Here is a 144,179-nt window from a genome sequence, read left to right as displayed (position 1 = left end):
CAGCACTAGGATAGCGGCGAACACGGTCGGCGATAGTCCACAATCTGATCAGCGGGTCAAGCGCGTCGGCTTTTATGGATCAGTCATCGAATGTCCCAGATTAACCGCTGGGACCCATGTGTCTACCACAATGTTCTACACTATTCGCGTCGCGCATACATGCAATAAGATTACACAAGTTGCGGTGAAAGACAGTGGACGGCACCATCGATAACATTCCAGAAACTTCTTTTACATGCAGGCGCGTCCTGCGCTGTGCGATAACATTTGTTAAGCGGCGAAACGTGGTCGCTAGATACAGATAAGTACACGTGTCATTACCCCCATCTTAAAAGGCATCGACCCGATGCCGCAAACAAACGAAAGTAATAAAGAAGACCACTTGTAGAAAAGAAAACAACTAAATTAGGGAAGTTCGTCAGCGTCCGTAAAAGGGTTTAAGACGCACCACGTGGACCACTTCAGATAGTGCGCGGCGCCGCTGTGAATGCGAAATGCCGTCTGGCACGACTTCATAGTCCAGTGCGCCAATACGTCGGATGACCCTGTAGGGTCCGAAATAGCGTCGCAGTAGTTTCTCACGGAGTCCTCATCGGCGTATCGGGGTCCATACCCAAACACGGTCGCCAGGCTGGTACTCGACGAAGCGTCGTCGGAGGTTGTAGTGTCGGCTGTCGGTCCTCTGCTGGTTCTTGACCCGTAGGCAGGCGAGCTGTCGGGCTTCTTCGGCGCACCTGGAGATAGGTAGTGATGTCAAGATTTTCCTCCTCAGTGACGTGCGGCAGCATGGCGTCGAGCGTCGTCGTCGGGTTTCTGCCGTAAACCAGCTTGAAAGGAATGATCTGTGTTGTTTCTTGCACCGCCGTACTGTAAGCGAAGGTTACGTACGGCAGGACGGCATCCCACGTCTTGTGCTCGACGTCGACGTACATTGCTAGCATGTCGGCGAGGGCCTTGTTCAGGCGTTCCGGGGGACCATTAGCCTGCGGATGGTAGGCAGTTGTCCTCCTGTGACTTGTTTGGCTGTATTGCAGAATGGCTTGCATGAGCTCTGCAGTAAAAGCCATTGCTCTGTCGGTGATGAGGACTTCTGGAGCACCATGTCGCAGGAGGATGTGCTCGACGAAAAATTTCGTCACTTCGGCTGCGCTGCCTTTGGGTAGAGCTTTAGTTTCAGCGAAGCGGGTGAGATAGTCCAACGCCACGACGATCCACTTATTTCCGGAAGTTGATGTCGGAAACGGTCCCAACAAGTCCATCCCGATCTGCTGAAAAGGTCTGCAAGGAGGCTTGATCGGCTGCAGTAATCCGGCTGGTCTTGTGGGTGGTGTCTTGCGTCGCTGACAGTCTCGGCATGTCTTGACGTATCGGGCAACGTCGGCAGTCAGGCGCGGCCAGTAATACCTTTCGTGTATCCTCGATAGCGTCCGGCAGAAGTCGAGTGCCCGGTGGTCGGATCGTCATGTAGGGCGCGCAGTACCTCTGGACGCAGCGCCGACGGAACAACAAGAAGGTAGTTGGCGTGGACTGGTGAGAATTTCTTCAAGAGTGGATTGCTTTGAAGCGTGAACAAAGACAAACCATGCATAAATGCCCTAGGGACAACGTCGGTGTGCCCTTCCAAATACTCGACTAGGGCTTTTAGCTCTGGGTCCCCTCGTTGTTGTTGGGCGAAGTCTTCCGCGCTTATTATTCCAAGGAAGGCGTCGTCATCCTCGTCATCTTGCGGCGGCGGGTCAGTGGGGGCGCGTGATAGGCAATCGTCATCTGAGCGTTATCGTGCGGACTTGTATGTTTCAGTGATGTCGTAGTCTTGTAGTCTGAGGCTCCACCATGCCAGCCATCCTGAGGGATCCTTTAAATTCGCTATCCAAACAAGGCGTGATGGTCGCTGACGACATTGAATGGCCTGCCATATAGGTAAGGGCGAAAATTCGCTGTAGCCCAAACGAGGGCGAGGCATTCCTTTTCGGTTGTAGAATAATTGCCTTCCGCTTTTGACAATGACCGGCTAGCGTAAGCTATCACGTGTTCATGTCCATCTTTTCTCTGGACTACGACGGCACCGAGGCCTTAGGCTACTGGCGTCAGTGTGGATTTCGGTATCGGCGTGCTCGTCGAAGTGCTCAAGTACGGGCGGCGACTGCATGCGTCGTTTGAGTTCTTGAAATGAGTCGGCCTGCGGCGTTTCCCACTTGAACTCGATGTCACATTTGGTTAGCTGTGTGAGCGGCTCAGCGATGCGTGAAAAGTCCTTGACAAATCGCCTGTAGTAGGCACACATGCCAAGAAATCTACGCACTGCCTTGTTGTCGATGGGCTGTGGGAACTTTGCTATGGGAGCTGTCTTCTGCGGGTCGGGGCGGACTCCAGACTTGCTGATGACGTCGCCTAGGAACAGAAGCTCATCGTAAGCGAAGCGGCACTTTTCTGGCTTCACAGTGAGCCCTGATGACTTGATGGCCTCGAGTAATGTTGCAAGCCGCCTAAGCTGATCCTCGAAATTTCCGGCGAAGACAACGACGTCATCCAAGTAAACGAGACAGGTCTGCCACTTCAATCCTGCTAAAACCGTGTCCATTACGCGCTGCAACGTTGCAGGCGCCGAGCACAGTCCAAATGGCATAACCTTGAACTAGTAGAGGCCGTCTGGGGTGATGACGGCGGCCTTTTCGCGATCTCTTTCGTCGACTTCTATTTGCCAATAGCCAAACTTGAGGTCCATCGACGAGAAGTATTTAGCGTTGCAGAGCCGATCCAACGCGTCGTCTATCCGTGGGAGGGAGTATACGTCCCTCTTCGTAATCTTGTTCAGACGACGATAATCGACGCAGAAACGTAGGGTTCCGTCCTTTTTTTTTACCAGGACAACAGGGGATGCCCACGGGCTTTTTGCCCACGGGTTTTTCGACGGCTGGATGATATCGTCACGCAGTCTTTCGTCGACTTCTTCTCCTTATAGCTTCGCGTTCGCGTGGCGAAACTCGGTAAGCGCTCTGGCGTAGTGTTCGAGCGCACTCCTCGGTGATTATGCGATGCTTGGCGACTAGTGTTTGTCCAATCCTCGATGACGTCGAAAAGCAGCCTTTCTATCGTCAGAGCAGACTTCTGAGCTGCTGTTGCTTAATCATTGGGAGATTTGGATTATTGTCGTAGTCTCGTTCGGGAACCATGGTCGTCGGTATAGATGCGGCGGAATTCGAGAGGACAAACGCATTACTTGTTTCCAGAATTTCCTCGATGTACGCGATCGTCGTGCCCTTGTTGACGTGCTTGAACTCCTGGCTGAAGTTCGTCAGCAACACTTCAGTTTTCCCTCCATGTAGTCGAGCGATCCCTCTTGCGACGCAAATTTCACGGTCTAGCAGTAGACGTTGGTCGCCTTCGATGACGCCTTCTACGTCAGCGGGTGTTTCGGTAATTGAGGTTGCACCTCCGGAACTCCAAGCGACCGCTGAACCTCATCTTTGACGATGTCAGCGATTGAGGCCACTTTTGCCTGCGACGACGGGAAGATCTTCTGAAGCTCATCTCGTACGACTGCCCTGATAGCCTCGCGCAGGTCGTCGGAGGCCAGTGATTGAACTCCGGGATAGTTTGTAGAGTTGGTCATCATCATCATCATCACCATGAGCCTGATTACGCCCACTGCAGGGAAAAGGCCTCTCCCATACTTCTACAACAACCCCGATCATCTACTAATTGTGGCCATGCCATGCCTGCAGACTTCTTAATCTCATCCGCCCACCTAACTTTCTGCCGCCCCCTGCTACGCTTCCCTTCCCTTGTGATCCAGTCCGTAACCCTTAATGACCATTGGTTATCTTCCCTCCTCATAACATGTCCTGCCCATGCCCATTTCTTTTTCTTGATTTCAACTAAGATGTCCTTAACTCGCGTTTCTTCCCGCACCCAATCTGCTCTTTTCTTATTCCTTAACGTTACACCTATCATTCTTCTTTCCATAGCTCGTTGCGTCGTCCTCAATTTGAGTAGAACCCTTTTCGTAAGCCTCCAGGTTTCTGCCCCGTAGGTGAGTACTGGTAAGAGATAGCTATTATATACTTTTCTCTTGAGGGATAATGGCAACCTGCTGTTCATGATCTGACAATGCCTGCCAAACGCACCCCAGCCCATTCTTATTCTTCTGATTATTTCCGTCTCATGATCCGGATCCGCCGTCACTACCTGCCCTAAGTAGATTTATTCCCTTACGACTTCCAGTGCCTCGCTACCTATTGTAAATTGCTGTTCTCTTCCGAGACTGTTTAGCATTACTTTAGTTTTCTGCCGATTAATTTTTAGACCCACTCTTCTGCTTTGCCTCTCCAGGTCAGTGAGCATGCATTGCAATTGGTCCCCTGAGTTACTAAGCAAGGCAATATCATCAGCGAATCGCAAGTTACCAAGGTATTCTCCACTAACTTTTATCCCCAATTCTTCCCAATCCAGGTCTCTGAATACCTCCTGTAAACCGGCGGTCGAATTCCCGGTTTCGCATCTCGAGTGTCGTCTCGATGCTGGTGGCCGCACGAACAAACTCGTCGACGGTCGTCGGTTGACTACGTACCATTCCGGCAAAAAGCTCCTCCTTCACACCACGCATGAGTAGGCGGACTTTCTTCTCCTCGGGCATTTCAAGGTCGGCGTGGTGGAATAGACGGCTCATTTCCTCCGTGAAGATCGCGGTTGTCTCTTTAGGTAGCTGCAACCGGGTTTCTAATAGCGCTTGGGCTCGTTCTCGGCGTACGACGCTTGCGAATGTCTGCAGGCGGGCACTTCGAAACAGGTCCCAGGTCGTTAAGGTGGCTTCTCGGTTCTCGAACCACATCCTGGCGGCGTCCTCCAATGCAAAATAGACATGTCGCAGCTTGTCGCTTTCCCAGCTGTTAAACGTAGCCACTCTCTCATACGTTTCCAGCCAGCTTTCCGGTTCCTCAAATGTGGAATCTTGGAATGTCGGTGGTTCTCTGGGCTACTGAAAAATTATTGGGGCCGCTGCGACTGCCATTGGGGATGTCTTCTTGGTCGTTTCTGGATGATCTTCTTGGACTGTCTTCTTGGTTGTATCTGGTAGAAGACCGTGTTCCGGGCAGCTGCTGTAGCCGGCGGCTTGCTCGGTGTTCTTGGACGACGTTGGTGCTGCCTTTGCGGTGCGGGCTTGAATTACGGCTTGTCGGGGGCGTCCGGTACACGAACGTAAAGAACCTCCACCAGATGTCACGTGGTGGTGACGTTGAAGAACACAGTAGCAATACTGTGAACGACAAAACTAACTTTTATTGGGCGAACCTCTGCCCACAAAACAGGCTACACGTATAGCACAAGGATAGCGGCGAACACGGTCGGCGATTGTCGAAAATCTTATCAGCGGGTCAAGCGCGTCGGCTTTTATAGAGCAGTCACCGAATGTTCCAGATTAACCGCTGGGACCCGTGTGTCTTCCACGAAGTTCTACACTATTCGCGTCGCGCATACATGCAATCAGATTACACAAGTTGCGGTGAAAGACAGTGGATGGAACCACGGAACCATCGATAACATTGCAGAAACTTCTTTTACATGCAGGCGCGTCCTGCGCTGTGCGATTACATTTGTTAGGCGGCGAAACGTGGTCGCTGGATAAAGATAAGTACACGTGTCATTATATATATATATATATATATATATATATATATATATATATATATATATATTTATATATATATATATATATATATATATATATATATATATTATGTTTACCTAAATTTTTAAAAAAATTACCTGTGGGAACTAGTCACCTAATTCTTCTTCTTTAGTTGGATTATTCCATAAGGCGCTCATGCTAGCGCGAGTAATCGCAACACAAGTTCCAATAATTACCAAAATGGATTCATTTAGTGCTAAATAATTACTTTTGTCACATATTGCAAATTATTTATTGTAACCTGTGAGCTTGCAAAACGTATTCATTTAAAATAGACATCTAGGATGACACCCGTTCCCAGCTATTATTTCGCAAAGTGGGGTACTAAATACATGAGCCTTCCAGTTACTTTCGTGCATAGATGTAGAAGATAGCGTTTCCGGGTACAAGTCATGTATTGCATTATGCGCCGTAAAGTAAATGCTGATATGGAAACGTAACATTCTGAGAGGTAGCCGGATGGTAATACGGGAAGATTTCTCCGCAGGAACGCGCCGATGACGACAACGCCAAACAGAGTATGGCAAGGCCCTGAATTTGCCCGTAAATCTGCACCACAAGAGACTAGTTGCTAATAATAAATATTACGCCTACGGTGCAACTAATGACACTGTACGAAATTCAAGTGGCAGCGCCCACAAACGCAAGTAACACGTCGGCGATTCTACCAAATGGAAACAGTCTGTTACCACGCCACGTTCGCTCTCGTCGTGCAAGACGCTGTGAAGGAGCGAGGAGTGGTGGCAGTGCTCTCTAACCTAGTCATATTATTTACAAACAGTCGCAGTATGATTTCAAAAACAAAAGGTCACTTACGTGCGCACGTTATTGTAGTAACCTAAGCGTGGTTTTGCGTTACTGTTGATAACAATGAACATTTATCTTGTGTAATGAAATCGAAGATATTCAGCCACCACAGACCTCACCAAATTCGCGGTGGTGTTCTGATAGCAATCAACAATCAAATTCGGGGCTCTCCTATCTTAGTTAAAATAGCGGTATAAATTGTTTGGTGCTGCATAACTGTGAACTTTAAGAAAATGGGATTGGGAGTGCGCTATCAGCCGCCATGTAACTGTAGTAGATTCCGTGGCGAACTTAATGAGTGCTTCAACGAGATGGTTGTCATTTTCCGTAGCGTGCCTGTTCTGCTACTTGTTGGTTTTAACACTTATTGTGTACTCAAATTCATTTCCAGATCCTAGCCCTTTTATGCTGAATTTGACCGTTTCATTCGCATTTGTTAGGTCTTTGGACTGAGACAACCTTTCAATTTTCCGACGTGTCTAACGGCCGCCCCATCGGCGCTTCTTTATATTATATTAACTACGTCCCCTGATATCGTTTCTTCAATTACTTCCATTTCAGGCCTTAGCAATCAACCGGTAGTTCTTGCTGTACCCTCGCTGCCAATGTACAGGTTACGTAAACGCTTGAGAAAATTCCAAGTTTACAGCAAGGCCGACTTCGATCTCATTAACATTAACCAGTTCTTGTTATATGGAAGCTGTCTATTGCTAGGATCTAGGAAAAAAAGCGTCCGAAATGTTCACAGAAACAAACCATCATGAGCGATGATCCTGAAGATAGTACAGAAAGGGTCCAAGCTCAATGGGACACATCCCTGCTGGCTCGGGAACTTGTAACGCGCCCTCGAACTACCCTTGCCACACGTGGGACCCAAAGAGGTTCTAGGCACAAGAGCCAGAACAGATGTTCTTGAAAAAAAAAATGTTCTACAAGTTTTTCAAAACGGACTGTGAAAATTTTCGGCGCCAACCGCGCAAACGCACTATAGTGCAACTGGTCGCACTTTCCACGTCTTCCATTACTGACTCCTTTGTGCAAAAAACTATCATCATCAGTAACGGCTCGAGCGTCGTCGTTTTCGATAGCTGGCTCCGTTGTCGCTCATCATTCCAACGTAGAATTTCACTTCTTGTCTGTCGTCGTAATAGGGAAGCCGCCTTTGCGAGGGTGTCTATGCGTGTCAAAACGTCAGTGTAGACGCATAAAATAAAAAAAAATAAAACGTAAAAAAGAAAGAAGACGAAAGTAAAGAATAAAGAATATAAAATAAACACAAAAGATATAACCATAAAAGACGAAACAAACAGCCAAGTTATGTGTTCGTGCTTTTTATTCAACCAATAGAGCATAAGAACCATATAGAACCGAACACTGCTATTGCGCAATACAGCTTCGCTAGTCCTCCATCTTCACATAGTGGAAGGGCTCCGATTTTTTTAGATTACGTTTTACGCGAAGAATATTCTAAACAAACTGCGAAGAGAACTCGGTCATCTTCAAAACGGTCTTAGAAATAACGTTCGAATGCATTCCCACTAAAAAAATTTTCTAAAGCGAAAATGTGCCATAGTATATAGGGTATTTAAGTCACATTTAAAACCGTTAGAATAGGCTTGTTCCTGCTGCGCGCATATGCAGGTATGCTGCACTTTGGTTAAGCACAATACTACCAGTTCTACTTATCAGGTCGAATTAAAGCTGTCTGTGTTCACATTTTCTTGGCCAAACGCGACCGTACATTCTCAAGAATAATCCAAAGCAGTTTTGGAACACAATGCCAGGAGACAAACATGAAGCAATAGCAGTTGAAACATCTGACAGAGATTTGCTGCCTCATAAGCAGGGCGGTAAAACATTAAACGAAACATGTATCAAAGCATGTACGATCCATCAAGCAAATCAAGGCTCACCTCAGCTCGCTTTCATTTGTGCCAATGGACTACATATTCGTTATGTTGGAGGGCATTATTATTAAGGGGGTGAAAAATCATGGTCTAGTATTACTGAAGGAATAAATGGTAAACCACGAAACAACTCATTTGAATATTCTTTTATCATAACAAGCTGCATTGATCACACTCAGTTGGATCCGTAACTGTTCCGAGCGATTGGCAAACTTCTAAAATAATACTAGTGCACAAGTCCGGAATAGTGCTTCATCCTTGTTATTGAACCCTCCTATTTGCCTCACATCGGCCCCATGCGAAATTCTCGGGCATACTATATTTTCACACATAGCAAATTTTCTAGACACTAACCAATTTTTCAAACTGACACAAAAAGTTCAGCCGTGAACGTGGTTCCCCTGTCGGTTACGATGACCGCTGGAGAACCGTGCCTCAGGACGACGTTTTCGATGAAGAACTCTGCGGCCTCGGCTGCTGTGCTGCTAGGAAGTGCCTTGGTTTCAGCATATCGCGTGAGGTAATCTGTCGTAACTATGATACATTTATTTCCGGGAGAAGATATTGGGAATGGGCCCAAAAGGTCCATCCCAATTTGTGCAAACGGTGTTTCCGGTACTGGAACGGGATGTAATAATAAGGCAGGTTTCGTAGGTGGCACTTTTCGTCGCTGACAGTCAAGGCACGTTCGGACGTAGTGCTTAACCTGTGCTGCGAGCCGTGGCCAGTAATAATTTTTTTGATCCATGCTAATTTTCTTGTGTAGCCTAAGTCACCTGAGGTTGCTTCGTCGCGACAGGCCTGCAAAATTTCATTGCGGAGATGTTTAGGGACGACTAGCAGATATCTCTTCCCTGTTGAAGAGAAGTTCCTCCTAAAAAGAACACTGTTGCGTAGGCAGAATGATGACACGTGCCTTGAGAACAATCTGGGCTTGTTTGTGGTGCGGCCTTCTAAGAAATCAATAAGTGACGCGAGCTTCTGGTCCTCTTGCTGTTGTTGAGAGATGGTGGCCGCATGAACAACTCCCAAAAACCTGCGGATTCTTCATCGTCTCCACCTGACGACTCGATCGGCGATCTGGGAAGGCATTCAGCGTCTAAGTGCTGGCTTCCCGATTTATAGGCCACTGTCATGTCGTACTCTTGAACCCGTAGGCTCCAGCGTGCCGAACGTGCAGATGGATCTTTCATGTTGGTCAACCAACAGAGAGAATGGTGGTCACTTATAACTTGAAATGGGCGGCCGTATATGTACGGGCGGAACTTGGTAACTGGCCATACTACAGCCAAGCATTCCTTCTCGGTGGTGGAGTAGTTCGACTCGGCACGTGAAAATGTTCTACTCGCGTAAGCGATGACTCGCTCAGAGCCGTCTTGCCGTTGAACAAGGACGGCGCCTAGACCTACGTTGCTGGCATCGGTGCGGATCATTGTCGGCGCATCCACGTCAAAGTGCGCAAGAACAGGCGGAGTTTTTAGGCGGTGCCGCAACTCGTTAAATGCCGCCTTCTGCTCCTCGCCCCTACAAACGTGACATCTTCTCTGGTTAAGCAGGTGAGCGGTGAGGCGATGCGTGCAAAACCCGCAATAAATCGCCGGTAATATGCGCATAGGCCCAGGAAGCGTCTGATTACCTTTTTGTCTCTAGGTCTTGAAAACTTTGCGACGGCTGCGATTTTCTCAGGATCAGGTCTGACACCTGTGTGACTTACTACGTGGCCCAAAAACTGTAGTTCTTCATAGCCAAAGCGGCACTTTTCAGGTTTTAAGGTAAGCCCAGCGGACCGTATGGCTTGAAGAACTGACAGTAGCCGTCTGAGATGTTCATCAAATGTGGCAGAATAAACAATGACATCGTCTAGGTAGACTAAGCAAGTCTTCCACTTAAGGTCTGAGAGAACAGTATTTATTAGTCTTTGGAACGTGGCTGGGGCGGAACACAAACCAAAAGGGAGAACTTTGAATTCATAGAGCCCATCAGGCGTTACAAAAGCCGTCTTTTCGCGATCCCGCTCATCGACCACCGATTTGCCAGTGTCCACTTTTTAAGTCCATCGATGAGAAGTACCGTGCATGCTGTAGCCTGTCGAGAGAATCGTCGATGCGTGGTAAGGGATAGAAATCTTTTTTTTTTGTAACCCGATTGAGCTTGTGATAATCGATACAAAACCGCAGGCCAGCATCCTTCTTCTTAACGAGTACCACGGGCGATGCCCAAGGGCTTTTTGACGGCTGGATGACATCATCTTCTAGCATTTTCTTGACTTGCTGCTGTATTGCTTCCCGCTCTTTCTCAGCCACGCGATACGGATGCTGTCGGATGGGTATTGCTGCTTCCTCCGTAATGATGCGCTGTTTCGTCAGTGGAGCTTGACGTACTCGGGAGGTTGTAGAGAAGCAGTCCTTAAAATCGTCAAGCAGTTCCCTGAGACTTTGTTTCTGTTGCGGCGCTAGACCTGGGTCAACATCGACGACGGGTGCATATGGCATCGTATCGGTGGTCGATTCCTCTTTTACAGCAAAGCAGTGTTGAACGTTGTCAATTTCATCAAAGTACGCCACAGCGGTGCCCTTACTGATGTGCCGGCGTTCATTCGTAAAATTTGTCAGAAGTACCTCTGTGCGACCACCGATTAGGCTAACGATACCGCGAGCGATGGCAACACCTTGATCGAACAGAAGTGCAGTTAGTTGTTCGGCTACACCGTCCTTGTTAAATTGTTCTCCGCAACTGACGGAGACAAGACTGCATGATAGTGGTGGTATGCAGACGTCGTCGTCGGCGACACGTAACGATGTACGTTGGCGCTCTTCGTCTTGGCTCGTGTCTGTACTAGTTGACAAGGTTATCTCGCGGTCCCGTATGTTAACCACGGCGCTGTACTCCCGCAAGAAGTCCATTCTAGGGATGAGGGAGCTGCAGCACTCTTTTAAAATAATAAAACTGGCGACGAAAGCTGTATTTCCTATCTGGAGTCGTGCAGTACAGTTTCCTATAAGTGTCATTATCTGGCCCCCGGCATTTCGAATATAAGGGCCCGTCCATTGCATTTTGACTTTGTTAAGCCGGTCTGCCAACTGCTCACTCATTATCGAAAAGTCTGCGCCAGTATCAACTGAAGCTGTCACGTCGTGCCCATCAATCGTTAAGAGTAGGTCGGCACTCACAAATACGTCGGCGTTCCGTTTCTCCGGGTTGCTCTGCTCGTTTCTCTGTAATGTTGGGTGTCTTTCGGCGGTTCGACGACTTGCAACCTTCCCCCCGGAGGTCGCCGATTTCAGTTTCCCCGCCGTGGGCTTGGAGAGCGGCCTCTCACCACGTCGGCGAAACTGCGACGGTTTGGTGAAGAATAACGCAACGGAGACGGCGAGCGCGACCGGAGATTAGCTGAGCAGCTTTGTTCCCGACTGACACTGTCGTCAAAGCGTCGATGTCTCTCTGGAAACTGTCGCGGTGTGGCAGGTGATATTTCCTGGGCGCCACCCTGGCGATGAGGGCAAAAACGATAAAAATGCCCTGGTTCGCCACATTGAAAAAAAACACAGGGGTCGGCGATCAGCGGTGCGCCATACGTCGGTCCTGCGAAGCTGGGGTCGCCTGAAATGCTCCCTCTGTATCCAGGCAGCAATGGGTGGCCGCTCATGGTACTAACATCGCTACTGCTGTACTGGCCCGTTAGAAAGCGGGCAACGAACAGCGTCTGCGTTGGACAAGCGCGCGGCTCGAACAGCGCGCGGCTCGAAGCGTGGCTCGGGACAAGGTTCAGGGAGTGGCTCAGGTGATGCAAATGCTTGCCGGATTTCTTGGCGGACAACTTCAGCGACCGAAGCAACAGTGAACTCCTTCGGTGTCGCAGTTTGCTTCGCAATCTCCTCGCGCACAATGCCTCTTATCAGTTCACGCAGCGAGGTCTCGTCTGTCACTGTCAGTACTGCAGCTCCCGCAGGCGCATCGTTAGTCAGGCGTTCGTATTGCCGGCAACGCTGCTGCAGCGCCCGCTCAATTGCTGTGGCTTCCTTAATGAACTCTTCTACTGTTGTAGGCGGGTTACGCACAGGACCAGCGAATAGCTGTTCTTTGACGCCACGCATGAGATGGCTCAGCTTTTTCGAATCAGACATGTTGGGATCCGCGCGGCGAAACAAACGAGACATGTCATCAGCAAACATCGAAACACTTTCGTTGGGCTTCTGAATGCGCAACTCGAGAAGGCGTTGTGCATTATCGCGGCGATCAGTGCTTCTGAAGGTGTCAAGTAGCCGACGGCAAAATTCGTCCCACGTTGTCAAATGTGCCTCGCGGTTTTGCAACCACGTCCTTGCGCTACCTTCAAGAGCGAAGTACACATTGGAAAGCTTCTGGTCCGGACGCCACTGATTGACCTTACCTACGCGTTCGTACTGGTCCAGCCAGTCTTCGGCGTCTTCATACGTGTCACCGTGGAAGCTAGTGGGGACTAGATTGTTTTGATTGGTCACCTGTGTTGGACTTGCAAGCGCCATTTCCTGAGTCGGTGAGGTCGCTGGCAAAGTTCCTTGAAAGAGGCCGAATTCCGGGCACAGACCTTGCAGGCGGCGGCTTGTGCGGTGCACAGGTGTCTCGACGCGTGGATGATGTCTTGAAGGGCTGGACGCAGGGCTACTCGCAGGAGTCGTCCCTATCATTAGGTGATGATGCGATACCCAGCACGTCCACCAGTGTCACGGCTCACTGGAGACAAGAGTGGAGAGCGGTATTTATTCGAGAGAGTTAGGGCAAGCGATCAGCACAGACTTCTTCTTCTCTAGCGCCTCGCTTGCACACACGAGGTCGTCGTCTTTATAGTCAGCGTGGTTGGGCACAGATGGTGTCGCGGCACTATTTTCTCAAGACATTTTCCTGTGAAACTCAGCCACTTATTTATACTACTTATTTGAATCAGGCATCAGGCTTTGCATCAGACTGAATTTTTCTTGGTTTCTCTAATGTGTTCAATAAACTTAGTTACATCTTACCACTACTTCAACTTAGACAGCTTAGCCGGGACCCTAGCGCCTTTCACAGGATGAAATTTTTTTTTGCCAACCGTACTTATATTTATATTTATGCCAACCGTACTTATACTTATATTGACTCATCAATTGAACTTCTTTTGACGAGAGTTACCCAGTGCTCTTTAGTACGATTGTTATTATTTATGGTCTTCATTAATGAGTTACCAACAAATATATTCTCTATAAGTTGCTTTTTCATGCTGCCGACTGCAAGATCTAACTGAACACAAATAAAGATGATGATGCTGCTTCTCTTTAGCGCCACTTGAATTTCATTATTACTTGGTAAACACCGAGAATGCGGGAGATGGAAATTCAAGACGATGAGCAAAACGAGAAAAAGTTGAAAGCAGGAGCCCACGTTTCGACATGTGGACTTGTCTTCTTCAAGGAGACGTAGGCTTTCCTCGCCACAGTATATATAGGTGGGGTTCTCCTAAAGGGGAGAGGGTGTAAGGCGGGAGGGTGCGGCAACGAGGGAAGGTGTGTTAGCGTGTCGAATTGAGAGTAAAGAAATGCTGTGCACAAGGCCAAGGCCAGGACCACCCTCCCCTCACCCCCCCCCCCCCCCCCCCTCCCCACGGTCTCTCGTCAACGCACGTGTGTTAGCCGGCGTGTTAACGGCGTCTGACACGCCGGCTGAAAAAAAAAATGGAACGGAAAGGGGACAAGAAAAAAAAGGAAGAAAGGAGGGATACTCCAAGATAATCAAACTAAGTGTTGCCTATAGTTTGAAATTTAGCATAGCGAATAGATTCTAAAGCTGCCTTTGAAACATTTATGCCTATTGGTTGGAATGTCTTGAACTTGTGGATAAGGTATGATTCTCACCCATAATGTAAGGTTACATCTCACACAGATGCAAGGTGGCATTCTTGGCATATGGTAACTAAATATAAATCTATCGCGTTTCACATGATTGCTTAACCAATCCGGACTACGTCCTAAATGACACTTCACTAGAATCTGCTTCGTCGTACCAGTACCTCGGAGTTCACATTTCTAACAACCTATCTTGGAAACAACCTGTTAAAGCGATTACGGCCGCAGCTAATGAAAAATTGGGTCACCTGAGGAAGAATTTGTTTATGGCTCCAATTTCTTTAAAAGGATTCCTTTATGTAACTTAGACAGGTATACAGCTGGAATGAGCACCAACAGTGTGACACTGTGGCGAACCAACACAAACAAATAAAATTGAGGCGCTGCAAAACATTTGCGTTCGTTTTATCTCTTCGAATTATCATCGCACTGCAAGCACTACAAAATTTACCACCATAATAAGCACTTTCATGAGCATTTCGTTCCCGCAACACGATTTATCTGAAGTAGGATTGAACTCAAATAAATGTTTGACGTCCCTTATTGGACTACGGTGACATACTCACAAAATTTCTACCCGAAAACTTGCCTACCATGAAATATTATCCCACAGTCAGTCACTTCTATCGTGGGGACCCATTCCTTTTCGAGTTCATTGAATGTGGACGAGCGTGCTTGAATGTTTTGTGATTTCTCGTTGCTATAACATGTGTGGCCGTATTAAGTTCGAGCTTTTATATATTGTCCATATTGTATAACTTCTGGATTCTTTGCTTTATAATTGTTTTCCACTTCCCCATGTAATGTTTAAACTTCGAGGGTACAATAAATATAGAAATGCAAGCCCCCTGTCCAATCATTTACCATTGTAGATAACTACTATTCTTCTGACTAGTCATGAGCTCATAAGCAATTGCTTTTTACAGCGGATCAATAGACTTTATTTATAGCCCGCTAGTTCAAGGAGTTCGATTAACTTACAGCGCAAAATTTAAACCTAGTATATCAGTATCGCGCTTAAAAACGCCCTAATTGTGACAACGAATGCTACTGTTTCAATTAGAACTACACACACTTCCAATGCTAGTATCTACTCAAAGTTTGTATTTATTTCTTTGCTGCCTTTTATATGCAGTACACCTTTCTTTTACGGACAGGAGGTTCCCATGCAGCTTTGTGCTCTGGGACCTCCCCCTGCATATTCGATTACGAATGTACGCCATAAACCTGCCTGGATAAACTGAAATTGAAACTTAAATTGCAGTAGCCACGACACAATACAAAGACAAAACAAGGCATTACAGCGATTAAGCGGAAGAAATATTCCATTGATGCACAGCCATGTGAATCTGCGAGTGGTGATTACCGCCGTGTACAGTGTGTGTGTGCGTGTGTGTGTTTTTTTTATAATTGCCGGTCGCCAGCCAAGATCCCGTCGAGCTTGGCGCTATGGCCGGAGCGTAACGCGTGTAAAATGTCCCGCACGTGAATACGTTACGTAACCTCTAAAACTTGGTTACGTGCACTCCTGGCATCTTTCACTTCTATTTCACGCCGAAAATGAGCTGATATTCTTCGCACTCAACGTGCATTAAAGCCGAGCTTGTGATTGTTTCAAAAAGCATCCTTTTACAAGCTCGTGATTAGCTACAAACGTCTTATCAGCAGAGGCGGCGTAATATTGCTAACTAAAGAGGTAATCAGGGGGCCTTCGTTAATCAGCCTGCTAAATAATTCAAATTGACGTTTTATCCCTAACTCTACCGATTGTTATTTTCTAATTAGCATTAATAATGTATTCTCAGCTTCTAGTTCTTATTTGGTTTGGACACTCGTCACAGAAAGAAAAGGCGTACTGTGCGTGTGTCTAGGTGGCTACCCTCGCATTCTCTCACGGAGACATCAATTCGGGCCGCTTCAAATATGTGGCACAACGCCAATGTTCCATGCATGTACCCCGTACCGTTGCAAATCCTGCAGACACCGAGTACGCTTGTCGAACACGCCGGGAACTTTAATGCGCATCGCCTGGTCCACAAAACCAAACTGCTTCGCCTTTATCGCAGCTCCGGCGAGGCCGCCACCCAGCGCTGGCTCTGGGCATCGTATTCCTGGCCTGTTTATTCGTCACAGCGCTGGTCATCTACACGTTCACAGACAGCGTGGAACCGACAACGGCACCGCCTGCAGTAACCGTTCGCGCGCCACAGTTGCCCCTTGCTCCCGGAAAAAATGTCACCGACGTGCCGGAGGCACTGGAGGCTGAGAAAGAGTACAAGGCGGCTGATGAAAACTCGGGCATCAGTACTAACACCGTGCGGCCAACCAGCAGTGGCAGTTACGACGAATCATAGTGGGCAAAGGGCGCTAACCGGAAAGCACTTTAACTTTACCCTCTTTGCTTTTCAAAAGTTCGCGATGAGTGCATCTGTTTAATATTATATTGTACCATATACCTGAATACTTATGAACGCAATGTATATTAATATAACCACCATGGTGTTCCTTTTATTTTAGCAAGGATAGGAAGGGGGGGGAGACAAAGTGAAGGACAGACAGGGAGGTTAGCCAGTCTAAGTACTCGCTGGCTACCCTGTGCTGGGGAAAGGGGTAAAGGGAATAAAATGACAAAGAAGAAGAACAGGGTAAAATGGAAACCGGAAAATTCACACAGTAACGCGATAATACGCGCTACAACACTCAAAGGCAGTAGCACAATTCGCATGTCCTTAAAACTTCAGTAAAGCCCTTAAGGCCTTGAGTGCCGTCGCCCGCCTGGACCAGTGCGCTTGAGCTTTTTCATCTGTAAAGGGGCGATTGTCCAACTTTTCGAGCCCGGTCACGAGCACTTTTCTTGACACTTTGTAACGGGGACAGTCAGAAAGGAGGTGCTCAATCGTCTCCTCGTAGCCGCTGGTGTCGCTAGTAAGGCTGTCGGCCATTTCAATGCGGAATGAATAGGAGTTCGTGAATGCCACGCCAAGCCGCAGGCGGCACAGAAGTGTTTGAGAGTCAAACCTGCTTCGTGGATTTGAAGGAATACCTGCCGCAGATGTTCCAAATGCTGTTTCCAAATACTGGAGAAAACAGCGATGTGATTGAGGTAGGGCGTAGCGAAATACTCGGTGCCTGTGAGCACTTCATTCATTAGTTTTGAAAGTACGAACGGTGCATTCTTGAAGTCAAAGTGAGCACCAGAGGGCGATAGGTGCCTGTCGGAGTCCTGAATGCGGCGAGCTTACTGGCGTTCTCCGTGAGTAGTTCTTGCCAAAAGCCGCGCACAATATCTAACGTAGAAATGTACTGTGCCGCGGAAACTTTCTCGATCAAGGCTTCAACATTAGGAATGGGAAACGTCTTTGTTTTTGTCATCGCATTCAGCTTACGATAGTCAATACAGGGTCTGAGCTCCTTGCCAGGACTTTCTCCGATAAACATCCGCGACACGTATTCGCTTTCCCCTGGCACAATTAGACCCTGTGTCAGCATGTTCTGAACGGAATCGTTCAACAGCTTCTCATGACGGGGGGAAAATCTTTTGCATCCATGTGCGGAAGGGTTGATTAGATGTCAACTCAATATCGTGTTCCCCAAAGTTTGTCCTACCGGGACAGAGACTGAAGAAATCGCTGAAGTTGTGTACAAGCTCGTTTAAGTCCTTTTTTTTTGCTCGATTGTTAAAGAAGCTTGTTTAGCGACAGATTCGAGTATTTCTTCTGTTTACGGCGAAGAGCAATGGGTCGCTTCTTGACGGACTGGAACATTTATTTCATCTGGTTTGTTTAGGACGATGCTCAGCGTCTCCCTGCGTTCGATAAATGGCTTCATTGGATTGCAGTGGTAGATTGTCACGTCGTTGCGATTACCGGGCGTAGTTACCAGGTAAGTGGTGTCTGAAAGCTTTTGCTTAACCATGACCGGGCCATCCCATGCTACTTCCAGTTTGTTCGCCCCCGATTACTTCGAAATCAGCACTTTGTCGCCTTCCTTGAAGGCTCGAGTGCGTGCAGATCTTTCGTAGTACACCTTCGCGCGTTGCTGCGCTTCTGCCATGGTGACCTGCGCTAATTCTTGCGATTCACGAAGGCGTTTCAACAAGGTCAGCACGTACTCGACAACGGATTTGTCTACAAATTTGTCTTCCCACTTTTCCTTTAGCAAGGTGAGCGGGGAGCGAAGCGCTCGACCGTAAACAAGTTCCGCCGGGGTGAATCCAGTTGCTTCCTGAGTGACAGAGCGCAGAGCAAAGAGCAGTGCGGGAACAGCTGCATCCCAGTCGGTGTCCTTCTCGAAGCAGAGCGCACGCAGAATGCGTGTGCTCTGCTTTGAATTGTTTTGCAGGTGGTATACAGAGCTGTGGTGAATGGATACGCCACATTTCTGCAAGAATGTCGTGGTAAGCGCGCTTGTAAACACAGAACCTTGGTCGCATTGGATTTCACTGGGAAATCAGATTCTGGCAAATACGCCGAGTAGCGCGTTTACTACAGCTGTGTAGCTTAATTCCGGTAACACCACTGCTTCCGGGAATTTCGTGGCAGGGCAAATGAGAGTTAGCAAGTATTTGTTGCCCGCCGCTGTTACTGATAATGCACCAACGATGACTAGTAATCAGCGAAAAAATTCGCCAATCAAAGGCACTCGGAGCAAAGGCGCCTTGAGTTTTTCGTTTGGCCGTCTGGTCCTTCGGCAAACGTTGCAAGAACTTACCCATTGCTCAGATTGCTTGAAGCACATCGATCAGTATTAGTCGTCCAATAGTCTGCTCTTAGTTTTATTTATTCCTAAATGGCCAGTCCAGCTATTGCTATGAACCTGATGGAGAAGTGCAGCACGATACTTTTGGAGGAACTACCAGCTGTTCGAAAGAGCGGCCTTTCTTGTTTTTGAATGTTCGTTACAAGAGTCCGTCTTTTACAGTGAACGATAGTTGTCCCTTTTGATTTCGTCTTGACGTTTCCCATCACGTTTGCAGTGACTCGTCGTTCGCTTGATCCGTTTTGAGAACGTTTTTGTATACTTTTGCAAGAAGTTGAAAGCTATCACTGACTGTCCTTATTGTTTCGTCTGCGAGCGCGGAAGCGACCGGGGAGTTATCAACGGATGGTGTGGCGGGAACGGCTTCGCTTGTTTCGGCAGCTTGTGACGAACCACTTTGCTCTGGAATGTATGCGGCACCGCGTTAGTAGTTTGCGCTCTTGTGTGGGACCTCGTGACGATCATTACAAGGTTCGCATGTAGTTCCATTCCGGCATTTTGCAAGTACCTCAATGATCTGTTAGAAAAAAAATATAAGGGATTCTTTGTGACAGCTTGTCTGAAACAGCGGCTTCAGTTTGAAATTTGCCGAAGGCGCCCGTCATTTCAACTTTGTGTACCGGCAAGCACTTCGTGTCGGGCTCTAGCGCCTCACGCACCCCTACACACGATCCGCCAAAGTCTTCGGGCTTAACAAACTACGGGTGGACGATATCAAATGTTGCTCCTGTGTCGCACAGAACCTTGCAACTGACGCCATTCACCATCATGTCATAGGTGTAAGGCAACAGTAAACCGCTCTCTTCAGTTAGCAAGTTAACGGACATGCTTGTCGGCACCCTACTGCGATATGGCCTGGTTGTTGGCGTTTGTGACAGACTAACGGTCATTTTTCTTCAAACTTGGAACTTTTTGGTTCACTCGAGTTGACCGCATGCGCTTAGGCGGGGACGTTGTCGGATTTCCCTTGGTTGCTTTCTCTCTCGCTCCTTTCTGATACTTGTTGAATGCTCCCGACGGTTTCTTTTGCACTTCTGAAGTTGTCAGTCTGCGGGAAGAGTACTCATCAGCCAAAGTGGCTGACATTTGCAACGTGTGTACGTTTGACTTGTCCCGAATCCGCAGGCGCATTTGATCCGGAATTGACGCATAGAATTGTTCTAGCTCGAACACCTCAATCAGACGTTGCTTTTTCCCGTATGCGTTGGTACTTTTAAGCCATTCTTCTAACAAGCTCATGGATTTGTAGGCCAATTTCGAGAATGACTCCCCTTGACTACGCCTCGTGTTATGAAACTTCATCCTTAAGGCTTCTGTAGAAAAGCTGTACCTTCGAATCAGCTGAAGATTTATTTATTGTAGTCACGCGCATCTTCATCTGGCCTTCTCGCGATTACATCCGCTGCTTCGTTTGGAAGCAATGTCAAGAGGCGTTGCGACCAGGTCTCTTCTGCAAGTTCTGCTTCAGTACACGTCCTCTCAAAGTTGACGAGGTACAAAGCGATGTCGCTACCAGCCCTGAAAGGTTGAATGTATCCCCGCATGTCGAAACTGTCAGTTCGTTCAAGGCTGTGCAGCTGCATCTTTTATAACTTCAGTTCTATGTCTCTTTCTTTCAGCTGTTGGGAAGTTGTCTTCCAACATTCCTCGACGTTGTCGTTGTTCGCTCCGCATTCGGATATTGATTCAATAATTCCAGGTTTACGCATCGACTTCTGTACAGGGACACCTAACTCTTCTTCTAGCAACACTAGGTTGGGTTTCCTTAACGATGTAAGGTTCATAGCAGCCAATCAGGGAGTGGCAAAAGAAAGGAAGATATCGCGGCAAGCGGGGCAATCTTATCTGTAGATTACAACGTAGAATGCGGCCAGCACCGCGAATGTTACAATACACAACACCGGCCGTAGAGTCATGATCGTCTTGTTTATAGCAGCGTACACTCTTAAAAAGAAGGTAGTCGCAAGCGACTCTTTTCGGGGTGTATCTGCTCGTCGCACATATGATGACCTTTTGGGTGGTAACCCGTACTCTCTTGAAAATACAGTGCAGGCGACTCCCTCACAGTACCGGTGACTCTCTCCCGCAAGACCTACTGAGGTGTATGTATTACTCCCAAAGCAGGAGTTGATGAGAGTACCTCAGTGGTCCTTGCAAGTACCCCTTGGTAGTCAGCGATACCCCTTTGGAATGGCAACAATGACCCTTCCTAGGGCAGTCATCTGAAGACTCACAATGGTGGTGTACATGACTACCATGGCAAGAGTTGGTTAAACTACCTTTTGGGTGGTAACACGTACTCTCTTGGAGACACAGTGTGGTCGACTCCCTCAGTACCGGTGACTCTCCCGCAAGAACTACTGAGGTGTATGTATTACCCCCAAAGCAGGAGTTGATGTGACTACCTCAGTGGCGCATGCAAGTACCCCTTGGTAGTCAGTGGTACCCTTTGGAATGGCAACAATGACCCTTCCTAGGGTAGTCATTTGAAGACTCACAATGGTGGTGTACATGATTACCATCACAAGAGTTGGTGAAACTACCTCCTGGTACTTAACCAGACCCCTTGTAGCAACTGCTGTGACCTCTGCCTGGGTAGTGAATAGACTATCTCTACACTAAGATGGAAGCTCACAACATAATAGATTTTAGTTTGCATGTGCAACAAATTCGTAGTTATTCAGCCACCATTATATGTTATGATAAACTGCAATACTATAAACAACTAAAAAAAACACTGAGCACATAACACTACATTGAGTGAAACACCAAGAGCAAATATTTCGTTACTATCACTGTATTAACCTCAAATGCATCAATGGACTATACCTGGCAAAAACAGAAGACAACAGTCTGATTTGCTAAATTGGAATCAATGGCCAACCTTGAGAAACAATATGCTTCAGTTTACAAAGCATACTAAACAGCTGCAATATGTCCAAACTTATGAGGTAATTTAGCATTTCAGGCATTTGAAAAAGGATTTAATCCTTTGCCATGACAAAGGACTCATTTATTTCAATATGCCATGGAGGCATACATGGACAGAGGAATTAAATTTCAATATTGATATTAAGCGACAAATTTACAATCTCACCAAATCAAAGCAATCATACAGCATTGATGCTAATGGAAGAAAAGAAATATGCCTAAAGGCCAGATAAATGCAAAACCGGACATTATAAATAGCCCCAGTTCAATATCCTCGTGGTGCCGGCAATAGTAAGTACATCCCATAATGTTTCAAAAGTGCAACTTCTTGGCCGTCATTTCATCCAATTTGTCAAAAAAGACTATTGTCTCACCTCCTAAATGTTTCCATTAGCACTGCCTCCATGTTTGCGTCAAATGCTGCCTGCTCCGGTTAAGATCTGAAAGAACAGCACAACTGTTAAAACTTTGTAAACATTTTATTCAATAAGAACATGAACACATTACAGTAACCTTTAGCAAGAGCACATATAGTAATCACAAGGAACACTTATTTCTTATAAGCAGAGAATCCAGTTTACAGCAGGAAGAGAGGAGCCAGAGAATAGCTATAATGCATCCGTAGATGTTCTCTTTGAACGAACCATAAATGGCCTTGTCATCAGGGCATATCACAAGCCCACACACGTGGATACACAATAGGCAGAACATATTTAAATAAGTATAAGAATATATGTATAAGTTCATTTTCCAGATTCAACTGGAGGGTAGGTTTTTGGCAAAAAGCTGCCTGCACAGCTTGACTGTCCAGAAAACCCCTACAAGCAGTAGCACAAGAGTGGTGCAGGAAATCTTCAACAGACACACATAGAATAGTCACATTCAATAAAGAGAAACATTCACTATTTATGCATACAGAGTCTATTAATCTTGGCACAAAATTTGAACAGTAAAATCGAAACGCTGAAATGGTCACGCATATGTTCAGAAATAATAAAAGTAATAACCAAGCAAACATGCAGCATCTACTAGCAAAGACATAAAATCACATTTCAACAAAATATTTCCGCAGCTCAGCTTTGGTATATCCTTTTGTATGTTTATACGTGTTTAGAACATGGGGCAGGTTATAAGACAACATTTGAAATTTATAATTAGCGCAAAAACATGGTATATTCCATGTATTAATAGGTCTTATGTGTATGTTAGCACGATACATGTCCAAAGATGCCAGAGTAGAATGAAAATTGGCAGTGGATGCCATTGAGAAATAAATTTTTTTTAACAACTTAAAGTTATACAAGTGATTGACGCGGACAGTGTTATGTGCTTCAAAAGCACACTTGGAGGTAGTTGTATTGTCAACATTAGCGATTATTCGAACAATTTTCTTTTGCAATACGAGAACATTATTTATGTTTGTTTTGGTCATTGTGGCCCATACTAAACTGCACATGTACATTGTACATGGCTTCACTTTGCTGTAAGTAATTTGAGACAACAGCTGTCTTCCAATAATGGGGCTCACTGCTGTGAACTTATAGCATAATGCCCTCCAATGTCACATTTTCACATGAAATCTACAGAATGTTTCTATTATACATGAATGAAATGCAAGCTGTGATTCTATAGGGGTATGGCACTGAGCTAATGCCTACTAAACAATCTGCGTAAGTGTGAATGACAGCATCGTTAACAAGACTACCCTGCTGCTTTGCAAGGAGTCACTCCATCTCAGTAACATCAAAAGCGGGTTGCGCTCATCACGGAGATGAGACAAAGTTCCAAATAAGGGCCAGAATTATGTAGTATTGTTTATTGATCAAATAATGCTCACTATGTTCTGTCAAGTTAAAAATGCCACAGAAAACAGCTAATTATAATGGCCGCCGGCAACTCAGTGCTGTGACATACCACGTCTAGCGACTGCCTCATAACACATTATCCTTATGTAATACTCTAATGGCACTTTCCTTTTGCAGCAAGCAGTTAAAGTATTAAAATACTGCAATGCACTTGCAAAGCAGTTATTTCCCCATAGTGGGATCAAGACCACATAATAAAAAGTACACCACAGGTACAGCATAGAAGTGTATTCTGCAGTACTGTATAAGTGCTGAAACTTCCTTCTTGGTACTGCTGAGTGATTTTCATGCTGCCTAGTTCCTGTTTCGTGGTCTCACAAAGATTATGGAATGATCAACACATTGTGACTAGAGTCGCTAAAGTTATACATTCACATTCATTGGAACCACTTTATTTGTTTAACCCTTTAATGAGCACGCATATAAATACAAAACATATTATTTTATACCTAAATGTGCAAAAGACATTGAGAATAAGCATAATCAACGAAAATAAAGGATATTTTTTAGAAACTCCTTTAGTAGTATGGGGGAAGAAGTGGGCTTCTCCCCAAGCGACATATGGCTGAGTTTGGAATCTGTACAGAGAGCTTTTTGCATTGTGTGTCTGAGGTCACTACAGCAGATCTTGCACTGGTCTGTCTCCTCTGACCGTGCTTTCCAAAGAAAATGAGTCCCATGTCCTTTTTTTCCCATCCTGTGTTCCTGCTCTAAACCGACAAATGACACTTGCTGCCATTCAGTGTTGGCTCAATACATTTAACAAGAAACTTCTTACTCAATGCCAAAAATCAGCAAGAAAAATTTATATTTTTTGGTATGCTGTATGCAGAACTCATCAATGAAGGGTTAAAACAACTGAAGTGTGAGAGCAGCATAGCCACACACTTTTCACTACATCTTAGTATGTATATCAATATACATTACAGTATGAATGCTGTATTACTAGTCTATAAATGCATCTACCACAACATCTTGAACTAATGTTTCACTCTAGGTTCAAGGTGGCGATGCGATATATTTTGCTTCTTTGATCACCTACAACATCTATGACAGCATTGCAGATATAGTTGCTATAGCTGGATTGCATGTTTTCATTTGTTAAAGAAAAAATGTAAATGAAACGAACAAGTACATCGAGAGAAGCAACTTAATGTTTCAACTAAGCCACATAACAAGAAGGAGAGTCAGTTTATCTAGTGAAATATGCAGGCAAACTTGCAGCTGATCACCCGTCTTCAAAATCCAGATTTTGAGCATGTGTCCCAATTTCGCTTGCCTTTCTTGCTTTCACTTCTGCATCGACTTCAGGGCATCCTGGTGGCATTCACTTTCGCATGTTTTTGTACTTGTTTCTTGGGCACATATACCATGAGAACTGGAATGAAATGAAAGAAATTGACTTTACATACCTAATCAACAGTTCAATGACTTCCAGTTTTCAGGTTTTTAAAGAAACTGCAAACACAGCACAGTTAAACATGGAGTTGCCCTAACCTTAGCTTGCTTTTTGCACTGTTTCCTTCATGTTCCAAAATGTACCAAGTGAGCTATTTTAGCACACCTTCCAACACAATATCTGAGAATTACTTTCAGTATTGGTGTTGGTCAAAACTTTAATGCATGAAAACGGCTACAGGTACAAAAATGTATTATTTAACCAAATACATATTTAGCTGAGCATGCAATTAATTTTACAAGAGGCGGCCATATGCATGCCAGATGCAGAGGTGCTGTTGATATCTTCATATTCAGTTAAGCTGCAAAGCTTTAAAACCACCACATCTCTACTCAATCACAAGCACACAGACCTGAACAGCTGCAAGCAAGGATGGCCATAAACTTTACAAAGTAGTAAGAAAGGCTTTGGCAGCATGCTTAATGTAAAAAAAAATTATGGGGTTTTATGCGCCAAAACCACGATCTGATTAAGGGGCATGACGTAGTGGGGCACTCCGGAAATTCGGATCACTTGGAGTTCTTTAACGTACACCTAAATCTAAGTACACGGGTGCTTTTGCATTATGCCCCCATTGAAATGCGGCTGCCTTGGCCAGGATACGCTTAACATCTAAAAGTGCAAAAGAAATAATAAAAAGTTATAAGAAAATGCTATTACATGGCCAAGGTGCAATGTGTCCCTCAGAGCTGGGTACTTGTTTACGAGGCTCCTTGCAGCAACATTGCACAATTTATTTGGGTACCTGATGTTTAAAAAAGCATGCATCAACCTTCGACATCAAACAATACACAAAAAACAATATGCAACATTTCCATGAAATAATATCGAACAGTTGAACTGTGAGTCATCAGATGGGAGAATTTAAGTAAACTGCACCATGAAAGCATTAGGTACGTGACAAGACCGAGGTTAGAGAATTGATCAGATGGATTTGACACAGGACAGGGGTAACATTTAATCCTTTTGTCCTGCAATAGCCAAGATAAACGGATAATCATGACCAGAGTTCACAAACTCTTAAAATACTTTCACCAAACAAGATGTTATAAAGGTTTTAATTAATATTTCAAATTAGCTTATTACTGAAACATGCACACAAGAGAAAATTAGCCATGAATACAAACTTGAAGGAGCATCTCCTATAAGAATTTACAAGGGCAGCTTATTAAGCTAGTTGTCGATCCATTATCGTGAGTGTACAGTGCAAAGGTTAAACGAGGTCATAGACACAAGCACTGACTACCAATGGAGGTTTTATTGCTGAATACACACAATAGTGATACAGCTATCTGAAAAATAACTACTAAAAAGAACAAAGCAGACCATCAAGAGGCACACGAAGAAATGTAGAGTTGCGTAAAAAATGCTGGCCGTAGGTTTGACTTCCCAGAAACTTGAGCTCTCTTTCAGATAAGGCAATGGATGGCTTGTTGATGCATGCACTCGGCTCCCATGCCAATTGTGCTACTTCAAGTATGATATGGGTAAGACCATCCTTGTGCTTGTGAATAACTGACATTCTTTCAAACCAAGGAGTGCAGCCACGCATGCTAGTATGATGTGCCAAAAAAACTTTCTCTGCCATTGCGCACATTATATGCATGTTCGCACAACCTCTCATGAAGGCATCTGGCAGTCTGCCGCATATGACAAGCGCCGCATGAAAGAGAAATATCGCACACAACATTTTATGTGGATTCAACATGCCAAATCTTGCGCTTGACCTTGCAGATGCCTTTCTGACTGCCCTATCAGAAAAAGAGCTAAAGTTATTCTGGAAGTCACGTGAACGGCCTGTATTTGTGATGCAATCATATTTTTTTGTATCTCGATTTCCAGCATAGTTCATTTTTTGGCCACTCGTCTGCTTTTCTTGTTCTATCTTCAGAAGTTAATGTTTTTCAGATAGCTCTTTCACTTGCTTGTGTAAATTCGGCACATTGAATAATAACCTCTCTGTTGACAGTCGGCACTTCTGTCTATGTACCGTTTACCTTTGTGGTGTACACTACCTATAAGAACTGTAACCAGCAGCTAAAGAAGCTTTATTCAACGCGCCATTCTAGCGCCCTCGCCCACTCATTAACCCAAGACTCATGGCAAGGAAACCACGGAGGATATTGCTCCATTGAAGCATGACATAAATTATGACTGAGTGTTAACCTTCCTGTAGCTTTCATGACTGTTTTTTGTGAAGGAAAAGGAATGGAAGTAGAAGAAATGCTGCTGGTGGTAACCGAACTCGCAAATTTGACATGACGCATGCAGCACTGTACGAATTCATCTAGCCACAACTGTCTTTCCATCCAATTCAGTTGGTATTTGTATACCCGCATAAAATGTAGCGCTGCTAGTGTCAGGGTTCATGTTGTTCGCCAGAATAAAGAAAATGGGCTCAGGGCTGCAATGTCGACATTGCCATTGAATATTTAAATTTCGAAGTTATGAGTGAACTGTAATTCAGAACTAGTCAACGATGTATCAGTGATAAAAAATTTTCGAACCAACAATGCCATATACACTGCTAAACACTTAAAAAGGCACTGCACAATTTGGACATTGTTCACTGCCCCAATGCAAAGCTTTAGGAAAACAATTTTTTTCCCCTTGGTTATCGAGCGTTTTCAAGGGGAACTACGCAGCAACTAAGTTATAATCATGAATTAGACAACAAAAACTTGCTTTGATTATAGACACCTTCCACTTGCCTTAGTGACATAACCGCATGAGAATGGAGCGTAATACGCTAATTAACATTGTGCTTACCATTCATATTGCAATACAAGGTTGGGAAAAATGCACGACTGAACATAATTGAGACATTACTGTGGAATGAATTCTCATTAAGTACATTCTATCCCAACTTTATTTACATCTGCCATAGGTTGGCAAACTGATGCATGAGTCGACTCACTCAGACTGATCTCGAAAGTGAGTCTCAGTGAGTCCGACTGAGTTGAATTTCTGTAGGTCTTAGCCCGAATGAACCCGGCTGAATAGAATTTTGGTGAGTGTGAGTTCTCATTATTTTGCTGACCAATGCATCCAGGTAATTGTTGTGACTTACATTGTCTGAGATGACGAATTGTAGGCAATCCATTCAATTTTCTTTTGAAGATTGTCAGGCATGCCTACTGCTGTAATATTTCAGAGGTGTGCAGCAACGTCCATGGGCATAGGAGGCAGTGTCTACGTTGACTTCCTTGTACTCCTTTGTACTCTTTCTATTCCTTGTACTCTCCTTTGACTGCATTCTCCGCATGTCGAACTGCACTACCAGACAGCCTTAAAAAGAGAAGTATTCATTGAAATCAACAACAAAATCCAGTGCTAGAAAAACATAAGATGTGGTATCACAGACTATCACTCCACATGCTCAAATTTACCTACTATATAGTTAGTGACGAGCTAAGAATACAGGAAGGGCTCTTGATAAATGTGGGCACATTTGTCATAGCAAATGGAGCCCATTGCTTTTCAAGGATAATGATGTACGAACAGCAAAAATCACTGACTGAGACAACTGACTCGTTACAGCATGAATGGGCTGTTAAAACGAAATTTAAAGAGGAATTTTATCACCCCCTATACAGATACCTCCTTACTAACACACCATGATCCCTCTCCCCCTTTTCGCATTGGTACCATGCACAAGGAAGGCGCATTATTGGTCCCTTCACAGACATTGGTACCATGAGCAAGAAGCTCCCCCACCAAGGTGAAATAAGCAACCCTAGTGACGCACCTGCAAACATTCCTTCTGAGGAAAACTTATTGCTAGCTAAATCGTCTACACAGGTATTGCTTTGTGAAGGACAAATACTGGGCCATAAAGTGCCAAGACCAGACTAGCATTGTCTTGGGACCAGAAACAGAGAACAAAAGCAGGTCATATGAAGGCCAAGGATGATTTGATAGAACAAAAATATACTAGAACATTCTGGTTCTCAAATACACAAACTAGACCGCTTGTGTTTATCCAAACATTATTAACTCCCTATCACATTTCTGGTGGCTAATGAATTAATATTTCAATGAAAGCATTTTTTCTGATAACTTCTTGGTGCCTTTGCTTATAAGCTTTTTTGGTGAAACATGGCTATTATTTCAAACAGGAAGTCAAATTTTCCCTCAGCATTACATAAATCTGAGCTACTGAGATAGATACAAATGTCAAGGTCGGATAAGACTTTGAAGGATGATACGGAAGGATTGAGAAGTCGCAAACATGATTGTGCTTCTTAAGCTCTTCATATATCATCAGTTATATTTGGGCTGTCTAGACTGCACAAAATTTAAAAAAATATTTTGCAGCTTTTTGTTTTTATGTTTTCATAAATACACCTCATTTGTCATATCTATTAGTAGCGGAGCATTCCAATATTTAACAAGGACAGTGGTATGCTATAAAAGTGGAACTAGGACTATATAGATACATAAAAATATTAGGGGGAAAAAAACGTTTTATTTTTACATAGTGGAATTGCCCCTATGGCATGCATTTATTTGTTTACTAAATTCCCATGAGCTTATTCCCCAAAGTTAAGATACAACCAGGGGCAGAAAAAAGCTTTAGGACAGGAATGAGTGTCCCATGCTACTACTTTACTGAAAGCAAACAGGTTCATATATATAGGTGAAGGTGGCCATGTGCGCACATACGTTTGCACGCAATACTCAAACAAGCTTGCCCATTATTATTCAGTCATACAGTGCAAAAACTGTCATTCGATTCAGTTCAAGCCACAGATGTATCCCTGACATGGACGTCACATTTCATGTTGATGAAACAGGCCTCCATTAATTCCCATGCAGACAAACTTTGCGTTTACCAAGAATGCGGATGTGGAAAAGATATGGCTCACACGTGCAGTAATTGCAGTGCATAGGCAAATGTGCATTAATCTTATTCCTGGCAGACAGCTCATGTTCCCTTGCCAAATCGTTGGTGCAACAGCCTGTCTGGCTGATATGCACCTTGCCACAATTAAGTGGAATTTCGTACACCATACCGACCGCGCAAGTCACATATGGCCTTGTATGATTTTTACCACAAAGGGTCAGCTTCTGTGGGTCTGAGATGCATGGGCACAGGCCAGTAAGCTTCCATGGAGCCAAGAAAATAATAGGTACTTTGTACCTGCTGGCCACTTTCTTTAAATCGTGGGCCACTTCATGCATGTATGGAACAACATGCAGCCTTTTTTCCACTAGTGGCTTGGCAAGGGGCATCCAAGCGTTTTTTGGCTGTGACGCTCGCCTCCTTAAATCATGGGTTTGCGGAACTGCAATATTTCTATCTCAGCTATTAATGAGCCAATTTGAAAATTTTTGTAGTAGAATGCTCCCAAGAGGGCACCTAACAACTTCCAGCGTATGATTAAATTAGCTATGTGGCCTGGTGAGGGGCTCTTTAAAGTACTGCTAATAGCGATATTATAGCTTTCCAGCATACGACAGGTTTTAATGTTATACAGAGTTAATGCATGAGTACAGATTAAATAAGATCGGGTGCATACGGCTTTTTTGGTGCCTATGATGCTTCGGCGTGGCTTGGAGAGACAACCAAATTAATCAATGCTCCATCACACACCGTCGTGCTTTCACCCATGTCGACGTAGCACTGGAACCGGTCGTTGGAAGATCTGAAAGCACACCCAGATGGTTTATCAATAGTTTTGCACATTAGAAGTGAAGCTGTGGGCACTGAACAGGCACTGATTTATTAAACAGCCTTTTTTTATGGTTGCTGTACTGTCCCAAACAGGTTTGTTATTTAGAGCCATCACAGCACAGCACTAATCCTGCTGCCCATAGGTGAGCTAAGTACAGGACGCATTAAGCTAACAAGGCTAAGCTTATTTATGCAATGTCAGCAACCACCAGTGTATAAGAACAGATGATTTCACAAAGATAGAACCATATTGCTGATTGCCCAAGGTTTTCATAGTCCTATTGCTGAAAATGTCAGCAATTTTTTTTTCCTCAGTTGGTTCAATTTAACTTCATTGCTGTGTGAATGTTGCAGCGCACAAATGACGACAAAGATTGAACAGGCAAACAAAAAGTCCGTTTTCGTCGCCTTGCCTGTTTTATTAGTTAAACGCTGAAGAAATTTGCAGAATATGGCATACTGCGACCAGTTATGCTAACTAAAGCACCATTACATTGACTGAAGCTGTTACTACTCCCTCTCCTACCAGATAGGAAAGCGATTGTACACCTTACCCCAATATCAGTAGTAAACCAACTGCAGAAGTTTTCAGAAGATGGAAGTCCTGAAAAGGCTAGTTTCCTTGCGGCTTCTCGACACGGCAATAATTATAGTTGAGCAACGTTGTGTTCGTACGGGCAAGTATGCGCTACACTTCTCAATTTAAGGTCAAGTGCATTGGCTGCGACGAAACAAAAATATTAGTAGTTGGCAGCACAGTGAAGTGACACAGAGCAATTTCCTAAGACTCGATCTGTCAGTTCAAAGCGCGGCAACCGAAGTTATTAATCGTGCTCGACATTTCCGCTACGCATACTGTTGCTACTTTGCCCATATTTATTTATTTATTTATTTATCATACCCTCAAGGTACGGTTGTACATTGCAGAGGGGAGGGGCAAAGTAAATACAGAGGCAAATCACAAAATAAGGAAGGAAGGCAAACAACATTGCAAAAAACATTGTATACAAAATAACATAAAATGAACCAAACAATGACCAAATCCTCTTTGCGCTCCATAACGCGCAGTACATTTACGCTCACCTGTATTAGAAGATCGTTGCCTGTCATCAGGTACACGAACCCTCCCGTCCGCAGGCTTTCGTGGAGGTCGGCGAGTTTCCGGGCGCCTGTGAGCTTCACGATTTTCTTTGATGGCTCCTGCGAAACGAGGCAAGCCGCTTCTTCCGCACCAGTCGGCGAGCGTTCAGTTGAAGCCGGATCGGACGACATACTGCCACCGTTGTCATATTTCACAGGCGCAACGCAAGCAAGAGGCAAACCGCTCCTTCCGCACCAGTTGGCGAGCGTTCAGTTGAAGGCGGATCGGACGCCATACTGCCACCGCTGTCGGATTTCACAGGCGCAACGCAAACAAGAGGCAAACCGCTCCTTCCGCATCAGTCGGCGAGAGTTCAGTTGAAGGCGGATCGGACGACATGCTGCCACCGCTGTCAGATTTCACAGGCACAACGCAAGCAAGAGAGGAATGCCACTCGCGTTCAGATACTCGTTCACCGCCGTAGATAGCAAGGTGCCGTCAGAGCCATAGCCGTGCTTCTCATAGTTGCGAATCCAAAGTCGAAGTAAATACGAAAGCCGTAAGTCATGTGCTGGATCCTGAATATTTCGCTGCGCGCGTTCGCAAAACAGTTTTCGCTCACCGCTGCACTATCCTTGCTCAAATTTGGCAGAATGACCACATTTTGGTGCCTACTTCGTTTAGTATAACACTTAGCACAGTTAATTGCCTGATCTTTGTTTTAATGCAAACTTACCGGCGCTCATGAAAATGCGAGCTGCTGCCGCGACGGTGTACGCATAAACTTGTAGCGCCGCCTGTCGTCAGCTGCAGAAAGCAGCATATCAGGGAGCGCTGCCGCGTGTTGCCTGCTCCTGGAACAGGCGACCGTCCTCCGTTAGACGCTGCTTTTTAAAGCTGACGGCAGGCGGCGAAACTGGTTTATGCTTGCGCCGTTACGGCAGCTGTTAGCAGCCTCAAGGGCACAGGCAAATTTGCGTTTTTTTTTCTTACAAGCAAGGCACTTAACTGTGCCAAGTGTAAAGTCGACGCCAAAATGCGATCGCTCTACAAAATTTGAGCAAGAACAGAGCAGCCGTTTGCACGTTTTTTGCACAGGGGTTTGCAGAACAGTGCACAAAGTTTGCACATTCCATTGTGGCCGCAATGATGGTACAAACAGACCACAACGTTTTTAGATTCTAAATCTAAAGCGTTGACAGACCACCACGCCCCACAGAAGCCTTCGTACGAGGCAATACCCCTCTAAAGGACGCTGCTTCACAGAAGTGGTGCCTTTTCGGACTGTTACCTCAGATTTTCGCTTCTAAAATTATAGAGGAAAACGAAGGCTGGGAGGTTTACCTCCTATTCAGGGAAGTTGTAGGCATGCTTTTGTATGATGGGCTTCCCTCAGAGTCTCTTGTTTATATGGAGGTGAAAATTCAAGAATTTCTCCGTTCATTCGTTACCCGCTACCCACAAGCCCGCATAATCCCTAAATTACATTACCTTGTGCACTACCCACGCATGATCTCTTTTCGGACCACTCAAACAAATCTGGCGTATGAGGTTCAAGGCATCAAAGATGAAAAACTTCAAAAACATATGTAAAACACTTGCAGAGCTTCACCAACTTTCTCAAAGCTATGAATTCCGTGAGATTGTCTTCAACCAACGCCACACCATGTCAGGCCTGAAACCTGTGCGAAGATCTGTTTTACATACGTGCATTGAGGAGCGCCTGCCTGCAGGTAACGTATGGCAGGCGAAGTCAGTCACTATGCCGCAAATGGCATACCATGTGGGAGATGTGCTTTTAATGACCAACGGAGACGAAATTGACTTATGGGGTTTTACGTGCCAAAACCACTTTCCGATTATGAGGCACTTGTAGTGGAGGACTCTGGAAATTTCGACCACCTGGTGTTCTTTAATGTGCACCTGAATCTAAGTACGCGGGTGTTTTCGCATTTCGCCGCCATCGAAATGCGGCAGCCGTGGCCGGGATTCGATCCCGCGACCTCGTGCTCAGCAGCCCAATACCATAGCCGCTGAGCAACCACGACGGGTAAGGCAGACGACCCACAATTTGGACAGATTGCAGGTATTTTTGCGGCTCAGGATGAGGTTCTGTTCTTGTTAGACAAGATGGGACTTGTTGAATTCAGGAGACATCGATAAGCACGTAAGGTATCTAAACGCAATGTAGTCTGTGCGGCGCAGCCAGAAGATGAGGTATTACCAGAGTTCCTCGATCTTTATCTGGCAGGGAAAGTGGTACCCAGATGTGAATTAGTGGTTTCATTAAAATTGTAATATTTACTTAGCTTTATGTTATGAACTCTAAGTGGGTGTACTTCACAGTTTGTGTTCTGTTGACGTTGTGTGTATATTCGTGTTGTATTTTTTTCTTGTTTTTTCCATTCTGTGTATGGGCAATCAATATTCATGCACTCCCCCCCCCCCCCTTAAGGTATCTTTATGTACAAAATACATATTAATGTGCAGTGCGTTGCATAAATATACCAACCAGTGTTATTACTTTTGGAGTTTGGTGTTGTACCACCCTGCTTCAATTATTTCTTACTGAAAAATTAAAAAAACAATTTGCCTTTCTTGCTATCCTGATTATGCTGTAATACAGCACTGCATGAAACGCATTTTACTTTTTGCGGCTATAGAGTTGAACTCGGGTAGTTACATATCGTGCTCTTTCCTTTGGTATAGTCAATCAGTTATTTGATTGAGTGAACCAACGAATCCACATTCACTGCAACCTATAACATCATATGTGCCTTTCACTGACTCCCTTCAAGCAGCATGGGAGTCATCCATTTCATGCGTCATTCCCGACTTCGTTTTGTGACTACCCTTGGAAAAAAAGGTAGTCAGCGACTGAAAAAAGAGAGTCGAGGTAGTCGTGACCCTCTTTTGACTCTCTTTTTTTAAGAGTGTACGTTGATGCTACCTAGCATCTTAACGTTGCTCAGAATGTCTAGCGCGCTACGGTCTGTGACATATATAGCGAAGATGTTCTTACGGGCGTTGACCCTTACATCTTTGATCTGACCCGGAACAAGTGCCTCGAGCGACACAGATGTGGCTTGGCGGTTGATCCGGTTTAGATTGTCGCTAGCAGCCACAGGCACAAATAAAATTGTGAGGTCTGATAGCTTTCGTGTCGGGATCAGAGTTGCTTTACCTTGAGGAAGGAGATGTCCTGGCGAGTCTTCTCTTTGCTTTGTGCTTCGCTGCTGGCACGTAGTCACTGTTCCGAGGTTTCATCACTGGTCGCTGAATATATCACAGTGTCCTCGCTGTGGGTGTCCCTGGGGCGACGAGACCGCTTTTTCTCAGTGGTCGCTGTTGACGCAGAAGGACGAGGAACTCTTTCAGGTGACTCCCCGTCCATCGCCGTAGTTAAGGGAGTGGCGTCTCCCATTGAGTAGGTCAAAATTCGCAGAGACCAAAAAGCAGCGTTCCACACAGTCATAAAAGGACAGGAACACAAATAAAGATGTCTATGGAGAATTATAACTGTCATTGCTTGGGAAGCTAAGGTGTAGAACAGAATACAAGAGCGCAAACTATAAAGATGACGCCAACGCCCGGCACGAATAGTTCTTTATTTTTGGAATCAGTACGCTATGCACCTAGACATGTGCATTGCTCGTAAAGGTGCATGTACAGGCTCCTACATGTGCACATGCCACATCGATAAAAAATGTCACGTGCCTGCGCGGCGCACCCAGCACACTCACAGCGTAAACTGTAGGAGCAGCTCCGTAGGAGCTTGATTTTCAGCACCACGCACTACCGGGACCGGTCTTCGCGGCGAAGTCTCTCTGCGTCGTTCTCACGAGAACAATCTGAACTGTTCACCTGGCGTCCCCGGTGAGCAGCGACTTTTGCTGCTCTCTGCACAGCGCTATGCTGAGCCCGATGTTGCCTGGTTGCAGCGGCGCGTAGCTCTACGATTCGCGTCTTCAATAGCGGTACGTAACTGGCGAGGAAGAGCCACACAGTGTACCGAAGAGTATATATAGGTATCGAGACATGTGGCGCAAATGTCACATCCCTTGACCCGTGGCATGACACGATAGTGAAGATTGATTGTTTAATGGCATCCCCGTTGAAACGGGGTGGTGACACACAGCCACATGGCTTGTTTCAGTTAACCAGGTCCAGGTACCTAGAGGTACCTGCAACTACTACATGTAGCGACACCTTATGGAACACACCGCAACCGCAATGCAAAATTTGTAAGTATCGACGCCACGTGGCGCGCGTGTCAGCCCACATTACAAGTGGCATGATACGATGCCAATGATGATGATGGGGATTACTATTATGATTTATTGGCATCCCCTTTGAAACGGGCCGGTGACAAACAGTACCCTGATTAATCAGGAAAAGCTGTACATGTTCGTACAGTGTACAATGCCAGTGTACAGTGCCAGTGTACAGTACAGTGTATGGGCTGTCCTCTGGTGTAATAACATGTAACCGCAACGCAAAGTGCACACGTATTGACGCTACGTGGCGTGAATTTCACACTGCGATGGTAATGATGATGATTTATTGGCATTCCTCTTGAAATGGGATGGAGGCAAATAGTCACCTAGAGAGCTTCATTTATTCAGGTATATTAAACATGATTTTCGTTGTAGAATATATGAATATATCTCCTTAGGCTTCTTTTCCTTCGTCAAACGTTGAACCGCTGGTGGTTGTAGCGACATTATTTTAGTAGAAATAAAAGGACGGAGGCCAGGCCGCAGAGAAGGTTAGCCCGGGCCCACACTGGCAGCCGAGCTTGGAGCGTATGTTTTGACGCTCGGAGCAAGCGTTCCCAGAACTCTTCGAATCCTATGAGGTCCCCCGGTATAGGTAGCCGTACAACGTATAAATGGTTACCACACGGTTTTTATACGGTGTACCGGTGCCTATGCATTTGCTACATGGCGTACCACCTTATTTAATAATATCGGACTGCAGCGCAAAGTGTGCACCTTTCGAGGCTACGCAGCACGCATCGAACATCGCGTTTCTCCTCGCATGTTATAGGGTGCATGTACAGGGTATTTTCCCACTGCCAGCTGGCGCGGCTAAGGCTTACAGCAGATGAGTCACGCGCAGCAGTCCGGGGTTCTATACCGGCAGAAAACGGGCATATTTTCCCATTCTTGGGGATAGTTGCGACGGACCTCGATGGCGGCGGACAACATGCGCAACCCAAACGGCTATTAGAACAAGCCCATACCAGCTTACGCTGTAATGTAAACCAGAATAGCACAAAACAATAACTGGGGATTACTTAACGTGCACCCACATCTAGGTATAGAATCACTTAAATTTTTCAATGCGCACCTAACAAACTACGGCCGCCGGCGGGGCCGGAATTGATCCCGCGACCTGAAAACTTAAAGGCGCATTCACACCGAAGGCGGGGAGGGCAAAGCGGGCAGGCGGAAAGCGGACAGCGGCGAAAACCTCCTCGCCGAGCGGGCAAAGCAGGCGGAAAACGCGGCGGGTAGCCCGATCGCTCTCGGACCGATTTTTTCCGCCCCGCCGGAGCTTCCCGCTTTCCCGCAGCCAACCAGGGTTCGAGGAGACAAGCCGACTCAAAAGGCATCCACCGAGACAGCTGGATATTGCGCTGCACTTTTGATCGACACAATTAAATGTTGCCCGATGCTATGTGACAAGAGACACGACGTATACAAGGACACTGAATACAAGAATCAAAGCACTGGCATGACCCGTTCTCTCGTTCTAGCAAGGCGGGGCGGACCCACCAGCGGTGTTGGCGGGCTGTCTTCCTGCGAGCTTTCTGCTGCTCATCTTGAAAAGCTCCTAAAGAAGCGGCGAGTAGAATGCCAACTATTTCGTCTTCTTCGTCCGAGCTGATCATTCTTTATAAGGGGTTAGCAAGCGCGAGCGGCCGGCAAGACAACGGTGGCGCGGTGACGACGCTAGCGCGCGCGCGTTGAGGACGGTCTACCGGTGCCAAGAGATGGCGACACGTGTGCCAAGAAAACGCTGGATGCTCCGCCTTCGCTGCGACACGGGCCGCCAGGCAATCTGTCCAGTCTGAACAGCGGCGCGCGCTCACCGCCACGACACGTTCAAAATCCGCTTGGCCGCTTTCGATGTGAATGTGCCTTAACGGCTCAACGTCGTAGTCATTAAGGACCGACCGGACGCTGTGCTAGCGCCCTTATTTCAATATCGCCTTATTGATGTCATACTTATTTCAGGTCCTTTAAGTATTTCTAGAGCATCAAGGATGCATTTTGCACTGTGACAACCACCTAATTACAATTAATTTGCCTATATCACTTCTGCAGCAACTTATCCTCTACGCCTCCTGCATATGTGCTTTGTAAGTACGTATACCGAGTGCCTCAAGTTACCTAATGCTCCTAGCAGCAGCTTGCAGAAAGTTCTTTATTTGGACACATACCCAGTGACCCATGTTGTCTCCTCTGCGAGAGAGCATCCCCTACATGCCTAGTGGCTCGAGCTGCATCTTGGTCGAACTCCATCCAAGGTGGGCGAAGTAGGCGAACAGACATATCGCCTTAAATATTTGTTGGTTTAACGCACTTCAAGTATATGCCAAGTGAAGCTTTAGCCATGTGTTGTGTATTGAAGGGAAGCTGAAGAGTGTCGAATTCAATAAGACGCTCATATACGGATGCGGGAACCTTATAAACCATGCAGGTAAATTTTTTTTTAGGGGGGGGGGGGATCTTTCGCTTAGGAGCGACGTAATCGTCGTTTAAAATTGCGCTGTAGCTCCGCCCCCCGTCGAGCGCCGCGCGCTGCTGCTGACGCTGACGACGCGAGAGGAGACCGGAAACCGCAGCATAGTAACGTCAGCACTGGTGTTCCGCTCATTCCCAGTCTCCGCGACCGTGCCTGACCGTGCTTATTTCTGAGTGCGTGCCGTCCTAATCTGCTTCGTTCGACCCTACATTCCTTTGTTTGTGTGTATGCAGAGTGGTAGTTGACGTGCGCAGCATCAATTGAACTTGTAGGCCGATCGTGCCGGCGTTCTGTACAGCCTACGCTTGCACGAACACCTGCGGATGCGACGATGTTCCGATGTTCAATTAGTTCCCGCAAGACAAGAATCTTTCGCCTAAGTGGGAGGCTGCTGTGAAGCGAAAGAACTTCAAGCGCACAAGAACAACAGTGCTGTACTCTAACCACTTCCGTGACGACGATTACTACCAGAGTTTATCAGTAATGCGTGCTTTCGGTTCTCCTTCGTGTTAGCACGCTGAACGGAAGGTGCATGTTTATGTCCCACCCTTGACGCAGGTTTCATCGCCGAGCGCTGCGAATTTTCTATTCGCACGTGTGTTGTGAAACAGCTTGCATGCATCTACCATAACGAAGTGCAAGTGTAAAGTTTGCATATGTTGGAAAGCCGGCTCACGCCAGGACGCTGCGCTCCTCCTTCTCTCGCGCACATAGAGGAACCGACCATCTCACATAGCAGATGGAATTCGCAGGTTACGAGTAGCGTGCGGATGGCGCGCTGATGAAGGTTCTGTGCTACACGGGCTACAAAAGCCGGTAAACTTTTACCCTGTTTAAACCGTCTGTGTAGATTGCCGACAGCTTGGGGGCAGCGCACAAATGCCGAAGATCGCATCACCGCTTGCGTTCTACGAGGAGGCATGCAGGAACATAACACTACAGTTGTTTGCCCGGAAACGTACTCACCGGATTGCTGAGTGCTGCTTAGCAAAAAACATACTCGTCAAAGAACATTTCCAACACAAGGAGATGCGAACACTTCGCCTTCATTCGCGTGGAAAGCACTGCTTGCACCAGCATTTTTTGCTTCTTGGAGAGGCCAGTTCTTCGCAATCGGCTCGCACATGTAGGGAGTAAGGTATAAACCCCGCACAAGTGATCTTGCACGCGACAGCGACAAGCGAGACGATGTCTGTCGCGTTCACTCGTCGCCTACAAGCCGGATTCCACGCGAGGGAAGGTTTTGAGCGACGACGTACTTCCCGGTATGAGGGCAGCAATATACGAGCCGAAACTAGCGTGACGTGTGCTTTATCAATTTAAGTAGATGTATTTTACTGTAAAAAGGAGCATAAATTATTTCTGAAGGTCTTGCACTAGGTTCTTATTCTTGCACCTGTAAAATTTAATAGTTTGCTCGTTCCGTGCGACAAACAGTAGTATTTGAGTTATGTACATCCAGTTCCGGCTTCACACTATTCGCTAGTCGCTCATGGCACTTTTCCGGGCGACGAGCGACGAGTTCTAGATTTCTAGAAACGACTAATCAAGCGACAACACCGAGCGATCTGTTCAAGCGACGGCCTGTTTTGTCGCTCGAAGCCGTCGCCCGTCGCCGTCGCGCGCAATGTCGCTCTCGTGGGGTTTAGACTTAACGCCGAACTCCTCAGAGAAACTCAAGCTCCCGAAATTTTCCATGACCGTCTCAGCAAAATAGCACCAAACTACCTTGAAGTGTGCTTCATGTGTAGCGGCAGCAGTCGGTCCGGAAGAACACCATTCTTGACGTCACGAGGCGCCCGATCAATCACAGGCGGAAACGAGGCGCGCGAGCTGCCCTGAGTCTGCTGCTGCAATTTTCGTCGGAATAAAATCTGTTTGCGCTTTCTTTCGCGCAATTTCGATGCGATATTCGAATTCAGAGGGTTGAAAACCATGACGTACTGCTCCTCACTCATTTTTTCTGGAAAAGCTTTCAGCTTCCCTTTAATTCATATAGAACTGACACGGTGAACTCTGCTTACTGTAATCTGATGTAGTGTGCAAGCGCATAAATGGATAGGTTTCTCCAGCACAAAGATCACTAATTCAATCTCATGCACTGTACGTTTACACGCGAAATAAAAGAAACAGGATAGATATATTTACAGTGCCGGTGTAGAGGTTGAGCCTTATAGTTCGTCGTTCATACCCACTCAGAAATATTGGCCGAGTACCGAAGTGTTAAAAAAAAAATAGGCAGTACTCAGCACATTAGGACTGCCGATGGTAATGCACAAAGCAATAAATCAGTATAGCGACACAATGTATTGCCGCTGGCGAAACAAGTTATGCATAAGGGGTGTGCTGTAGCTAGACTTAGTTTCATGCTTGATGATGATGCTGATGATGCTGATGATGATTTATTGGCATACAAATTGAAACGAGGTGGCGGCAAACAGTCACCTAGCCTTCTTAAGTTCTTCAGGTGTACTATGCATGTTTTTAATCATCATCATATTTTATTCTCCCTTAAGGACACTTTTCAGGGTATATTACATATTACATAACATATGGCTTTTGCATACATATCCATAATCTTTGTCCTGTTCCTCAAAACTTCTCTGTCTACATTCTACCGCAACCTATATCTTTAACGGATCCAGCCGCGTCCATCTCTTTCATGTTTTTTTTTTTTACATCAGTACTTTAAACGTCTTTTGCTCGTTTCGACTGTTGCCCGTTGACGCTTCAATCTACATTAATCCCAAGCGTTTCTGGAATGTGTACGTTACCTACTGGTCCCACTGGATGAACACCTGCGCATTGTAGAATTGTCGCAGTGTCTCCGATTCTTTCTGCAGCAGACACTTGCCTCCTTTTGTTGAGAATATTTGCTCCATTATGTTTTTGTCCTTAGGCAACCAACTCGAACCTCAAATAGCAAGGCAGCGCCCTTTGTGTTGCAGTACAGATTTCCCCTTCCAACTTTCGCGACATTCTTGTAAATCTCAGTGCCCTTGTTTATTTCCGTCTTTTGCATTCAATTTCCTTTCACTGTTTCTCTTTTTTATTATTCTTGATTGTCTATTTGTACTTCCAATTGCCATCTACTTGGTTGCCAACTTTCTTGACCTCTTCCTTCATTCTGTGAAAACACTCTTGAACTTCAGATATATGTGAACTTTAGTCGCCCATTTATTTTCATCCATGTTGCTGACTCTTCGATCAGAACGAATTTCGCTCTAGGCTTCTCTGATTTCAAAATAGGAACAACCCATGTCGCGCTGCACTACCTCATTTGTGGGGTTACCGTGGGATTCCAAAGCCAACCGACTTACCGATCTTTTCTTAACTTCCAGTCCCGACAAGATATGCCATTTTACGCACGCAATGATTCGGTGCCACGGCGCCAGTGCGAACACTCGGCGGCATCTAGCACCGTCACCGCGAAGCCTCAGCGCGGCCTCCGAGATGCATGGAGCTCCGACAAGTAGTGAACGCTGAGAAACGTGTACTGCGGAAACAAAGAAGGTTTAAGGAAAACTGCTCTAATGGAAGACGTCTATACCAGCCTATGAGCTCAGGTGAGGCCGGCGGCGGCCATCTTGCTAGGGGCATTAAGTGGCCTGCCACGAGCTCTGCAGAACTATTCGCCAACTTTTCCAGTGGTTTTTAACTGCCTAACGGATTTTCAAGTTCTAATGAAACACTGTGGGCTACTACGCGAGCCGCTCATATTGCAGATCTCCAGATCGCAGGTATCCGAGTACTGGGCCATTTTACTATTTTATTGACATCAATATGCAGCTGTCGCAAAGTAGAAAAATATCGCGCAGTAATTAGTGTTTATTTACCTTCTTTATAACAGTGTAGAAGTGGATCAATCAGGAAGCTGTCAGAACAATAAGCAATTAAAAGCTTCAAATGCAGCGTGAGAAGTAGCAGTACGTGCAACAAACGCAAGTATTCATTACTATCTTTAGTATCTTCAGGTGTTGCCGGTGCGTTAGTATCCCCATTGTCTGGAGGGTCTCAGCACTTTGGTGATGGCCGTTTTCCTTTAGCCGGAAACAACATTTTTCTCTATTACGGAGCAAGACAATGCTAACCTGCAACCTTATTTAAACGAGAAGGATGACGTTAACATGTCAACTGCTTATACGTAAACTTTTCTAAAAACACCCCAGCGCGCTAGCACATTTTGGGATCGGCACAGCACCGCGCACGACAAGATACCACGACCCCAAACACATAGGCTGCGGCGACTGGTGTGCTTCTGGAGCCCGCAAGGCGCCGACGCGGCAGCTTCCCTTGTCGGGCACTCCCTCTCCTCCAGGAGTTTTTCTTTACCCGCTTGGCGCAAATTGGGCTCCTCTCTCGCAATCTTTTTTTCTTTTTGGTAGCAATTATATGGACACTACCGGCACATTTCGGCCGTCGGTGTCACCGGGACGCTCCGTATGGAATCCAAGTGTGATACCGTGGCCGCGCGCCGTAGGCTGTAGGTACGAGTAAAGGATACGAGAGTGAGCCAAAGACGGTGGCTTGATCTCGCGCGCGCGGGGGAAGAGGGCCGGGTGGAAACGCGTCGTCACCGGGTGAGGAGGGCTCCGCTCCAGTGGCGGCTCCGTATGAAGCGGCAGAGCGCGGCCGCGCGCGCGCTATCTTGACTCATTGCTTCGTGTGCGCTGTGTTCTCACCGCCTAGTTCGCCTTGAAGCTAGGCACGAAAGTCCATTCACTCGGTGCTGCAGCCGCTCTTCCTCAGGCCAGCGTTCTGACAGCCAGTGTCCGCCCTCATCGAGTGATATGCGTTTCTGCATGCTAGCGCGCGCGTACCATGCTCGTCAATTTAATCAGTAAGCGAATGTTTACGTATATGGCCGTTAAAATGAATATGCCTACTTCGTAAAGCTGTATGCTCCAGTCGCAATCGATGCTTCGCCTTCGAACGAAAGTGCGACTTTTGCTGGAGGTGCTGCGCCATCTAGTGGGCTGTGAAGGAGTACGCGCGCGGCCTCCCAGACGAGAGGCGTGGCGCGTCTGTGCCTGCGCGCTTTGAGAATTGTTTCCCTCACTTGCCATACTTCCAGTGGCACATACTCAGTTACACAAGCTGGTTAGAGGTTCACTGAATAGCGGCACATACCCAGTGGATTGACGGCGCAGCTCGCTAAAGCGCTCTAGAGAAAGGTGGTTATTGAAAAGCTGCATATACCAACTGCATTCGAGGTGCAGCCTGTTAAAAGGCCTGGTAGCTCTCCTTGTGACGTGGGTTTGCTTCCGCGCAGCGACAGTGAAATCAAAACGGTCTTTTTCCTCATTGTAGAGCGCTACATCTTAAAGTTATCCAAGTTGGCATCAAACATGTTCATTGAAGAGCACACTGCTACTGGCACATACCCCGTACTCCAAGTCGACCTCCAAGAGTTTCGTTGAACAGCGGTGCCTACCTAGTGGCGGATGTGCAGTTTTCTATGTCAGCGTGAATTAGCTTCATTGATGAGTTTGTTGAGTGACACATATGGGCACACTGACACATGCAAAGTTAGTGAAGTTCTGCCTGATGGTTAGTTTCAAACCCTGTTCCATCCGCACGGCAGTCCAATGCGCTCGCTATTCGACAATGGACTACCCGCTCACCCTGGTAGGTGAGAAAACGATTAGAGGAAAACATACATGGATGGAGAGCCTCCCGAAAGCGCTTGAAGTACCATAAGAAAGCTAACGCATGAAGAGTAATGCTAGAATAATGATAAAAAGAATAACAAGACCAAATTTGACGTTTCGCTTAACAAACTATAATGCAGGCACCGAACCTGATGTCCTTGATGAAGCAGAACAGTTTTCCTCTTCAGTTAAAATAAAGCGGCCGGCTCAAAGCTTATGAGTATTCCGTTGGAAACGCGTCTCGCTTCCATCGTCTTCTGCATACAAGCCATCGTCTGCTTCGTTAGCCAAGATACGCGATACCGAGAAACGAAATGTGTAATCGTATATTGGGGCCAACGCGCTTGCTCCCATCCTTGAGACAGCATTCGCGAAGTACCAGTGGTAATGAAAGCACGTTTTATACTCTTAAGCAAAATTACACCCTTTTGGGTCGTATCTTGCCACATAACAACGAGCGTCATCTGTCTTGTTCGCATTCCCGTTATTTAACGCTGCTAGCCCAGTACTTGCAAGTCACGACAGGAAAATATCGAACGCAGGGTTTTCAAGAAAGAGAACGCCAGCAAGACAAATGACGATTATCGTTGTGTGGCAAGATACGACCTAAAGGGTTTACATTTGTTTAAGACTGTACATTGCCTTTTAGCTATCTCGTGAAGCGCAAGTGACTCTGCCAGGGTAGGCTGCCTGAGAAGCGGCCGAGTATCATTAATAGGGTTAAGAGGAAGCTTTAGCTCGAGTGCTCCTATCTAAATACATGTAAAAGGAGAATTCGTTTTTCTCGGCAACCACTGCATCGAATTTGACGAGGTTTGTTGCATTTAAAATAAAAACTTAAAATCTAGTGACTGTTGGTTTCGAATTCTTCAGTTAGGTCGTCAATCTTTTATTAAAAATTGGCGAAAATCAAAAATTTTCAAAAAACGAAACTATCAAGTTTACAACTCTGTAACTCAACCACCAAAGATTATAATACAATTCTGTGAATTGCATCTAAAAGTACATCCATAGCGGACAAAATTGATATGTTACACATGAATATAAAAAAAGTTAATCATAGGGAAATACAACTTTTGTAAAACCGTTGTAACCAACGTAACAAATTCATGTAAGATGTAAAATGACATATTGAATTTGTCCGCTTTGAATGATCTAATGGATGCCGTTTACAGAACCGCGATATCAGTTCTTGATGCATAGCTATCAATTTGTAAACTTCGTGCTTCTATTTTTTTCAAACGGTCAAATATTTGAAAATCGTTTTAGGAAAATTCAAGCCCTAAATCGAAATTCCGCTTCCAACAGTCACTAGAATTTAACTTTCTCTTTCAAATGCGACAAATTTCATCAAAATCGGTCCAGGGGTTATCTCATAAAAACGTTTTTGCGTTTTACATGTATTTGAAAAGGCCGCGTCGGAGTTCGGCCTATTCAAATTCGGAGCAGGCGCCGGCGGCGGTGCACGCATGGACGGAATAGCCTCAGATACTTCCTCCTGTATCATTTGTCGCAGGTTTGGAGGCAAGGGTGGCGTGGAGCTTGCAACAGAAGTGAGCAGAGACAGCTGCCGAGCGACTTCGGCACGGATGAACTCTGATCGCACAGAGCAGGGCGCGGTGGTCGGGAACTGCAGTCAAGCTCGAAACAGAGACATCGTGCGCGGAGGAACGCAGGATGAGGAGATGTTGCCTGCGGAGTCAATCATAACTCTGACAGAGATCAGCGACTTCGACAACGGTCTGCGGTTTTTTCGAGAGGAGCATTTGAAAGGCGTCGCCTTCGATGCCCTTCAAAATATGATGAATTTTATTGGATTCAGTCGATGATGCATTGACGCGCTTGCAAAGATCTACGACGTCTTCAATGTAGTTGGTGAAGTTCTCAACGGGTTGCTGGGAACGGTTGTACAAGCGCTATTCGGCATGAAGCCTTCGGCCTGCAGGGCGAGCAAAAAATTGCGTGAAGCTCCTATTGTAGTCTGACCAGATGCGAAGGTCAGATTCGTGGTTGCGGAACCACACGTTCGCGAGGCCCGTGAAGTAAAAGACCGCGTTGTTCAACTTGTGAGCATCGTTCCATTTGTTGAGCGCACTCACGCGTTCATAGGATGAGAGCCAGTCTTCGACGTCGTTTTCGTCGGAACCGCTGAAGACGGCTGGATCACGTTGACGCAGCGAGCCGGAACAGAGAACGGTGGGCGAGGCCCGCGGTGTTGTTTGGCTTGCGTATTGAGGCATTATGGGCGGCAGGTTCCGACTGCGTAGTTCCAGGGTTGGGGAAAACCTGGCAACCTCCACTAAATATGAATTACGCTTTAAGTAACAAGCCAGAACATTACACGCAGGTTGGTCTGCTGATCAATCGCTGGGCACCGAGCGCGCGAGCTCTGTTCTCGAGTGAGGCGTTGACGATGCACTTGAAGCACGCGCCTGTCTTCTTCGCCACCCTGTAAAAAAAGTTGCACCCTTTGGGGTGTATATTTGCCAGACAATAATAACCGTCATTTGTCTTGCTTCGTTTTCTTTCTTAAAAACGTTGCGCTCGATACTTTCCTGTCGAGGATGACCTGTCATGCTGATTACGCGCATGCTCTTCGTGACTTGGATGTACCGGGCTCGCCTCGTTAGAGAACGGAAATGCGGGCAATACAGATGACAATTATTGTTGTGTGGCAAATGTACACCCCAAAGGGTGAGACAGTTTTCAGATTGTACGATAAAATTTGCAGCTCCACGTCATGAAATTTTAGGGTTTAATATATGGACTACTTCTGCTTCATATTTCTAAACATGCGACCTCTCTAAAGCCAGTCAGAGAGTGTAAGCCCCGCTACGGGCGGCTGCAAAACAAACCCAAAAACACAGCGCGGGTCATCTGGGCAGGGGGCATGCGTCTCGACAAGATTGTTTGCACACTTGAGTAAGGGCTTTTACGAATCACCACTGCGTCGTCCCCAAATATTCTTTATTTCACAACCTGCATTGTTTTTCGGTGTCATCTGGCCGCGACTACATAATCCGCAAATTATATTCGTGCAAAAATTACTTGACTCTTTGGGCGTGCGCATATGCGATGTACTTCCTATTACCGACAGAGCTGTTGCCACGGATATTCAATTTGATGACATCTTTCCTAATAATGCAAAATTACTTCCACGCCGTATTTTAGACGGTATATTACAAGATCACCTGAAAAACCTTGAAACAAACGTTGTAATTGCTACAGATGCTTCACAATGTGAAGAAAAGTCAGGTGTAGGAATATTTTCCCCGATTCTCGATCGGACATTTTCTCTTCGGATGCCAGATTTCATGCCGATTTTTTTCGCCGAATTCATGGCCGTGGTGCTGGCATTACGCATATTAGGCCCATCAATTACATCAGCCGTGATAGTTACTGATTCTTTATCATTGTGCCCACCCCTTACTGCTTCTAGTGATTCTCGTGTGATGAGGACATTTCAATCATTGGTACCTGATTACTTGAGAAGCGTGCGTTTGATTTGGGTGCCTGGCCATAAAGGACTAATCATTAATGAAATTGCAGACTCTCTAGCCAAGGCATCGCTAAGTGGCCCGATTCTTCCTTGCTGCCCTTTGACTGCTTATGTTACTGCAGCTAGATTTCGCAGGAGTATCATTATACAGTCAGTATCAGGCTCCGCAATTACTAACTCTGTGGATTACGGACATCTCCTGCACCCTTGGAACAGAGATTTTTGCCGAACACGGAAAATTGAAGTGTCCATCACGAAGCTGCGCTGCCGTATACCTGCATTGAACTTCTACCTCCACAGGTCTGGTCTGGTCCCCTCACCATTATGCTCATTCTGTGGCGAAGCGGAGACAATGGACCATTTCTTGTTGTCTTGCAGATGTTTTTCTCTTATAAGAAAACGACTACTCGAAATCCCGCTTCGCTCTATTGGTCCAACTTTATCAGTGCCTGTGATCCTATCTTTTGGAGCCTCCATTGTTGGGTTCAGCCACAGAAATGTTTGCTTGGCGATCCAAAATTACCTAATTGAAACCAATCGATTTTCATGTTAGATTGATCGTTCTCCCTCCCAACCATAGCTTTCTTTTATTCTTATCTATTATTATTATTGTTATTAATATTATTGTTATTATTATCTCATACCAGGTTTTCATCTGATTATTTCCTTTTTTCTCCAAACACAAAACGTTTATTTTTAAACTCACACGCCCAAATTGTTAACTCCCTTGTTATCATTATTATTTTTAGGCACCTATTTAAGCCGCCCGATTCTTGGCCAATCCCCCTCTGTGGGTATGTGCCACGGCCACTCAGGACAACAACAACAACAACAATGGTTGACACAGAGCGGGGCCTTGCAGGCAAGCAAAGTAACCACGCAGCCGGCACCCATGCATGGCTGCCGCAGAGTTCGGGGAGCGGAGAGGACCGCCAGCGCCACAGTAGCGGTCGCTCATCACAGTGAAAAGGGAGCTCCGGACACCCGTCGAGGTGCGCTTCCTCGGAATCCCCGCAGCTGTTTTGCTTGCGCACGGCCGGCTGACGGGTGGGAACTCATTCACAGCCTGAAGTTCCCCGAATGGGCGTCAGACGCCCTAATAGACGTGCGCGTATGACTTCCGCGGTGCTTTGGTGGGTGACCTTAGAGTATGCGTGGTTCGGCTCTGGACGCGGGCAACGGTGATCGCGTGGCATCAAGCGGGCGCGCCAACCTCATTACTTTTTATGGGTTTGCACCGCGCAGTGACCGGCGTATGGATTCTTAGAACTGCACAAGAGCCTACGGTTTTGTTTCGGTTCCGAAGCGCCAAAGGAACGTTTTGTTCGGCTTACGGCCCGGACACGGGGCCGCCGTTGGCGAGTGGACAGTTATCCCGGGCTCCTCTGTGTCAGTTTGCGAGCCAAACAAGTGCTTGTTTATGGCGCCGCGTGGCCTTCGGTTTCTCGGAATCTGGTAGCGTCGCGCACGTGTTCGAGCACTGACAACATGGTCCCGACGTTTCCTGGCTTTTAGGTTTTGCGCATGTGTTTTGTTGGTCAGCGCTTGTTACGCCGGCTGTGTTCGCGTGCCGTTTCTCGAAACTTGCGACGTGTACAGCTGGCATGACCCTCACCCCTTTGTTGTTATATATTGTGTATTTCGGGTGAGGATTCTACACCGTGAACTGTACTAAAAAAAGATATTCTTTGATTGGTGGTTGTTCGACTGGCCAATCACGCACGCAAGTTCTGCTGAACGCAGTGATTGGTGAACGGATTGTCCAGTTGGGACGCAACCCGGCGGTAATTCGCCAGTAACGATTTTGGGCGGAGCGTTGCGTCTAGGAAACGCGGCCGCAGCGCTCCGATCGGAGTTCTGGACCTGGCTTCGGTGCTAAGCACCATCGGCTCTGCCGAAATAGGGTCGCCCTATGTGGTCCAAACCAGTGTAACTATTTGTAACCGATGTACTGTTAAAACTATGCCATCTTGTAACCGAACTTTGTAATTTTATTTGTAAATACAAGTTTTTGTTCATTCGTTACTGCAGCGTCCTTGTCCTTCGAACCTAAGTCACCCATTGGGCCACCTGTGCAGACCGTCTCTGACAGTGCGTCTCGGACGCCGACGGTGGGGGTGAATTTCAACGAATCAATCGATCGATCGTGGCATCGAATTCTTACTGAGAGTCATCATGGAAGATAATGGTGGCCGTGCAGCCGCCATGCCTGTCGAGAATAGAGCCCCTGAGCTATCTCATGCGTCGCGTCAAAGAACAAGTGTTAGCTGGCCTTGTGCGAAACCTGCCGACAATAGCGCACGAGTTTACTAAGGAGACCCTAGCAATCGAGCGGGCGCTACAGCAAGGTTATGAGCAATATGACCACCTCGCATGCGGTACGCCTGCAGGAACCACAGTGCCTGGCAGCCTGGTGTGAGGTAACTTAGATCCAAACCGTGACGCCGAAGGAGTTACAATTTCTGCGTCGCTATATTCATGCGCTCGAGGCATCGAGCCGTCATTCCAGCCAAGCGTTTCCACCTAGCAGATCCTGTCCGTCGTCCACTGTATCCAAGATCGACACCGCGATAGCACCAATGCCCACCTATCTCAGCTTGGTCGCAACAAGATTTTCGGGCTACCCGGGCTTCACTGAACCGGTATATGGTGCACCATGGTGCTATATATGTGAAAAACCAGGCTGCATTTATTCATACTTTGGAAGTCTTAGGATACTTCACACACTTTTCGCGTGCTGTGTATCTCTCTAACAGTATTGCCCCATACATGAGTCGCTGGGTAGTCTGCGGTGGAATGAGTAGCGCATGTGTCTGCTGCACCGAGTGAAGAGGGTTTGAAACCAACCATCGGACCAACATGGGTCACTGAGTATATGGCAAAGTGTACATATGTGCTGCTCTTAAAGGAACCGTTTATCTACTATATATCATTTATGTAAACAAGTAAAATAAACTTATTTGATAAACACCTGAGCTAATTGAAACACCTAATTAACTAACTGAACCCAGTAATAACTACATAGCAAATTAAATTAGCGAAACTGAACAATTAATCTAATTACGTAGCAAATCATTAGCTAAGAAAACTAAATAAATATGGTAACTAACAGGACTAACAAGAAGGATGACCTAAAAAGCCAAGTAAAATCATATTATTGAATGCAACAAATATAGTTAACGAATAAACTAACAAAGCTAACCAACTAATAACTAAGTTATCCAACTAAACAAGCAAAATTATTCACGAGGCAAACTCACGAGCTGACTTAAATAATGAAGCAGATATAGTTAATTTACTAACAAAACCAAGCAATCCACTGATTATTACCTTTGTAATAAGATGATTTATTACGAGGCACTAGGCACAGTCTAGTAGCACTGGCAGTAGATGAACGCTGATCATGCGCACAGCCGACACAAGAGTGCCTTCTTCGTCTTTTTCTTCACCACAATGGCCCCCGGGAGAGAAGAGGAGCCATCCTGGCGACTTACGGCGTAGGTAGGATGAGGGGGTCATAGTACGGCTTAAGTCGGTTGACATGAACCGTGTCACGCCCGCGATGCCTATGGTCGGGTGAAGGTGTCACAGGTTCTACAACATGGGTGACAGCGGAGGTACGGTCTATGACGCGGTAGGGGCCATCATATATCGTGCAAGGAGTTTGGTCGAAAGGCCAGGGCTGTGAGGCGGGACCCACAACCAAACAAGAGAACCAGTCGGGAAAACTGGTGTAAGCGCGTCACTGTCACGCCGCAGCTTTTGACGACCTTGAGCAGCGGTCGTAAGGGTTCGCGCGAGCTGCCTACAGTCCTCGACGTATTTGGCGGCTTCAGACACAGGCGTGCATTCGGAAGCATCGGGTCGGTATGGGAGCATTGTGTCCATAGTACACCAGGGCTCGCGTCCATACAGCAGAAAAAAAGGCGAAAAGCCAGTGGTAGCTTGTGTGGCCGTATTATGGGCATACGTGACGAACGGCAAAACAGTGTCCCAGTTACTGTGATCCGAGGCGACGTACATAGTCAACATGTCACCGAGTGTGCGGTTGAACCTCTCTGTCAAGCCATTCGTTTGCGGGTGGTAGGCTGTAGACTTGCGGTGAACGATGCTGCATGCAGCGAGAAGGGCTTGGATGACTTCGGACAAGAAGACACGTCCCCTGTCGCTGAGCAGTTCGCGTGGTGCGCCATGTCGAAGAACGAAGTTCCGCAAGATGAAGAACGCAACTTCGCGCGCAGAGGCTGCCGGGCGTGCGGCAGTCTCGGCGCAGCGCGTCAAGTGGTCGACACCTACAATTATCCATCGGTTACCCGAGGAACTGCAGGGAAGTGGCCCGTATAGGTCTATACCGACGCGATCGAAGGGCCGAGCCGGGCAGGGCAGCGGCTGTAGCTCACCAGGAGGGCGCTGTGGAATTTTACGCCGTTGGCACGCCGTGCAAGTGCGTACGTACTGGCGCACGAAGTGATACATGCCGTGCCAGTAGAAACGCTGCCTTAGCCGAGTATACATTTTCAGAACACCGGCGTGACCATTATGAGGAGCAGCATGAAAATAAGCGCATATGTCAGAACGCATGTGTCGTGGTATCACCAGGAGCCATTTGCGACCATCAGGCAAATAATTTCTGCGGTAAAGAACGTTGTCGCGGATAGTAAAGTGAGCGGCTTGGCGACGAAGTGTTCGAGAAGAGGGTGTGGCGGATGGGTCGTGGAGGAAATTCAGCATAGTTGAAAGCAGGGGATCCTTACGCTGCTCGTCCGGCATATCAGCGACGTTGAAGGCTGACATGGATGCGAAGAGCGGAGACACTGAAGCCACATCACAAGGTAGCGGCGATCGGGAAAGCGCATCGGCGTCAGAGTGCTTTCTGCCCGATCGGTAGACAACGCGGATATCATATTCTTGTAAGCGGAGTGCCCATCGCCCTAGGCGACCGGACGGATCCTTCAACGAGGACAGCCAGCAAAGTGAATGGTGGTCGGTGACAATGTCAAAAGGGCGACGATATAGGTATGGACGAAATTTGACGAGCGCCCAAATAATGGCCAAGCACTCCTTTTCGGTTACTGAGTAGTTGGCTTCTGCCTTCTTTAAAGTTCGGCTCGCATACGCGACGACGTACTCGTCATAGCCGTCTTTCCGTTGTGCGAGGACTGCACCAAGTCCGATACCGCTGGCGTCCGTATGTACCTCTGTAGGCGCTGTGGGATCGTAGTGTCGAAGAATCGGTGGCGAAGTAAGTAGGCGACGTAGTTGCTGGAAGGCTTCGTCACAGGAAGTTGACCACGCGGAGATGCCGTTGGTAGCGGTAAGCAAATTGGTCAGTGGTGCGATGATAGTCGCGAAATTGCGCACAAAACGCCGAAAGTAAGAGCAGAGCCCTATAAAGCTGCGGAGCGCCTTAAGAGTAGTGGGCGTCGGAAACTCTGCGACCGCGCGAAGCTTGGCTGGGTCAGGAAGCACGCCGTCCTTCGATACAACGTGACCCAATATTGTTAACTTGCGAGCAGCAAAACGGCACTTTTTGATGTTAAGTTGGAGGCCAGCAGAGGTGAGGCAGGTCAGTATCTCACGCAAGGGAACGATGTGCGTCGGGAAATCTGGCGAAAACACCACGATATCATCAAGGTAGCACAGACATGTTTTCCACTTGTAGTTGGGAAGGATGGTGTCCATCATACGCTCGAAAGTAGCGGGCGCGTTGCATAGCCCGAATGGCATGACGGTAAATTGGTACAAGCCATCGGGCGTGATGAAAGCTCTCTTCTCACAGTCATCATCTGCCATCGGCACTTGCCAATAGCTGGAGCGAAGATCCAAAGATGAGAAGTACTCTGCGCCTTGCAAGGAGTCGAGGGCGTCATCTATCCGAGGCAGCGGATAGACATCTTTACGAGTGATCTTATTGAGTCGACGGTAATCCACACAGAAGCGTATTGACCCGTCCTTCTTGCGTACTAATACTACAGGAGACGCCCAAGGACTGTGGGAAGGGCGAATGATGCCACGGTGCAGCATGTCGTCGACCTGCTCGTTAATGATCTTCCGCTCGGCTGCCGACACGCCGTATGGTCGCTGGCGTAACGGAGGATGGGAACCAGTGTGTATGCTGTGAGTGACGGTTGCCGTACGCCCCCGAGATGGTTGGTCACAGTCAAACGACGAGCGAAAATTCTGAAGAAGCGCGAAGACTTGCTGGCGATATGGAGGCGGCAGATCGGCGTCTACGACAGATTCAAGAACGTTTGACGACGACGACGACAATGATGATGATGATGTGCACGGCACAGGAGAAGTGAGGGCGTCGAGTTCATAACAGGCCGTGTCGTCGGAAACATCGAGAATGTGAAGCGGGTCAAGGGGCTGAACACGACCGAGTGATTCGCCGCGCAGTAACGACACATGGTAGTGAGACGGGTTACACACAAGCATTGAGGATAATCCAGACACAGTGGTGAGGACGGCAAATGGGAGAGGTAGGGCCTTGCGACGTAGAAAAATCGGCGACGGTGTAAAAAGTACTGTAGCGTCTGGCGCGGTAGAGCAAGAGACGGGCACAAGCACACACATGTCGGGTAATATGTCCGTATCGGACACAATAGTGAGCTTGGAGGCTTTTTGTTCAGAAGGGTCAGGTAGCGGGGCATCGGCAAGCGGGAAAAGCGCTACTTCGGCCCGGTGCGCAGTCGATGATGGCACGATGGTGAGACAAGAAGTCCCAGCCGAGTATAATGTCATGTGAACATGATGACAACACGAGAAATTCAACAACGTAGACAATGCCTTCGATGACCACCCTTGCAGTACATTGAGCGACCGGGGCTATATGCTGCGCAGTCGCGGTGCTTAGAAGCATACCAGACAACGGCGTTGTGACCTTATGGAGGCTGCGACAAAGCTTTTCGTCGATAACAGAAACTGCAGCCCCAGTATCAATAAGCGCGATTGCGGCGGTTCCTTCGACCAAAACGTCCAATAAATTGCGTGGCGACTGTGCAGGCCTTGTAGAAGTCGCGAAGCTTGCAGTTCATGCCTGCGGAACTGCAGCAACTAGTTTCCCTCGCTAGGTGACTGGCGGCGACGTAAGGGGGAAAGTGAGCGACGACGTGGCGATGGCGAACGATGGGTGCCGACAGGGCGTCGAGGAGGCGGCGAAAACTCGTGGTCGGGAAGCATCGCATGCCCGGCGGTATCGTGGGAATAGGCATATCCAGGTGGTGTGACAGTAGCGTTAGCAGCTGGCATACGACGATGGCAGAAGCGCGCAACGTGGCCGGCGACACCGCAAGCGAAGCATATGGGTCGGTTGTCGCGTGTGCGCCAAGAGGTCTGAACTGGGCGTCGAGATGGAACGGGAGGCGACGCGGGAGGAGGTGCAGCTGGAAGTCGCATTGGCGCCGGAAACGAGAACGTCGGCGGCGCACGTCGCGCGGCGACTTCGGCATAAGTCAGAGGTGCAGCCACGGGAGGGCAGGGTTGGGCGAAAGGTAAAGACCCAGCAAGTTCCTCGCGAATGGCCCGCCTAATGGGAGCAGCCAGAGATGTGTCAGGCAGGGGAGGTCCATCGTTGAGAGGCAGCATAGACAATTGGCGCGCCACCTCCTCACGAATGAAATCCTTTATCTCAACAGAGAGCAATGCTGCTGGCGTGGTGTTTGAGCGAAGCGTGAGGCCCGAGAGAGAGTCGCCAGGTGCGAAAGCGCTGCGCGCAAGGACCCTTTGTCGACGCAGCTCATCGAAGCTCTGGCAAAGAGTGACGACAGCTGCGACAGCAGTAGGGTTCCGCGCCAGGAGCATTTGAAATGCGTCGTCCTCGATGCCCTTGAGGATGTGCTTCACCTTGTCTTCTTCAGTCATGGTGGAATCGACGCGGGCGCAAATATCAACGACATCCTCTATGTAACTAGTATAAGTCTCGCCGGGCTGTTGAGCGCGCTGGCGGCGGCGTTGTTCAGCACGGAGTTTTCGCAAGGCTGGGCGACCAAGACTTCCGCGAATGCAGTTTTGAAAGCGGACCAGGTTTGCAGCTCCCGTTCGTGATTGTGGAACCAGAGGTTCGCAACGTCAGCAAGATAGAAGATGACGCTACGGAGCTTCGTCGGGTCATCCCACTTGTGTTCACTGACGCGCTCCTAGGTAGAGAGCCAATCTGTGCCCCGCACCTCCACCAAATGTAATAAGATGATTTATTACGAGGCACTAGGCACAGTCTAGTAGCACTGGCAGTAGATGAACGCTGATCATGCGCACAGCTGACACAAGAGCGCCTTCTTGGTCTTTTTCTTCACCACACCTTCTATTACTAACTAGACAAAGCGCCCATAGAGGCAGCTTACAGAAAGAGCTTGTGCGAGTAAGGTTGCTAGGTGGGGGGGGGGGGGGGGGCAACGTCAATCAAAACGGGGCTTTGTGCAATTTAAGCACGAACGCATTGCACATTAAACTATTGTGCAAAATGCTCCCGCTGCATGTTCACTCTACAAGCATGCTGAAACAAATGTTCGAGAGGCGCCGTTCCTCGTGAAAAATTTGCATGATCGCCCAGCTCGTCTATCTGGCGCGCAGATTGTTCCCTGATGAGGGTAATGATTTACTGGCATGACATTTGAAATGGGCCGGTGATAGAGTCACCTTGCATGCTTGAGGCAATGAGGTATAATAAGCAAGCTTTTAATTTTAGCATTTCTTTTATATATCGCCCTAATCTTCCTTCTTTTCTTCAAAACTTCTGTATCTTCCTTGAACCGTTATCTAGGTCTGTAGCGCATCCCGTCATATGATTATATTCCATGCTTTTTTGCCACCAATATTCCAAGTGTATGTAGCTTATCCCGACTGCTGACGGGTTCATGTATCCGTCCTCTTTTAATCCAAGCACTTCAAGGTGCACGGTAGGGTCTCACTGAATGAATCCATTCGCATCAGATTAGGGCGAGCTTAATGATGCCCGGGGTTTTGCTGTAGCATGCACAAATTACCTGATATTGTTGCGAGTATTTGCTTCTGTTATTTTTTTGTCCTTAGACAACCAGCTTGAGCCTCTATAGGAAGGCATTGCCGTTTGTGGTATCGCACACATTTTCCCTTCCTATTGCTTTCTCCTCATTCTTGTAAATCTTCATGGTCTTATTAGTTTCCGTTCTTTGCATGCTATGTAGTCTCTGTTTGTCTGACTTTGTTTAATGACTCCTGGTTGTCCATTCACTCTTTCAATTGCCTTGTGCTCCGTTCCCAACTTTCTTGACCTCTTTCTCCATTCCCTGTTCGCTCTTTTCAGGCACAGATAATTGTGCACTTCAGCCGCCCATTTACTTTTCATACATGCTCCTGGATCCTTCATCAAAACTAATTTTGCTCTGCGCTTCTTTGACTTCAAGAGAGATGCAAATTCTGTCAACCTGCACTTCCGCATTTGTGGTTTTGTCGTGGGCTCCAGTAGCCAACTGGCTTACCGATCTTTGGTTAACGGCCAACCCGAGGAAGCTATCCGATTTTAAGCCTCTCAGAAAAGCATTTGCGAGCCCTCTCCAATTACGCCAGCATCTCTCGTGCCACCTCTACCCTCATATGAAACATTCAGGGAATTTCGATCACCAGGAGGAATGTATAGAAGGACTCTAGTAATAGCCGCTCTAACCGTAGCAATATTGCAGCGTTCATGCAACCTAGACCACCCGCTGCGATCTGAAATGGCGCTTTTTACTGGCTCTCGGCCTTGGCGGCTAGAAATTAATGGTGAAATCAGTCATCGCTTTGTCTCATTTCACGCCGAGCGGTACGCACTAGGTAGGTTTGTCATTTTAGTCGAGAAAAACTGCATGTTGGGGATAGTTCTAGTACTACAGAGATATCACCGAGCCACAAATGTGGTTTGATTTGCAGTAAGCAAATGGCGCCATAGCATAAAACTGGTCTTACCTTGACGATGCGGAACGCTAGGAAGGCGCAATTGTTCATTGCATCATTAAGTTACCACTCCGCTCTAGCATGGTACCTGATGAAGGTGGCAAGGAGTGAATGCGGCGTGGGTGAAAATTTGAGGGCATGCGCCCATACTACTGGCTAAGGATGCTGCGAGGAACTTCTGAGAATACGTACAAATAAAGCGAAGCACGGCTGCCGTATTCATGTAAACACAACCAATATGGTTACAACGCAAAAAAAAGCTAAATGTTTGTGGCGTCACTCCACCAACATTGAAGCATGCTTCGACAGGATGGCAAGCAGATGTCGAGTAGACGACCCTGGACGAATGAACACAGTGAGGGGCATTCGGCCTTCCTATTGGCTAATTAGTCCTGCAGCTTCCACAGCGCCACAACTGGCTAGTGAGAAAGCGCTGCTCTGACCGCGCTGCAGAACTAATTAGGCGGAGTGATTGCTTTTCTTTTTTGTGAATAATCAAACGCGCTGCGAAAATCTATATATCTAACACTCCACTAGAGATCCGCGCATGCGCCGTAAATAGATTGATAGCATGACAGTGTGGGTGGTGCCGGCCGTACAAGCGTGTTTCCAGTGCCTGCATAGTTGCTATCGGAATAAAAATTTGTTTTTACTTCTATGTGCATTTATTTCTCCGAGAACCGCGTACGCATTGTCTCATTAACGTCGCTTCTGGCGCCATGGTGCGGCATCTCCTACCCCAGTGCTGGCGTTTTCCGCCCCGTTACCGCCGAAATTGAAAGGCTGGAAATGCCCTTCGTTCGTCTCGGGCGTAAGCAGCGGCACTGCGACGTCAGTGGCGGACCTGGAATCCGATTGCGCCACTGGTGAGCGTGCGGCAGACTGCCCCGTCAGGGTGCCGTTCTGCAGAGTGGTGAACACCACGACAGCCACGGTGGAGGAGACCACCAGGAACACGACGACAGCTGCCGGAATGAGTTTCATGTAGGGCTGCGTGAGATGATACAGCAGAACGTGGAATTAAACACTAATGCGGGCAGAGTGGTTTATAGAGCAGACGGGCCAAGAGGTCGACCCTGTCAACTTCTCTCTCTCTAGTGAATATTTCCCTGTGCTGATTTTTGAGAAGTACGAACAGGCCGCACAAGCAATGCGAGCGACTTGTCGAAGTCACGCAAACAAAACAAACCCAAAGAATAGAAGCTCGGACAACTCGGACGCATCGCTCACCACACTTACAACGCCACAATGGTACACTCAGAATCCATTGTGAGTGCAGCGCCCGTGGTGTCCGGTCTTCTGTTCTTCACGGCCCGTTTAATAATTCGTTAACATTAAGATTACCTAATTGGAAAAAAAAGTATGATAAGCATGTCCCAGCGATGCAAGCATCGCCTGTATTAATGAACTTGGAGCTGTCTTGCAGCTTCTTGCCCGAATGACGGTCGCATTTTTCCTTGATCTCAATGAACTTGCAGACAATGAGGACTGTGTGGCAGTCGAACACAGGCGTGTAGTCGTTGGTGATCTGGCTGGGATGGTTCAGTACAATAGCTTAGGCGGTGAACTCCTACGTGAACTTGCGCGGGTATCCTTTGAGTCTCCGCAAACATGGCCTCGGGGGAGATCTTTCACAGACGTGTTCTTCTCGTTGGAGCCGACTTTGTCACAGGGCATGCCTTCGACGAGGGCCTCGCGGTTCATCTCCACGGACTTGACCTCAGCGGTCAGGTTGGCAGGGGCAAAGGTGACGGCCATACCGGGCTTGAGAACACCGGTTTCCACACGGCCGAGGGGCACCGTGCCAATGTCACGACTCTTGCAGGCGTCAAGCAAGGGAATTCGGAGGGGCTTGTCCGTGACCCGGGTCGGGGGAGCTATCGCGTCGAGGACCTGAAAAAGGGCCTTTTCCTCAGACTTGTCAGGCTTGCGTTCAATAGACCATCCCTTGTACCAGGGTGTGTTCTGGCTAGGCTCGATCATGTTTTCACCGTTCCAGCCAGGAATGAGTACAAACGGAACAGTAGCAGGGTTGCATTCAATCTTCTGGATGTAGGCATACACTTCCTTCTGGATTTCCTCGAAATGGCTCTGAGAGAAGGGCGGCCCGGGGATATCCATCTTGTTCACGCCAACAATCATTTGCTTCACGCCAAGGATGTAAACCAGCAGGGTGTGCTCTCGGGTCTGGCCGTTCTTAGAGATATCAGCCTCCACCTTGCGAGACCCAGCTTGCACTATTTCTTCATGACGTTCGTGCTAATCTTGACCGTAACATACAAACAGACGCCATATTTTTGGATTACGCGAAAGCGTTTGACAAAATTGCTCATCAACGCCTATTACTAACACTTTCCCGTTTGAATTTGCATCCTGATATCTTAAAATGGCTTGAACAATTTTAACTAACCGCTCACAGTATGTCTCACTTAATAACCACCCTTCAAACATTACACTCGTCACATAAGGTGTACCACAGGGGTCCGTCCTTTGCCCCCTTCTTTTCTTAATTTACATTAACAACTTACCCTTGCACGTGTGCTGCCATATCCGTATGTTTGCTGATGACGGCGTTATTTACCGCGCAGTCAATACCATCACTGACCAAATGACTCTTCAATCTGACCTTAACCGTGTACAAGAATGGTGCGATGTTTGGCTGATGACACTCAACTCTAATAAATGCAAACTTGTCTCATTTACCCGTCGTCATGATCCTCTTCACTTTTCTTATCGGATTGGTGACGTCACCGTGGAATCAACGGAATCTTACAAATACCTAGGTATCACCTTGACTAATGATCTAACCTGGAATGCGCATGTTACTAATGTTATTTCATCGGCTAACAAAACATTGGGATTTCCTAGACGTCACCTTCGCCTCGCTCCATTGCATGCAAAGCTGTTAGCGTATAGATAATTGGTAAGAACAAAGCTCGAATACACATCTGCCATCTGGGATCCGCATCAAGCATATCTCGCCAGTGCCCTCGAGGCAGTTCAGAATCGCGCCACCAGGTATATTCATTCCCCATACTTTTACAAGGTCAGCATATCATCTTTAAACATAGAATCTTCCTTATCGCTTCTATGCCTTCGTCACCGCATTGCCACCCTTTCCATCTTCCACAGGTTCTACTATTCGAAGCCTAATGGACCACCATACATTGTTCCTCCAACGCGCTGGTCACTACGCATTGGCCATCCCCAGCAGGTAGCACAATTACATTCACGCACAAATAGACTTTGAGCATCATTTTTCTACCGAACATCAAAGACTGGAATGGCCTTCCTCATCAAATCGCTGCCATCACTTGCTCTTCACAATTTGTTCAAGGTGTAACAACTTTTTATCTACAGAATTAAATGCATTATAACACTTGTTTGTATATGTTGTATTTGCACCCCTTATGTAATTCTCCTATGGGTTCCTTAAGGATATAAAATGAAATGAAATGAAACTCGCCGGTACCGGCAGTCACAATCAGCGCAGCACAGTGAGCCTGCGATGTTCCATTGATCATGTTTTTTTTGATAAAATCACGATGTCCGGCAGCATCAATGACATTTACGTAGTACTTGAGCACCTCAAACTTTCAGAGTGATATCGATAGTGATGCAACGCTCACAATCGGCCTTCAACTTGTCCAATACCTGCACATACTCCAAGGAACACTTGCCATCTCCTGGGCTTCTTTCGCGAACTTCTCAATGGTAAGCTTACCAATGCCACCGCATTTGTCGATCGAGTGTCCGGTAATGGTTGACTGTTCGAAACCGACGTAGCCGATAACGATGATATTAATGTGGATGTTTTCCTTTTCCATGGTCGCGGGTTTTGCGTGTGCCTGTCAACACAACATTAGGATCATCGAATTGCTAAAAAGTGTCCGAAACCGGTCCCAGTCAGGTGGCAGAGGTAGAAAAGGGATGGGAGACCTTAGAATAGCTTGCATGGGTGTATTTGTATGTGTATATTTATGTGTATATACATATACATATTTCTTAAAACTGAAGGTTGCGCTGAAAAGGACGAACACACGGTGACCGACACAACGACGAAGAAACGCTACCGTTAGCGTTAACGGTAGCGTTTCTTCGTCGTTGTGCCGTCTTTTCAAAGTGTGTTCGTCCTTTTCAGCGCTACCTTCAGTTTTAAAGAATGCATCACCAACTAGCCCAGCACCAAGTTTTATTGACATATACATATATACATAGTCATCACCTCACCAGAGCAGGACTGCCCACCCTGCTGCAGTACTTGGCCACAACCTCCTATATGACTACAGCAATCAAGCCCCGGCCCTCAGTCCCCAGCAACTGCGAAGCAACTGACCATGGCCGCGGTCATACCTGTGACGCAGCAGAGGCTGCTACGAATCTCTGGATGGGCACAGGCAGCCATTGGAATCTGAACCTGGCAACGTTCAATGCTAGAACTTTATCTAGTGAGGCGTGCCAAGCAGTGCTATTAGAGGAATTAGCAGGCACTAAATGAGACATAATATGGCTCAGTGAGGTCAGGAGGACAAAGCAAGCAGATACAGTGCTAAAAAGCGGGCACGTCTTGTGCTACTGGTGCTTAGCGGAGAGACAAGAACAAGGAGTCGGATTCCTGATTAATCAAAATATAACTCTAACATACAGGAATTCTATAGTATTAACGAGAAGGTGTCGGATCTTGTTGTGAAACTTAATAAGAGGTACGAATTGAATTAGTAAGATCTTGATGAGGGGCTAGTTGGTTCATACTTAGAACTGAGGTTAAACACAACTGGTGTGCAACTGGTGTGCGCATGCCTATGCTGAAAAAGGTATAAATGTCCCGCGAATTTCAAATAAATTTCTAGTTGGCATTCAGCGCCTGTCTGTGTTATTTGTTTCCTTGTGTCCTCCTCTTTTTCGCGCTGTTTAACCTCAGTTCTACAAATTGAAGATCGTACTGCTCTACGCACCTAAATCTAGTCATGGTAACCAACAAGTCGAAAGCTTCTATGAAGACGTGGAATTGGCGATGGGTAAAGTCAAAACAAAATACACTATACTGATGGGCGACTGCAATGTCAAGGTAGGCAAGAAGCAGGCTGGAGACAAGTCAGTGGGGGCATATGGCATAGGTTCTAGGAATAGCAGGGGAGAGTTATTCGCAGAGTTTGCAAAACGAAATAATATGCGGATAATAAATACCTTCTTGCGCAAGCAGGATAGACGAAAGTGGACGTGGAGGCGCCCGAATGGCGAGACTAGATATGAAATAGACTTGATACTCTGCACTTGCCCTGGCATTATACAAGATGTGGTCGTGCTCGGCAAGGTGCGCTGCAGTGACCATAGGATGGTAAGAACTTGAATTAGCCTATACTTGTGGAGGGAACGGAAGAAGCTTGTACACAAGAGGCTGATCAATAAGTTAGCGGTAAGAGGAAAAATTGAGGAATTCCGGACCAAGCTACAGAACAGCTATTCAGCTTTAACTCAGGAAGAGGACCTTAGTGTTGAAGCAATGAACGACAATCTTGTGGGCATAATTAAGGAGTGTGCAATAGAAGTCGGGGGATACCATTAAGCTATCGCAGGAGAGGAAAGATCTGATTAAGAAACGCCAATGTATGAAAGCCTCTAACCCTACAGCTAGAATAGAACTGGCAGAACTTTCCAAGTTAATCATCAAACTTAAGATAGCTGACATAAGGAAGTATAATATGCATAGAATTGTGCATGCTCTCAGGAATGGAGGAAGCCTAAAAGCAGTGAAGAAACTAGCAGTAGGCAAGAACCAGATGTGGGCGTTAAGAGACAAAGCCAGCAATATCATTACTAATATGGATAAGATAGTTCAAGTGGCTGAGTAGTGCTATAGAGATTTACACAGTAATGGAAGAGGGAATAGTCGAGAGAAATTTGACATCCCACAAATAACACCGCAAGAAGTAAAGAAAGCCTTGGGAGCTAATCAAAGGGGGAAGGCAGCTGGGGAGGATCAGGTATCAGCAGATTTGTTGAAGGATGCTGGGCAGATTGTTCTAGAAAAACTGGCCACCCTGTATACGCAATGTCTCATGACGTTGAGCGTACCGGAATCTTGGAAGAATACCAACATAATCATAATGCATAAAAAAGCGGACGCCTGGGACTTAAATAATTAGAGAGTGATCAGCCAACTGTCCGTTGCCTACAAGCTATTTATTAAGGTAATCGCAAATAGAATCAGGAACATCTTAGATTTGTCAACCAAAGGACCAGGCAGAATTTTGTAAAGGCTACTCAAAAATAGACCATATTCACACTATCAATCAGGTGATAGAGAAATCTGCGGAATATAACCAACCCTTACATATAGCTTTCATTGATTACGAGAAAGCGTTTGAATCAGTCGAAACCTCAGGAGTCATGCAGGCATTACGGAATTAGGGTGTAGACGAGCCATATGTAAAAATACTGAACGATATCTATAGCGGCTCCACAGCCACCGTAGTCCTCCATAATGAAAGCAACAAAATCCCAATAAAGGGCGTTAAGCATGGAGATACGATCTCTCCAACGCTATTCACTGCATGTTTACAGGAGGTATTCAGAGACCTCAATTGGGAAGAATTGGGGACGAAAAATAATGGAGAATGCCTTAGTAACTTGCGATTCGCTGAGGATATTGCCTTGCTTAGTAAGTCAGAGGACCAATTTCAATGCATGCTCACTGACCTGGGCAGGCAAAGAAGGTTGGGTCTAAAAATGAACCTGCGGAAAACTAATGTAATGTTTAACAGTCTCGGAAGAGAACACCAGTTTACGATAGGTCGCGAGGCAATGGAAGTGGTAAGGGAATACATCTACTTAGGGCAGGTAGTGACAACGAATCCAGATCATGAGACTGAAATAATCAGAATATGAAAGGGCTTGGGTGCGTTTGGCAGACATTCTCAGACCGCGAACAGCAGCTTGCCATTCTCACTCAAGAGAAGAGTGAGAAGAGCTCAAGACAAGAATAGAAGAGCTCTGTCTCACCAGTACTCACATAAGAGGCAGAAACCTGGGGGCTTACGAAACGGGTTATACTTAAATTGAGGACGACGCGACGAGCTATGGAAAGAAGAATGATCAGTGTAACGTTATGGGATAAGAGCAGACTGGGTGAGGGAACAAACGCTAGTTAATGACATCTTAGTTGAAATCAAGAAATATAAATGGGCATGGGTAGGGCCTGTAATGAGAAGGGAAGATAACCAATGGTAATTAAGGGTTACGGACTGGATGCCAAGAGAAGGCATGCGTAGCAGGGGGCGGCAGAAAGTTAGGTGGGCGGATGAGATTAAGAAGTTTGCAGGGACAACATGGCCACAATTAGCACATCACCGTAGTTGGAGAAGTATGGGAGAGGCCTTAACCCTACAGTGCTCGCAGCCAGGGTGATGATGATGATGATTATAATTATTATGATTATGATGATACATAGTCATAAAAAGCCTGCGAAGAAAGGCACTAAGCATAGCATTTCACTTACACGTGACGCCTGCTGTAGAAAGGATGTTTCACATCCGCCGCGAAGGCTTGTGAGTGGTGGCGCTTCCTAAGGCTCCCAGGGTTATTTCTCGCAGATAAGTATATATAGCCCAGAAATTAGATGGGAAAATGACGCCGCGGTAGCTCATTTGCTGAGAGCATCACATGCGTAATGCGAAGACGTGGGTTCGTTTGCCGCCTGTGGCCAGTTTATTCATCAACTTTCACTTCCAATAATTTATCATATCTTTAATTGAATACCTAATGCACAAGTAATTTCGCGTATGCTGTCCTTTGTGTTCTTGTTGGCTTCTGATGATATTACTAACGACAATCTGGGCTCTCTGTTGCCTATGTTCTCGCTCATTGTATAATGACAACCCTGGGGCTGTTCAGTGGGCTATCTTTGCTGTATAGCGATGACTTCGCACCGTTCATATACGCAAAACTTCATTCACTGTTTTCTAGGAGACGCTCGAAGTTGTGCGTAATAAATGGCTTCTATAAGAACGCAGCCCTGGTGGCGCCTATGATGGAGCAAGTTCCATAATTAACTACCTGGAGGGATGTTGTAATCTAGCGATGCGAGTATGATCACTCTGCTTGAATGCGATGACAGTGAACATGCTTCAATTAAAGCTCTAAAACTTGAAGTGAAACACCAAAGAGGCCGTGACATCACTGAAGTCATGCTTGCTCCAATGCACTGTTTCTAGCAGAAAGTGTAATAGGTAAAACAACCACATTCCACATTGCACTGACATAGGCACCCTGTGACTTCTCCTCATATCTTAAATCATATCTTGCACGTTATTGTACTACTCTGAAATATAATATTCGTATACATATATCTGTGCTTACGCACCCGTAATATCTCTATTGCACCTTCATCGGCTGCAATATCCAACGATCTCTGATTTACTTGTGCCAGCGTTACGTTTGATAAGATTTTGCGACTCGGCTACGTTGTATATTGTGTGTAAATTCGACACCCAGTGCTTGCGTGTCTTCTTGGAACACCGGACAATGGAACTTGTGGTCTTTGTGCCATCGCGATCATTACGGGAGGGAAGGCATGATAATCAATCCAGGAAAAGCATATTGTCGATTCTTACTACAGCGAAGTTGTTTACCTATAGCCCCCGAACATAGGTGCCGACTATAGGGGAGGGAACTCCGGGCCCCGAGCCCCCTCGGAAGTATTCCAAGAGCCACCCTCCCCCTATACGGCGATGCCACAACCTACACCTCCCCCGCCCATAAAGCGTCATGACCGGTGTTGTTTATGCCCATCGTTTGACGTTATTTAGGTGCTGCGTCTAGCATTTCCCTTGTAATTTATTACAGCTGCAAGCTTATTACATCATTGTCGGTGCGGACATGCACAGCCTATAATTCGTACTTTCATTTTATTTCTACAAATCCTGACAAAAATTTGCAGCACGCTTAGGCTTCGCCTTTAAGAGTGGACCGCGATGGCAGTCAAAGATCCCTGACTGCTTCTCACTCTCCGCGGTAACTGCAGCTAATGTAACCAGAACGTTTTCCTGGAAACGCTGTCGGCGAACGTTGTGAGGAAAACGAACTTGATGGCTTTTTCTTTTTCCCAGCGCCCACAGCGGGCGCCGCGGAAGCGCCGATGCGAGGAACTGTTGTGAAGAACCGAGCGCAGTGCGCTGCTCGCACGAAGACGGACCTCAAACGGCAGCTGGATAAGGATGTTGTGTTTGAGTTTCCCCGTCACAGAATTATGTTTTCTCGTATATTAAAATTACAATCCCACGTTATCATGCGTGGAGGATGTGCGTAAGTTGTACTTTACTAATTTTTGGAAGCATTTTACTTTGACAAATTCGATTAGTTCCTTAACGCCTCTGCACCCGGCGGAGGGCCTGTGGGGATCGGAATGCGTGGTTTGGGATGATTTTGCTGATATGGACAACATCGATGATGTCGACGTCGAATTCTCTGCGACTCGGGAACCAAAACGCTGTCGCGTTTATAACGGGTCAAGCGCATTACAAGCAACAGCAGCAGCACTTCATACGTATTTTCTTACTTCAACATTTTTCGTATTTCCACGGCGAATACCATGCAAAAACACAATATGTATAATGCATACACAGTACAAAGTTTATTACATATATTCAAGAGAAGAAGGTAGCCAACTAACAAATATTTCTAATGGCATGGATAGCCTAGGCCTAGAGAATGAATATGTAGCTGTATGGTCATCTCGCTTCAAATGGCTTTACGCGCTTTTTTGATACTGCAAAAAAAAAACCCGCAGATTTCAGTGAACCTTTCTGTGGAGTCCTTAAACAATGACTTGTGAAAGAGACGTGAAAGATATGTGTCTCAGTTCTGCCTCTCTTCCCAGTGGGCAATGCTATGGACTCATTAAAAAATAATCTTGTAATAACTTGAATGTTTCAGGGATGGAAACATACATACATTATATATATATATATATATATATATATATATATATATATATATATATATATATAGCTCCCTCGGTAACCTAAATGGGACCGAGCCGGATTCACTCGACATCAGAATCAACAGCATTATTCCGTGGCAGTGCTTCTACCCGGACTTATAATACAAAAATTAATACAGGCACCAGTTCTGCCGGAAAGGTGGAGAAGTATTAGTGATAATCGTCATTGTCATCCTCATCATCAACAGTCTATTTTTTGTCCACTGCACGACGAAGGTCTACATCTCCAGGAAATCGAGTTTTTTATTCATTTCATCTCAAATGGCCCCTGTTTTGCGCAACCGATTCCATATGGCACCTGCGAATTACCTAATTTCATGGCCTCACCTAGCCTTCAGCCCTCCTCGACTGCTCCAACTTGACAGGCAATGCTGACAGCATTGACAGCCAAAACGAAGTCCAACTCAGAGGCAATCTTGTTCTGTGCGCTGACTCCGATCGTGCTCAACAGCGAATTTCTCGCGCAGCGTACTTTCGCGCGTCGCTACTAGATGGCGATAGCAGGCGATCGTGCGTAAAGCCCCTTGATAATTTGAAAGTAGCGACACTCTCCTCCTCACGGCGCTTTCCTCCTCGATTCTCCTCGCCCGTCGGCTGCGCACGGCGCGCTATTCCTCCTGGGTTCCCGCGGACGGGCCGCAGGATTCTATGGAGGTGTGTTATTTTGGGCCAGTTGCGCGCCCCAGTGGGGTTGAAAATTTTGAGAAATGCTAATAACAGCATCGATAATGCTGGAGGCAAAGTTTATGACCAGGTTCGTTTTTTCTTAAAGCCGTATGAACGGGGTATACTGATTTAAAGGGAGCTTTGAGGCGAGTTCTATACTGCAGACAATTTTTCCGCCACATGATCAGATGCTTTACTTCGTGCGTGTGGTCTAGTATTGCTTGTGACGCATCCCTTTTTGTGTGGCTTATTAAGCAAAAGCCTTAGACCTCTGTTTCAAGGTCCCGTTGTGAGCTACAGAAAATATCACGTGACCGAAGGAAGGTGGGAAGCGAACCAAAGCATGTGCAGCCGGGTATAAGAGATGATTAATGATTACCGAAGTAATGATTGATTAGTGATTGGATTAAGATAAATTCGCGTGTATTAGGAAGATTAAGGTGGATCAAAGTCAATGAAGGTGCATTAGGGTGAAAGAAGATGGATTAAGGTGTATAAAGGAGGACTAGGTTGGATTAAGGTCGATGAGGTTAATTAGGGTGGATGAAGGTGCGTTGATGTGCATTGAGGACGATTATAGTGGATTATTGTGAATTAAAGTCCATGAAGAAGGATAATGGTGGATTAAGAGGGATTAAGGTGCATTAAAGAGGATTATGGTGGGCTAGCGTGGATTAAAGTTAATGAGGAAGCATTACGGTTGATTAAGGAAGATTCAAGTGCATTAAGGAGGGTTAGAGTAGGTTAAGGTCGATGAAGGTTGATTAGGGTGCATTAAGGAGGACTTTCGTGGATTAAATTGAATGAAGGAGGATTGAAGTCGATGAATGTGCATTAGGAGGATTATGGTAGACTAATCGGTCTTAATGCTCAATGAGCCCCGATTCACCTTAGTCCACTTTAATCCACCTTAATGCTCCTTCATCCACCTTAATACTCCCAATCCACCTTAATACAACCTAATCAACCTACATCGCCCCTAATGCAACTTAGTCTACCCTATGCGGTCTTAATCCTCCTTTATCAACCCTAATCCATCATAATCGGCTTTAATCTTCCTTCATCCACCTTAATCTTTATTCATGATCTTTAATCCCACTTAATCCTGCTTAATGGTCCCAATCTACCTTAATACACTCTAATCCGCCTCTATCAAACCTAATCCAACTCCATGGTTCCTTATCCACATTAATCTACCCTAGTCCATCCAAATCGGCCTTAATCCTCCTTTATTAACCCTAATTCACCTTAATCCACATCAATCGACCTTAATCTTCCTTTATCCACCTTAATCCTCCCTAATCCTCGTTCATGCACCCTAATCCACCCCAATCGGTCTTAATACCCTTTCATCAGCACTTCGCCTTAATCCACCATAATCCGCCTTAATGTTACTCCACGCACCTTAATATTTATTCATGCATCTTAATCCTTCGTAATGCACTCTAATCCACCTTAATCTTCTTTAATACACTCGAATCAACCTTAATCCTCCCTAATCCACCTTATGTCAACCACTAATGATCCATTAACTTGGGTAATCATTCTCTTATACAGGGGTGGACATGCTTTGGGTCCCCTCTGGCCTTCCTTGGGTAACGTGACACTTCCAGTTTACAACGCGACCTTGAAACAAAGATCTAAAGGCTTTCGCCTGAAAACTTAAAAAAAAGCTCAATTTTGACTAGTGAACGCTCATCACCTGCAATACTACGGGTATACTTGCCACTAATTTTTTCAGGGCGCAATGCAGAATCAATAATACTGCGCTTCCGACTGAATAACAACAGTTAGCGACGTGCGAAGTGATGGAGCCGCCCCAGAATATTAAGCATACTGAGGACAACCGCAACAAAAACGCTGGTGAGCAGGCCGGAAGAAAGAAAAAAAAATGCAGCATTACGGGATGCTTTGCTACGAGCTATAAGAGAGACTCCTTAGCTCGCAAACAACGCTGTTCTTTGTCGGAACAAAGTTGTTTCGGCCAATGTCATGCAGCCACTGCTTCCTACGCAAGCCGTCACGCTTTCGTTGTGCTATCATAAAAACAGCATAACCCTCTTCAGGCTTCTTGCTGCAGTTATATGCGCAACAGCCCGGCATAGCGCAAGCACATAGACCAGAAACACTGCGCACAACGGTCGCTATGCCGAGCTAAATCGCCGAGCCAGCCGTGCTCAGGAGGCAAATGGCGCGAACGAAATACGTTACTTCCTAATGCGAAATTTGAGCGCAGCAAATAAGCTGTTTCACCTTTTGGATAGATTGAGGCAAAGAAATCGAGCAACACATGTATGCGCTATCACATAATTTTTTTTTTATTTTTCACACGTATTCCTTTAACAAAGACTCCACTAACAGTTCTTGACAGTCATGAAGGAAGCTTTGTGGTCGGAGAAATAGACTGATATATGTTCGACTTGGTACACCAATGCTTGATTCTCAAAGACGAGATCTATACAAGTGCCTCGCGAGGTTGTCACAGCCGTGGGGGAAGCAGAGGCTAAGCGCCGCCGCCGAGAAGACCCTGCCGTTCGCGCCGCCGAAGCGGAGGCTCATCGCCGCCGTCGAGAGCAACCAGCAGTAAGCGAGGCTGAAGCAGAAGCTCATCGCCGCCGCCGAGAAGACCCTGCAGTTCGCGCCGCCGAAGCGGAGGCTCATCGCCGCCGTCGAGAGCAACCAGCAGTAAGCGGAAGCGGAGGGGGGCGGCGTGTACACCCAGCGGCAAACGATGGGGGCAGAAGCGCGCGCAGCAAGCGGACAACACGATAAAGGGAGGAGGGAAGAGATAGCAGCGACTGACTGATGCCGCTGACGGCGATAGTGAGTCAACCCCAGCTATCCGCCACACAAGAACAGGGGGGGGGGGACCCTTTCCTCCTCTTTCTGCATGGCGGCGACGGTGTTCTATGCAGTCACGTTATCTTGACTCTCTAGCGGCGTCAGCGGCATCCAGCGGTATCAGTCGGTCGCTGCTAGCGCTGGGGGGATGAAAGGGGGGCGGAGCTGGTTACGAGGCCGACGACGACGCCGACGACGACGACGACGCGAAACCCAGGAACGGACGCCAAAGAGCTGCGCTCTAAAAGAAAAACACAAGCAAAACTCAAGATTCGTGCGTTTCCAAGGGCAACGGCAGGGAGACCAATCGTCGTGCAGAAAAACGGGGGCGAAACTGGTTGCCCCGGGGGAACCCGCAAGGGGGCGAGGAGGAGGCGAGGAGGTCGCACGGTGGCGGCAGAGTTCAATGAGTGTCGCTACTTTCAAATTATCAAGGGGTTTTAATCGTGCGGGTTTACGCCGGGTTTCTCACGCGTGGCAGAAAAAAAGTCAAATGGTCTTGTTCACGAAAGGCTCGTCAAAATCGCGACAAAGATGTGCGGCCCTTATTCGAGTCTATACGTTAGTTATATCGGCAATATCGATTGCAGTAAAAATTCGCTTACTAATTAAATTAACAAGTATAGCGTAGTGCACGTGGCAACCTGTATAGCGTGGCAACCTGTAGATATATCACTGGATGACCAAGAGCACTCACTGCCACAACGCTGGCATTAGAATAACGCCGGCAGCACGAGCAAGCGGTTGATAAATCCTCGCGATGCACCGCGACTCCACAAGTTAGATTCATCATCATCTGCCTATATTTATGTCTACCACAGGACGGACTCTTTCAGCGATCTCCAATTACTCCTCTCTCTTAGACTACGCAAACTGCAACACTTAAGCGCGGAAAGCCAGCCCGGGAAGGAAGACAGCGCGCATGAAGTTATCGGTCATTCCTGCTCTCCCTTCATCAGTGCACCCATCGCTGATTACCAACAATTAGATGCCGCCCACAGGCCCCGTAAACGTCATTTGCGCACAGTCATCCACAGCTGAGATGAGAAGATGCGCGCTCTTCTTCATAAGCGCGCGTGCTTGATCACGTCACCTCCAACTAAATCAAATATTGAGCACGTGCGAATTGGGAAGATAATGCCCAACAAGCCGCCATCCTTCTGGGGTCACTGTTTTACGTACTTTTTCTCGCAGCCACGATGTATGGCTTGCTCATTCATATGGCTTTTGGACTTTATACGGAACATTATGGCTATAACGAGAAGTAAAACGATAAATAGAAAACATGCCTCGAGCTCGCTTCTACTGAGGCTGCGGATGTTGCAATGTGCACCGGCTAGAAACGCAGCACGAGTCCAAATGACAAAGCCAACATGCAGTGGGCACGTATCTTATGGATACGTTTAGAAGGAAGCGTATTTTACACCGTTTAAGCACCAGCGGAAAGATAACACTATAGGTGTGTGGGGAGATCGCGAACGCAAAGGGCCCAGCCCGCTGATATTATGAGCCTGAAACCGGCTCAGATTACTTCCAAAATTAAGCGCTTGACCCACCTATACAGTACTCTTCAGGTGCGCGGACAGCCAAGCGCAGTCACTACAAACTAGGATAAAACGCGTGCTTAACCGTCTGATCCGGCGTTACTGACTGACTCGGAAAGTTGTTCGCTGTCTTTCTATAAGGGAGGGGTGCGCGATCAGGAACCTTGCGTGCCGAAAATTGTTGATGCAAGAAAGAAGTTCTGGGCTATCGCACAACTAGTTATGCGTTAGCACGGGTAAGAGCTCTTACCCGTTCTGTATTGAGGCACCAGTTTTACTAAGAGTGCTCCTTATACAATAAAGCATACATGATGTATTCAGTTTAAAAAGTTATAAGGCGATAATACGAGGCGATGAGGCGATGAGGGAAGCTTCAGGAAAGTGATGTAAGCTTCAAGCAAAGCACCTGGCTCACAAAATAACGCCGAAAGTTATACCAAGGACAGAAAATGGGGTACATAATAGTGCAAGCAGGGTGCGGCCTTTTGGTTACGCAAACACGTTTGGCTGCGCTATTTCATAAAACTCCCTATCAATGCTTAGCATTTTCGTTATTAATTTTTATTCACGTGCTTTATTAGCTGCTCAATAACGCAACTCACGCTGTTCTTATTTGCGCTCGTGTTCTTTCGCGGTTTATTGCTGTGCCTTATTATTTAATGAGTTTTTGTAGTTGTTAATTTGTGCTCCTGATAATTTATTACCCTATAATGCTTTATTCTGGCGCCGGCAAATAAATGAAACCATTGACATAAGGCATGCTTTGATAAGTAATTAAACTATTATGGAATCACATTACGAAACTACATTATTTTGTGCTAATAATTCTTGTGATAAGTTGTGCACAGAAATGTTTATATATTAATTTTTATATATTTGATGCCTTATCTTTTCAAACCACATTACGTCACGAAAATATTTCTTGATTGTACCTATGAGTTTTCGGCTTTTTGAAGTGGTTACATGGCTTTTATCTTTGATGAGAATTTGTGCGGCATAATCCAGACAATAGTCATATATCTTCCTAACGTGTTTACCTGCATCCTCTTGCGATATGGCTCATCCAAGACACGCCAGTATCTGGGTTGTGCGAGGAAACTCAGGCTGTAAAACTTAACTGTCATCGACTATGAGGTCTTGTATCTAGTTTTTTAAGGCCGTCACTTCAGTGAACGAAATGTTTCGAGGTCACACAAACTTTCTTCAAGTGCAGCTGTCAATAAAAGCAATATATATATTTATGGGTGCGGTTCAGAAAGCTCGTCGAGCCCGAGCGCCTCCCCCTGCCAGGAAAAATGAAAACTTTCCTTATGTACGCATGCTTGCATGGAGTGAGGCACCTTGGGTGCATGCGTGCCCGCATGCGTGCCTAGGAGTGGGCACCCTGGGTGGCTTACGTCCGTATGGGGGGCACAGCGCATGGACAGAAATGGAGATCGATAGGTAAGAAGGGCAAAGAGTATGGAAGCAGCGTTGACGCAATGGAGCCGCATAGGGGGTGAGCTGGAAAGGGTGCGGTCCCGGCGCCTGGGCACGTGGCCTGCTCTTCTGCGGCTTGTTGGATCTGGAGGACAATCCCAATTGCTGTCCCCCAGATATTGGACGTTGCCGTTGAGTGCGGGAGTTGACCAAGGTTGAGGAGGACTTTGAGATGAAAACTGGAGGTTTATTTACATTATTTACAGTCAGAGGACCAAGAAATTAACAGTCACAGAGTCATTACGGGCCGGCAGCAACTCGGACGCTGCGGCCCATGGCAAGAAGCTCGAAAGAGATGAATGAAGGAATGCTTCCTTGCTGCTCCCGGTCTCTGGCTTTTAACACTTTCGGTGCCTCGAAGTCACGTCATTTTTGGCCAATCGGCGAGCCCGCTCAGTTGACGCCATTTTCGGCCAATCGGCGAGCCCGCTCAGGTGTCGTCATTTTCGGCCAATGGCAGGCGCCCGTGCGATTGTGTCACACCCGGCGCAGAGGGTCGCTCCTTGGGCTACAATTTTCCGAGGGCTTACGTCTCTCTGCGGTATTGCCTTGCTGGCTTGCAAGCGCCATCACAATAGGTGGAAGGGGGCGACGTTTCAGTGCTGCAAAGCAGCTTTGCTCGGGACCTGCGTTACCTGGAACCATGCCAGGCTCCCGCTACACTTTCGGAAAGAGACAAGCAGTGAATAGCTCCACCTGCGGCGCACGAGGTGGGGGACGCCAACTCGTTTGCACGTGCCGCGCCTCGGGAACGGGGTACATGTGCTTCTGCGCTCCTTAATTAGCTGTGGCGCGATTCGATGTGGTCTGGTGAACTCGAAGGAGGCTCAGGAAAAGGTCCCGTATCTAACAGGCTATAAAACTTGGCGCGCGTCGGAGGCGCCAGCATGGCTGCAGCAGTGGTTGCGGCAGATGCATGGGAGGTGCGGTGACCGCGGCGGCGGTTGTGACGGCGCAGTGTGGTACCGCATGAAAAAAAATGGTATGATTTCGTAATATATGCAGCCTATGTAGCAACCCATGCACGCAGCCTAAATACAGCTTCGCTAATAATCCGTCCGCATGTGAATATTACGGCCGAATCGGTTTCTTTACTTCAACCAAGTTGTGCTAAAAAAACAAAGCTGATTTCTTGTCTTACCTCGGATAATCTTTTATTTACTGTCTAAATGCTTCCTTTGTGTGTCTATGTGGCCAAGTCGACACGAATGGGCGGGCTCTCTCACTTATTTTTCTCCAATTGAGCGCCATGAAGTGGCAGCCACCGAGGAACTTCTGGCTTTCTTTAAATCGTCGAGCGGAAGTCCTGAAAGACGCCGTTTGTCAGTCCGTTTATTGTGTAATTACACGGGTATCATTGGTCATTATCGACGGTACTGAGTAGCACCATAGTTGGAATATTGTGGCGCGCCGTGACACCATTGTCTGTTTAGCTGAGACAAAGTTGAAAGCCAGACTTAGAATGACTGCTTATTCAAGGAGAAATCATGCAGGGCAGGCTTGAGGCTGATTATCCTGATTCCATTTAATTTGAGAAAAGCACTTGCTTAACAAAATTTAGAAAACAACCGGACGTATTAAACAGATTTAGAATAATGCTAACATTTAGTTTCGGCTTTAAATCATTGAATTTTTATGCGTCGCTACCACACAAATTTTCAGGAAACAAAGAGTCAGGAAACATTCATTGCTTAACTATTACGCCGCAATGAAACGCGAACATTAGGAAACGGAAGGCCGAAATGCGCAGTTGTGGGATTTATTCACAAGTGTTTAGTTGTATTGCCAGAATGCACTTAGGGCCACATTACACGAAGTTCACACAGCGCAGTCTTAAACAGTTGATCTTATTTTCCTATTACCTGTTTGGTTTTTATTTCCGAGTTGTAGTACAAAGCAAAATCATTGTGCCTTTTGAGCCTGGATAGCGCGCAAGGGACTACAGAGGAACTAAAACGACAAGGGACAAGCGCTAGCTTCCAACTAGCCATGTCCGTCACCTCGCTAAATTGCGTTTTGACCTGTGAACGCGTGAAGCTGCGGGGCGAATGTGCGCTTGGCACACTTGTACAAAGTGAACCATGAACATGGTAGAGAAGCCGATGAGAATGACCCGATGCACGCGTGGCCATGCTTTCGTGCGCGTACGAGCACCTCCGTGCCGTCGCTGGTGAGTAACGATGGCAGAAGACACTCCGAAAGCAGGGCTCCGTGTTTATTTTTGCACTCATTATTCGTCATTCGTCAATACTTACGGTACCCCCTGAAATTCATTGCATTCACCCAATGTAAAGCTTATAAGCACGTGCTGATACGAACGTGTACAGCTATAAGATTGGCTTGCATCCACATTCAGTTAATCAAGGGTGCCATACTGGCTGCTGTAGTTCCGCACACAGGCGAAATATGGGTGGGAAAACGCAGAAAAAAACTATTTTACTGATCTCAGTCGAACTTCACGTGCACATAGCCCTTGAACGCCTGTCTTATATGACCGTTTTCTTTCTCATCTCTTAATCTTTCTATTTTCGCTTGTTTTCGTTATCAAGGCCTGAAATAAGTGACTGCTATGTGTAGTTGTATCGGATGTCGTGAGCAACGGTACCGTGCTTATGTGAAGCCGCTTCGGAAGATTCTAGATTTGAGCGCACGTGTCTCTAGAACAGAGGCAATTAATGTCGAAGTATGAGATCATTTCGTGGCAGTTAAATAGTCTAATACAGCGATACTATCCTAATGAAACTGCCATCGATGCCATGCTTACATATATATATATATATATATATATATATATATATATATATATATATATATATATATATATATATATATATATATATATTGCATCAGAGTGGCCTGCTCCACACACCCATCTGTGGCACATCGCTCATCGAAAAGGCAGGACGTGTGTCGAATGAGCTCCTCTGCAACACTTTGCAATGTGGTGAACGCGATTCAAGTCAAGGATCCGGTACATCAAATACGTGCGACATTACGCTAACGCATTTCTGTGGCATTTACCACTAAATCGCCACTGAAATTTTTGCGCTTCATTGTGTTGCCCACGTATCGACCAACTAGCAATTTTAAATCCAGGCGAGTGAATTTACTGCCGCAAACTACTTGAGGTTGTACTTCCAGCGACCATCAGTGTCAACAAACACTGACGTGCTCTAACACAGATGCATCGATTTCATCCTCACAGAGGAAGGTTAATACGTATGTTACAGGATTTTACTTTCGAGCCAAATTCATTCATCGCAGCTTGAAGAGTGATTTCGAGTACTTATTAAGCAACACTTGGGTATCTGTTTCAAATGATATACCTTAATTGACATCTCTGATTTGCCATCTTCATCTTCCTCGTCGTCATCTGGCCTCAATGAAATCGGAACCAATCTTGGGTCTGACTGCCGGCGCCATGGTTCCATCCGGGTTGGACCTCGCTTGGCCATCGGTGCCTTTTGAATTGGAGCACTGGTCGTCTCAGATTCCGTGCCACCGCTCGTCTCTTGTGACGCTATGGATGCATAAGCGCACGCAATGACTACAGAGTTTGCAAGCTCTAAACCATTGGACGCCGTCCTGTGTATCTACAATTCTGACTTCGCTGTCAATATAAAGAGCGTACACTTGCAAAAAGATGACGTGAACAGTTTCACATTTACACTGCCATCTGCAGCGAGGCACAGTTCGGCGCGGAAAAGTTAGCGGAAATTTGATTTATCGCATTTCTCTTACTACACTGCATCGGATAGGATTGATTGCGCATGCGGAGACCTTATTGTAAATATTTGTGGGCTGGTAAATATCCCTCTCCTGCAAGCGTATGTGGCATGATAAATTTAGACACTTGCGGGTAACTCATTCGCTTCGAAAGGGTACCCATATCTCATGATATCCAGATATCTCGCTGCGCCAGCCATTTCCTGGCAAGCATCAATTTCAAATCAAATCAGATCAGTTTATTAGGACATGAATATGTCTACACAGAACATGTCCATGCAGTCAGGCTAGAAGAAGAAGCTAATAGCATACTTCCTGACAAGGCCTCACCCCGGGTCGCACATCCATGACAGAAGGGTGAACAGATTCATTAAAGAAAAGAAAAATTCGGCAATTTAGTCTTTGGCATGGGTGTAAATTATTCCATACACATGGCTTTATAAAAGAAAGAAAATACATCAATAAGGTTACAATGCATAATACAAACGACAATAGAAAATAAGGCTAACACTACAATCAATACATGCAGCAAGTACTTGGGGCATCAGTATGAGGCGAAAATAGCATGTTAATTTTCTTTTTAAGTTGAAAAATAGTTTTCAAGGTAACAGTGTCATCAATTATTGAAGGATACACACTGCATACTGTAGCAATTTGCTGTCTATGTGTTGGCGCCGTAATTAGACCGGGTGCGAGCAGAAAAGACAGAGTACGTAACTCGCAGACTATAGCTTATGTTTCTGTTAAGGGAAATGTTTCGGAAAGATTTGATGTCCTGCTTAATTTTATTATAAAAAATTGCAGGGCGCTTAAGCTTCGCCTTCAAGAGTGGAACGCGATAGCGCTATCGCACCCCGTTCGCACCGCCCACTTAAACGATCTACACGAGCCAAACGTCGCGATCGGCACTCGACGGGCCGGGCCGCGACGCGCCATGAAGGCGGACGCGATCATGGGGCGAGTGGCGCGCCACGTGTCGGGGCAGCGCCGTACATTGTTTGCCGCAAGGTGGCCCTGCGTGTGCGCAGAGCGCAGAAGAAATGTAGCGGAAACGTACTTCGCTACTCATGAAACTGCGACCTCTGTAATTTACATGGTCATAATTACCGATATACACCGCAGTATAACGTGATACCGCATGTTCTTAAGGCAACACCGCATTCACTAGAGGCGATTTTGTCCAGTTTTGAACGATTGAACTCATGGCTGAGTGGTAGCGTCTCCGTCTCACACCCCGGAGACCCTGATTCGATTCCCACCAGCCGATCTTGCGAGATGAAGTGCCTTCTGGGATTTATCCCTCAGGGACAAAGCCGCTGACGCCGACACTGCGCCGACGACACCAGCTTTACTGCGACACGAGCTCCTTAACGCTGTCGCGTTTACATCAGCAGAATACCTATTGCACTGTGGAAATGGAAGAACACGAAAATAAGCGGTCACCCATGCAAGCATTTGGAGAACAAGCGCGCGAAGCTCTTTTTCTAGTGAAAACAATCGGACTGGATGAGTTTTGTTGCATGTGCCCCAGGTTAAATGGCAGTATATTGTGAATGAATTAGAGCAAAATACAAGTGCTTTTATCGGCACGAGCATCGACTGACACTCTGTTTCTTGCTCAGCACTTCCGGGTCATCTCCTCAGACGCCCAGGCAGGAACTACAAAATCAGAAAAAAATAGAAAAACGGAGTACACTTCAACAGTCATAGGTTTCATTATAGATATCATATAAGAGCCTAAGTTAGCTTACAAATTGAGTTACTCAAGTGTCTGGAATAATAAGAATTAGAAATCACTGAGGCAACCAGATCAGCCATTCTCAAATCGTGAACAGCAGGTTGCCATTATCCCTCAAAAGAAAAGTGTATAAGAGCTGTGTCTTCCCATGCCCTCATGTACGGGGCAGAAACCTGGAGGCTTACTAAAAGGGTTCTACTTAAATTGAGGAGGACGCAATGAGCTATGGAAAGAAGAATTATGGGTGTAACGTTAAGGAATAAGAAAATAGCAGATTGGGTGAGGGAACAAGCGCGAGTTAATGACATCTTAGTTGAAATCAAGAAAACGAAATGGGGGCATGGGCAGGATATGTAATGAGGAGGGAAGATAACCGAGGTCATTCAGGGTTACGAACTGGATTCCAAGGGAAGGGAAGCGTAGCAGGAGGCGGCAGAAAGTTAGGTGGCTGGATGAGATTAAGAAGTTTGCAGGGACAACATGACCAGAATTAGTACGTGACCGGGGTAGTTGGAGAAGTATGGGAGAGGCCTTTGCCCTGCAGTGGGCGTAACCAGGCTGCTGCTGATGATGATCAAACAAGAACCATCCAGACAGTGACCTTCAAAAAGCCTACACCGCTGTAACCAAACTTGATTCAACCGAGGTCCTCAAGCCCCGCCCGAGGATCACAAGAACAACAACGCCTCTTACTACTAAATTTTCAAACGCACTCCCAAAGGTGAATAACACCCTTAGTAAATACTACCCAATTCTAACAAGCAAACAGAAACTTAACAAGATTTTTCCCGACCCGCCCAGAGTAGCCTACAGACGCAACACTAATTCTAAAGATATTCTTGTGCCTGCCAAACGAAGGACAAAGTGGGGAACCGGTCCCTGTGGCCACCCAAGGTGCTCTACATGCAAACATATTCAACCTACTGCAACAGTAAAAAGTACAGCGTGGAATTACGCACACAAGGTAGCTTTGGGTTTCGCCTGCACTCCAAGCAACGTAGTCTACTCTCTAGAATGTGCCGCTTGTAGCAAACAATACATAGGTACGACTGAACAACAAGTTCATACAAGACTCAACGATCCCCACGCGAACACACAAAAAAAAAACAATTCAGCTAAAGGAGTAGCCAGCTACTTTAATGAGCATGGTCATATATTCGACAATGCAAGGCTGTATATATTATAAACAAATCTGGCAGGTGGCAACTTAGAATATTTAAAATCGGTAACTTAAATCTGAAATTCTCATATCATCAACCAAGGCACAAAACACATTATGCCACCAGCTAACCTTAATTCTTAATCTCACCTATTCCTCCATTTCGAAAATTTTTTCCTACCTACTACTCAATTTAATATACTCTTTCATGTTTTTACGTTTATATCAACTGTACGACCTCATTTTCCCATGTACACCGGACCCGCCCGCTTCTGCGCTCGTCACCCTCCTATTTCTTATCCTGGTTTCGGTTACCCCCCCGTTCTTTTCTATTTTTTTTGTCTGTTTTTTATCATATGTATATATTTTAAACACCCTCACCAATACATTCCAAAGTCCCGGACGTCAGTATACCTTTCTCGGCGCCTCAGGCCCACAGGGTATCGCCATTTCTGTATACCGCCGTAACGACACCTAAGTTGAGCCACTGGGGCTAACGTCCCTTGAAAGACCATGCCGCTGCTTTCCAGTTACCCCATACATTGCCCCCAGACTCCTTGTCCCTACCTTAACTACTTCAATATTACTAGACGCATTGCTGCTATTTTACTAAACTCAGTCTTTCAACTCATGCTTTTTTTTTTGGGGGGGGGGGGGGGCGGTATCTTGTGTTACTCGCGCACTGACCGCCTGACCTGCTCTTCTAAAGCCACAAAAACATGCCGCCAACGACACCCCTGAGTGCTCCCTAACCGCTCGCTTCCCCAACGCCCTCTCATGCCCCCCTTCTTTTTACCTCTTGGTGTCCCCCTCCCCGTTTTTCTCTTACCTTTTGTTTCTTTACTTTTCTTCCCACCACTCTCCTGCTCTTGTCATCTCGTCTTGGGAACCACGCTCACAGACGTCAGGCGACAGCGCTCATTATCTGTGAAGTCTCGCTCTTCATATCCAACCGCCACCGACAACAACCGCACGGGACGTCGCTGCACTAATCCTTTAAAACTAACATGCCGATGATGACGAGGCCGCCTTTGACGAAAATAGGTCCTCCTATCGAAACGTTGGCCAGCCTTTCTGAGGCACCTTGTCCCTGTTTATAAATTTTATACCACAGTGTGCTATTCCATCTGTAAGCCCCTTTCTTGTATCTGGTTGTGGGTTATTCCTGCCATGAGCTCTCCACGACTGGTCAGATATTTTCGGGCTAGGACCCCTTCCTCCAATCTCTCAATCGACGTCACGAAACCGCGAAAACGCTCATCCCCATATTATGTGTAGATATTGAATACGCAGGCTGAAGAAACGATAAAAAGTTCTTCCCGATTCTATGCCGTCGTTGCCAATCGCATACTGCACTTAGTTAAAAAGTGTCGGGTCGCGCCTATTTTTCCCGTCTGTCTCCTGCGTGTTAGACATGAAATAGCGAAAAACAGGTCGTCAAAGGGTCGTGTACGCACTGAGGGTTGTTATTCCTCCGCTTGTGTTTCGCGGCGTCGTACGGCAGAAAGCGCAGACGGCCAAAGCAGGTGCGGCAGCACGTGGTGGCTAGCAGTCCGAGAGAACACAAGGCCTCCCGCAAGCATTACCGAGCATGCTGACATCCACACGGTTTCGCATCAGGTGGTATGGCTCTATGTCGTCATCGAACTCTGGCTCGCATGTACAACGCGTAACCGGCATAGTTTTTCTACCCATTACGCTGTAATCAACGAAACTACTAGCTTCAAGTCCACCATGGAACAAGTTGTCTACCGACGTTAATGCGTATCTCCATATCTACATGTATATTCATGTCTGCACTGCTCTGCTAATTCTCATATTGCATTTGCTTTGACAGTACTAGCCCTACTGCAATGGCCCTAATGGCGACATTGAGGTATTATCACGTTTGGTGCAATCTACTGTGTATATACCAGGTGTGCCAGTTAACTTGCACCAAGATTTAAAAAAAACCAAGAACATTAGAGAAATCGTACCAACTGCATATTAGCGGCAGTCGTCTGTATTTTGTTACGTTTCGCCTACGACGCGCGGTACAGCCGGCGCGGATGCAACGGACGCCGGGGCTTCGTTCAAAGCGGCGTACATTTTGGCCCGTTCGGCGCCGCCGCTACGCCTCCCCGCCAAGCGCGTCCAGGCATGTTCCAATGCCACGTGTCTTCGTGTGTGTGTGTGTGTGTGTGTGTGTGTGTGTGTGTGTGTGTGTGTGTGTGTGTGTGTGTGTGCGTGCGTGTGTGCATGTTGGTGCCCACGCTTGTCAAAGCGCGGCAGCCGGGGAGAGGAGCTCCCCCAACTGTGAAGCGAGGAGGTCTGAGCGGCGCCGGCCCGGCGGATGCGTCACCTACTCGTCCCAACGTGCCCGAGCGGCGCCGTCACGTGCGCGTCTATCGAGGCGTTCCTTCTTGCCCTCAACTGCGAGAGTATAAAAGCAGCTGCCCCCGGACGCCTAGAGAGTCTCCGATTTCTTCCGTAGAGTTACGTGCTCTCCCGTCTCTCCACTTCGGTCGACCTGACCGCCCGCTCTTATGCGATGATAGAATAAACAAGTTGTTCTGTTAGCAGTCGACTCATGCTTTGCTCGGACCTTCGGATGCTTCCAGTTGTGCCCCAGGCCGCCAGGCCAACGCTACCCTTGGGGCTTGCGACCCATTTGCAACAACGGGTGTCAGCGCCGAGATTCCAACGACTGTCTGCCAGCGGTGAGATCGCGACAACGGAGGCCAGCAGCGAAGATATGCAGTTGACTGTATGCTGAGCAGCACAACGACCATCCGGGAGCAGTGCAACGAGCCCTGTGTGATGACTGGTTGCCTGCAGCGGAACGACTGCGCTGAATTCTTGGCTACGAGGTTTGGTGAGTGCGGGACTTTCTTCTTCTGAGTTTTGCCGCGCTTTTGTTAGTGTCAGAAACAGAGCTGGTAATTGTGGTTGTCGTTGCTGCCGGGTTAGTTTGCGGCAAGACAATAGTAGACAGTAGAGAAAGCAGCATTTAGAGCAGCCATGGATTTGAAGTCGTTGCGCTAACCGAAATTGCTGGAGCTTGCAAGAGAGTTGGGTCTGGATGTCTCTGACAAACTCAGAAAACCAGAACTGCTAAGGGCTATTCTGGAGTTAGAAGCTGAGGATGACGAGCTGTCGGAATGCCTTGAGACCATTGCGGAGAGGGAGACGGCAAAAAGACAGGAGAGCGAACTTAAAGAACAAAAAGAGCGAGAGCAACAAGAGAAAAAAGAAGAGCGCGACCGTCAACACGCTTTGGAAATGAAGCGTCTCGAGATTGAGATGGAACGCGCTCGTAATGGAAGTCAGGCACACGGTGCAGGAGAACGAGTATTGTTCAAAATGACTGACCTGATGCGGCCGTTTAAGCTTGGAGAGGACATTGGTTTGCTCCTGGTTAACTTCGAGCGAACGTGCGAGAAGCAGGGGTTCTCTCGGGAAACGTGGCCACAGCGCTTGCTCACTTTGTTACCCGGCGAGGCGGCCGACGTAGTCGCTCGCTTGAAGAGAGAGGAGGCAGAGGATTTCGACAAAGTGAAATCGAGTCTGCTAAAAAAGTACAGGCTGTCAGCGAAGGCGTTCCGTCGCAAGTTTCGGGAAAATGAGAAAGGCAGAAGTGAGTCATATACAGAGTTTGCCTACAGGCTTATGTCAAACATGCAGGAGTGGCTCAAAGAAGAGAAAGCGTTTGGTGACCACGAGAAAGTTCTGCAGTGTTTCGGGCTGGAACAGTTTTATAGTCGGTTACCTGAGAACGTGCGGTACTGGGTCTTGGATAGGCCAGACGTTTGTACGGTGGCTAAAGCCGCCGAGCTAGCCGAGGAGTTTGTGACGCGTCGGGCTCGCGGAGCTAAGGACGGTCAAAAGGGTGAATTTGGCTCCAAGTTTGAGAGGCCGAAGTTCACACCCATGAGAGCAAGGGGGGACACACGTAGTGCGGATGCGAGTGAAAGTCCGACCGAACGTAAGGAGACGGCGGCAGCCGAAGCCGAACGCAGAAAGCGGTTCGAGACGAGGCAAGCGCGCGTTTGTTATACGTGCCAGAAGCCGGGTCACTTTTCGACGCAGTGTCCAGAAACAAAAACAAAAGTCATGTTTTTGTCATTATGCAGCACTGACGAGAACATGAAGCTTCTCGAGCCTTACATGCGAGACCTCCTCGTGAACGGGAAAGAGTGCCGAGTGCTTCGCGATTCCGCAGCTACGATGGATGTAGTTCACCCCTCCTACGTAGAACCCGATATGTTCACGGGCGAGTGCGCATGCATCAAGCAAGCCGTAGAAGCTCATAGCGTGTGTCTGCCCGTAGCAAAAGTGCTTATTGAAGGACCTTTCGGAGCACTTGAGACGGAGGCCGCAGTGTCATCTATGCTGCCCCCCCCAGTACCCGTACCTATTTTCGAACAGTTCCGATCACCTCCTGCGCGAGAAGGGGCTTTTGTTTGGTGAGGCTAGCGTTCAGGCCTTAACCAGATCGAAGGTTCGGGAGCTCGCTGCAAAGGCGGTAGTTGCGGGGCCGACGTTGTCAAACAATGAGAAAGGGTCAGAGGCGCAGCAAGCTGATATTCGGAGCACGTCCGAACTGAATAAAATTGAGCCTGTAGCGTTGAAGGCACCAGATACTGGAGAGGAAATGCCCGACACGGGGAAGTTAGAAGAGCTATCTGCAGATTTGCTCATCGCGCCTACGTCAGACGGACTTAATAGGTTGCTAAAAGTCAGCCGGTCGGCTTTGATAGCCGAGCAAAAAAAGGATGGCAGCCTAGAAAACATACGCTGCATTGTCAAGGAAGGTATCGCCAAGAAAAATGCTCATTTTGTGGAAAGAGGTGGGGTCCTGTACCGGAAGTATCTAGACCGCAGGGGAGTGGAGTTCGATCAGCTGATCGTGCCTCAGTGCTACCGTCAGGATCTGTTGCGCTTGTCGCATGGAGGTTCGTGGTCCGGACACCTAGGAGTTAAGAAAACTAAGGACCGTCTCTTGCAAGAGTACTATTGGCCAGGGTGTTTTCGGGACGCAGACCACTTCGTGAGGACATGTGACACTTGTCAGCGGGTGGGCAAACCAGGGGACAAATCGAGGGCGCCGTTGAAGTTGGTACCTATCATTACGGAGCCTTTTAGATGGCTCGTTATTGATACAGTGGGACCTCTGCCGGTAACAGCCACGGGGTACAGACACATTTTGACTGTGATCTGCCCAGCGACAAAGTTCCCTGAAGCAGTGCCGCTTAAAGAACTCAGCTCAGTTGAGATAGTCAATGCACTACTGTCCATATTTGCGCGAGTTGGTTTTCCTGCGGAAATCCAGTCAGATCAGGGCACGGTGTTTACGAGCGCTTTGACGACAGCCTTTCTCGAAAGGTGCGGGGTAAAGCTGTTACACAGCTCTGTGTACCACCCACAGTCGAATTCCGTTGAGAAGCTCCACTCCGTCATGAAGCGCGTGTTGAGAGCATTGTGTTTTGCACAACAAACTGACTGGGAGCTGTGTCTGCCTGGGGTGACGTTGGCATTAAAGACCGCGCCGCATGCGGCTACGGGGTTTTCGCCAGCTGAGCTAGTGTACGGTCGCTCGCTGCGATCTCCGCTTCGCATGCTTCGAGACGGATCACTGCGCTCTCCAATGGCTGCAGAACATTTCTTTCACAAATGGCCGCCTCCTGCGCTGGAGCCTCGCTTTGCAACAATATTCCTTTGAGGTGCGTTACAAAAAGGGGAGTCTCAACGGTAACGCCGATGGCTTAAGTCGAAGCCCCTAACGTAGGAATCAGCCTCAAAGTTATTTGTTACTGATGTTTTTCTTCCTGAGGCAGGATTTTTAACATATTGCTTTTGTGTAGTGTTTCAAAGTGATGACGTGCTTTCTAGTGCAATTTTCCAATTTGTGGACGCGTTCTGAGTGCTGCTAGACTACTGTAAGGAACTAGGCAGTGGTATAAAAGGGGAAAGAGCCTGGCAGGGCTTAGTGAGGGTTGTGCCGTGCTTCCTGACTGAGCGGTTGTGTTTCGGCGTAGTTCTAACGCTTGCGGGGAACGAGAACAAAAATGTCAACTCTCCCGAAGTCACTTTGCAGTGTCCTGTGTGAACCTGAACGAGAGAACGAGGCCTTCTCTGTGCGCTGCGCTCAAGAAACGCCGAAGGACGCCCGACTTCGGTTATGAGCATCATCGAGCGACATCCCTCCGGACAGCGGATGCAGTCCCCTGACCATCGGGATCTCCTTCCCCCGGCGGGGCGGTCTGTTACGTTTCGCCTACGACGCGCGGTACAGCCGGCGCGGATGCAACGGACGCCGGGGCTTCGTTCAAAGCGGCGTACATTTTGGCCCGTTCGGCGCCGCCGCTACGCCTCCCCGCCAAGCGCGTCCAGGCATGTTCCAATGCCACGTGTCTTCGTGTGTGTGTGTGTGTGTGTGTGTGTGTGTGTGTGTGTGTGTGTGTGTGTGTGTGTGTGTGTGTGTGTGTGTGTGTGTGTGTGTGTGTGTGTGTGTGTGTGTGTGTGTGTGTGTGTGTGTGTGTGCATGTTGGTGCCCACGCTTGTCAAAGCGCGGCAGCCGGGGAGAGGAGCTCCCCCAACTGTGAAGCGAGGAGGTCTGAGCGGCGCCGGCCCGGCGGATGCGTCACCTACTCGTCCCAACGTGCCCGAGCGGCGCCGTCACGTGCGCGTCTATCGAGGCGTTCCTTCTTGCCCTCAACTGCGAGAGTATAAAAGCAGCTGCCCCCGGACGCCTAGAGAGTCTCCGATTTCTTCCGTAGAGTTACGTGCTCTCCCGTCTCTCCACTTCGGTCGACCTGACCGCCCGCTCTTATGCGATGATAGAATATAGAATAAACAAGTTGTTCTGTTAGCAGTCGACTCATACTTTGCTCGGACCTTCGGATGCTTCCAGTTGTGCCCCAGGCCGCCAGGCCAACGCTACCCTTGGGGTTTGCGACCCATTTGCAACAACGGGTGTCAGCGCCGAGATTCCAACAATTTACAGACAGTATTTTTTCATCACGAAGTATGAATAAACAATGGGTTTCAGTTAGCGAATTTTTAATTATTCCTTGAATCGCAAACGTGTCAATTACAGAGTTGAAGGGCACCACAAATAACCTCCCAATCAAGCATTTATTTCCTGCGGAAATGTGCTTGGTTGCTTTTATTTAAAAAAAAATAAATTGCCGCGAAATACGAGAAATGTGAAATAGATGCGCGCTCGCGCGCCGCTACTCAAGCGCCTCCAAGCAACTTTTGAAATATACACGGCTGCATTCGTTTATCGCCGCATTCTATAAGGTTTCGTAATCTAGGACAGCTCGGGAGGTTTTGTGACCTAACTAGCGTGGTGCAATAAGCGTCAGCGCCTGCGGACGTAAAAGTGTTGTGCTCGATCATGAAGCGCTTTGGATTGCTTGAACCTTCGCGTATCATGAAAGAAAGCTACAAAAGAAACTACAATGTTTAATAAAGAAGTGCGCAAACGAGCACGAAAAAAGAAAAAAAAACGCAGCTTTCGGAAGAACAGGAAATAGGTACTCAGTTTATTTCAATAAACAATAAACCAGAAGCATGTAAGGCGTCCGAGCCGCCCACAAAGAAAGATTCAAAGATGCAATTGGTTTAGCCACTTACACTTTCTCTCTCTTCAACTCCTTAAAAGAGGCAAAGCAAAGCGGTTTTTTGCAGATTTATATATTTGTCGTAAGCTTTCTTTATGTAAGCGTAGGATGTAATCATGAAGGTGCGTTAAAAAGTCATGTTTTACACCAGTTTTGATCGGTTAGCTTCCACTGCCACTTATAGCACGCGCTCAAACAGGTCACCGTCTGAAGCAATACAGTACTTGCTTCTTTCCAACACATGTGCTGTTGAAGCTTTGACCAATGGCGTTGGAATCTCGCGGCGCACTCTGCTTATATTTGTCTTTAGGGCATCAGGTGTGGTACTTTCGCTCCTATACACGTGATCTTTCACGTAGCCGCACAAGAAGAAGTCTAGGGATGTCATGTACAGTGACCTTGCAGGCCAAGGCAAAGGTCTGTGCCGGCCAATCCACTGTCCGGGAAAAAGCTTGTTGAGCCACGCTCGAGATTGACTGCTCCTATGCTCAGGTGCACCGTCACGTTGAAATCAGATGTTCCGAAGGTGAGCAAGTGGAACGTTGGAACAGACGTCGTTCACGGGGCCCTCGAGGATGTCGCTGATGTAGCGTTGCGTCATTAGTGTGTTGTCAAAAAAGATCGGTCCGATGAGGTTTTCATCAAAAATCCCAAACCACACATGAAGCGACCACTGCTATTCGCATCGTGTTTCTGCCAGCCATTGGGGATTCCTATCACTATAGTAGTGCGGGTTGTGAAGATTAACCTGTGCGTTTCTAGAGAAATTAGCCTCATCTGTCCAAAGCACGCCACTGAGAAAGTCTGGTTATGCTTCTCATTTCTTGAAAATCCAGTTCGCAAAGTCAGATATGTTTTCAAAATCTCGATATTAACGTTTTTGATGAAGATGTACATGATGCGGGTGCATATGACCTTTCTTAAAAAATCCTCCACACTGACGACCTTGAGGTTCCGGCGTTCACACTGGCGTCGGGCACACTACCGTGAGGGTTAGCAGCAAAGAATATCAAAACAAACGTTTCGGCTTATTGGACTACCGTCGCAGTCCTGTGTCGCTCTCTTGTGAAGCTACCCGTCTGGCATAGCACTTCGGATGTTCTATGTATTGTTGATGGACTAGCGCGTCCCCCACAATCTCATGTGCGGAATAGCTTGGCTGCCTCCCTCTTGTCGCTGTGCACCGCCCCACAGAGCCAGGATAATTTTAGCCATCTCATCATTCGTGAAGGGTATGACTGCCTCCTTCAAGAGCAGAAGAAAGGGGCTTAACCGAGGGGCCCGATTTACTAGCGAGGGTAGAGCATTGCACGCGAAATGCGAAGGTTGTGGGATCATTCCCCATCTGCGGCCATTTGTTTTTTCATCCACTTTCATTTCCATTTATTTATTGATATTTTATTTCATTTATTAAGCAGAAGTAACTTCCCCTATGTAGCCCTTGATGTCAGTGTTTGTTGGCTTCTTATGATATGACTAATAAAAATTGGGCCCCTCAGTTAACCCTCTTTGTTCTCGTTTATTACATAACGAGGGTCTTGAATACGGCAACATTGATGCCATCAGGTAGCATGTGTGGGTTTATTGACCGGTTGCCTTCACCCAAAGAGATCACGTTCTCGTGACGCCTGCGGTAGAAAGGATGTTCCATATCCGCCGCACAGGCCTGCGAGTGGTGAAGCTGCCTAACACTCCCAGGGTTCTACTAGGAAACATCAATACCCAAGAAAGTGGACGGGGAAATGGCGCCGAGGTTGCTCAATTGGTAGAGCATCGCACGCTTCCTGCTATTGTAAAATGGAACAAAAGGCGCATGCGTTCCGGCGCGCCTATCTGCTAAACAATTTGTGTGCGCAAAATTACAGTTCCAAGTGCGACGTCAGGGTTTCCCTGCTTCGAAATGCCCCCTCCTGCCCCTATGAATCCGCTACGCTTATGAATGCATCAGTGGGGTGTTTTCGTGATGACACAACCATCACATAGCGTGAAGCCCTGTCTAGAGCTGCCGCCGCTAGTGAAGCCGTGTATCCATGGCTGTTCGCATGCGAGCGCTTTAGCAGCAGCGCACGAGCATGCGAACTATCTATTTAATATTTTTTGGATGTTTTGCGCGCTTTTCTTTTTCTCTCGGAAAAACCAACGAGGCAAAGCTGAACACGAAACAAACGCTTGATTTGGAGGTTATTTGAGGTACCCCCCATCTTCGTAATCGATATGTTTGCGATTCAAGCAATAATTGAAAAGTTCGCCAATTAGAATCAATTAAGTAATTAACACTTCCTAAATAAAAAGTACTATATTGGGATGCAACCTAATTAAACAGCAGTTCGCAACCAGGGCACACGGACCGCGCGGGCTTGTTACTCCGCCAGCCAACCACAGAAGCAAACAAAATAGTCCTTAAGCGACTATCTCAAAATGGCATCGTGCTTAATAACCTCCGGAACGTCTGATATCCTTGAACAGTCTATGCATCGGTGGAAGCGATGAGGTGTGCAGTAGACATGGACAAATTGTACAGAGTCTGAGCATTTCACTCTTCAATATTCCGCGATGCCGTTCATTTCACTGCTGATTTTATTTTATTCATGAAACTTCACTGCTAACGGGAGTGGTACTTGAGCATAAACTGTAGCAGCAAAGAATTTATTTTATTTCAACTAAGGAAAAAATTTCGCTTCCACCGTTCCACTATAATAGACGAGTGAAAACATAATACTACGCGCATATGATTTTATTTGTGTTTTTACCGGCTTATTTACGTAACAAGATTGAAGTACGAACTATTTGCAGCCTCGCGGAGGAACAGTAGCTGGGCGTTATGAGGGCCTGGGCGGCGGGCTTCACTGTAGATTGACTTGTATACGACTATATGTTTAAGTACACACGAATACGGCTATTACCCAGTCGGTAAAATTTGTCTAGTGCGCTTGGTCATTTTTAATTTTTTAAGATCACGTTAACTGGGACACCCGATATATATATATATATATATATATATATATATATATATATATATATATATATATATATATATATATATATATATATATATATATATATATATATATATATATATATATATATATATATAAGGTGAAAGCCTCACACAGCAAGCTGGGCGAGTTGGTGACTTCGCCTAATTCATTATTGCCTAATTAAGCCTAACTTTTTATTGAACTGGTATAAAACGAGAAGCATCATTCACCTCAAGCGTAAAGCGAAAAGATTAAACAAAAAGCATGTTGACCCCAAACTTATCTCCGACACTCTAAATAACGTTGCACATACGGTGCATACCTCGAAAAAATAGTACTTGAATATGTCACTCCCAAACTGCATAAAAAATTATGCAAAACATTTTCGGAAACGAACAAAAAAGTGAAAAAAATACAACTATATCACAGGTTTTTGTCGAAGGTTCAAAAGTATGCGATAAGACCGCCATCGCTCAACGCTTCAGTGACAATTTCCATAGTGTATTCTGTGCCCCTAGTGATTCTCTGGCCACCAAAAACGCGAATCATGCTGCAAATGTAAACTTCATTTCTTATCCTGGCGTCATTGCTATGTTGCTTGACTTGAAGACTAAAACTTGTTGCGGTCCCGACAATGTGCCCAATATATTTCTTCGCCGCTTTGCCGAGTCTGTTGCTAAGTACTTAGTTATTATTTTTCGTGTCTGTTATTAGCAGAATTCCCAGATGACTGGAAGTCAGCCCGAATTGTGCTTATATTTAAGAAAGGCGATCGTCTATATCTGCAAAATTATCGCCCGCGCTTCTTAAGATCTTTGCGTTGTAAACTTATGGAACACATAATAGCTCACTAATTAAACGAATTCTGAACAGAAGATTCAGTTTTAACAAGTCATCAAGATGGCTTTCGAAAAAGATTTTCTACTACAACCCAATTGGTTACTTTAATTCACACCTTTGCAGCTTGTCTAGATACTAACAGTCAAATTGATGTAATATACCTAGATTACAGCAAAGCATTCGATACAGCTCCACACGATAAACTAATTGCAAAGCTTCGGTTGATTGGCACACCAGAATTATTACTTTCCTGGATTTCAGCCTACCTAAACAACCGCAAACAATATGTTGAGTAGAATAACACTCTGGCTGCTTTCCGGTAAGCTTTGGCATTCCACAGGGGAGCGTACTTGACCCTCTACTTTATTGCTATATATTAATGATATTGCCAATATGATTAACACGCCACTTCAAATTCGTCTATTTGCTGACGATTGCGTTTTACTAAGAGAAGTTAGATGCATTAGTGACCAATGTGGCCGTAACTCTGACTTAGGCAATGTGTTAAAATGGTGTGAGCAATTGTTACTGCTTCTTAATGCATCTAAGTGTGTCTATGTCCCCATAACGCACAAAAAGTCCCCTTAGACCACACTTACAATTTGGGTGCGGCACCTTTACAGAAAGTAACCTGCTATAAATAATTAGCTCTAACTGTAACGAGTAGTCACTCGTTACTGGACTTGCATCATGGAACTTGCACACAAATACCATCTGCTCTGCCGCTTTCCCGAAATTATACCTTCTACGCCACAACCTCAACACTGCTCCGCCTAGTGTGAAACGACTCTCTTACTTTTCCTTAATTAGGCCAAAACTACAGTACGCTTCCATTGTTTGGGAATCTCACAAAAGATTAACATATGGATGGTCGAAATAATTAAATAAAAAGCAGTACAATTTATTTAGAGTAAGCTTAAGGCTACTGACTCACTCATTGCATTACTAACCGAAAACAGCATTGAACTATCAGAAATTCGAAGAAAGAAAAGTCAGCTAGAGTTTCTTTCAAAGTGAAATAATCACAGGCTAGCCTTAGACATCCCAAACTTCATATCCTTCTTGATAAGCAGACCCACTCGACACCACCGCCCTCATTCTCGAACAGCAATTTTCGGAAGGAATGACACGTTTCGGTACTCTTTTTTTCTACACAAACATTAGCTTACTGGAATAAAGTAACTGAAGCGTATCTGCAGCGCCCGTTACCTGTATACCATTTGTGTAAATAATGTTGTTATTTTGAATTAATTATTCTAACTGTATTACAATCAAGTGAACAAAATTTTTAATCGCCTACCTTATGACGATAGAAGTTGTGTGAAAAATGTGTTACACACTGGTTTCATCTTGTTATTCGGTGTCAACCATCTGTTGCATTCTGCTCGCCCTACTTGGATTTCTTGTCTGAAGTGTATATATATATATATATATATATATATATATATATATATATATATATATATATATATAACTGGCTGATGTGAGTGCAACGCTTAACAGGCAAGAATTGACTGCGACTGAGCAGATGCAAATGCGCAAAAGTATCATAAAGACATTACACGCAATGTTTTCCTAGTGTCGCCATATAAATGAATGTCGTACCGAGTTTATATTTGGCTAAACTGAGGAAAATATGAGGGGCGATATGCAGCCTATGTTTTACACCTGTGGGTTCATATTGAGCTTCAGATATAACAGCTCAATGCGAGTTTCTTTTCGATTATCAGGCTTTCTATGAAGGGCGTAAAATGTTTTTCCGGTGTATTGGTTGACACAATGTGGCATCTGGAAATTAGGAGACAGTAGGTGACAATGTTGGGATGATTAGCAGGCAATTAATTAGAGTGTGTACGTTAATCACTGCCGGTAAACTGCCTACTGATGTGCTCCAGAAGGTAAGGTTTGGCAAAAATGGTGGGTGGGGTACAACGTGGCATGCAGACATACAAAGTTAAAAGCGCATTGGGGAACGACGACCTTTGAAATAAGAAATATGGAAATGATCGATGGTCTTATACAGCGGGTACCCACATGAAATCACGTGCTCCCTGGGGCAACCAACAGTCACACAAATTTTAAGCTTTCATGAATTGAGGCCAGCATTTTTGCTTATCTGGTGACTAAGGGTAAAGTGCCTTGTATGAACATTGTATTTGCAGTAAACTACTTGTATAAGCGCCTCAGAGTGTGCTGCCATTGTTTTAGGATACGCGTAGAATTCTTACCCAGTATATGAAGGGAACTGAGAGTGACGTTGACTTCACATATGATAGCTTCAGTGAACACGTTATAAGCAGTTTTGCAAGCAAAACGTGCAAAGCAAAATTGGTTTGCTGGTTACGATTTTCGCAGTTACTTATTCTACCGCTAGAAGGCGTCATACAAGCATCATACACGCGCATGTCCTTTCCATCTATGGAGTGTGACAGAGTTTAAATTATCATGGGATGCATGGCACTCATGGGCCACGTGCATATTAAGTTTACAATGTACGCTTTATTTATGCCCACTAAAATTTTGTAAGACAATTATTCGATTGAAACAAATGCGCAGAAAATTAGGCTCTGTTTGTTCTACCTCGCATAAGTTTATTTATTATTTATTATATATTTATTTGATACACACTGCCGGCCTGAGTGTCAGGCCTTGGGCACAAAGACACAAGGTTGTCTTTGTGTGTGTGTGTTTAAGAAATGAGGGCCCAATTTTACTACTTCAATACTTCTACATAATAGGAAAATGAATGGACAAAGTATGCGCCATTGCAAATTACTTTTTATCCAGTACGGCGTATATTTTATGTATCTATGATTACAGCGGTGATGACGAGACAGAGAGAGAGATAAAAGGATGGCAGCAATGTTATCCAGTCAAGAGTCCCGTTGTCTACCCTGCGCTGCGGGAAGAGATTAGGGGAATAAAAATAAGGGAGAAAAAACGAAAGAGGGGGGTAGAGAGACGTCCATGAATAGCACTACAGAGTAAAATGTGCTCGCACAAGCCAGACGTTCTAGAAAGCATAGAAGAGCCTTTAGTGCCTTCTGAGCCGATCATCGATGGGGACGATGTTCTAGCATTGTCTGTTCACTCAGCAGACAAGCATCTAATGATTCAGTAATGTAATGATGTAGAGAATCAAAGTGCACAGCACGACGTCAGTACACTAACTGATATCGTAGCTGCAACAATTATTTTCCATAGGTCGTAAACTTCACACGAAACACGTTACTTGCAGTTACAGTAGGAGGAAGCATTGTTCGCGGTACACTTGTCATGCCATTAAGGTAGTACGCTTGATAACGACGGAGAGATGAATCCGTCAGGTCGTCTCTTTCTTCCAGATAAAACTCACTCACAAAATCTCATCTTTGTGAGTCCGTGTGCCCTAGTAGGCTAAAGAACAATGTGAAAGCCCTACTATTAAGCGAACTGCACTGAACCACTGCATAAATACATTCGCCGCTGTCAACCTGTTCGCGAATCGTCGTGTTTATTATCCGCGCCTGAAACGCCTGTTAATATCTTTGAGCTCTTTACGCTATATCCGTGCATTAAAAAAAGCAGTTAAAGTAAGTACTCTGACACGAAGCTTCACTTATCCACCGGAGTCCTCTTTATGATGCAATATATTGAAAAGACCTAACTTATTCTGGCTGATATTGTTATTGTGACTGTAGAGCCTCGGCCTGTTGTATATCGAGCAAATAAATTTCATAGAAAATTACGACAAAATACAAACGTATAATTTCCCTACACCTACTCTCAGGTCCATCTTTCTTGCTTTGCTTCTTGTTTCTCGGTTTCTTCGCCTTGCATTCCCTCGTCATTCTGACACCTCTGGTTAACGCCTCACGTCGTAGCTGTGGCAGAATCTTCTTCTTCGCGTCTAGTTGCTCGCTTGCTTGCTTGCATGCTGCCTATACCATGACCCGTACACACTACAGGAGATTTGCCAAGAAGCCAGCGATTAAAGGAAAAACGCTTATAGAAAAACGGGTGTTTTTGAAAGGACAGTGAGCAAGAAGGTAACAAATGTTATTCGAGTTAATTGGAATTCTGTAAGTTAACAAAGACAAATCATCAAATTAGCGTAAACTGGTATCTTGTAAAATAAACAATAATAAATCATGAAATTAATTGGGTACTGTTGCGTCACCAAGAAAGTCGCATGCGGCCCTGCATGAGTTCCTGCGGCAAAAACGCAGTGTAGTTGCCACAAATGAAAGAATGTTTGCAGTGTTTATGCCAATGTTCAATTTTCGAAATGGAATATTGAAGTATTTCTTTATCAGAATTGCCAATCGGCAGCACGTCAATAAATAATGATAATTGGTTCCCGCTCTTTGCAGTCTTTTGCAGAAATCACATGGACTGGACAGCGCCAGACCAGGCCTGTGTGTATAAAAATTTATGGGTGGAATACCGTATCGTAGTTTTGTGAGGCCGATTTCCAGTTTACATGTGCGACACCGGTGATTGTCCCAAGGGTAAACACGGTTTATGAGGAACCTTCAGCTCGGGTGCCCCTATCTAAATACATGGGAAAGGGGTATTCGTTTTTTTCGGCAACCACTATACCGAATTTGCCGAGGTTGGCATTTAAAAGAAACTTAAGATCTCGTGACTGCTGGTGCTAAATTGTTGAATTATTTTGTCAGTTTTTATAAAGAATTGGCAGAAATCGAAAATTTTCAGAAAACGAAACTATCAAGTTTACAACTATGTACCTCGGCAAAAATGGTTGTACAATTCTGTGAATTGTAGCTAATAGTACATCTAAAGCGGACAAAATGGATGTACCGCAAATGAATGTCACAAAATTTATTAATATGAAAACACAGTTTTTGCAGAACCCTGGCACACTGCGTAACAAATTCACGGAAGATATGAAATTACATATCTAATTTGTCCGCTTTCAATGATCCAATAGGTGCCATTTGCGGAACCACGACATCTGTTCTTGATGCAGAGCAATTAATTTGTAATAATAATAATAATATTTGGGGTTTCACGTGCGAAAACCACTTGCTCATTATGAGGCACGCCGTAGTGGAGGACTCTGGAAATTTTGACCACCCGGGGTTCTTTAACGTGCACCTAAATCTAAGTACACGGGTGTTTTCGCATTTCGGCCCCATCGAAATGCGGCCGTCGTGGCCGGGATTCGATCCCGCGACCTCGTGCTCAGCAGCCCAACACCATAGCCACTGAGCAACCACGGCGGGTAATTAATTTGTAAACTTTGTGCTTCCATATTTTTCTAACTTGCCAATTTATGAATTTTTAAAAAATATGCAAGCCGCAAATCAAAATTCCGCTTCCAGCGGTCACTAGTATTTAACTTTGCCTTTCAGCTGCAACAAATTTAATTATGATCGGTCCAGGGGTTATCTCAGACAAATGTTGATAGGAAGAAGAAGGAGACCACAGTGCTAACACCGGCTCGCGTCGGGCTCCGTAGTTTCGTGAGTTTTTGATGGTGTTTTCAACAGAAAACATCCTGAAATGCTTCCACCAGCTTCCTAACGTTATAAGGACCACACCTACACCACCCCCGTGGAAATCCGACCACCGAGGGCCCCAGGAGGATTCCTGAAAGTTTCGTCACCACGGGTGAGCCGCTAACCCTAACCAGCGGCGGCAGCCGCTTGCTTCACCGACGGGGATACCCGCGACGCCACTTGGCCTAACCATGGTGAACGAAGCGACTACGATCGTTGACCCCCTCCATACAACTTCCGATGGACTCGCAGAAGAACGCATGGACCAGACTACCGAACCGGTGCGCCAAGAAACTCTATACCATTATACCATAACACCGTGAGAGAAGATCTCAATTGGCAATCAGTACGAACACAAAAGCAACGCCAGCAAGAAGCCTTGGAGAGGCGACGCGGTAGTGTAAAGCCCCAAGACCCCGCAACTACCACTAAGACATCAACAACGCGGAGAGTCGCTAGTCCTCCACCGCTTCCGAAAAATGACTGCAAAACAATCATTCGTCCAAATCAAGGACTACCATTAAGAAACGTGCTCACTCATACACTTGCACGAGCGATCACCGACGCGTACCGCAACGAGTTCACGGATGACAAATTCATTCTGAGAATCAACCCGGGATCCAACATAGCCAGCCTATCGACCCAGTATGAAGAGGTCGCCGAAAAAGCAAGACACATCCACACCTTAACACTTAGCGGCAGAAGTCACGCAGTGCGCGCATACACCGCCCAAGGAGAAGGCACCCTCAGAGGAGTGGTACATGGTATACCGTTGCACACAACTACCGAAACCCCCATGGCCCACCTCAGAGTGAGAACACAAGGCGCGGAACTCCTTACAGCCAGGATGATCGGTACCACTCAAAGTGCAGCGCTGACCTTTATTGGTCCCCATCTACCCCGATTTGTGTACTACTACGGAGGTGAACTCCGTTACTATCCATTTAGACCGACGCTCCAAGTCTGCAAGATCTGCAGGGAAAAGGCCCACCTACCGACGTGTGCCCGAACCCAGACAGACCCGTCTGTAGATTGTGTGGACTGCTTACTCCAACCGACGGACACAAATGCGAGATAAACTGCGCCTCGTGCGGGGAGGCCCACCCAACCGGTGACCACTCATGCAGACAGCGACTCAAACCGGTTCGACCCCGACCCACAACATCGTCAGCACCGATGAAGTCGAAAGCCCCACGATGGTTCGCCTCGGAAGACGAAGAAGAGACCTACAGTGCGGACACTCACGGCCGGCCGGTCAATACAGAGCAACGCTCCCAATCCCGCTCCCGGTCAGCGAGCCGCGAGCATCGGGCACCACCGACACCCAAAAGGAACCCGTCGCCTCCGGCAAGGAAGCAGAAGTCTTCACACGAGGTAAGTTGGGCGGAAGTCGTCTCTTCCAAGCCACGACACACATCCACACCAATCACACAAAATCCAGAATACCAGAGAGCCATTGAGAAAAATAGACAGCAAAAACAACGTCTAACCGACTACGAGCACAAAATCGAAACTTTAATGAAAAGAGTGGCCATGCTTGAATCGGCACCTGCTGCGACCTGTGAGCGATCGACATAATCTCAATTACCACAGCTAAACACACTCACCGGACATCCGCTACTACAAACGCAACTGCCCCCTCCCCCCAAACAACACAGCCAAAGCAGGCTCAGGCGCACTCCCCATCTGAGAGCAACCTGGTAACCCAGGACCAATTGCAACAAGCACTGCAACAATCACAACAAATAATACAACAAATACAGCAACAATTTCAACAGTTTTTTGCGGAATTCCAAGAATTAAAGAAATACGTTAACGAATCCCTAACCAAGGAACCCAAGCGAAAACGAAAAAGTAGTAAAATGAGCTCTCAGACAGATGACGGTATCATTCTAACTTCCGACACAGACAGCACAATACCTTCAAAGTCCCATCATGGCCCGTAAACCTCAAATGGAAAGCGAAAGCATCATGATCTGGTCTTGGAACTGTAGGTACATTAAAAGCAAGCACGCATCCCTCTCGCTATATGTGCAGGCGGCGCTAGTACCCCGTATATTATCTGCCTGCAAGAGGCGGGAGAGCAACCGAAGCCAATTATGGGGTATTAGATACAGTACGACCCCAACTACCGTAGGGTGGCCACGCTCGTCCGCAAAGATTTGGCAACAACCGTGACAGTGCTCCCCGGTGAGGAAATCCCACATCTCATGGCCACGATATGGCCTGTCAAGAAGGGGAGACCTAAACAAGTCGTATGCAACGTATACAGTCCCCCCCGCGACAGAAAGGCTGACTTCGCGTCATTGTTCAGGCACCTACGGGGAAGGCTGGAGCACCACGATCACCTAATTGTAACCGGAGATTTCAATGCAAAGCACAACACGTGGGGCTACTCGAAAGCAGACACCAAGGGCGCCAAGCTCCTAGAAGCCATAGAGCGCCACGAATACACACTAATTACAGTAGCAGGTACGCCTACTCGAATAGGAAACAGTGCCAGCAGGGACACGACTCCTGATCTCACCATCACCAACGATACCGTGGGAACAAGCTGGAGGGTCCTAGACGACTCGCTGGGTAGTGATCACTACATTATCGAAATCACCAGCGCCTCGGCCAAACTACGCCGACCCCTAGGGAAGGCCAAAATTACAAATTGGCCTAAGTTTAGGGAGAGGCAACAGCTCGATTTAGATACGTTTGCCCTTCCCGGAACATCAAGGCCGCTTAACGACGATCAAGGAGTGGGCCCAACGCATCAAAGAACTATATGACGCCAACACTAAAGTGTACTAAACACATACCGACACGCCGGCCATCGACAACTTATGGGAAGCATGCAGAGGCCTCACAAGAAGATGGCGCAAACAGAAGGTAAATCGCAAACTTAGACTTAGGATTTCAAACGTCACTAAACAGGCCAGCGATTATGCCCTGAAGGTTCACAGGGACAATTGGCGCACGTTCTGCGATTCGCTCAAAGGCATGCTAAGCACCAAAAAGACGTGGAACATACTCCACAGCATCATCGATCCTTCAAATACTAAAACAGAAACAAACACAACCCTACAAAAACTCGTTGCCGAATATCCGGGAACCCAGGATGAACTCATACGGGAACTCCAGCAAACGTACACGGGAATCCGGACCGGGCATCCGAAACCATACCCTCAATATCCGGGAGCTCCGAACGAGATACTTGATGAACCCATCACGTATGCGGAGGTATACCCGGCAGCACAGAGCTTCAAGAATAATACGGCGGCGGGTGCCGACGGGATCACCAACGCCATCTTGAGAAACCTAAGCGATGAAACCCTGCAAGGCTTTACAAAGCAGCTGAACGAAGAAATATGGGCACTGGGCGGAACATTACCCTAGGAATGGACTACAGCTCACATAGTCATACCCAAGCCAGGAAAACCGCGCAGGCTAGATCAATTACGACCGATCTCGCTTACGTCTTGCCTAGGCAAGCTTGTTGAACGAATTGTACTCACTCGAATAGAACAACACATGGAAGAACATGGACTACACCCCAATTGCATGTACGGATTTTGGAAAGGCATGTGAGCACAGGATGTCTTCCTCCTCCTCAAGGAAGAGGTCCTCAACCCACAAACGGGCAGCAACAACAACATACTCCTAGCCCTCGACGTAGAAAAAGCATTTGATAATATTGCACACGAAACCATCCTAGATGGCCTCGCCGCCATAGGATGCGGAGAGCGAGTACACCATTATGTCGTGGCTTTTCTCAGCCACCTCAAAGCTCGCATCGGCATAGCAGGACTACAATCAGAGAGATATGATCTACCGCAGAAGGGTTCTCCGCAAGGATCAATAATATCTCCTTTCCTTTTCAGCATCGGACTTAGAAAACTTGCTTTACAACTGGAAAACATCCCAAAACTCGCATGTGCCTTCTATGCCGACGATATCACTCTATGGGCAACCAAGGGTTCATACGGCGACAGAGAAAGCACAATACTCTCAGCTATCGGATACATCGAGTCATACCTAACCACAGCAGGAATGAGGTGTGCCCCACACAAGTCGGAGTACCTTCAAGTCCGGCCTAAGCAAACTAAGGAACATCGAGCCCCGCCAATACATCTCGAGATTGCCAGGCAACCTATAAAGCGCGTCCCGACCGCACGCATACTAGGTATGCACGTCCAGGAGAACAGCGGCATAAAGCTAGCCTCAGAGAAATTAAATCACGTTATAAGAAGCACCGCATCACTCATCGCCAGAGTAGAGCGCAGCAAAGATGGTTTCACAGAGGACGAAACCTTAAGACTGGTACAAGCCCTCGTCATCAGCCGTGTCACGTGCGCGCTACCGTATCAAGTCAAGCGCAAAAACGAGACTGAGCGCATGGACACTCTTATAAGAACGGCGTACAAAACGGCCTTACAGCTACCGTCTAGCACAAGCACAAAGAAATTACTAGCGCTAGGCGTATACAACACCTTTGAGGAGCTAGCAAGTGCCACGCTCATAGCGCAGAGGGAGCGCCTCAACAAGACTCAACAGGGAAGACACCTTCTTCAATGGCTAGGGTGACCGCTGACACCTCAGTACTGCAAAGAAGAAACACAACTCTCGCCTAACCACATTAGAGATAACATTGTAGTAGACCCTATCCCCAAGAACATGCACCCCATCCACAATCAAGAGAGAAGAGCAGCGCGTGCCCGCATGTTGCACAAACGCTGTTTCAGAGACCCGGATGCGTACTACACGGACGCTAGCCCGTATCCCTCGTCGCCACGTTGCGGGCCAAAATACACACTCGCCGTTGTCAATCAGGGGAACCTGGTAGCCTCAGCCTCCATCCGCGCCGCATGCAGCGCAGCAGCAGAAGCAGCAGCAATCGCTCACGCACTTCGCGACGCCGAGAGCGTGGGAAGGTCCGCCCGCGTCCATACTGACTCACAAGCGGCGTGTCGTTTATACAGGAATGGAACACTCCCTATACAATCCATTCGAATCCTGGGTCGCACACTAGAATGGACCCACGGTATCGTCTGGTGCCCCGGGCACGAAGGCGTGCGGGGCAACGAAGAGGCGGACTGCGCAGCTCGAGGTCTGACTAGCCGAGCGGCAGACCACACCGTTCTTCAGCCCCCGACAGACCGACGAGCGACCCACCACGAGTTATTAACGACAGGTCAACAAATACTACAGGACCAACAGCTCGGAAGAACGCAATACGCTCCCCCACACAAAGCTCTCAATAAACTCTGGCAATAAACTGGCGCCGCCTGCAAACTAACACATACCCACACTTGTCTCGTCTACACGTAATCTACCCAGACAGTTATACGTCGCGAACATGTCCCTGGTTAAGCAACTACACAGCGACACTCGCGCACATAACACACGAATGTACCGACCGTGCGGGCGACTCAATTTCGCCACGAGTCACAACACACACACTCACTACGTGGTCTTGGGAGGCGAGACTCTCCGAATTGGACCTGGGAAGCCAACTGGCGACCCTCGACCAGGCCCAGCGAGCCGCGATTGCCAGTGGAGCCCTGCCAGAGGGAACCACCCAGGAATGAACCGCGCAACGATTTCTGCAATAATAAAGTTCCGCCTCCTCCTCCTCCTCGTCCTCCTCAGAAAAATGTTTTTGCATTTTACATGCATTTCAATAGGCCGAGTCAGAGTTGGGCCAGAGCTAAAGCTTCCGCTTAAGTCTGTTGTTTGGAATGTTTGTTTTGCAGAATATATTGAAAGAGATAGCCTTATAAATAAATCTAGCCATGGCGATTTAAGCAGAAGTAGGCAGAACATACATGACTAGTGCATGTAGTGATATGCGTGCTAGTTCAAATCCAAATTATTTATTTCCAAAACAATTGTAGATGACAGAGCTAAAAGCTGCGGTCTTCAGCTTGAAAGGAGCCAGGACACCATATTCAAGGCATGGTTTGAACTTGACGTGCTTGTCGAACCGTTAAACAAGAACATAACAGTTCATCAGAACAAGAATACACTATAAGAAGAAGAATACACAAGGCTAGATATATTGCTATATATGAATAAGAAAAAAATGCTTTATATACAGAAGAACAAATATATAAAAAAGACGTATATAATGAAGGAAAGGGGGAAAATAGCATGTGTATATATATATATATATATATATATATATATATATATATATATATATATATATATATATAGTTATTTTATGTATTTACAAATACTGCCAGGCCTTACACAGGGCTATAGCAGGAGAGGAATTCGAACAATTACAAAATTACAAATCACATACTTTGTACATGGCAAGTTGTACATTGTTCATATTACGAGCATTCATATTGAATTCACACACACACACACACATTATATATATATATATAGTTATTTTATGTATTTACAAATACTGCCAGGCCTTACACAGGGCTATAGCAGGAGAGGAATTCGAACAATTACAAATCACATACTTTGTACATGGCAAGTTGTACATTGTTCATATTACGAGCATTCATATTGAATTCACACACACACACACACACACACACACATTATATAAATATATATATATATATATATATATATATATATATATATATATATATATATATAAACAAGAAGAAAAGGGGTTAACCGAGGGGCCCAATTTTTATTAGTCATATCGTAAGAAGCCAGCAAACACTGACACCAAGGACAACATAGGGGAAATTACTTGTACTTAATCAATGAAATGAAGAAACGATAAATTAATGGAAATTAAAGTGGATAAATAACAACTGCTCAGTGGGTTCGGTTCCCACCTGCGGCAAGTTATTTTTTCATCCACTTTAATTTCCATTAATGTATCGTTTCTTCATTTCATTGATTAAGCACATGTAATTTCCCCTATGTTGTCCTTGGTGTCAGTGTTTGTTGGCTTCTCATGATGGGACTATATATATATATATATATATATATATATATATATATATATATATATATCAATTCACGTATGCATACACACAAACACGTATTATACATCAGGAAAAGATATTACATTCTAAACCACTACAATGTGAAATACAAGCAGACACAGGGTGATTTAGCTTCGGTTAAAAAAAGAATTATTAATGTATGTAGCTTCACGACAATAGTTGTAGGTATGATATTTTTCCCTTTTAGAAAAAAGAGCTGATGAAGTAATGCTAGTGTGGGGTTCACTGTGTCTTTGTATTTATTGAGGATTAATGGAAGATTACATTTCAAAGACTGCAGTTTGGAAAAAGTGCAGAAGCGTGGTATTATCCAAAAGTCAAGGCAACGTCTACGAACACTGGTATATTGCTGAAGCAGTGCTATTTTGTCAATAAAGTTTTAAATGCTGGTGAAGACACATAGAATGAACGCAGAACACAAAAGTTATACATAGGTTGTATTTTCATAATCTTGTACAACCTAAAATAATACTCTATGGAAGCTAAGTAATCAATATTTGCGACAATGCGAACAACTTTCTTTTGGAATAAACAAATTCTCGTAATATTCCTTTGTGTAGTTGTCAAGCAAGTAATTATTGTGGGAAGCAAACAATGCAAAATAAATTTCATTTTTTGCTTCCACTAGGAGAATTACACGGCAACGCGATAGAGCTCCTGTGGTCATTGAAAGTTTTTTGCATAATTTGTCAACATGCGAATCCCGTGCGAGATTTGAGCTAATGTTGTTCTGAGAAATTTATACTCATTGACGATTTCAATCCTGTGCCTGCCGCAGTATATATCCTGTTCTAAATTAATTACTTTATTTTTTGCATGGTAGAAAAGTACCTTGATTTTAGTTGGGTTAATTTTGAGGCAGTTAGAATGTGACGAAAATACGAGCATCTCAATGACGCGATTGCGTCTTCATGCTAGATCGGCTTCATCAGTTCCGGAGAGTAGCATAGTGCTATCATCGGCATATATGATAAATTTTGAGCTTGTGTCAATACGGACTATATCCTTTAAGTATACATTAAACAAAAGAGGACCTATAATACTGCCTTGAGGTACGCCACATTTTATATCGAGGGGAGATGAATGGTAATTGACAATGTATACACACTGAGTCCTCTTGGCTAAATACGAACGGAATCGTTCGAGCTGCTTACCACGATCCCCGAGGTCCGAGAGTTTATGGTTAAGTAAATCGAATTCCCTACTGCAATCTACGAAAAGACCGAGAGTTATATTTTTATTTTCAATGTTTTGTGAACACTTTCTTTAAGAGTTAATAAAGCTGTTTCAATAGAGCATCCTTTTCTAAAACCAAACTGCGCATCGGAAAGAATATTTATTTTGTCAATGAAGTTAGTCAGTCGGGAAGACAGTATCTTTTCTAAGCCTTTAGAAAATATTGGTATCACAGATATTGGCCTATAATATTTTGTCTCATTTTTATTGCCCCTTTTGTAGATTACTGTTACCTTGGATCATTTTAGTGCGTCAGAAATTTGACCTGATTGGATAGCGAGATTAAATGCGTGAGTGAGCGCAGGTATAATGCATTCCATAACATATTTCATGGCCTTTATTTGTAGGTTGTCTATATCTAAAGCCTTGCTGTTCTTTAGACCTAGAAATGTTCGATAAAGTTCAGCTTCACTTATATCATGCAGAGCAAAGCTGTCAGCAGGGCAATTGCTTGACGGTCTGATAACCTGTAGGTTGCTATCTGGAAGAGCGCGTTTTAGAGACGCTTGGTTAAAATGATCAACAAACACCTGACCGACTATTTCACGGTTATTGTGCGTTAACTTTGAGGGCGTTTTCGTTTTACTTTCGCGACCGAGAACCCTATTTGGCGCTTTACATGCGGCGTCAGGTTGCTGTTTCTTTATATCAGAAAGCAACCGCTGATAATATCCTAACTTTGCCGACCTAAGCTCGGCGTTCAGTTTATTTCTGTAAGTTTTAAAATCAAGTGAGACGGTGCTCTTGTATGTCAAAAGGTGTGAAATAATCGATGTTCCTTATTAATAGCTTTCCTTTCGGCAAGAGACCCCTAAGGTTTCCCTATTCTTTTGGGTGGTTTGAAAGTTGTAAAAGGAAAATGTATAGCGAATATTCGATGAGAAATTTCACTGAAGTTAGAATAGGCATCATTCACGTTTTTTATTCCGAATATAAAAGACCAATCCTAAGCACTGATGTGACGCTTAAATAAAAGTAAAGCATCGTCTGATACATACTGCACTGTAATTGCGTGCCTTCAACTATATTGATTAACTTTGGGGGGGGGGAATCATGGAGACTGTGTAGTGGTCACTTATGTCACAGACTATGGTTCCTGCATCAGAGACTCTAGTTTCCGTGGTGGTAATAAACAAATGAAGTGTTGATTAAGGTAATACAGTGATGCGTGTCGGCATAGTGATTATATTCACAAAGCCTGTGGAAGAAATGGTGTTGTTTAACTCTTGAACGCAGGTGCTAGCTTCAAAGGTATTTATACTAAAGTCTCCCCCGCAAACGTGTTTCAGACTATTTGTGGAAACAAATTGCAAGAAGGTTTCAGAAAAGTTCATAAAGTGCCCGAAATTCCCATTTGTTGGGCGATAAACGACAGTAATGAGGTCAGCGTTTCATTTCAGTGTTAGTACCTCGTAAACGCTTGTAATGCATGTATAACCTGATATTACCTCACATTATTTAGAGGCTTTAACATAAATGGCGACGCCACCAGCCCTACGACTACTGCGATTGATAAAAAAGTTTTTGTATCCATTAAGATTGAGAATTGCACACCCGTCGTAATACCATGTTTCAGTAAGCATTAAAATACTATACTGAAAAGAGGATTTGTCTAGGAAATAGGCAATCTGGTCACGCTTAGCGAGAGCAGAGCGTGTGTTTATATGCGAAACAGAGCCGTACATGGTAGTACCTGGAAGAATTTCATGGGGCAATGCAAAATTGTGGTAGCGCATTTTAAAAGGTTCAGGAGGAGGAGACAAAGGAGAGGAAAGACAGGGAGGTTAGCCAGTGTAAGTACCGGCTGGCTACCCGGTGCTGGGGAAAGGGGTAAAGGGAATAAAAGGAGAAAGAAGAAGAGGGAAAAAATGTAAAAAAAGAGAAAATTCACACAGTAACGCGAAACTACGCGCTACAACGTTCAAAGGCGGTCGCACAATTCGCATGTCCTTAAAAACTTCAACAAAGCCCTTAAGGCCTTGAGTGCCGAAGCCCGTCTGGACCAATGTCCTAGAGCTTTTTCCTCTGTAAAGGGGCGATTGTCCACTTTTGCGAGAGTGGTCACGAGCACTTTTCTTCGCACTGCGTAACGGGGACAGTCACATAGGAGGTGTTGAATCGTCTCCTCGTAGCCGCAGGTGTCACAAGTAGGGCTGTCGGCCATTCCAATGCGGAATGAATAGGAGTTCGTGAATGCCACGCCGAGCCACAGGCGGCACAGAAGTGTTGCTTCCGCTCGTGGCAACCCTGGTGGTAGGCGGAGTTGCAGACGTGGATCCAATTTGTGGAGACGTGCGTTCGTGAAATCACTGGTGTTCCACAGATTCTGCGTAAGCTCGCGGGCGAGGGCGCGAAGACTTGTGGTTTCATCTGTTCTTGACAGCGGTATGGGTATAATCTGGGCACCATCATGAGCCGACCGGGCAGCGTCATCCGCACTGTCATTTCCTGAAATTCCACAGTGACCCGGTATCCACTGGTAGATGATATTGTGTCCCTTGTTGATTGCGTGATGGTGGAGCAGTCGGATGTCTGCGACTAGTTGCTCATTTGGTCCATGGTTGAAAGGGGACATCAGACACTGAAGAGCTGCCTTTGAGTCACATAAGATGGAGAAAGAGGGGGCTAATTACACCAATGTAATTTTATTGAGATCGTCTTCACAAGTTATGGATATGACGCTAGAAGTGTCCGACTGCCTCGAAAAAATCCTTCCATTATGGGTCCACACGGATCTCCACTGGCAGTCCTTCTTACGGCTGACAGCCATACTGAGAAGTCTCTTCAGTGTAGGACAAAGATATCCATTTACATAGATAGGACTTGAGCTGCCAAGTCCTAGGCTGTGATTAGTAAGCCCGGCTTTTCTCGCTCTCGTTAATGTCATGTCGCGCTTCGATCGGGACTTCAATTGCAGGACAATGTTAGTTTTATCCAGGTTACGCGTGGGGACGTGATGGCAAATCTCAATATCGCACTGACTCATTGGTTCTTTAATAGCATATCCGATTGTGGACAATAGGGCAACGACACTTTCATTTTCTGTCTTAACAACTCCCTGCATTCCAAGAATGGCATTCCTAGAATACTGTTGAAGATGAACTATCTGGTTCTCAAGTTCGCAGTTCTTTCTTTCCAAGGAAACGTACTTTCCATTGATTGCCTGGTTCTATTTGAAAAGCTGACTGTTTTTTGCTACTTCAGCTTCAAATCTCCTCTTTAAGTAGTCTATTTCTCTATGTGCGAATTCGGTGCTCTGTGTCGTGTTTTGCTGCTTATTCTTCAGGTCACACATTTCATTGCGCAGGTGTCTCTCGTACGCTTCGCGAGACGACTTCAATTCTATCTTCAGTTCATCTTTTGGTGTCTGAAGGATTTCGTGTTTCGCTTTCTCAAACTCTTTTGACATCGTCACACAAGCAAGGCACGGCACACAGTTGGCAGCACCGACGAAAAGAAAAAAATGAAAAAAAGAGATGAAAACTGACTAACCTGCACCAAAGGAAATAGCAGGCGTAAGGCGATGCACACCAGAGACGTCGCCACTGCCATGTGAATGCAGTAAGCGCAAGAAGGCTCCTTTTGTAGCTCTGAAATGGGTGACGTCATGCCTTTGTTGCCGATATCAGCGCCGCCGAAGAGTGCCGCGCCTCCTGTTGTCGATGCGTGCCGAGTAGCGTGTCAGGTCACGTGGTCCCGGCTGATGGTGACGTGGCGAACAATTGCGGTTGCGCAGGGACAATCTGCACCAAAGGAAATAGCAGGTGTAAAGCGATCCACACCGGGATAGTCGCCACTGCCAAGTCGGCCATTCACACGTTCATTCAATCGGCCTTTCAATTAGTTTGTCGGCTATTTCATTTAAAAACAAGCCACGGCGACCTGTTAACCACACAGAGCGCCCCAGAAGCAAGGTCGAAGGAATTATTGCTTCTAGTTCCTTGAATACACTAATGTCTGAGGTTGTTGAGGTGAGTGCTGTGCACACTGATAACAAATGGGTCCCTATTACAGCTGTTGTAGAAATGACAGGAAGCTTTCGAAGACCTAAAGAATTGCTAATAATTCTGCTTGAAATATAGATGTAAAATCAAGAAGTCGCATTGAATGCGACCAGTACAGCGCCTCAGTAAAAATGCCTACACGCGCTTTCTCTTCACACATTGATGCATGCGTAGCTATTAAATTATTGTTTTTTCATTGCCCTGAATCACCTTGTGATGATTCGTTTACATGTATAGTTGGCAGGAGTTTAGCATTGGAAGGAAATATATCGTCAAATTCAGTTCTAATTGTATTTACAGGTTATTAGGCAAATAATCTCGCCTATCGTAACATTAACAGACAGACAGACAGACAGACACACAGACACACACACAGACAGACAGACAGACAGACAGACCGACAGACAGAGAACTTTACTTACAAGGGCCTGAGAAGCTTTGCCCTAGGGCAGAGCTGCGGGCCGCTCTCACGTGGGGACTGGTAGGCCGAGCCTAACCGCCGCATCGTGGGCTTTCTGGACAGCCCAGGTTCGCCGTGAAAGTTCTGAGCTATGAATGGCAGAGCTCCATTCTTCTTCTGTGATGCGATTGGGTCCCTGTAACGAGGATCATCGCCAGAGCATTTGTGCGAGATTGCTAACAGCCCCACAATCGGGGCAAGTAGAGCTAAAAGCCTCTGGAGTGATCGCGTGGAAAAAGGCCACGTTTGGATAGCACTTAGTCTGAAGCATGCGTAAAGTGGACGCCAGAGGTATAGCCAGTTTGCTGTGAGAGGGAGGATAAGTCCTCCTACCCAGGTAAGAGTGCGTAGTAATTTCGCTGAAAGTAGTGAGAGTATCCCGAAACTCGAGAACCCCGAAGTCTGAGCTCGATCCTGCTCCCGCGCGGTGGGTTAGTGCGCACGCTTGGGAACGGGCAATGTCATTGAGATTGGGAAACGAGTCAAGCTGAGGATCGAGGTGAGCTGGAAACCACGTGATGGTGTGCGGAGAGATTATCTTTTTCTTGAGAATCTTGTGAGCCTCCTCAGCGATGGATCCTGAAGCGAAAGCCCTGACAGCCGATCTCGAATCAGTGAAGATTTGTGATCTGCTGTTGTCTAGGAGTGCTATAGCAACTGCGACCTGCTCCGCTCTTGTTTGTGTTTTGCACTACAGAGAAGCCGCATTCACTATCTGTCCGTTGTGATCAACGAGGGCAATGGCGAAGTTAGACGAATGTCCATATTGGGCTGCGTCGACAAAACCTGCCGAGTAGGGATCGTCCTTGGAACGCTTGAGGAAGACGAGGGCTCTTGCCCTGCGTCTGCCGACGTTGTGGTGAGGAATAACATTACGGGGAAATGGTGCAACTCGTATGTTGTTCCTTTGATCTTCTGAAATTTCATATTTCCGCTCTTCCATGAGGATAGGATTGATCCCAAGAACCGCCAGGATCTTCTTTCCAGCTGGGGTACAGGATAGACGGGACAGTTGGGCTGACTCCTGGGCCTCGATTATCTCGTCCAATGTCTTGTGCACTCCTAGTTTCATAAGGACATCCGTGCTCGCCCGTAGTGGAATGCCTAGTACTCTTTTGCAGTTTTTCAGATGAGCGTGTTTAATCGTTTCTTCTCGGAGTTATGCCATTTGTGCATGACTGCCACATAAACTATATGACTCATGATAAAAACGTGGAACAACCTGAAGAGGTTTTCTTCCTTTAAGCCTCCACGTCTATTCGAGACTCTGTTGAAAAGTCTGATCATGTTCTCAGTCTTGGCTGTGAGCTTGTTGAGCGTCGTATTGTTACTGCCATTGGATTCGATTAACGTGCCAAGCACTCGAATGGTGTCTACTCTGGGGGTTGTACAGCCGATTTAGTGTGGAGTTTGATATTTATTTCTGACAACGGTTTCCAGCCTCTAGGTTTGGGACCTCTCCTGACCAGCCTGTAGAGGAGGAGGTCAGACTTGCTCGGGGAGCATCTAAGCTCCGTATTTTCCAGGTACATCTCAGTTTGATCTACAGTCTCTTGTAAGCCTAATTCAACAGCTCCTTCGCTTCATCTGGTGCACCAGATTGTGATGTCATCAGAGTAGAGCGTATGATTGATCCCTTCTATGTTGGAGAGCCTTTGCGATAGTTTCTTCATGGCGATGTTAAAAAGCAGTGGTGAGACTACAGCTCCGTGTGGCGTGCCTCTGGGGCCCAAACTTAAATTTTCCGACTTTAGGTCAGCGATTTTGAGCATGGCCTTGCGATCCCGAGGGAACGAGCTTATGTATCTATGGAAGGCATCTCCCAAGTTGAGCTCCGAGATGGAGTTCAGAATGTGAGCATGGCATACATTGTCAAAGGCCTTCTCCAGGTCTAAGCCTAGAATGCCTCTTATATCTCTTGTGGTGTCGTCAATGATTTGACAATTGATGAGCTTCATTACGTCTTGCGTTGACAGGGTCGGACGAAAGCCGATCATGTTGTACGGAAACAATCCTTGTCTCTCGATGTGCTTGGAAATTCGAATGTGTATAACATGTTCCGCTCCTTTCCCCACGCAGGACGTGAGGCAAATGGGTCTGAGGTGTGAGAGACTCGAAGGCCTTTCAGGCTTTGGAATGAGGATGAGCGAGGTCATTTTACAGGACTCCGGGACAACCCCTCGTTCCAATATTCGATTAAGGTTCTTTGTCAACCATTCTATAGAGCAGTCGTCCAGGTTTCTGAGGGCCCGATTGGGGTTGCCATCAAGACCAGGAGCCAACCTGCCATTTAGATTCTGGAGAGCTTCCCTTACTTCGCCTGCCTTGAAGGGGTTATCTAGCTTGGGGCAAGATGAGCCTTTGTAGGGGGAATAGTCTTCGTCACTCGAGTTGCCCAGTGGCAAATACTTGCGAGCGAGTCTGTCGAGTATGGTCTGCAATGTCTCTGATTGTGAGGCCAGGTGTAGAACCTTCCCTATCACTTGTCTTTGGTTTGACTTGGTGTTCGTATCATCGAGCAGATGCTTGAGTAGGTTCCATTTAGCTCGAACTCTCATGTGGCCATCCACGGAATTGTAGACGTCATCCCACTGTTGTCTGCTCAAGGTTTGACAGTGATCTTCCATAGTTTTGTTGAGCTCCGCGATCTTTTTTCAGAGCCTTCGGTTGAGTTTCTGCCCTTTCCAGCTGTTGAACAGTGATGTTTTAGCTTCTAGAAGATGAGCGAGGCGGCTATCCATCCTGCCCACACCCACTTCAGTCTGGGTTTTCTTTCTCGCCGCGCTGATATCCTCCTTTAACTGTTCAGCCCACTGCTCTAGGAAAAGTGCTGAGTCATGTGCTTGTGCCCGCTCTTCCCTAGTCTTGCGAAAACAATCCCAATCTGTAATTGTGAACTATTTGTGGTCCCCGCTCCTCACGTTGACGGAGGTGGCCAGGATGTTGTGATGACTGCCAAGGTACACTTGGAGGTTGGACCAAGATGTGGTTTCCACATTCCATATGAAAAAGGGGCCAGGTGTGGTATCCCTAGAGCAGGAGTTGCCGATCCTGGTCGTAAAAGCCGGATCTGTTATAAGCGTGAGGTTATTATTGACTGTAGTTTGCCATAGGTCAACGTCCTTGCGGTTAGCTTGTTGCCTGAGGTCTTTGGGTGTACTGTATATGTTAAGTATAAACATACTTGTCTTGAACAGTCCGCTGGGGATAATTTCAGCGAGCGAGTGTTCAACTTTATTGGATTCAAGATTCAGATCATGGGCTATGAACGCACAGTTGTTAGTGACTAATGTGCTGATTTCCTTCTTCCCATCACCATATTGGGTATGCGTTTGATAGCCTGGTAGGGTGACCATATTTGTGAGCGTTTCTTGTAATAGGATTACATGTGGCTTTTCCGGGTGGGTGCGAATGAACTGTTGGAGGACATTTTTTTACGATGAAATCCCCTACAGTTCCACTGCCAGATATTATTTACCCTGTGATGTGCCGCCATGGGGGGACGCAGCAGTTAGCATGTAGTATAAAATGCTGCGGAGCGCAGCCGCTGCTGACCTTTCAGTGTCGGTGTTATTCACTTTGTCCAACGATGTAATTGTAGCCATTGGAGAAACGTGGCACTCCAGATTGTCGCATCTGATTCCTAATGCTCTGACCGCCTCCGCGAGTTTGTCAATAACAATTTGAACTTTTCAGAGGGATTCATCAATTTTATCTATCATTCTTTTTTTTCTGATTTGCGAACACTGGTGCTCTTGTCTGCGGCATGAACTGCCAGCGCCCTCTTTTTGTGTAGACCATTGGCAGTCGGTTCCCCTATGGGGATCTCCATGGGCGTTTCTACTGCAGGGGCCTGAGTTGGTTGAACTGTATCTGGCTTGCTGGCTTTTTGGAGTTCTGCAATTTCTGCAGTGAGCTGCTCCACTGCGTATTTTAAGGAAGCGTTTTCTCTTTCCAATTGTGCAATCCTGTTTTGCTCGGGCGATTGACCTCCCGTTACCCTTTTCGGTGATTCTTTGACCCGGTCAGCCCATGTGGTACCACGCTCAGCAGGCTCGTGGATCTGAACTGCAGGTCCCCTGGAACGAGAGCGCCCCCTGGAGTGGGAGCGGGTCCTGGTGGCCTTGCGGTCCCTGGAAGATGAGCGTTCCGTCGAGCGACCCCTAGAAGGGGCACGGCCCTGGTACCCGCCATCCTCGCCGCCGGGGTCTCGGGATCGGCTCCTGGATCTGTGCGAGCTGCTGAGAGCCGGCTGGAGAGTGGTTGGCGACATAGTTGGCTGTTTGGGTTGTTCGCGGTGGCACCGTTCTCTTTTCCGTTGTCCAACTACAAACGGAATTTGGAACATTTGCTTGCAGGTTCTGTCAGCCGTGGGAGGAGGGCCACCGCAGAAGGTGCACTTCGGTGTACATTCGTGCTTATCGTCCGGGTTGCTCGCACCACAGCCGCGGCAGATTGCATTTTCAGGGGCTGGGAAAACGTCAGCTCTGTGGCGAAGCTTTGCACATGCATAGTAAACGTGAGGTTGCCTGCGATAGAGAGAGTATTTTACCAAACTGGGACCACATTTTACGTAGTCCGGGACTTTGAGTCCATCAAACATGATGACTACCATGCTTGTCATCTTGATTGGTCTCACCTCGAGGGCGCTTGGATTCTTGAGTTGAATGATGAGGCGTTTGAGCTCCTCTCGATCGATGGTGGGATCAATGTCACGAATAACTCCCTTGCATGAGTTTTCGGGGGCTGCGATATATGCACTAACTTCGTAGCTTGCTTGTACAATATGTATAGCTTTCACATCGGTATAGGCCATGGCGTTGCGCTTTGATGGTGTGCTTGCTACCAATATGTTTTGCACCATGTTCGGACATATGATATCCTTCGCCGTATCCGGCTCCGTAAGTCTAGCAGCGGTAGTGAGGGCTTGAGCAACTCCGAAGCGGCCCATCTTCTTGATGTCCAGTCCTCCACGGGGACAGATTATGACTCAAACATACTCCTTCAGTAGTCGAGGCACTCTCGAAGCAGTCGTTAGCCGTGTCTTGACACTCGCAGGAGTCTCGCTTTTATTCCCGCCACGTCGCGTGTCGGTGACTCGGCCGCCCTGCCCAAGCGGGTCCTGGATGATGGGTTTTCGCTTATTGTGTAATGCTGTGGTCCACCCAGCGCTTTCACTGACTTCGTCGGGAGAGATATCCTCACCATCAACGGTGATTTTCATAGCCGTAGACATCGTGGCTTGAGCGTGCGGAACCGCGCTGAGCTCGCCCGCTGAGCCTCTGCCGGGCAGAGGTCCCACAGAAAAGTTCTCGAACGATTGCGAAAATGTCCACCCATGGTTGAAAACTTGGTATCGGCGAAATTCTTGCAACTTTAGCAGTCGATCCTAACATTAAGCGTTCTAGTTATTCTTGCGCAAAAACAACCGGCGGATTGAGTGCACGGAACCATGTTTCTTTAAAATACGAAGATCTTTCCCTAATAAATACATACTGCGATCGCCTCAATGAAGGTGCGTAAGTTCAAGTAGGTTTTACTGTGCGAATGCGGAATGTGCAAAAAATAGTTAAGGTGATCGAGTTTCTTGATATAATACTTCATTTGCAACAAATTTTTGCAAACCAAGACAAATCTGGAGAGTCTCTCCTTCTAGAAGAAGGAGGAGGTTAATCTTGTGTGCTGGCCCACTAGATAATGACACGCACACATATTTTATTATGGGTCAAATATCCATGCGATAACTCATAACCAGAGGGTCCCTGCGTAGGCCAGAGCGGCGGTGACCAAGTTTGCGAATCGTGCCAACAGCGCGCGCTTCCTTAGACGTTACATGTTCGATGTGATTTCGCCAGCTAAGTTTTGGACCGTATATAACACCTAGATACTTAGTGCAGTCACGCTGCGTGATTATTTCTTGATGGTATTGGAGTGAGACATTACCAGGTAAAGTTAATGGAAATGCAAGCAAGGTACTATTGCTAGTATTTAATTACATGCGATGATCCTGAAGCAAATATTGAAGTATTAATAAATAGGATTGTAATATTATCTCCAGTGAGTAAATATCACTCGCTGAGGCGAAGAGTGCAACATCGTCTGCGTAAACAAGCAGTTCTGTAACATCACACACTAGAATTGGGCTAATTAGAATAATAAACAAAATCGGAGAAATAACGAAACCCTGTGGAACTACTATGGACTGATTAGGTTTCGGCGTGAAAATGCCGTCTTACGAGCAATAGAATTTTCCATCTCTTATGAATTCATAAATCCTGTCTGTAATATATGGAGGAAAATTCTTGCTGTTTAGGATATTCAGGAGAGTGACATGCTCTGCACTGTCGTGTGCCTTGGCTACACCAAGAGACACCAACACTACATACTGGCACCTGAGTCGAGCAAGCTTATGTGTCCCTCCAAATCAATGTTCGGGCATGAAATCGGGCATCCCCATCGAAATCCGATCTGACATGAGCTCAGTAACATGCCATTAGTTAAAGACCTAAATAAAAGGGAATATAATATTCCTTCTCTTAGTTTAATAGTATTATTTGTTAACGCAATGGTCCTTATAATGTCGATATGCAATCCCGCTCTTCGTTTGTTAAGCAGGGGGGGGGGCAGAATTTTAACAAGCCCCCATCTGGAGGAATCCAACTGCTCTTAAAGGAGTAGTCAAAATATTAAGTTGGCCTTGTGGAGACACGAGAAATATTTTTAGTATGCTCGTTGTGATACCATCCGGATCTGGAGCTGAGGCAGGTAGCTGTCTCACAACGTGCTCATGTTCCTCAATCGCCACATTTATAATATTGTCCCCGGAGGCATGTCTAACAAAATTCAGTTGTAACTGAGCTGTAAGAGAGTTTTATAGTCCTCTGGCAATTTTTTCCAATGAGTCTCATAATTCATTGAATAAATCACTGAATAAATATTAACGGGCTTGGCATACCCTTGAAAAAACGAAGAAACCTACAAAGCGCTTTTTCATTGCCGCTCGTCCATAAAAAATTATACAATTCTTCATCGTAGTTATTGTTTGCTAATGAAAATATTCGTTTAAACATAGCTGCAGCATACGCATAATTACTCCCATTTGTAGGGCTTTGATAAAGAAGTTTTTCCATGCAGCCTTTCGGCGTCTGTAATCTGGTGCACAGGCAGAGTTACACCAAAGACAGCCAAAATTACCCTTTGCTTTCGGTACTGCAAATTTAGATTTCTTTATGGCCTCCTTGAAAACCGAGCAAAAGCTAGTAGGCTTTATGTTTATCTCCATACCTATCAAAGACAACGTGGGCTGCTTGAGTTTTCATGGTCTTTGAATAGGCCTCGAATATACGCGTATGCACATCACTATCTAAAAAATTAAACGACAGACAGTATCCATCAATACAGGACGGTGATCAGTACTCGTGGCATCTTCAACGACAGCCCAAGACGAGATTGATATGCTTGAGCTAGGAAATGATAGGCCTAAGACGGAGCGCAACTGACATCGAGTGAAATTTGCAACTTTAGAATTTGAAGACATAAAATTGTGCGTTGAAGCCCAATCCTATAAACGTTTTCTAGATGCATCAATGCGAAAACCTGATGCCACATGATGTGAATTAAAGTCATCCGCGAACAACGCGTTCTTTTGACAGTAATCCACGGTTACGTCAAGTGTACGAATATCTTGTATCCCAGCAGCGACGTAGTAATTCATTGTAGAGAGTGGTGTGCCGCCTGGAAGTGTTATTTCTAATACTAAAATTTCACATTCAGGAGCTATATTCTGATATGAAATTTTCGCTCTATGAAAAATTTTAGATGACATGAACGAAGTAAATCTTCCACCTCAAGAAGCTCTATGTAATCAAAAACAACGATACTTTTTCAATGAAAATCTTGACCAGCTGTCAACCAAGTCTCTTGTAACAGTATTTTATCGGGATTATGTTTGGATATGGGATCTAAGAAATCTGTAGTAGCAGAGAGTATTGACCGGCCATTCCATTGGTATACCCTAAGGTACCCTATGTTTCTGAAAGCGGAGCAACTGCAACACATCGCTTCAAAATACTTTCTTTAAATATGTCTGTTCCATTAAGGGAATACTTTGCACACTTTTTAGCATGGGAGTTAGTAGATGGACCAGGCAATTTCTTGTTAGGAGATCTGGTGCGTCTGTGGGTCCAAGGGTTCTTGTCTACATCCTGATTGCCTCGAGACTGATTCCGAGTGAACCTTTTGATCAAATTGTTGTAAAGTTGAAGCTTGCGCTAAATCTGCACTCGCAGAAGGGAACGATTTCGAAAAATGTGATTTAGCAGAGCTAGCAAGAGAGGAGCTCCGATTTTGAACACTACAGTTTGTTATAACCTGAAATATCTCAGCGAATTGCGTAAACTGTACTTGAGCCAAAGTGTCTGTATGATTTGCCAGAAGCTTTTCTATTTCTTTTTCAGCAGCTTTCTCTATCGCGTTTGTCGTCTTCTGTGAAAAATATGAATCCATGCTGAGCGACTGGCAGGCTTTAACTCCAACGTAATTGTTTGTTCTGCTCTAAATTCATTCAGGAGGTTCACGACTAGAGCCACGTCTCCTTTCAATTATTTCGACCACTCGAAGCTCCTTTGTTCTTGCAGCGCAGTCAGAATCATCAGTGGGACAATTTTCATTACACAAGCAGTATGATTAATCTTGAGATGTGCAATTATTATCACCATCTTCATCCCCACATCGAATGGCTTACCGGCAACCGTTAATGCTGTGTCCGAAAAGCCAACACTTGGGATGCGGTAGTGTTCGAAGTTCAACTCTGTAAGTTCAGCTCTGTAAATGAATGGCCAGGCCTTAATCTCTAATTGCCGAGCCCTCCCTGCAAACGTTGGAACAACAGTATGAGTACCCTTGTGCTGCGGTACACAGATAGTACACCTGCAGTAGAAAAAAGGTCTAAAATTTCTGCTGGACGTAAGCTTACATTTTCACTGCGTACTAAGCCTTTGCAGCAAGCTAAGTGTAATAATAATATTTGGGGTTTTACGTGCCAAAACCACTTTCTGATTATGAGGCACGCCGTAGTGGAGGACTCCGGAAATTTTGACCACCTGGCGTTCTTTAACGTGCACCTAAATCTAAGCACACGGGTGCTTTCGCATTTCGCCCCCATCGAAATGCGGCCGCCGTGGCCGGGATTCGATCCCGCGACCTCGTGCTCAGCAGCCCAACACCATAGCCACTGAGCAACCACGGCGGGTAGCAAGCTAAGTGAGGTGGGATGAAACAGTTTACCGGGTGCGTGACAAAATTAGTACAGCTTAGCAGTTCTTGTGCACAAGCCTGGCCCGGTGAAGAGCACAAGACCCCCCTCGTCTAACTTCTGAACCTCGGTGATTTACTGAAAGTGAGGGGAGACTGCCCAAAGTTCATTTTCCATTCCTTCAGGATGCTTCATGCCCCCGTTTGCGGGTGCCAAAGGCACAGGAACGCTGTCGGTTGCGCTTCGAAAGAATAGTTCCGTTGATATGTAATGAAGAGGAATGGAAGACGAGATTGTCCTCCAGATCAGATAATCACTCTAGTCTGGAGATGAAACAGATATCAGTTCAAAAAGTACCACGGCTTCCAATCAAAAAAGGTGTGAAGTTATAAATGTGAGAGCGTAACCGCCCGCTACTTGGCAGCAAACCCGGAAGTAGATTGGATCAGGGCTAGGCGATCTCCGGCAAGCACACTTTCTCGAACGTCAGGATCTTCGAACACCGCACCTAGGTTGACGAGCCTAGTTCTTCTTGTGGATATTCTCGTGTTGTGGTGGATATCTCCGCTTCTGTTATCTTTTTTTGCAATCTCAATAAAAGAAAAATCATGTGACCGAGCGCGACTAGATCCTCCATCCTCTCCTTGCGCTCCACCACACGCTTCTTTTCTTGACCCGCACGGCGCTTGCAATAAAGCCAACACCCAAGTAATTCTGCGCCGCAAAGGTTCGTCGACGAACGCGACATACCCATTAGCTCCAGGGGCACAAATAGCGGTTTAGGGCGATCCACATTTATGCACTTAACTATTTTCGGGATGAGCCCAGGTAAATGGCCAAATACCAGTCAGATAGCCGAATAAAAATCTCGGTTGAAGTGAAGGAACATGCAAGCAAGCATGAACGGGCGCTGTTGACTACTAGCAGGGTTTTGTCTCCCGAGTCAGTGTCATTAAAATGCCTTTTGTTTAACCCATCGACGTTATAGAGCTTATCTGCGACTATTTATACGCCGTATTCCACAATTTTGGGGCTGATCAACTCGAGAAGGACCGACGGACGGCTACGATTTGCCTGATTGACGATAGACAAACTCAAGGCGAAGCCGAATGCATGACGAGCTCTGAAAAGTCAAAATCACCAACGAGGCAAGTTCCCTGCTTCATAACGATCCCGCAACGCATGATCAGCTCAACTTCTACTACGGAAGGCTTACGGTAAATAATGATGAGCTCAAAAAGATAAATGCGCAACTAGACACTCTCATTACCTGCGAAGATTTTCAAACCGAGGATGGAAGAGCCTAGAATATGAAGACAGCGCAAGGTATGTGCTTGGTGGGCTTATTAGCAGGCCAGTCCGCAATTAAAATACGATGGCCTTCGCAGCTGAGGGCTCAACTAACCAGACGCTCGCTACACCGTAGGAAAGAATGGGAGCTAACTACCGCATTTCACGATTGCTCCACTCTCTGAAGATATGTGCAAACGGACTGAGTCCTGGGAGGTATTCGCGCAGATTGCTCGTAACAATGAATGTCTTATCGCCAAGGGAAAATTTCCTTATTTGGGACTGTTTCTGAGAGGAGACGCGGCTTCAGCAGTTGTTGGGCTTTCGACGAAATAATTACGTTACCAGGACGGCACAGCTATGTTGCAGGAACACTTCGGCGACAAGAGATGCCGGGGCAGGAATACTTCGCAAGGTTATGGCTGCTGAATCCAGTTTGTTCATGTGGTGGTACAAGAGCCCCCAGGCAACTATATGAATACATACTCATAGGCATCCGAAGCCTGGAGTCCCTTCAGGTGAGGGAACACACTTTTCACCGTTGGTCTGCGTAGTCATTCTGCGGCCATTACAATGAGACGCCTTAGTCACTCTCTAAGAAGAACAGGTGCTCCGACGAAACGGGGGCCGCTGGTGAGAAACGCCTCTCACTGTTGGTGGTGTTTCACGTCTGCACCGCTGCACGGTAGCACACGTTAAGATGCTGAAAAAGCGGGAAATTTCAACATCTAAGCAAGTGTAACTGTACCCGAAGTGCTTTGAAAGAAATTAAAACCAATTTCTTCAGTGCCCCTGCCCTTCACTATAATCATTAAAATACCTCGGGCGCCGTAACAGACGATAATGACTCCGACAGTTCCGTCGCGCCGCGTGCTCCAGCAGACGGCGTTTGTCGATCCTTCGAAGCCATCGCAGACAAGCGCCGCGGGAAGACGATAAGCTCGATAAGACCGTAAGACAATGTTCTTTCCACAATTGAGGAATCTATTCTTGTGAAGTACTTAAAAATTCAGACGAACAGTCTGAATCGCAAGAGAGGGAAGGGAGGTCTACTTCTGTAGCTACAACGTTGCCTAGTGGAGAAGGATTGTAGGCGCGTTGTGATTCGCACCAAACTGTAAGAACAAGCCTTGCATCTGGAGAGAGAGAATTTCCATGATCTGTCAAAACAGTCGACTACATGGTTCGTAGGATGCTCTCGAACATGGACACCAAGGCCTGTAACCATGAGTGTGCGGGTGCGAGAAACACTTCGACCCGGCGTACGACACAAGTTCGTGGACAGCGGCACACAATAAAATTTAAAAGGGTCTGAACAGTCTGAACTTGAGGTTGTTGGTATGGCGTCATTACGCTGAAACAGGACAAAAGAATAAGACAAGAAAGAGGGCAGGACAGGCGCTTCCCTGTTTGTCTTTGTTGTCTCCCTTTTATGTGCTGTTACCCCGTAATGAAGCCGTGCACAATAAATTTGTAACCGTCAGCACGTTCGTAAAAGCAAACTTGAGAAACATGGCTGAGACGCACGTCAAATGCGCCCAGGCGGGCATAAATAATACCGGAGTCACCCCCTACGGTGTAGATCTTCATCAGAGTGTGGTGTTGGCAACAAAAAACCCTGAATTTATTTTTTCAGTGTTTCGACTAATTCATTCAATAGTAGGCATGTTGGTACCAGGTATTCCATGGCAGCGTGGTTTTTAAAGAATTAGCTGTCTCTCAATTCGTGGCTTCTAGAATTCGGACCTTCTGCATATAATCTCAATGCGAAACGCCCTAGGTATAATTTTTCTTTGAGCCTAAACAGTGAAATATATGAATCATAACTTACTGTATTAGGTGAAGGCGATTCCATTTACTCAGGGACTAATCCTATGCCGCACTCCTAAGATCCCTGCTTGGCATGAAATGAGGGCGGGAACGCTGCGTATTTTGACAAATAGTAGTGACGGTTTCTTTAAGCAGAAGTGGCGAAGGTAAATTAGGTTACAACTCAATTTATCAAAAGAGCAACGCTGACTACTGCATTGAGAGAAGTACTACACGCTTTTGTTTAGAATAGTTTAAAAAACGCCTCGGCAATTAGAAATCGCATTTTAAGATTTTGTAACATAAAGACAGTGGCTTAAGATTTGGCGCTCTAAAAAATGCACTCTAAAAAAATGCGCTGCAAAGCGCGCTCCCAGCGCGATCAGCAGGGAATGTCCAGGCACCGGCGCGCCAGCCCCCGCCAGCCCCTACGGGTGAACGGATGAACGGATGGATGCATGTTAGGAGCGTCCCCTTTGGAACGGGGCGGTTGGATGCGCCACCAAGCTCTTGCTATCATGCTGCCTAATGTCCTACCTAGGTTAAACAATAAAAAAGAAAATGCGCTATGAACTCCCACAACCAAATTTTCTGATCTCTATTGCGAACTGTGCCTTTGTAAGTCTCAATTTTTGTCCTTTTTCTACTTTCACCAATCCTCCAATCGCCTCTTACTAATCCCTATTGCGGACATTTTTACTTTTTCACAGCTCTCGCTGAACCAAAAGGCTTCAAGGAGGCCAGTGGTGCCTAAATCGACCGCTGGGTAGACGTCTTCACACTAATAAACATGCTCCATAGTTTCCCTAGCTTCACCGCAGCAAGCACATGCTTTCGCTTCCTTCTTATATCTCGCTTTATAGGTGCATGTTCTAAGGCATCCCGATCTCCCTTCGGAAAGTACTGAGCTTTCCTTTGAGCTATCATAAATTGTTTCTTTCCTGATTTCGTTTTTTCCTCTTAAATAGTTACTCATGGCAGGTTTCTTTTCCATTGCCGCCACCCATGAGACTATTTCAGCCTCTCTGATTTCCTGCTTGACGTTCTTTGTAGCTCTGTTGCCCACCCTACAGGCCGCATACTTGCTCGTAAGCTGCCTAGTTCTTTTCCTCCGCTGTGAATCAATGTTTTTCCTGTACAGATACCTCAGCGCTCTCCACGCCCATTTATTTTCTTCCACATTCCTCAGTCGTTCTTCGTACTCAATTTTACTGCGAGCTTCCCTCACTACAAGACTAGTCCAGCCCATATCACCCTACACAGCTTAATTTGTGGTCTTCCCGTGATCGCCCAATGCGAGGCGACCCACTGACATTTGTTTCACATCGAGTCCTTATAGTACCCCTGATTTAAAGCAAACAACCACATTTCCAAAAGTATGTCCTGGAACTATTACACCTTTCCGCATACCTCGGAGCACCTTGTACCTATTGTATCCCCATAGCACTCTGTGCTTCATTATTGCTGCATTTCTCGTCCCCTTCATTGTTATTTTTTCCTGTGTTTGTATATGTCTATTCCCTTCGTTTATCCATATACCAAGCTATTTATATTCTGTTACCTGAGGTATTTCCTGGCCCTGTATGGCCAATGTCTGTTCACTGTTTTCGTTGTTAGAAAATCAGTAACATCTGACTTTCTAACACAAAATTTGAAACCTGATTTGTTGCCTTCCTGTCCCCTGATATTAGCCAGACTTGCAAATTGCTTTGCTTGTTAGCTAGCAACACAATGCCGGCCGCACGAAATAAACCTGGAAGCTGCTGCTCAACTACTGTACCCACCTGTTTGTATGAGAGATTAAAGCAGATATTACTTCCTTCTAGTGCCATCTCCAACATCACCATGTACATCATTAACAGCAGTGGGGATTAAGGGCACCCCTGCCTCAGTCCCTTCTTGATTTTAACTTTCTCATTGCTGCTCATCCTTTCCCGTTCAATGCAAACGGTATTTTGTAGGTAAATATCTCTCAAAAGCTGTAGACAATCGTCACCTAAGCCTTCCCCTTCCAGACATTTTCATTTCATTTATTTCATTTATTAATACTGTCAGCCTCATTCAGGGGCTGTAACAGGAGTGGAAAAAAGAAAGCGAAACTGAACAGTAAAATAAGTAGTACAGACCATATTGAAATCCATAGTTATTCATTAGTTAAAGAAAATAAAGATCATCTCGTGAAATGCACACATAAACAAAAACAAAAATGCATCACTCAGAAATCAGAACAGCAATCTTATACAGCAGCAATCTGACCTCATCGCCCTATGCTAGTGCCATAGATGAAGTTATCTAAGTGGCGTAGTAATTCAGCTAATGATGTCGACCGAATAGCAGAATCTGGAAGAGAGTTACTGTCCCTGCAAGTCCAGGGAAAATAACTAAACTTGAAACAATTACTTTTTATAGTCGGTAATGGGATAAACTTATTATGACGATGCCTTGATTTTTCATTAGTTTTGATCTCAAAGTAATCTGATTTGTTTGTTTTAATATAATTATTGATAATGAGGTAAAGAGTTATTAGTCTTTCATATCTGGTTCTGGTTTCTAGCATAGGTAGTTGGGCTTGTTGGCGAGTTCTGTTGAAGAATGGTTCCGGCGGTATTTATTAAAGAACCTTACAGCGAGTCGCTGAATCCTATCAAGCTTGTGACGATTAGTTGCTGTGTGAGGATCCCATATTACTTTAGCATATTTGATTATCGGTCTGACTAGGGTTTTGTAAACGAGGCACTTTACATCAGGAGTAGCACTGTGCACAGTGCGTCGCACGTACCCAGGGATAAGGGGCCTCAGAAAGGCTGGCCAACGTTTAGATAGGAGGACCTATCTTCGTCAAAGGCGCCTTTGACGAAGATAGGTCCTCCTATCGAAACGTGGGCCAGCCTTTCTGAGGCCCCTTATCCCTGTTTACGAACTTTATACTACAGTGTGCTATTCCATCTGTCAGCCCCTTTCTTGTTTTCGCACGTACCATAGTGTTTTAAAAGCTTTAGAAATGACAATTTCAATGTGGGTATTCCATCGTAGATCTGATGTAAATGTTAGGCCTAGGTATTTATACTGATCGACTCTTTCAAGCATATAACCGTTGATTTGATAATTGTAATCAAGAACATTTTTCTTTCTAGTTACTGACATGAACACAGACTTTTTAAAGTTTAACTCCATCTGCCAGTCGTTACACCATTTCACTATTCTTTGCAGGTTTAAATTTAATTTAATCTGATCATCAACTGTATTTACGGTACTGTACATGACACAGTCGTCTGCAAAAATTCTTAATGGAATGTCAATGTTACTTTGTAAATCATTAATAAAGATAAAAAATAGCAGTGGGCCTAAGACGCTACCTTGCGGTACACCAGAAGCAACGGGAAGTATGTTGGATTGACAACCTCTAACAGTTACACACTGTTCATGGGAGGATATATACGCAGAAAACCATTGTGTGAGTGTTTGATTTTTAAAGACCGCATTAATCTTATATAACAATTTTTGGTACGAAATTTTATCAAATGCTTTTGCGAAGTCAAGGTAGATAATGTCTGTTTGACCACGTGAATTTATTGTTTCTGCGAGGTCATGAACTATTTCTATCAGTTGGGTAATTGTGGACAGTCCCTTTCGAAAGCCATGCTGACTAAAATACAGGATATCATGCTGGTCGAGATAGCCGAGCAGGTGTTTGGATATGATGTGTTCAAGTAACTTCGAAACTGTACTAGTGAGCGAGATCGGGCGATAATTACTAACAGAATTATTTCCGCTTTTATGAACCGGTATAACTTTTGCTCGCTTCCAATCAGTTGGAAAGCATCCGCTACTAAAAGAAGACTGAAAAATTTTGGACAAGTACTTAGATACCCATTCAGCGTATCTATATAAAAACTCATTAGGGATACGATCTGGACATTGGCTTTTCTTAATGTCAATATGTAATAGCAGATTTACAACACCTTGCTCGTCAATCTGTAAATCAGTAATAGGAGGTCTTTCAGTTTCAACATTAAAAGGAGGCAGTATACCATTATCACGTATGTAAACAGATGAAAAATATAGATTAAAATCTTCGCCACGCTTATGGGCGTTCTCCTCGGTCTGAGCAGGGTGCAGAACTTTATACGAATTTATATAGCGCCAGAATTTGCCAGGTGACTCGCGAAGAAATTTTGTGAGTGTCACATCATAGAATCTCGCTTTTGATTCCTTAAGAAGTCTCTTTAAATCCTGACTGATGCGGCGAATACATAGTTTATTTTCGGGGTTTGGGTTGGGTGAGTAAGCCTTACGTTTGCGTTTAAGTTTTCGTTTGAGATGAAGTATATCTCTAGTTATCCAGGGATTCTTTTTATTCGTGCGCTTAGTTTTCTTAGGAATAAAGTGATTAAGGCACCGTTCTGCTAATTCAGAAAAGAATTCCCATAGTTGGTCCGTGCTAGCACCTAAGTGATACAGCTGCATAAAATCTGAATATGAGTAATCAAGACAATCAATCACAGCAGCGTCATCAGCGTCATGAAAATTAAAGAAACTTTTTTTGGGCAAAGTACTTATGACATCTGGTGATGCCTTTAATGACATCAAAACCATCCTGCGACCTGACAAGCCCTCCAGCGTTTCACATTCGCAGACAGAACTTCGTATTCGTTCGGAAACAAAAATTAAATCAAGTATGGATGATGTTGTAGCACATATCCTTGTGTAATCAAACACAACTTGACTTAAATTATGACAAAAAGCCAGTTCTAGTAACTGCTCACAACTAGGCACTTCTCGTGTTCCAGGTAATTGCGAACACCAGTCAATGCCGGGTAGGTTGAAATCTCCAAGTAACAATGTCCTATAATCCTGAGGCAGGTAAGTGTCCATAAATGTTCGTAGATTTACCAGGACGTCCAACGGAGCATTTGGAGCCCTGTAAACATCGCCAATGAAGACTGTTTGTGTATCTAATTTTACCTTGACCCATAGCGCTTCTACGCCATTCACATCTGGAAGTACAGAAAATGCTATGTTGTCTTTGATAATTAACGCGACTCCCCCCCCTCTGTCTTCTCGATCCCTTCATACTATTTTATAGCTAGGAGGGGTGACTTCAGTGTCGAGTACATCCTTGTGCAGCCAAGTTTCGGTGAATACTATTAGGTGAGGTTCATGTTCTATGATTAGGCTTTCTAATTCGACAAGCTTATTTAATATGCTTCTGGCATTCACATTTATCACTTTGAACGGTTTTGGCCCTTTGTTTCTACGTCAATTGCCACTCCCAGAAGGGGTGTGGCATTTGTGCCTTTCTTTCGTAGTTTCGTCCCAGGCGTAAAGGATTTTGTTCACCTTCATCTTATCGAATACCATCTTTGCCTTGGCCCCGTTTTTGCTTTCGTCAACAGTGGTATTCCAGAGTTTTTTCCGAATATCATGCACTCTTTTAGAACAGTCCTCTGAAGTACTTATTTTCCCTCCTTTAAGCTTGTAGCAATGGTTCATAATCTTCGTTTTTTCCCTAAAATCACCAATCCTAAGGATAACTGGACGATGCTTACCCGGATTAACCTTACCAAGACGGTGTATTCTCTCAATAGTACTTAGCTTCTCTCCGAGTTTTGCCTCAAAAACATCGTCGTTTACTTTTCTCAGCAATGTTTCTTCGTTTTCATTCTCTTCTTCCAGCATACCTCTTACAATCAGGTTGCTACGCCGGGATTGATTTTCCAAACCATGTACTTGTTTAGCTAGTGCAGCGATTTCCGCCTGACAATCACTCATAGTAGCCTCAATATCTGATAGCCTTATTTGGGATTTCTCTAGGACCACGAGTTTTGCTTCGATGGAATGGAGTCGTGTTTGCATGTTCACTATACCTGCCTCAGACGAAGTTTGTTTTTCTTGAATTTGAGTAACTTTGGCCCAAATATCTTTTTGGGTTTGTAGAATTTCATTTAGGGTGGCTTCAGAAAGAGGCCCCGGGTTTTCCTCTACATCCCCTGAAAGCTTAAGCAGTATGCATGCCATTGAAAAACAGTCGCAGACACAATCAAGTAGCACTTGTGGACATGGCAGCACAACTAGACAAAGGTAATCACCACGAAAACCGTATCTTTTTGCACTAACCTGCACATACAAAGGTACTTCAGGTGACATCGTCACGGCAGGGCTGCCGTGTCCACTGATGACCGTAGGTCTCGGTAGCAGATTTATAGCTGGCAGGCTTGGTGACGTATCACGATGGTGTGACGTCACTGTGCTCATCGATGGTGCGCAGAGGTCGTTTTCTACGAGACAATGATCAGTCATATTTGGTGCATGGCGATGGGCGTCGGTGATTAATCCAGGAAGCTGCCACAGCATTTCGATGATCGGAGCCAGGGAATCGGAGCGCTGCCGTCCAATGTCCCCCATAACCGGCGATGTGGCGGAGGCAAGGATCAGGATCGACGCGCAAACCTGCACATACAAAGGTACTTCAGGTGACATCGTCAGGGCAGGGCTGCCGTGTCCACTGACTGATCCACTGACATATCCCACAATATGTTGCGGTCTACGTTGTCCAAGGCTCCTGTAATGTCTAAAAAGGCTACATATCATCCTCATCATCATCATCAGCCTGGTTACGCCGACTGCAGGGCAAAGGCCTCTCCCATACTTCTCCAACAACCCCGGTCATGTACTAATTGTGGCCATGCCATGCCTGCAAACTTCTTAATCTCATCCGCCCATCTAACTTTCTGCCGCCCCCTGCTACGCTTCCCTTCCCTTGGGATCCAGTCCGTAACCCTTAATGACCATCGGTTATCTTCCCTCCTCATTACATGTCTTGCCCATGCCCATTTCTTTTTCTTGATTTCAACTAAGATGTCATTAACTCGCGTTTGTTCCGTCACCCAATCTGCTCTTTTCTTATCCCTTAACGTTACACCTATCATTCTTCTTTCCATAGCTCGTTGCGTCGTCCTCAATTTGAGTAGAACCCTTTTCGTAAGACCCAGGTTTCTGACCCGTAGGTGAGTACTGGTACGACACAGCTATTACATACTTTTCTCTTGAGGGATAATGGCAACCTGCTGTTCATGATCTGAGAATGCCTGCCAAACGCACCCCAGCCCATTCTTATTCTTGATTATTTCCGTCCCATGATCCGGATCAGCAGCCACTACCTGCCCTAAGTAGATGTATTCCTTTACGACTTCCAGTGCCTCGCTGCCTATTGTAAATTGCTGTTCTCTTCCGAGACTGTTAAGCATTGCTTTAGTTTCCTGGAGATTAATTTTTAGACCCACTCTTCTGCTTTGCCTCTCCAGGTCAGTGAGCATGCGTTGCAATTGGTCCCCTGAGTTACTAAGCAAGGCAATATCATCAGCGAATCGCAAGTTACTAAGGTATTCTCCATTAACTTTTATTCCCAATTCTTCCCAATCCAGGTCTCTGAATACCTCCTGTAAACACGCTGTGAATAGCATTGGAGATATCGTATCTCCCTGCCTGACGCCTTTCTTTATTGGGATTTTGTTGCTTGCTTTATGGAGAACTACGGTGGCTGGGGAGCCGCTATAGATATCTTTCAGTATTTTTACATACGGCTCGTCTACACCCTGATTCTGTAATGCCTCTAAGACTCCTGAGGTTTCGACAGAATCAAACGCTTTCTCGTAATCAATGAAAGCTATATATAAGGGTTGGTTATATTCCGCACATTTCTCTATCACCTGATTGATAGTGTGAATATGATCAATTGTTAAGTAGCCTTTACGGAATCGTGCCTGGTCCTTTGCTTGACAGAAGTCTAAGGTGTTCCTGATTTTATTTGCGATTACCTTAGTAAATAGTTTGTAGGCAACGGACACTAAGCTGATCGGTCTATAATTTTTCAAGTCTTTGGCGTCCCCTGTCTTATGGATTAGGATTATGTTAGCGTTCTTCCAAGATTTCGGTACGGTCGAGGTCATGAGGCATTGCGTATACAGGGTGGCCAGTTTCTCTAGAACAATCTGTCCACCATCCTTCAACAAATCTGTTGTTACCTGATCCTGCCCAGTTGCCTTCCCCGTTTGCATATCTCCCAAGGCTTTCTTTGCTTCTTCCGGCGTTACCTTTGGGATTTTGAATTCCTCTGGACTAATTTCTCTTCCATTATCGTCGTGGGTGCCACTGGTACTGTATAAATCTCTATAGAACTCCTGAGCCACTTGAACTATCTCATCCATATTAATAATGATATTGCCGGCTTTGTCTCTTAATGCATACTTCTGATTCTTGCCAATTCCTAGTTTCTTCTTCACTGTTTTTAGGCTTCCTCCGTTCCTGAGAGCATGTTCAATTCTATCCATATTATACTTCCTTATGTCTGCTGTCTTACGCTTGTTATATATAATGCTACATTATATATATATAATAATATATAATATTAATATATAATATTAACAAAGATATATAATAATATATATATATATATATATATATATATATATAATTATATATGATAGCATTATATATAATGTTATATATAATGCTGCATATAATGGTCTGCTTTCTGCTTTCGATATTTGAATACAATGCGTAAGAACAAATAAGCAAAGTAAGTAAGCAAATAAACGGATAAAAACAAATAGGCCATTCTGAAGTTCTCCCAAAATGCCATTATTCTCTGCCCATGCTTGAAGTTTTATTTTATTGCTTGCATTGCTAGCCTGTATATTACCGATGTAACGGTCAACGGTCTATACGAGTGAATTTCATCTTTCTCCCCGTTACCTTTAAAAATTAAATTCATTCTTCTTTGTCGCCAAACGTCTGGTATTCGTCTATCTTTTGAAGTTTTTACACTGGTTTCACCAGAGCTTCCTTACTTTTTTGTCCTAGTTCTTTAATCAGCCTAACGGGAACTTCGTCTAGCGCTGTGGCTGTGCGCTTAGGAATTTTCTCGTCGGCTTTCTTCCAGTTGAAATTTGTCAGTACCAGCTCCTTTTTCGCCTGGGTCTCTTTCATGCTCTTTTTTCCTCAAATACAACCTTGTCATTGCCTTGGAAAAATTCGGCTGCGATTTTTCGGATGTTTTTATTGTCGCTTATCCTTCCAGCCTGTTTCCATCTTCGTCTAGGATATGGTATTGTCTTGTTGTTGACTTCCTGCCTAATAATTTGATGTGGTTCCAAATATTCGAGGTGAGGCCTTCTTTTTCTCACCTAATTCTGACAACCAACGTTCACTTTCACCTTTTGTCTTTGCTTCCACCAGCATTTCAATCATAGACTTTTTCTCTCGGTATATTTCCCGTTTACTGGCTACTTCACCCTGCAGAAATTGCGCCTTCTTTGCCTGCCTGTGCTCTCGGGATGCTTTCTGTCGTTCGGTGATCGCTTCTCGTATCTCCCTGTTCCACCAGCTTGTCGGTTACTTTGTTCTTTTCTAAAGAACATGCTGTTTCTTTTTCCGTATTTCTGTCGATATTACACTTAGAATCTCACTATATTCACACTTTTTCTCGGCCATTTGCCAAATTCTTCCTCGAATCTTGTGTTTATATTTGTTATTCAGCGTTCAAATATGTACTGGCAATTTTCCCCTCCTTGCTGTCTTTCCCAACTACGCATCCCACTTTCAAAATGATGCGTCTATGGTCACTCCCTATGGTGCTATACCTTTCCTCGTCAATGATCATTTCTCTCAAGTTATCATGAATTCCTTCTGTCATAATACAGCAATTAATGGTTTATTGCAAGTTTCCCACTTCCCACGTGATCTGCCCTTCACACTTAGCCCCTGTATTCATGATAACGAGGTTATGTGACTCACGAAGGTCTAGCATTGACTTCCCGTTGTTGTCCGTATGGCCACCTAAATCCTGTATGTGCGCATTCATGTCACCTAATAGGATAATTTCTGTACCATTCTCGAAACCCTTAGTATAAGAGCTTATACATTCCGCTAACTCCTGATTTTTCTCTGTGGAAATATTTCCGGTCCACAAATACGTAACGCCCAGTCAAGTTTTTTTCCAACTCACTGTACCTGATAACCTGATGGACGAGCATTCCGACTCCCCCTCCCCTTCTTTCCGACTGAGTTCTGTTGCACCCCCCTTCCCAAACATAATTCTCAATAACTGCCGACTCTTCAGAGTCTCTAAGGTGCGTTTCTGTAACCGCAAACACCCCTATTTGTTCTCTTTTTAACTACTCTGCAATCTCTGCCAATTTTTCTTTTCTTCTGCCGCCCTGCATGTTTTGTAGCCCATTGTATGGCGAGCTCTCTTTCTTGCTTTCCTACTTTTTCTGTTATCGACGGCGAATCTCTTCTGAGTTTCCCCTAGGGGACCTTCTTCATTACTAGCTACTCCGGCCTCCTGAGCGCCCGTGGGCCCCCTAAAAAATTAACAGCGCGACCACCAAGTCGCCAGCCCACTTCTTGTGCAAGCCTTTAATTGAAGTAGATCCCCTCTCGTTTAAAACCACCACACCTCCTCACTTCCCTCTTTACTTCCATAACCTCAAAGCCTTTCTCTCGGCTCATTTTCCACATCGCCTCTTTAGCAGCCACTGCGTCTCTTTGTACGTGACTGCCACGTACGGCACCTCCGGCTCCGTGCACACCACGATCTGCACCTGAGGGGATAGCCCGCGCAAGTCGCCCACCCCCTTCGCGAAGCGCTGCGCTAGTCCTACCCCTTTCCAGTTTAAGACGTAATTTAGCCCACCTGCTACTATGACAAGGTTGCGCACGTGGGCATTTTCCGTGTGCTTTTCTTTTGCTCGTTCCATGACAGAACCCAGTGTCCGCCCTGGAAATGTCCCTATCACCATACTTTTATCACCTTTCACCCTCTCCACAAATGTTTCTGAGCACCTAGCCAGGTTCGAGTCGCGGGCGATAATCACCGCTTCACTCTCTCCTACCTCTCCCTGCTTCCCTTTATCCTTTCGCGCGTAATTCGGACTCGACAAGGGGCATTGTCCCCTGTCATCCTGACTTTTCCGTGTGGCGGCCTCAAGGTACCTGCCGCTCTTTCCGTCTAACCCTCCACCACGTTGCACGCATTCCACGTGCTTTGCAAGCACTCACTCTCTGTCACGTCGGCGGACTGCGTTCCATTGTCACGCGCGTTCTCGTTGAGAATGGTGGCCCTGTTCAGCCTTTCCTCGGTTGCTTCAAGTCTTTTTTCAACTACCTTCCGCGCATGACGATGCCTATTTAGCTCATTCTTGAGCTCTTCCACCTGTTTGACAAGCTCTTCTTGGAAATCCTCCATTTTCTGCAGCCTTGTATCGATATAACAGTGTGTGCGGGTTGACTCGATTCCCTCTCCATTCTCATCCGTCCCCTCATCTGCCTTGAGGGACTCCCTGCGCTCTGCCTGCTTTCCAGGCTTTCTTGCCATGCATTGCGTGGCTTTTCTGATGCAAATACTATAATAATATAATATTGCAGAGCACGTGCCTTTTAGTAAAAACCGATACACACCGGATCCAAATCCTCAAAATGTTTCAAAGCATCTCTTACAATTTTTCAAAACCAATCAATGCCGCGGAGACCCAAGGTATGACACGCTCTCGCATGCGATCAACCACGCGGCCACGCTCTCACTTTCCTACCAAAACAAGCACAGTAAAACCACTAATAGCTCTGAGTATTACCACCTCCAAGCTACCATTTAAAGGCTACAAACACTCAACGTCCCACCCGGCTAAACGTGTTGAAGCACGTGGCGAGAAAGGACGCTCTAACCATTCTGTAAAACCAAATGTACACGAAACACACCCGCGCACACGAAATACGAGAGAAAGAAGAGAAAGAAAAAAAAACCACCCAATTACTGTCTAAAGGCAAAAAAAAATCTGCAAATCAAAAACAGAAGCAAGCTCAGAAAATGCACAAGAACGTATGATTTCGTCGCCGCCACGGAGCCCCGAAAAGCACGTCCATTCGCCGCAAAACCTCAACACCGTCCTCCTTCTCGCGTGCGCCACCTACCGGCCGCCCAACATTAGCGAGACGTGCCACGCGCTTCCGTCGGAGCACCTGTTCTTCTTTCACCGTGGCCTGAGTTCACTATCATCGTAGTTTCGTCACACGAGCTGCGACAGACACAGCAGACGACGCTGTCTCTAGGTGATCAGATCGTCAACTCAATTTTCTTTTTCCTCAAACAGAGGAGCCAGGAGAAGAGTGATTACAGGGACAACAGCGCACGATACAGCGGAGCTAGGCTTGCGTCAAGTCAGCCATCTCGTGGTCGCAACTGGCAGCCTACTTCATCTCTTCACACGAACTCGGCTCACATTTCTCAAAGGTGCAAAGAGTCGTGTGTGTTCTGCACCTCAGGCCAGCACATGACAAGCGTGCCGTACTGCTATTTCGCCTGGCGCTTATGAAGCAAGTGCTATCCAACAATAAGCGATGCTTCCGGTGTACAATCAGAGGCCACCAGCTACGCGGTTCCATACGAATGATCCCTTGCTCGACGTGCAAAGGCCATGACACCTCAAGCACTTGAGACATGCAAAGGATTGTTCACAACTCGTTCCAAGGCGTCAAGAACGACAGCGCAATACAACTGCTTGCACGTCTCTAGGAGGATGGCGATGCAGTAACGCTTAATCCGGCACTTGCGTATTCCTACAGGCATTCTGCGCCTGGGAAGTGAATGACAGCGCCTTTCTCACGTACGAGGCATCTTGGACGGCGGTAGCCAACGTGCCTTTGTTACCAATGATTTGTCAAGACACCTGGGCCTCAAATGCGTTGTATCCACACAAATAGCCCTAAGCCCATTCGCCAGTACTTCAGACCAGACGGCCGAAAAACGACAAATGGTCGAGCGGCACTTACGAAGCCCCCTTTACGACGTGGAAGTTGTGCTGAGCGCCATCTAGAGTCCGCCTATGTGCACGCACATCAAGGAAAGTGAAAAGAAATGATCCTTTGTTCTCTGCTTCATGAAATTAGGAACAGACGGTGCCGATGAACTGGTACACACATCTGTCATCTCACGAAGCGGTGTCAGCATGCTCATTGGCTTTGACCAAATATGGAGAGTATTGACAGGCTAGGTTTCGTGGTATGAGGATAACAAATCGCTGTGATTGCAGGCTTTTGAGCTAGTGGATTTGATATAGTTATTGGGACCATACCGTCTAGGTGATACGGATAAGGAAGACCAGACAGAGTTGAAACTTATCGCCAGTCGTTGTCGCGTCACCTAAGTGCTATGATCCAAATAACAAATTGCTAATTACGATTAAGTTTAGCAGGATTGGACCTTCAAGGACAAGCTGTCTGCTTAACATCACATCCAGCAACAACGCGGATGATGATTTGTGTCCAGGAAACCCAGGGAATAGAGTCGGACGAGTTCCTGCGATCATTCTGGGGATTGAGCACCTTGAAACATCAGATATGGGCGAGAAAATGAACGAACTAAGCAGTTATGAAAGATTTTGAGAGCAACATCACCCATCGCAACGGCGTTGTATTGGGGGCATGGCTTTGTGATTTCCTTCAACAGAGGCGTTGCTATCACAAGGCTTCAGAAATGATAAACCATCTAGCAAAACAGAAAGGACTGTTGGCGATATAAGACGACACCATGGGGGAATACCTACAACCTAGACAGACGAAAATTGTCGATGAAGTTCCTCCAGACAAAACGAGCTATATATTACGCCACATAAAAAGTCATCCAAAAACAAGCATTGATCGCGAAAATTTGGGTGCTTTTCGAGGTGTTCTCGCATGCGACGGGATGCAAGTCTCTCAACGAGCGCCTTGAAAAGGTAGACAATTTATATCAAGACCTATGAGTAATAATCCTGCGCTTCAGGACACGACCCATTGAAGTAATCACCGATAGAGAAAAGACGTGCTTCCAGATATCTATACCGGAGCAAGACAAAGATCCCTGTCGCTTCTCGTCGTTTGTCGAAGACAACCTATAGACACTCAGCTTCAAGAATGAAGAATGGCGAATGTCGTTATTGGATCTACGTCCAGCCCATTCCTGCTCACAGGGACCATCCTTTACCATGTTAATCGAATACCTAGTCCTATGGCAAAAGGAAAACACACTGGCTTTGTCATTTTACGTATGTGATCTAGTTACCGGTGCCAACACGGAAGAAGCGGCCAAAAACTTTCTCATGAAGAGCAAGAAATTATGAAGGCGGCAGGAACGATGTACCGAAATTAGAGGACAAATTTCATCAATATGATGTGTGCGTTTGAAGACCAGAATAAATCTGTTAATCTAGAAATAAATTACTACATGAGAAATCCGTATGTTCTTGGCGTAGCTTGGAATCCGGCAACAGACTAATTCAGTTTTTCTGGGGAAAGTTTCTTGACATCGTCGGGGGCAAGCTAGATACTAAATGGCTGGCCTTGCAGGTGGTGTCGAGAATATTGGATCTACTGGAACCCGTTCCAGCATATACATTCGCGATAAAGATAATATCCCAATTGCGGACGCGAGGAGTAAGCTGGGACGAGACATTACCCGGCGACCTTAGCTAAGAACGATAAGGCTGGGTCCGACAGCTTCCGCAACTTCAGGAAATAGCAGCTTCTCGCTTTCTTGACGGACGAGAGAGTTTACACAGCGAGTTACACTTGCACGTCTTCGGCCACTCCAGCCCCGCCGCATAGGGAGCCGCGATTTCTTCCATGACGGATCTGGCCTAACTACTCATGTTGCTCATCGCCAGGTCACATGTGGCTCCCATTAGGAGAACGACTCCACCACGTTTGCAACTTTTGGGTGCATTGCATGGTGCAAGACAGCTGACTTACGTGAACAGTGCACTTACTAGTTTTATTTTGAGTACACCATGTAGACCTAATATATTTTTGTATTGTCGTGGAATAAAGGCGGCTCTACAAAATGAAAACCGTCCGTGGCAAATCACGTTATGGAGATTGTGTGCAGAACAGAACCATCTCGTCAGAGATATTGCCACGGATCAGAAAATTTATCTCAGTTGCTGACACATGGTGTTTTACTTAAGTGATTTGCACCTCCAAATAGTGGCATCATCCTGATTCGCTACACTTTTACGCAGCTGAGCGAGTCTTACTGGATTTGCCGTGCGCGTAGCCTAGTGAAAAAGCTAGGAGTGCGAGCACTTCGCAGCCTTCGCAGGAAGTGCTCTATGCGCAACATTACGAAGTCGCCGGATACGCCGATAAATACTTTCAAAATTTTTGGTGTGCAGTTAGCCGAACCGCTCCTTGCCTGGACAAGAGACAAAGACGTCAAGTCTTATGTTGCAATCTTCACTTGTACTGTTTCGCGAGCAGTTCACCTGGAGCTGCTTTCCAGGATGACGCCTGAGGCATTTTTATTGGGCCTGGGGCGTTTTGTCAGCCGAAGAGAGTTACCTAGGGTTATCTGTTCGGACTATACAAAGACTTTTCGAAACCATCAGCAGATCTAAATCGACACTTTCATGTGTTCGGAGAAAAGGCCATCGCAAGACATTTTTTATTGCTATAAAGACATGCCCTTGAAGCATAATTCTTTGTGTACACGTGTATTATATGTATGCTGTGAGGCCTGTGTTGTGTATGAATTGAAGCAGCCTATTGTGGAATCTGTTATTATATATCGAGTGGCCATAGCTTGTTTTCACATTGTAGCGGAGACCGGCTTGCAGAAAGAGACGCGAGCGTTCCGATTGTAAGCCTGGACATGTCCACAGTAGGCGGTTAGCGTGTGCCTCCATCAGTGGCACGGAGCAGCATCAGTAAGTGGCAACCAGTGGTAAATGCGACCAGTTACATGTTAAATGCACAGCCAATGTGAGGGTCACCCATCCCGAACCTTCTATGCACAACTTCCTGCGCCCTATTAACGTGAAGACGGAGGGAGCAGACGCACGGGAAGAGAGGAGTACGTGTCCTGCCGGAGAAAATTTTACGTGCTTGGAGTCAGTTAAAGGGTTGAGGTGGGAGGGGAATAAACGAAGATTTGAACTAGGAACGCAGTGTGCCTGCTGTTCAGCAGCTATGTTGAGAGGGTTTTCAGCATGGCCTTGAATCTAGTGTGCCTTGACGTAAGTAGCTGTTTTAATATTCATAACGCGCATTGTCTTGCAGATTTCCACGCCTTGTAAACCATCTTGAGTTCTTCATCATTATCATCATCATCATCACCATCATCAGCCTGGCTGCGCCCACTGCAGGCCAAAGGCCTGTCGCATACTTCTCCAACTACCCCGGTCGTGTACTAATTCTGGTCATCTTGTCCCTGCAAACGCCTTAATCTCCTCCGTCCGCCTAACTTTCTGTCGCACTTGCTACGCTTCCCTTCCCTTGGAATTTAGTCCGTAACCATTGATAGGTTATCTTCCCTCCTCATTACATGTCCTGCCAATGCCCATTTCTTTTTCTTGATTTCAACTAAGATGTCGAACACTCGCGTTTGTTCCCTCACCCAATATCTCCCCTTTTCTTATCTCTTAACGTTACAGCCATCATTCTTTATTCCATAGCTCGTTGCGTCGCCCCCAATTTAACTGGAACGCTTTCTGTAAGCCTCTAGGTTTCTGCCCTGTGCGTGAGTATTGGTAAGACACAGCTGTTATACACTTTTCTCATGAGGGACAATGGCAACCTGCTGTTCATGATCTGCGAATGCCTGCCAAACGCACCCCAGCCCATTCTTATTCTTCTGATTATTTCAGTATCATGATCCGGATCCGCGGTCACTACCTGCCCTAAGTAGATGTATTCGCTTACCACTTCCAGTGCCTCGCTTCCTATCGTAAACTGCTGTCCTCTTCCCAGACTGGTAAACATTATTTTAGTTTTCTGCAGATTAACTTTTAGACCCACCCTTCTGCTTTGCCTCTCCAGCTCCGTGAGCATGCATTGCAATTGGCCCCCTGAGTTACTAAGCAAGGAAATATCAGCGAATTGCAAGTTACTAAGGTATTCTCCATTAATTCTTATCCCCAATTTTTCCCAATCCAGGTCTCTGAATTCCTCCTGTAAACACGCTGTGAATAGCACTGGAGATATCGTATCTCCCTGCCTGACGCCTTTCTTTATTGGGATTTTCTTGCTTTCTGTATGCAGAACTACGGTGGCTGTGGAGCCGCTATAGATATTTTTCAGTATTTTTACATACTGCTCGTCTACACCTTGATTCCGTAATGCCTCCATGACTGCTGAGGTTTCGACTGAATCAAACGCTTCCTGGTAATCAATGAAGGCTATATATAAGGGTTCGTTATATTCTGCACATTTCTCTATCACCTGATTGATAGCGTGAATATGGTCTATTGTTGAGTAGCCTTTACGGAATTCTGCCTGGTTCTTTGGTTGACAGAAGTCTAATGTGTTCCTGATTCTATTTGCGATTACCTTAGTAAATACTTTGTAGGCTTTGTAGTCAAAAATTTTTCAAGTCTTTGGCGTCCCCTTTCTTAAGGATTAGGATTATGTTAGCGTTCTTTCAAGATTCTGGTACGCTCGAGGTCATAAGCATTGCGCATACAGGGTGGCCAGTCATTGTACAACAATCTGCCCACCATCCTTCAACAAATCTGCTGTTACCTGATCGTCCTCAGCTGCCTTCCCTCTTTGCATTGCTGCCTAGGCTTTCTTTACTTTTTCCAGCGTTACTTGTGGGATTTCAAATTACTCTAGACTATTCTCTCTTCAATTATCGTCGTGGGTGCCACTGGTACTGTATCAATCTCTATAGAACTCCTCAGACACTTGAACTATCTCATTCATATCAGTAATAATAGTGCCGGCTCTGTCTCTGAACGCATACATCTGATTCTTGCCTATTCCTAGTTTCTTGTTCACTGGTTTTAGGCTTCCTCTGTTCCTAAGGTTCTCTTCCTAAAGTCCTCTTCCTTCTTGAGTTCTTCAATGGCCGCTATAGAAGCAGTCAATACATCTAGTAGCTGCATTGTTGCAATGCATTGTATTACAATGTTGCATTGATATCTAGGGATGCATTGAAGAGGGATGGTTGTCAATCTGACAGCCGCGTATAAAATGATACTGCAACGCACTCACAGCTGAAACAATTTGCTTTTTCATTTCACGTGCTTTTTCACTTTTCAAAATTATTTCTTCAATTGTGTTGAGCTGGGCATGCTTCTGCAAGGTTGGTATCGGAGTGATGTAACGCAGTGCTCTAACATTGCGCATAGCATCGCGGTTAATTGTCTCCAACTGTGCTAACTGTGCCAAAGTAGGCCGCTGAAATTGTCCCTGATATAAAATTCGTGGCTGCAAGGCTGGTCGTACCATCCGCTCCAGCTACGCCAGTACCAGCTGGAGCTGCTTTTGCTGCAATGCGACGAATCAAGTGAATTGCTTTTGTCGAACTGTACCTGTTTTTATGGAGCCAGTGTGCAGCACTGCCACAGTGGTCTATATCAAGACCCAGTATGCTAACCTCGGAAGCCTAAGATATTGTCACTGCACCATGTCTACATGTAAAAGAGTGCTGCGCGACCTTTGTGTGTCCTATCTTGTTGGCGTCTGCAAAATAGCTTAATTATTGGTGCAAATATCCTACCCTGCTGGACGAATGTAGTTGTGGAGAAAATCAAGGGCTTGTTGAAGCTGTTGAGTTTGCCTTGAGACATCTTTATTGCCGGACCACCAAGTGACATGACATGCATAGAGTAATAACCTCAAGTCTTGAATCCGATGTACTTGCCAGGCTAGACCAAAAACAAGAAAGGGGCTGACAGATGGAAGAGCACACTGTGGTATAAAGTTTGTAAACAGGGATGAAGTGCCTCAGACAGGCTGGCCAACGTTTCGATAGGAGGACCTATCTTCGTCAAAGGCGGCCTCGTCATCCTCGGCGTGTTAGTTTTAAAGGGTTAGTGCAGTGACGTCACGTGCGGGTGTTGTCGCTGGCGGCTGGTTTTAAAGAGAGGGATTACAAGAGGAAGCAAGCGGTGTCGTCCGACGTCTGTGAGCTTCATTCTCAAGACGGGGGGACAAGAGCGTGAGAGTGGGCACGCGGGGAGAAAAGAAAAGAAACAGAAGCAGAAAAAAAAGGAAAAAAACAGGAAAAAAAATGGGGGGGGGAGACCAGGGCGGCACCAAGACAGACAAAAAAGGGGGGAGTGAAAGAAAAAGAAAGAGAAAAGTGAAATCTTTAAGAAATACGGGGGCTTTGGAGCGTGTTGGGGATGCGAAAGGTTAGGAGGTATTCAGGGGGAGTCGTTGGCGGCATGTTTTTGAAGCATTAAAACGGTCGGTCAAGCGGTCAGCGCGCGAGTAACACAAAAGACAAAAAAAAAGAGAAAGGAGAAAAACCCAGACACACACACACACAAAAAAAAAACATGAGTTGAAAGTGACTTGAGTAGCATAGTATTAATACGTCGAGTAACTTTGAAATAGTTAAGGTGGCGACGAGGAGTCTGCGGTGCAATGTATGGGGTGACTGAAAGGCAGCGGCATCGTCTTTCAAGGGGCACTGCCCCACGCGCTTAACGTAGGTGTCGTTACGGCGGCATCCAGAGATGGCGATACTCTGTGTTGAGGCGCCGAAAAAGGCATATTGACTTCGGAATGTGTTGTCGAGGGGATTTCAAGAAAAAAAAAGATTAAAAAAAAAAGCCCCCGTATTTCTTAAAGATTTCACTTTTCTCTTTCTTTTTCTTTCACTCCCCCCTTTTTTGTCTGTCTTGGTGCCGCCCTGGTCTCCCCCCCCCCCATTTTTTTTTCCTGTTTTTTTCCTTTTTTTTCTGCTTCTGTTTCTTTTCTTTTCTCCCCGCGTGCCCACTCTCACGCTCTTGTCCCCCCGTCTTGAGAATGAAGCTCACAGACGTCGGACGACACCGCTTGTTTCCTCTTGTAATCCCTCTCTTTAAAACCAGCCGCCAGCGACAACACCCGCACGTGACGTCACTGCACTAACCCTTTAAAACTAACACGCCGAGGATGACGAGGCCGCCTTTGACGAAGATAGGTCCTCCTATCGAAACGTTGGCCAGCCTGTCTGAGGCACTTCATCCCTGTTTACAAACTTTTTGCCAGGCTAGAGGAATTAGAGCAACGTTGAAGAGAAGAGCAGCCGAACCTTGCGGGACTCTCCTGTTCGATGTGAATCCCTTTCTTGCCCTTCATCTACTCTAACCACAAAGGTGCGATTCTAAAGAAATAAGTAGATAAATCTTATGACCAGTGGTGGAAATCACAGTTTGATGGGGTTACAAATCATGATTTCATGGTCTGCATAATTTTAAGCTTTCGTTGTCTGTTGCTAGTACCCTGCGTACAGCGTGACTGTGTGGTGAAACCTGTACAACATCGTCTGACAAGATAGATAGTCCATCTTCAGTTCAGAAGTAAGAACGGAGTCCAGTTTGAGCAGGATGATAGTTATGATGATGCTCAAGCCACCAGGAAACCCTTGTGACCAGCATCTTTTCGCCCACCTTGCATAAGGTTGAAGATTGTGATGTACTGAAGGCACTGGGCAGTGGGCATGGTGCTGGTGTGCTGGTGCAAGAGAAGAAGACGACGAGGAGTGCTTGCTTCCAGTTACAATATAGCGACGACCTGTTTAGGCCTAGCGCTACAACCAATAACTAGTGCTGCTAGGCGAACACCCCCGTCGCATTTCGTGGAGGTGCTGGGTATCTCTTCGACATCCTGGAACTTCGCAGTCGAACGCTACCAACAGCTGGTGCAATGGATGAACCGGGACCGTCCCAGGCTGCTGCCCCCGTGCCCTCCGCCATCGGCTGTTCTGGCGTCAATCGGCAGCGCGACCCGGCTATATTTAGCGGCACAGACGACCACGTGGAAGACTGGCTCGCCGAATATGACCGCGTAAGCGCCTATAACAAGTGGGACGACCGGGCCAAGCTCAGAAATGTCATCTTTTACTTGACCGACGTGGCAAACCTATGGTTCCGCAATCATGAAGCCGATTTTACCACCTGGTCGGCTTTCACGACAACTTTGGCAGAGGTCTTCGGCCGTCCCGCCGTTCGCCGGCTACGCGCTGAGCAGCGCTTGCGTGGTCGAGTTCAACGCCAGGAGGAGACCTTCACCAGTTGCATTGAAGACGTGCTCTCGCTATGCAAGCGCGTCAACTCATCTATGGACGAAGCTGACAAGATCAAGCACGTCATGAAAGGCATCGATGACCATGCCTTCCAGATACTCGTCGCGAAGAGTCCGCGGACGATTGCCGAGGTCGTACAGCTTTGTCAGCAGTATGACGAGCTGCGCAAGCAGCGTGC

General features: G+C 46.2%; 1 protein-coding gene, 1 long non-coding RNA gene and 1 pseudogene across 2 annotated transcripts; all 3 read right to left on the bottom strand.

Moving 5' to 3' along the window:
• Positions 1-22,246: 22,246 nt before the first annotated feature.
• LOC142583377 (uncharacterized) lies at positions 22,247-28,444 on the bottom strand. The gene is made up of 3 exons (XR_012828611.1): positions 28,345-28,444; positions 25,095-25,193; positions 22,247-22,390 (listed from the first exon to the last, which is right to left on the bottom strand). It is a non-coding gene; the product is annotated as an uncharacterized LOC142583377 (long non-coding RNA).
• A 30,068-nt stretch (positions 28,445-58,512) lies between these two features.
• LOC142583376 (uncharacterized) lies at positions 58,513-110,709 on the bottom strand. Its single transcript, XM_075693807.1, has 3 exons — positions 110,563-110,709; positions 109,629-109,879; positions 58,513-58,837 (listed from the first exon to the last, which is right to left on the bottom strand). The coding sequence occupies exons 2-3, from the start codon at positions 109,743-109,745 to the stop codon at positions 58,547-58,549; spliced, it is 408 nt and encodes a 135-aa protein (XP_075549922.1). The 5' UTR covers positions 109,746-109,879; positions 110,563-110,709; the 3' UTR covers positions 58,513-58,546.
• LOC142583375 (elongation factor 1-alpha 2-like) lies at positions 59,390-61,674 on the bottom strand (annotated as a pseudogene).
• Positions 110,710-144,179: the final 33,470 nt, after the last annotated feature.

This window comes from Dermacentor variabilis, chromosome 5 (assembly GCF_050947875.1).
Source record: "Dermacentor variabilis isolate Ectoservices chromosome 5, ASM5094787v1, whole genome shotgun sequence".
Lineage (NCBI taxonomy): Eukaryota > Metazoa > Arthropoda > Arachnida > Ixodida > Ixodidae > Dermacentor > Dermacentor variabilis.
The sequence above is the reverse complement of the archived record's forward strand: the minus strand, read 5'-3'. Positions and strand labels throughout refer to the sequence as shown.

Coding starts and splice junctions, on each gene's coding strand:
- LOC142583376 (XM_075693807.1), bottom strand. CDS start 109,745: ATGACGTCACCCATTTCAGAGCTACAAAAGGAGCCTTCTTGCGCTTAC. Junction 58,838..109,628: donor TGCTATTTCCTTTGGTGCAG/GTTAGTCAGTTT, acceptor CATCTCACGCAG/CCCTACATGAAACTCATTCC.